Genomic DNA, 141,886 nt, shown 5'->3' with positions numbered 1-141,886 from the left:
CAGACTGGGAGAGTATATCAGCAAATATGTCTGATGAGTGACTTGTATCTAGAATATATCAAGGACTCACAAAAATAAATCAGTAAAAAACAAAAATAAAAGCCTAGTTTCATATATGTATTTTAAAAACCAGCCACTCACCAACAGAAAAACAAATACCTGTATACAAAACTTGGCCAAAATTTTAGTAGACATTTCTCCAAATATACAAATGCCCAACAAACACGTGAAAACATGATCAACATTACTAATATTAGGGAAATATAAATTACGGCCACACAGTGAGGTACCCCTTCACACCCATTAGGGTGGATATTTAAAGGGAAAAACCCAAAGGATAAATAAGAAATGTTTGTGAGGATACAGAGAAGTGAAACTCCTGTCCTTTGCTTTTGAGATTGTAAAATGGTGCATTTGCTATGGAAAACAGTATGGCAATTTGTCAAAAAGTTAAAAATAGAATTACCATAATATCTAGTATTTTCACTTGTTGGTGTGTACCCAAAGAATCAAAAGCAGGAACTTGAGTAGATATATGTACACACATGTTCATAACAGCATTATTCACAATAAAAACGATACGGAAACAGCCCAAGGGGCCATCAACAGAGGAAGGGATTAACTAAGTGATGAAAACACATACAATGGAATATTATTCAGCCTTGGAAAAGAAGGAAATTCTCACACATGCCTCAGTGTGGATTGAAGACATTATGCTACGTGAAGTAAGCCAGTCGCAAAAGGACAAATATCACTTAAATGAAGTATCTAGAGTAGGAAAATTCACAGACACACAGAAAATAGAATGGTGGTGGCCAGGGTCCAGGGCAGGGGAAATGAAGTGTTATTCATTTAATGGACGCAATTTCAGTTTAGGAAGATTAAAAGTTCTGGAGACAGATGATGGTGATTGTTGCACAACGATGTGAACCTACTTAATGCCATTGACCTGAACAATTACAAAAAGTTAAAATGGTAGTTTTGTTACGTATTTTTCACCATAATAGTAAAAAGAGCAGCCAAAGATTTAATCATCCACTTCACCAAAGAAGATAAACAGATGGCAAATAAGCACATGAAAACACCTCAACATCACTTGTCATTAGGAAACGATAGACTAAAGCCAGGATGAGATACACACCTATCAGAATAACTAAAAAGATAAACAAAAAGAAAGGAAAGAGAAATTTTGACAATAGCAGATGCTAATGAGGATGCGGAACAGCCAGAACTCACACTCACTGCTGGTGGGAGCACCAAGGGTACAGTCACTTTGGAGAACAGTGGAGAACACTTTGGAGAACATGTAAAGGTAAACCTATGTTTATCATGAGATTGAGCAATTTGATACCTAGGTATTTACCCTGGAGAAACAAGAACGTATGTTTCTACAAAACCTACATGCGAATGTTTATCACAGCTTTATCCATAGTTGCCCCAAATCTGAAAACAACCCAAATGTTCTTCAGCTGGTAAGTGTATACAAAATGGGGCACATTGAAATAATGGAGTACCAGCCAGCAATTAAAAGGAACACATTATTGATGCATACACCAAGTAATCTGGAGAACTGTCAAAAGCATTATGCCAGGTGAATGAAGCCAGACTTTGAAGACTACATTTTGCTGTATCCATTTCTACAACATTCTGTAAACAGCAAAACAAGAGGGATGGAGAACAGATCAACATTTTTTCAGGGGTTATGGGTGGAGAGAGGATTTGGCTCCCCAGGGACAGAAGGAGGGACCGTCTTGGGTAACGACTCTCTTCAGTATCTTGAGTGTGGTGGTGGGTACATAGTGAAATACATCTGTCATGCCTCACAGAATTGTATATGATAAAAAGAGGAACTCACTGTATCTAAACTTAACATAAATTGAAAATCAAAAACCACAGTTAGATAGCACTATACTCCCAATAGAATTATAATTTAAAAAACTGACAATACCAAGTGTTAACAAAGGTGTGAAGCTGCTGGAATTCTAGCACATTAGAGTCAGGAGTAAAGGTTAAAATCATTCTGGACAACAATTTGGCAATTCCTACTAAAGTTAGACATGTGGTTACTCACTGATCTAACAATTCCACTTATTGTCTGTACTCATGGGGATGAAAATATGTCCATAAAAAGCCTTATGCCTTAATATTTATTGCCAAAAACTTGAAAATTTCAAATGTCTGTCCACAGGCGTATTAAAAAAAGATTACAGTAATTGAATACTACTTAGTAATCAGACGTGAACTACAGAAACATGCAACTTGGATCCATTTCAAAAGTAGTTTGCTGAGTGAGAGAATCTAGACAGAATGAGTACGTTTCTAGGAACTTCTCCAATAGACAAAATTAATTCACGAAGATAGAGTGTATATAAGTGTTTGCCTGGGGTGGAGGCGGGGGTGATGAGCTGCGATAGTTGTGGGTTATCCTTTTGGGGTGGTGCAAACGTTCTATCTCCTGATTGTGGAGGTCATAACTGGGCTGCATCCATTTGTCAAAATCCATAGAAATGTAGCTTTCAAGCAGATACATTTTATTTTCTGTGACTTATAATGTTCATTAAAGGAAAACAATGAGAACTCTCAGAACCTTCCAATCCATGAACATGGTATAACTTTCTTGACTGTGAGACCAGTTATATTGAGGTTTCCATTATGTGCCACATTCTTACTTTTTTAATAACCAAGAACAAGTATTATTTTACTTATTGGAGACTCAATTCCTTACATTTCAAATGAGGGTGGAAAATCTCTCTCTGTTAGGAAGGTTGAAGGAACAGTTATTTAGAAACTCTTATATTTGCAAGATTTTACAAATTGATGGTGGCAAATACATTTATGTCATTGGTGTCAAGGATTTCCCAGATGCATATGACACAGAGTGAGAAGCAAAACCACATGAGCTGAACCTAAAATTTTAATTGTAGCTGTATAGTCCACTCATATTTCCTGGAAACATTATGCCTTGTGAGCAGCTTGTAACTGTGAGAAGGAGATGTTTTAGGTGACAGGAAATGCTTATCTGTTTGATGAGGATCTAAAAAAATTTACCCCAGTCCACACATCACTGAACAACACAGTTCTGGGAAAAGAAGTTTCCTCTACTTTGACCCCTAGAACACGTGTTCTCTTTGTTTTACATGAAGATGCTGCATGGTTTTTATTTTGAAGATGTCATTGTAACTCCACGAATCAGCACACAAGAAGTAAAGAAGAAACTCTCAATCTCATATTTTTAGAAAACGCTCAGTATGCTACCAGGACACACAGCAAACTCACCAGTGACTGCAGCTCTAAAGCCCAATAGTACTGAGTGTTTGGGAAGGATGTGACTCCACTGGGTGGGGAGCATCTCATGGGTATAGACTATGTCAGTCGTCTCCCTGCTTCTCTCCAGCCTCCTCAACACAGAGATGCTCACTAAGTGTTTGGGGGAATGAATGGATGAAGGAAGGAAGGAAGGAATGCTTGGCTGTTGCCTTCATGTCACCTAGAATCCCTTTCTTTTCTTCTGCCCCAGACACTCACACAGACCCTAAAGAATCTTACACCTGGCAGGACCCACCACCTGAGCTCTACATGAGGCTTGACCTTCCAGGGTCAAGCAGGAGAGGACTTTCCAGGCAGGAGATGACCAGCTCCTTGGTTTAGACAACAGAGCTCAGAAAAGCACCCCTGATGGGAGGCCCTTAGACACTCACCGTGTCCCACTCCTCAGATGTCCTCAGAGGTCCTGGTCCAGGCTCTGGTGCAGGAAGGAAGCCCAAAGATGGGGAGAGGACATGGAATCTGTTCTTTGTCTGCTCCCTTCTGGGAGGGCTCAGCATCTTTGGACCCTGGAGCGTCTGCCCACTCTGTGCAGAGGGTGGATGAGCTCAGGCCTGCAGTTCCTCTTCTGTGAATGGCACAGGTCACGTGTTTCTCTGCAGCTTCCTGTAGGTCTCCCATCAGTGCCAGCTCCCACTCGCATTCTCCTTCTCATTTCAGACATAGGTCAAAAGCCCAGAAACCTCCATCTCAGAGATGCTGCTGCTGCTGCTTCTGCCCCTGCTGTGGGCAGGTGAGTGGGCTGAGGGGAGAGGCTGTGGCTGACTTTCCTTTCCTGTCAGGGTCCCTGGCTCAGTATGACAGATACCTACTGGAAGTGCAGGAATCTGTGACTGTGGAAGAGGGCATGTGCATCTCTGTGCCCTGCACCTTCTCCTACACCCAGTACTACTGGACTGACTCTGCCCCAGCTCATGGCTACTGGTTCTGGGGAGGAGCTGATACAAACCAGGATGCTCCAGTGGCCACAAACAACCCAGCTCATAAAGTGCAGGAGGAGACCCAGTGCCAATGCCATCTGCTCGGGGACCCCTGAACCAAAAACTGCTGCCTGGATATCAGGGATGGCAAGAGGAGCGACAATGGAAAATACTGTTTTGGGGTGGAGAGAAGTCAAAAATGGGATTACAGAACTAAACAGCTCTGTGTGCACGTGACGAGTAAGGCCTTGGCTCTAGAAGAGGCCACAGGAGAAGGCCACGGGGGCCCCACGGTGCAACTGAGATAAGACCCTGTTCTTAGAAGGGATTGGGGGTAAAGTAGGGCAGAGTTTAGAGGGAGGAGCTGGACCAAAGCCTGAGGCTTCTCTTAGGGCTGCACCTCAGACCTTCCCTCTTGATCCTCATGTCTCCTCATCTCCTCACCAGCCCTGACCAACAGGCCTCACATCCTCAGCCCAGGGACCCTGGAGTCTGGCCACCCCAGGAACCTGACCTGCTCTATGTCCTGGGCCCATAAGTGGGGCATGCCCCCCAGTTTCTCCTGAACATCAGCTGCGTTCACCTCCTTGGGTCCCAGGACCCACCTCTCCTCAGTGCTCACCCTCACCGCATGGCCCCAGGACCATGACACCAGCCTCACCTGTCAGGTGAAGTTCCCTGCAGATGTGGTCCTGGAAAGAACCTTCCAGATGAATCTCACCTGCAAGTGCTAGGCCAGAATGCCCGGGTCCCTAAAGGTGTGGGGGACTGGAGGGCCAGGCTGGGGACACTTGGCTCTTTTGTCTGGGGGCTTGCCTGAGTACAGGACCTAGAAGGACACAAGTCCAATGCTTCCACTATTTCTGTGACTCCTGCGATTTGGGAGGATGTCAGCTTCTCTCACCCCACCCTCCCCAATGAAGGGGGAAATCCTCTCTTCTTGTCCTAGGTGCTCCAGAGAACCCAGAAATTGGTGCCTGCATATGGAGTGGCACAGATAGAAAGGAGCCCCCTCCCATGAAGCATTGACTGGGGTGGGGTCTCTGCCATGTCAGGTCAGCACTGGACTCTCAGAGCTCACATGGTAGGGCTAGGGGGATGGGCTGCACTTAGACATGAGAAGCCCCCATCAGGCCTCTTCCTCCAACACATGTCTTGCCAGGATGACCCACAACTTCCTTCCTGCCCATCTTAAATGTGCTCTTTATCTTTCTCCAGTCACTGAAGGCCTTGGGGGAATTTTTTTAGTAGACTTTATTTTTTAGAGACTTTAGGTTTTAGATTCACAACAAAAATAAGCCGAAATTAGAGAGATTTCCCCTATACCCACTGCATGTTGCCCCACATGCACAGCCTCCCCATTATCAACATGCCCCACCAGAGGGTACATTTGTTACAACCCATGAATCTGCATGGACACGTCATTATCACCCAAAGTCTACAGCTGACAGTAAGGTTCACCCTTGGTGTTGTGCATTCTATGGGTTTGCACAAATGTGTATTGACACGTATCCATCATTATAGTATCATACATAATAGTTCCATTGCCCCAAAAAAATCTCTTGGGTTCTTTTTAGACTGTTGATCTCCCATCCTCACCCTGACCTCTCTCTGGAGTCCAGCTCCCCTGATTGCTCTATGCCCATGGATCATGGCATCTGGGGCCCTCACTGGACAGTGAGTCTTTCTGGGGCTTTATCAGAAGTGCCCATCAAATTGTTGGCAGGTGATGCCCAGAGACACATCTCTCACCCTGGGTATTGGGTTCCTAGGAGGCATGGCCAGCGAGGGCCAGGAGGGATGTCTGTGTCTGACCTGAAGGAATGAGAACTCCTAGCTTCCAGCCCCCTCTGGAGGCACAAAAGGCCACATTTGACCCTGAGTGACAAGGACTGTGGAGGACAGGAGAGGAGATTCAAGCATCCTCCCTGGAAGGAAGTAGGGACAAGGCTTTTAGCATCCTACAGGGCTCTCTGGGTTGTGTTCTTTCTCTCTCTGGATCACTGTGAGACCCAGTGCCTCACACTCCTGCTGCGGCCTAGTCTGGGGGCTGTAGAGAGACCCTCGGTGGAGGAAAACCTGGGTCCTAGAAGAGATGGAGCTTGTTGGACAAGAAGGTGGGGTGTGGATAGGAGGTGTCATGTGGACTGTGTCCTTCTGGAGAAAGCTGTGGTCCTATCATGGATGTGAACTGAGCAGCTGAACCTTGGATAGGAGGGGAGGGGCTCCCCATTCTAGGTGCTGAAGAGGAGAGGACACAAGACAGTTCATCAAGATTTGAGTTCACTCCTTGTCTCTTCTGTCTGCAGAGGAACCAGGGATGAGGGCAGGAGTGATTCAGGGGATCATTGGGCGAGCTGGTGTCACTGCACTGCTCGCTGTCTGCCTCTGCCTCATCTTCTTCAAGTGAGCTGGGTTGCCTGTGGGCCAAGAGGTGAAGAGGGACCTGGAGCGGTTGTGAGGGCCCATAGAAAGGGTGGGATGTATGGTGATGGTGAGAATCCAGCTGGTAGACCCTGAACCAGTCATGAGTGTATTCCCAGCCCTCATCCCAGACGTCCAGGAGCAAGGAGACTTTGTTACAAGGTCTTGTTATGAAGGCTTCTGGGCTCATCCCACGCTTGACCTGCTTTAGTCCCTCACGCCAGCCTCAAAAGAGTGACCTGTGTCAAAGACCCTGGTGTCTCCCATCAGAGTGAAGACCCACAGTAGGAAAGCAGTTAAGACAGCAGTGGGCATGGATGACATCCACCCTGCTGTTGGATCAGCTTCCCTGGTGGATGACATGGGCATCTTGGCACACAGTCTGCCTGCCACATCTCCACGGGGTGGCTGACAGTCATGCTCCATTAGGTGTGTCCAGAAATAAGTTCATCACCTTCCTGCATGTTTGAAATTGTATGTTTTCTTATTACAGTCGTGCACCACATAACAGCATTTTGGTCCACAACAAACCGCATATACAAAGGTGGTCCCATAGGATTAGCACCACATAACCTAGGTGTGTGGTAGGCTATACCATCTAGATTTGTGTAAGCACTCTGTTATGTTCACGCAATGATGAAATCACCTAAACCTGCATTTCTCACAACCTGTCCTGGTCCTAAGCAATGCATGCCTGTATTCATGTATGTGAGGCCAACAGATTGAGAGACGGTCATTACTCACAGTTCCCAAGAGGAGGGTGAAATGCCACACCACAAAGGGCCATGCAAGGAAGCACCAGCGGTGGTCAGGAGGCAGAGGGAGCAAGGGGAAAATGTCAGCAGGAGCCTTGATTGTGGCTTCCATGGGAAAGGCAAGTGAGGCAGGATAAGCAGGTTTATGTCTGGTTAGTTTTAATAATTTTGGCAGGCTCTGGGGTGTGAGGGTTGTCTCCAGGTACCAGTTGTTTGGTACCTGGTCCTGGGGAGATTATGGCGGGAGAATAGTCTGGAGTGTAAGAACTTGGGAAAGGAAGTGGTTGGTTGGAGTGTGAGCCTTGGACTGGTTGGTTTGCAATGTGAAAGGCAAGCTTGCAGGAAAGTCCTTTACTACCTCTAGCAATTCACTAGCCCTGGCAGGGTTAAAAGGCACCCAGTGTCAAAACGTCAGGAACACATGCTTAATACACGCCCGACACACACAACTCCTGCGGGGCTGTCCATCTCACCCACGACACTCTTTTCCCTGGCACCCAACCAGAGACCTGGCTTTGTCCCACCCCAGTCCTTCATCACCTCTCCCTGCACCCATATGCTGGAAAGCCTTTTTTGTGCTTCTTCTGAATACAGCTTAATACAATCATTGCCTTTGAGCTGAGCTCCCCTCTTAGTCCTTATTCTGCTGCAGCCCTCCCAGCTCCCTTCCTCAGCACACTAGCGTTCCCTCCATCCTGAAACGCACTGCTTCTCCACACCTCCAAGAGGTGAGCTTCCGAACAACTTGGTCTGGCATTTGGGGCAGGAAAACCAGAGTCACCTTCAGTGCTTCACTCCTCCCACACTGGCCTGCTCGCTCAGCTCAAGCAGAGTAAATTTTTGCCTCTCAGAATCATTGCTTCCCTGTCCCCTCCTCCTCACATGCCTATATCAGCCTGTGCTACTTCTGCTCATCCTTTGAGTGCTGACTTTCATTTATTTATTTAGCTCTGACCAGTGTGGTCACTGCTGTGAGGGTTTTGAGCACACGGTCAACAATCACGCATGCATTCATCTACTCCTTCAGCTGCTATCTCCCACTTGTCAATTGTCCTGAGGGCTTGAGTGATACGTGTACTTTTTCAAATACATATGTTACAAATGTAAAACGCCCCTTCTGTTAAAAAAACATATTAATTGGGGAGGGGGATAAAATAACAAGCAAATAAGTAGTGAATATGTACAGGAAATAAGTGCTCATGTAGAGTGGCACAGGTAGGAAGGAGCCCCCTCCAATGAGGCATTGACTGGGGTGGGGTCTCTGCCATGTCAGGTCAGTGCTGGACTCTCAGAGCTCACATGGTAGGGCTGGGGGGATGGGCTGCACTTAGACATGAGAAGCCCCCATCAGGCCTCTTCCTCCAACACATGTCTTGCCAGGATGACCCACAACTTCCTTCCTGCCCATCTTAAATGTGCTCTTTATCTTTCTCCAGTCACTGAAGGCCTTGGATCTTCCAGCATTTAAAGTCAGGGAGATGAGTTGGAAAGAACAAGAAGATCAAAGAGAAAAATAAATGACCAGGAGGGTGTAGGGTTGAGTTCTGGAGGCCAAGGTGATATGGAGCTTCAAGGAGGAGAGAATGCTTATTTGTTTCAAATGCTAATAATTCCAGTAGAATAGGGTCTGAGAAATGACCGTTTAAATTTTGCTAAGTGGTATCACAGCTGATCTTGACAAAAGCAGATCCGGTAGCCTGGGAGAGGCAGATATCCTGATTGGAGAGAGTTCAAGAGAGAATGGGAGGAAAAGAAGCGGAAAGACTCTTCTGAGAAGTGTTGCAGTCGATCTAGAGCTGAGAAATGAGTCTGCAGAAGAAATTGGTTGTACTCCTAGAAGTTCCTGGGGGAGAGCACTGTGTTTGGTTTTAATGTGGTGACTCTTGGTGGGCTCTTGGATGGGCATTTTCCATCCCTGATGCCTTTCTCCAGAGACTGGAGAGGGGCTGGAAATGTAGTTAATAATTGATCATTCCTATATGGGGAAGCCTCCACAAAAATCCCAAAAGTGTGGGGTTCAGGAAGCTTCCAAATTGCTGAACACATGGAGGTGCTGGGAGAGTGGCTCTCCTGGAGAAAGCATGGAAACTCCTCACCCCTTCCCATACACCTTGCCCTGTGCATCGCTTCTATCTGGGTGTTCATCTGTATCCTTTATCATATTCTTCTGTAATAAGCTAGTACACAGTAAACCGTTCTTCTGAATTCTTTGAGCCACTTAGCAAATTAATTGAGCTTGGGGAGGGGGCCATGGAAACCTTCAATTTATAGCCTGTTGGCCAGAAGCACAAGCGACAAGCTGGACTTGAGATTGGCATCTGAAGTGGTGGGTGGGAAGGCAGGCTTGTGGGATTGAGACCTTAAACTCTGGGATCTCACCTTATCTCCATTAAGGTAGTGTCAGAATTGCGTTCAACTGGAGGACACTCAGCTGATGTCACAGAGAATTGTCTGTTGTAGGAGGAAAAAACCCCACACATCTGGTGTCAAAAGACTTTCGAGTGTGAGAGCAAAAGAGAGACACAAGAGGTGAAGTAGATTTTCATAAACATCTTCCTGTGTATCCAGTGTCTGGCACATAGGAGACCACAGAGAGAGCATGATCAGTAGCTGTGTGATGTTACGAAGTACCTAACCTCTCTGAGACTGAGCTTCTTTCTCTGCCAAATAATAGTATTTTCCACAGATGTCTGTGTGAATTTTCAGTGGAATTGGAAAGCAACCAATAAGTGCTATATTCACTGGATAATTGAATAAGTGGGACCTTCGGAAATGTTAGATAAAAATGGAAGAAAGAATAAATGTCATTTCAGAATCAAATTCACTTCATAGACCCTCTCTGACTTATCTCCCCACCCAGTGCTCTGCTCTGACCCCCTTCTTTGCTCTCCACACAGGTTCACCAGCACGAGTCCGAGTCAGAGAGCTCTGCTGACCTCACAAGCTCTGCAGGCATTGCCTCCACCTTGGAGATGGAGCAGGAGCTTCATTATGCCTCCCTCAGCTTTAACAGGATGAATCCTCAAGAGGGCACCTACAGGACCCAGGGGAGAACCAGCCAGAGCGTCAGTCTCAGCTGGAGCATCCATATTCTTTACAGGAAGGGGACCCAAAGGCAGATTCTTAGAGACTCAACATCCAAATAGGCAATGGTTTTATAAGCTATTGTATGTGAGTTTCCGGCTATACTAGAACTATATTAGGCTTCAAAATCAGAGAGACATGGAATCAAACCCATGCTCTTTTATTTATTAAGGGTAGGACATCAGGCAAGCCACCTTACTCTTTCATGTTTTGGTTTCCTGCTTTGTGAAATGCGGCTAAGAAGTCCTACCTCACAGAGTTGCAGTGAGGCTTAAATAAAGTGCAAATGGAAAACACCTAGAAAAATCCGGGTATATTGTGAGAGTTTGGTGCATCCTGTTTCCTTCTCCCTTGAACAGAAAGGCTTAGTGACATTTCACCCAAAGGCTGGGTGTGTTCTGGCCCAGACACCACATCACAACATGTCAGTTCACTCTCTACTCAAAGCCCTCCCGTGGATCCTGCCCTGACTGGGCCTCCAGCATCATCTCTTTCCACTACTGGATGTTCCCTTTCCATCCTGCCTGCCTCTGACTAGTCCCAGTTTAGGCAAATCAGACATTAACATTTAGAAAATTCCCTAACGCTCAGAGCTGATCATAGTCAAAATACTTCTCATTCTCTTCAGCCCAAAGGAATAATTTACAAGCTTTTCAACTTGACATTCTAAGTCAGGGGTCAGGAAACCTTTTCATGTAAAGGGCCAAATAACAAATATTTTAGACTTTGAAGCTGTATGGCCTCTGTTGAAACTATTCAAATTTGTGTTTTTAATTAAAAAAACAGCCACAGAAAATCTGCAAATGAATTAATTTGGTTGTGTTCCAACAAAATTTTATTTACAAAATCAGGCAGCCCATGGGATGTGGTTTCCTGACCTCTAATGTAGATTGTTCTTCATCTCACCCTATCTACTTCCCCATCGCCATACCCTAACCATCAATCCCTCAAGTCATTCTCTAAACACCTCCATTCTAAGGCATTCCTCATTGTCTTTGTGCATCCATGGCATTCCTCCAGGAAGGCCCACCACCATGTCTTCATCTGGCTAACACCGCTTATCCTTCAGAATCAGCCCAGTAATGGATGTTTGGGTTGAGATGGTGGAGGGAAGCAGGATCTCATAATCTTCCTCCTAAAAACCCAATATTTTAATTTCAATAAAGATCAGTTTAAAGAAAAATAGGCCAAAATTCATCAGCAGCACCAAACCATAACAGGGACAAAGCCTTATGCTATGAGATCATAAAGTGACCCTTAAATAAACTAATAGAAGATTCGGATCTGGTGTAAAAATGCTGATACCTAACCCTGTCTCCCCCTACCCTACACACAGAAGGGAGAGTTGAGTTAGACTTCTGCTTATGATAATGTCAGTGGGTCATGTGAGTAAATCCATCTCTTGAAAACATTAAAAGTTAGTGGCTAGACTTATAATGCAGATAAGATGTCATCGACCCATTATTCCCTCCTTCTCTTCTCTCTTTACAACTATAAACCCTATAAATGGTGTAAGAAGCAATCAAAGGATAACTCTTGAAGGTCGTAAGAAAGTGAGCTGGTTTAGGACCCCAGGGCTGGAGGAACAATACGGAGGTAGGGCATCTTGGTCCTCTCCTAACAGAGTGAGAACACTCAGTCTCACCCTTTCCCAAATCCTGATCAAGAAACAGAAGGCTAACCAGGTAGGTGCATTCCTCTCCTAGATGGAGGGAGAGCCCCTTTGACAATATCAATCGAGTTCCACACTACTGGCAAGGGAGATTGACTGGAGCAGAAATAAGTGTTCAGGAAGCGCTTACCTTCCCCAATAGGGCTGAGACTGTTCTCTCCTGCCCAAAAACACTGGAACAGGTGGACAGAATTGGAGAAAGGGATCCAGGCATAGTATCTGATGTTTCTGATCATGACACTCAGTTTTCTCCTTTGTCAAATGTGAAGACTAGCCTCCTCACTTTCAGAGTTGTTGATTTTCTATTTTTGTTTTTGTGAGGCTGGCATGAAGCAAGCTGTTTAAAAGAGAAGTACAGAGGCCAGTAAAAGGAATCCTTAGCAAGAGCTTGGTCTTGCCCTGTGGTTCAGCCAGGTGGGGCAGATAAACATCGTCCACAGTAGGGACAATGCTTGAGACTGAACAGGAGAGGTGGGAGAAGGAACAGAGAGAGGAGACCAGCACCACCCACTCCTGATTGTCGGCTACTAACCTGCCTCTATCCATCCTCATATCGTTGCTCTCCTGGCCCCAAACTGGGACCTTAAGCCTTAGTTCAGGCCCATCTGCAGAAAGAGGAGGTAGCCGAGTTCCAATGGTGAGCCTGTTTCAGCACCACGGACAGCACCATCTCCCTTGACTGGATCTCCCCAGGAGCCAGAGTGTCTCCTGGTGGATGGAGTCCCCTGTTGAGTCAACCATTTACAAGTCCCCAAGGCAGAGTGGGAGGAGCCTGGGGAAGGGTCTGGTCACATCCTAGGTCAAAGATGCTGGTCAGGGGTATCCGGAACCTTCCAGGGTGTGCTGCCATCTGCAGACTTATGTTCTTGATCCCCTACAGGTGATAATTAGGGATTGGGTGCTGTCCTGAGGTTAGGGTGGTTGAGCCATGCGTATCCCCAGGAATTAGATGGAATAACAAAGCCAATGTCGGGACATCATCAATAAGAAAGCATTAATCACTCAAAGAGGGAGTCTTTATGGCATTTTACAACTGCTGCAAGACCTGGGGAGAAATAACATTTCCTTTAAATTTTGTAGTTGTCCCCGCACCTAGCCTGAACCCCACCCACCCCTGCAAGAATAGCTTCTGCCTTTCTCCATCTGAGCTGATTTTCACTTTCAGTCTTGGACAGGTTATTCCTCTTTCTGAGTTTTCTCACATTTCTGTCTGGAGCATTCTGGTCTCTCGGTAGGTGGCCTCAAGAACTCCAGGGGTCCCACCCCAACTGTGCCCAGACACTTCCTGTAGTTACTACCCCAAGCTTTCCTGAGCCCCAGAGTCATGAATCAGCAGAAAGTCTGGGTCCTGATAGGGGTGAAAACAGGAACTTCGCACCCTCCCAGCATTCCCCTACCTGTGCCCCTCTGATGGTCCTCACCCTGCTCAGGATCAGACATTATGAACTACTGCATAGTGGAACATGCAACTCGATCCATTTCAAAGACAGTATGCTGCGGCTTGCCTGGTTGCATAGTGGTTAAGTTCACCCATTGTGCTTTGACCTGAGGTTCGTGGGTTCAGTTTCCAGGCACGGGCCTAGAGACTGACCATCAGGCCACGCTGTGGCAGTCTTCCAAATTAAAAAAACAGAGGAAGATTGGCACAAATGTTAACTCAGGGCCAATCTTCCTCACCAAAACCAAAACAAAAACAAAAACTACTCAGTGAGAGAATCTAGTCACAACTGAGTACATTTCTAGAAAATTCTCAAGTAAACAAAATTAATTCTCGAAGATAGAGAGTATATCAGTGGTTCCCTGAGGCGGAGGTGGGAGTGATGAGCTGCAAATAAGTGTGGGAAAACCTTTTGGGGTAGTGAAAATGTTCTATATCTTGATTGTGGTGGACATAACTGGGTTGTATATGATGGTCAAAATTTGTAGAAATGTAAATTGCAAGTGGGTGCATACTATTTTACATTAATTATGAAAATTTAAAGAAAAACAATGAGAACTCAGAGGCCCTTCTAGTCCACGAACATGGTATAACTTTCCAGACTGTGAAACCAATTGTACTGGGGTTTCTATTATATACCACATTCTTACTTCTGTAATAATCTAGAACATAAATATTATTTTACTTATTGGAGACTCAAATCCTTACATATAAAGAGGGTGTAAAATCTTTCCATGTTAATAAGTTTGAAGGGACAGTTATCTAGATACTCCTGTATTTAAAAGCTTTTTACAAACAGATGGTGGCAAACGCTGTTATGTCACAGGTGTCGAGGATTTCCCAGATGCACATGACATGGAGTGAGATGCAAAACCAGGTGAGCTGAATCCAAAATTTTAATTGTAGCTTCCACTCATGTTTTTGGAAATATTTTGTCTTGTGAGTCACGTGTAACTGCAAGAAGATGTTTTACATGAAAGGAAATGCTAATCTGTATTATGAGAATCTAAAAAACTTTGGTCCAGCCCACCCAACACTGAATGGCAGCATTCAGGGAAAAGAAGTTCCTCTGCACTGGCTCCTAGAACGTGTGTTCTCCATTTTCTTTTACTTGAAGAGGCTACATGGATTTTAGTTTGGAGATGCCATTAAAATTTCATGAATTAGTACACAATAAGTTAAAAAAAAAACCCTACTCCTATTTTAGAAAATACCCAGTATTCTTCCAGGACACACAGCAAACTCATCAGTGGCTGCAACTGTAAAGCGTGACAGGGCTGAGTGTTCGGGGAGGAAGTGACACCACTGAGTGGGGAGCATCTCATGGGCATGGACCAGGAGGGTCGTCTCCCTTCTTGTCTCCAGCCTCCTGAACACATGGATGCTCACTAAGTGTTTGGAGAATGAATTAAAGGATGAATTAATGATTGGATGCTGCCTTCTCCTCACCTAAGATCCCCTTGTCCTCTGTTCTAGATGCTTACACAGACCCTAAAGAATCCTGAACCTGGCAGGATCTGCTCCTTGATGTAGACACCGGTGCTAAGAAAAGCACCTCAGATGGGAGGTCCTTAGACATTTACCATGTCCCACCCCTCAGATGTCCTCGCAGGTTCTGTTCCAGGCTCTGGTGCTAAAGGGAAACCCCGTGATGGGGGCAGGACATGTGAACTTACCCTTCTCTGCTCCCCCATGGGTGGGTCTCAGGGTGTCTGAGCTGCAGGCTGTCCACCCGCTCTGTGTAGAGGGACAAGTTCTGGTCTGCACTTCCTCTTCTGTGAATGGCCAAGGTTGTGGCCTCCTCCCATTTAACTTGGGCCCCCCAAAATCATCCCCTCCCACTTGCCTTCCATTTCTCCTTTCACACGCAAGACGCACGTCCAGAACCCTCCATCTCAGAGATGCTGCTGCTGCTGCTGCCCCTGCTGTGGGCAGGTGAGTGGGCCAATGGGGAGAGGGAGGGTGGGATAGGACTCTATCTAATCTCATTTCCCTACAGCTTCCCTGGCTCAGAGTGAAATATTCTGGCTGCAAGTGCAGGAGTCAGTGACGGTGCAGGAGGGTCTGTGTGTCCGAGTGCCCTGCAGTGTGTTCTACCCCCAGGATGGCTGGAATGATTCTACCCCAGCTCATGGCTACTGGTTCCAGGAAGGGGCAAATCCATACCAGGATGCTCCTGTGGCCACAAATGACCCAGATCGTGAAGTACAGGAAGAGACGCAGGGACGATTCCACCTCTTTGGAGACCCCCAGACCTACAACTGCTCCCTGGACATCACAGATGCCAAGAGGAGGGACAATGGAAAATACTTCTTTCGGGTGGAGACAAATAGAACAAAATGGAATTACAAATCTAACCCTCTCTCTGTGCGTGTGATGGGTAAGGAGTGGGCTCCAGGTCACCCCAGAGGGGAAGGACATGGGGAAAGTGGGGCAGAGCTGGGATGGGACCCTGCTCATGGCAAGATGGGGGAGCTACACAGTGTTGGGGCTCAGAGAGAGAAGCTGAAGCAAAGCCCAAGGCTTGTAGGTCCTAGACACCTAGGACTCTCCCTCCTGATTCTCATTTCTCCCCACCTCCTCACCAGCCCTGACCCATACTCCCCACATCCGCATCCTGGGGATCATGGAGTCTGGCCACCCCAGCAACCTGACCTGCTCTGTACCTTGGGCCTGTGAGCGGGGCACACCCCCCATATTCTCCTGGACATCAGCTGCCCTCACCTCCCTGGGCCCCAGGACCCACTTCTCCTCAGTTCTCACCCTCACCCCACGGCCCCAGGACCATGGCACCAACCTCACCTGTCAGGTGAAGTTCCCTGCAGTTGGTGTGACTGCGGAAACAACCATCCAGCTGAATGTCACCTGTGAGTGTTGGGCCAGGACGCCCAGGTTCCCGAGGGTGTGGTGGGGTCTGAAGGTCCAGGCTGGTGATGCCTGGTGATTTTTTCCTGGGTGACTGGCTGTAGGGGACCTAGAAAGATACCAACCCTGTCCCTCTTGCATTTCTGTGGTTCAGGGTAGGGGGGAAGCCTACACTCATCTCACCCCCCCCCTTCCCACTGAAAGAGGAATCACTCTTCTCGTCCTAGGTGCTCCAGAGGACCAAACAATCGGTGTCTGTCAAAGGGACAGCACAGGTAGGAAGGAGCTCCCCTGGGCTGTAGAGAGCAGGGCCTCTTCCAGCTCAGGGCAGGGCTGGGTCCCTGCCTCACTCTGGACTCACTCTGGTGACCAGAGAGGCCCTTGTGTGTGAACCCAGTGGTACCTCCTATCCTCAGCCCCCATGGCCTCTGTGAGCAGCTGTCCCCATTGGTCCCTCACTCCCCTCAGACTTCTCCAACACAGCTCAGCTCCATAAGGAGAGCAGGACAGCATTCACACGGCAGAGCCCACCTCTTGAGGCCTCTTATTAGTCTCCTGACAACTCTCCATCCTCGTCTTCTTATTTTCCCCTAATAGTTTGTAAGTTACATATTTTTGAACAGGTAATATATTCCTGTGGCCAAAAGCTCAAAATTAACAGCAGAGTCTGTCCTCAGGTGCCAAGTCCCCTCCCAGGGAGTGACCAATGTCCATACACTGCTCTGAGCCTTGGTTTGTCTACCTAAAGGATCTTACGGGTCCTTTGACATCAGTAGTGCAGACTGTCCTCATTCTCCTCCATGACTGTGCAGTATCCCATGGCCTAGATGGATGCTGATTCTGTACACATCTTCTACTAATGGAGAAACATGGCATTAATTTTATTCTACCAACAGAAACGCTGCAATTGGCAATCTCATTTCTCCCTTCACACTTGTGTGTTTATCATGGTGGGATAAATTCCTAACAGCAAAATAGCTCGATCACCTGTCCTTTCTATTTTTTTGAGAAATATGGCCAAGGTGTTCTCCATCAAGGAGAATTCTCAGAATTGAGGGCTGAAAGTGTGTATTTTCAGCAAATCAGTACGGGTTGATTCTTTCGGATCTTTGCTGGTATCGAGGAAAAATCTGACATCTCCATATAGTTTTTTGAGTTTATTTACATTATTTTTATTGAGGAAAAATTCATATATAATATGATCACTACTTGTGCCATTTTCAAGTGTACAACTGTTGGCTTTTAGTACATTCACACTGTTGCCTAACGATCACCACTATCTAATTCCATCCATCTAACATTTTCATCACCCCAAAGAGAAGCCCTGTGCCCATGAAGCAGTCACTCTCCATACTCCCCTCCCCAGCCATCCTCATCCCACTTTCCCTCAGGGAGATCAGGGCCCGTGGCAGAGGTGGTTCTGGTGGCCATTGTGGAAGTGACTGTGAAGACCCTGCTCCTCCTCCTCATCTTACTCATGTGAGCATTGTGCCAGGGGGAAAGGGAGGTGTGGGGAGGGCAGGGGGCACGTGGCTGAGTCCCAGAACCAGTGACTGTGGGGCCCAGCGGGTCAGGAAGCGGGGTGGGGGTAGAGGATCCACAGGGACAGCCACAGTGCCCCACCCACCAAGTGTCCAGGATGGCAGGTACCCATGTGCCACAGAGCTGCCCTCTCCCACCTCAGTCACCTCCCCAGACCCTGAACTGAGAAGAAGGGGTGAGCCAGCTGCCAGCTGTACCACCATCTGACTAGACTGAAAGGCCCTGGTCTCTTCTCTCAGAATGAGTTCCTACAGGAGGAAGGTGGTGAGGCCTGCTGGGGGCATGGAGGATGCAAACACCATCCTAGGTTAACCCCTCAGGTAAGCGAAGTGGGTGTCTCACCATCCAGTATCCCATCGCACACCTCCCCAAGATTGGCCCCCAGGATTGCTACACTCAGCATGGACAAAGTGGAGCTTCCAGTTTCCTCCCTAAACCAATTTCTCTGCTAGGTTCCCCATCACAATCATGAAACCATGGCCCCATTGCTAAGGCCAGAATTGGGGTGTGGTTCTCCGCTGTACCTCCTTCCTTTCTCCCCGATCCACCCATCCATAAGTCTTGTTCTCCTTCCTCCTACACAACTCATCTTGCTGCCCATCTTCTCCCCATTCTGATCTGGTTGTTCCTGGGGCCTCATCTCTTCCCTGCACCTCTGAACCCACTTCATCTCTTGCCCTCATCTCTCTCCTCAACACAGGCCTCCAGACTGTGTTTCCAGAGAACGTCATCGTCCACATCCTGCAGAGTATGAACAACTACACGTACTCTCCATGGCCAGAGACCAAGGGGCCAAGCCTACAGGCTGGATTTGAAGGCTTGGTGTGTCTGTCCTCTGCTGGACTCTCCGCTAGATTCCTCCCTCTTCCTGCATCTGGCAATGTCTCCACCCCCAGCCGAGTCAGGGCCTCTGTGACTCTGACTTTGCATGTACAGTTCCTCCTCCTGAAATGCCCTTCCCTCCCTCTTCCAGCCTCTCAAAGTCCTGCTTATCCCTCGGGCTCAGTCTTACATGCCAACCAGGTGTGTGTGTGTGTATCATTCCTTGGTTCTGAGCAGAGTAAGATTCAATCATTTATTTATAAACTCCTGAGCGAGTATTACAGAAGACCTACTATGTGCCAGCATTGTTGTAGGTGCTGGGGGTGCATTGGTGAACACAGCATCCAAAATCCCTGTCAAAAGACTGTCATTCTGGAGACAAAAAGGATAGAAATCAAAAGAAATAAAATTAGAAATAATATTAGAGCATGTTGGATGGCAATGTGTGTTTGAAGAAAAATCATGAAGGGAAAGGAGCCCATGACATCTTGGGGAGAATTTTCTACATCTGAGAGTGTGAGGAGTGATGTTGGAGCAAAGACTTAAGATGGTAAGAAACTAGATTCTGTGTTTGCCTGAGAGAAAATAATCCCAGGAAAATGGAAGAGAGAAGACAGTGAGTGGAAGAGCACGAGGTAGAAGCTCGCCTGGTGTGTTGGGGAAACAAGAGGAAGTTTGACAGCGGAGGGAGGTATAAAGAGGGGAGAAGCTGGGAGGATGGTGCAGACCATGTGCTGCGGCAGAGGCTGTGAGGTCCTGCAGGAAATGCAAGAATCTGAAAGCCATGGAGGGTGTGATTGAACTTTCATTTTCACAGGATCCCCAGTGAGCTCTGTTCAGAAAAGGCCAGAGTGGGTCCACAGCAGCAGCTCAGAGACTGGGACAGGACTGCTGAGTTCTCTAGGCAGGAGGTGATGGCGACTTGAACCAGGGAGTGAGGTGGAGAGTGAGGGTTTATGTTTAGATGTATTACGAAGACGGAAGTAGCAGGGTTTCATAATAGATGTGAGGAGTGAGGGAGAGAGAGGAGCAAGGATGATGCCCAAATGTTTCTCCTGAGCAACTGGAAGGACACCAGAGAGTAGAGTTCGGAAGGGGGATGTTTATTCTGAGAAGCCACTTGACATCTAACTGGGGACATCAGCAAGAGAGGTGGATGTGAATGTCTGGAGATCAGGACAGGGGTTCTCGCTGGAGATGTGAGGATATAGATCCATGTAAGTGATGACAACAGATGAGGTAAAAAGGGACAGATAGCACACAGAAGAAAAGGACACAAGGGAACACATTTGCCCATCCACATCCCAAACACATCCCAAAACAGCAGGTTTAATGCAGAGGCGGAAAAGGGGTAAAAACTTGGTTTGAGCAAGTTCAGGAGAGAATTGGAGGAGGGGAGATGGGAAGAGAGGGTACAGACAACACTTGGAGGAGTTTGGCTGCAAAAAGGAACAGGGGAATGGGTCAGTGAAGGAGGGCTTTTCTCTGTTATTCTCTGAATTCTCCCTGGAGACAGCATCTCTCTGATTTCCTACCTTTATTAGCTCTCTGGGGCAACTCTCACAAATAACTACATACTCGATGTCTTAAAACATAAGGAATATATTTTCTCATAGTGCAGGAGGCCAGAAATCCGTGGAGGGGAGGAAAAATATTTTCTCTCTGTCCTTGTAAGTTCCCAGCTGAGATCCACCTAAGACAAAACATATCAGAAGAAGAATACATACAATTATATTTAACGTAAGTTTAATGTGGCACAGGATCCTTCTTACGGAAATGAGGACTTGAGTTAAGGGCTAAACATGAGTATTTTCCTGCTAGATTTGATGCAAAGTGGAAAATCGTGCAGAGATATGATAGGACAAAGAGTGTGACCTAAGTGCAGTAAACTGGGGGAAAATTAGCAAGGCCTGTTTCTTCATATTCCTCTCTGTGTCCCTTAATCTTAGGAGATAAGATGTTCCTCTCCTCCAGGTACAGTGAGGGCACCTCTCAGTGAGGGTGTATGACCCGCTTCAAGAGAAGATCAGAAAGTCCTTACTGCACATGCAATTCCTCCAACTTGAAACAGTCAATATTCAAAGGTGCCACAACTTGAGGGAGGATATCCTGAACCACATCATCCAAAATCAGTTTTACTTGGCAGAAATCAAGAAGTTTGTAGGATGCACTCCGTTAGAGGCACAAGGAGAGAATCCACCTCTTGCTTCTCCCAGATGATTGTGCTGCTGGCATTCCTTGACTAGCACATTGCTCTGTCCCTGTGGTCATGTGGCTCATGGTCCTCTGTGTGTAGAACATCACCTTCTGCTTGTCTCTTAGAAGGACACTTGGGACTAGATTTAAGGACCAACCCAGACTAGCTAGGATCATCTCCACAGGACAAAATCCTTACCTTAATCACACCTGCAAAGAACTTTCTTCCTTACAGGGGAAGCTTTACGTGGTCCAGGGATTAAGACCTGGGTATCTTTGAGTGGTTACATTTCTCATGTGACCTTTTACACCCTGAATTCCCCCATCTGCCCTTCAGAACTTCTCCCCTTAATCTTCTTTGCTCTGCTCTTCCACATTCTGACACACTAGTGGGTCATCTTGTTATCGAACCTGAAGTGAGTTCATTCACTCGTTGCGCAGCAAGCCAATCTCTGACACCAGGTGTGGTGGAAGAAAGTAGGAATTTTATTTTTGCACAGCGCTGAGCAAGGAGAGAGGGCAGCTAAAGCTCAAATCCCAAACTCCCCAAAAAGCTAAAAGGAAGGGTTTTCATTTGGAGTTTTAGGTAGGGGAGGGGGAACATATGGCCTTGCTGGTCGGAGCTTTCCCACCAGCCTGTCTTTGGCCTGGAGACACTTGCAGAGAGGAGGAAGTCTGTGACCTTGCTGGTCAGCAGCTTTCCCACCAGTCTGCATCTCTTTGTGGGGAGGAGATAATCCAGGATCTTGTCCTTGACGGTGTCTGTCTCCATGGAGAATAGTGGATTCTGGAGACAGGAAGCCAGAGAGTAAGCAAGGAATGAGTGTTTTGGTTTTAACCCCATATATGCTGGGTTTAATGTGGGGAAACTGATATCAGGGTAGGTATCAATCTCATGGGTGACACACATCCTGGGGAATGGGTGCCTGTTATTCTTTAAAAGCTGCGATGGAGAGACTAAAAGCTACAGATTGGGAGAAATTACCTGCAAATACGTAGCTGATGGAGGCCTAGAATATATCTAGAGTGTATCTAGAATATATCAAATACTCTCAAAATAAAACATAAGTAAACAAACCAATAAAGGATCTGTTTTATGTATATTTTAAAAACCTGCTACTCAACAACAAAAAAACCAAACACGCCTCTATAAAAATTTGCTAAGGAGGGGCTGGCCCCGTGGCCGAGTGGTTAAGTTCGCGCACTCCGCTGCAGGTGGCCCAGTGTTTCGTTGGTTCGAACCCTGGGCGTGGACATGGCACTGCTCATCAAACCACGCTGAGGCAGTGTCCCACATGCCACAACTAGAAAGACCCACAACAAAGAATATACAACTATGTACCGGGGGGCTTTCTGGAGAAAAAGGAAAAAGAAAAATTTGCTAAGGATTTCATAGACATTTCTCCAGAGACATACAAATGCCAAATAACACACGAAAACATGATCAGCATTGCTAATATGAAGGAAATGCAAATTACAACCACACCATGAGATACCCTTCCCACCCATTAGGGTGGCTATTTAAGGAAAGAAAAGGAGGAAATAGCAGTTGCTAGCAAGGTTGTGGAGAAAGTGGAACTCCTGTGCTTTGCTCTTGATGGTAAATGGTGCATCTGTTGTAGAAAATAGTCTGGCAGTTTCTCAAAACATTAAAAATAGAATTATTATATGGTCATCATTTCATTTTATGGGTGTGTACCCAAAGAATGGAAAGCAGGAACTTGAATAGGTATCTGTACACTGATGTACTTAGCAGCATTATTCACAATAACAAAAAGGTGGAAGCCATGCAAGGGTCCATCAACAGATGGAAGGATTAACTAAATGTGAAAAACACATACAATGGAATATTGTTCAGCCACAAAAGGAAGTCTATTCTCACACATGCTACAATGTGAATTGGAGGCATTAGGCTAAGTGAAATAAGCCAGTCACAAAAGAACAAATGCTGTAGATTGCGCTTCAATAATGTATCTGGAGCAGGTAAATTCACAGACCAACAGAAAATAGAATGGTGGTGCCCAAGGTCTTAGGCAGGAGAAATGGAGAGTTATGCATTTAATGGGCACAAACTTTCAGTTTGGGAAGAAGAAGAAGACGTGGAGATAGATTGTGGTGATGGTTGCACAACAACGTGAATGTGCTGAATGCCTCTGACCCGAACAACTAAAAATGGTTGAAGTGGTAAAGTTTTTGTTATGTGTATTTTACCATGATAATAATGATAAATGCTGTGAAAGATTTAATCAGTCACTTCACCAAAGAAAAAAACAGACGGCAAATAAGCACAGGGAAACATGCTCTGGATTGCTGGGAAGACGGTGGCATAGGAGGACTCTGAACTCATCTCCTCCCATGGACACAGCAAATTTACAACTAATCTTGGAACGATTACTCCTGAAAAAGAACTGAAAACTGGATAAAAAGAACTCCCACAGTAATGGATGGTGCTGATTGATGTGGAAAATTCCTTTCTGGAGAGGAAAAAGCCACACTCTAGCAATGGCACTTCACAGCCAGGAGCAATCTTAAGCTATGAAGTCTTCCCTGGAGGAATGGGAGATCTGAGTGGGAGAGCTTTGCCACAATTAGCAGCTTTCGGACTCAGCATAACCGAGATGAGCATCATAATATCTAGGGTTGCTGGCTATAAACAATAGGGAATACCCCCCAAAAAAGATGTCAGACATAAAGGAGAGAAAGTCTGCTCTCAAAGGACCCATTCACAAATTCACCCATTTTGGAAAGCAACGCAAAATCAGCAGAAATATAGGTGCAGAGCCCTTTGGTGGAAAGAGACTCACTTGATAGGCTCTGGGTGCATCTCAGTGAGAGGTGAGAACTTCCCAGGCTGGAACCACCACCCCAGGGACTGAGACATTGGTGGCAGCCATTATTGTGACCTTGTACTGGCATGCTAGCACTGACACTGGCAGATGTCATTAGAGTTCTTCCCCTGGCCTGCTAGCCCAGGGGTCTGCACCACTCCTGGAGCACTGATTTAATCCAGTTCAGCCAGTGCAGGCAGCCTGACCTAGGGACTTGCCCTTCCCAACAGAAAGCCCTCTGGGAACTGGTAGACCCACATAGGTGGGGCATGTGGGACCTCTGCAGCATGGCAGGGCATAGGCAAGGGGCAGGGCATGTGTGAGGGGCAGGCCTGGGTTGGTGGAGTGTGTGGGGCCTCTGCAGTGGGGAGACTTGGTTTTTTTATGTGGGTCAGGGCACACACACTTGACAGGACTGTACTGGCTGGGTGTGAGGCCCTATGGGCAGTGGGGCTTGTCAGTTGCAGCAGACTTATGCTTCTCAAACTTCCACATAGGGGATCAGCCCAACATTTCAACACCTGAAACACTTGTGTGCCTCCATGCATGGGCCAGCCACACACAGCTGCACTCCTGAGAGAGCTGACAACAGCCTTGCAGGACAGAGGCCCACAGCAGTCATAAGCCCCTGAGCCTAGCAATGAGCCACACTGGAGGCCTACTCACATAACAGAAAAACTGCAGCAGGAATGGGCTATTAGACCTTGCAGTCAACTGTGCTGGAGCTCCTGATGCCCGATAAAGTCAGTGAAGGGGTCCACAGCAGCTGCAAGCAGCTTAGAAATGCAACCAGCTGGCCAGGGGGACAGCCTAGGCTTCTCATGCACCTGCAGCAAGAGCAGCCCTGCCACGAAAGAAGGACGCACATGGCCCACACAGGGGACACACCTGGAATATTTGCAACTGGTAATGAGAGGGAAGCACACTGCTGGGCCTCATAAGGTGTCTCTTACATACAGCCACCTCTCCAAGTTTGGGAGACACAGCTGATCCACCTAATACACAGATATAAGCACACAGAAAGAAGCAAAATCAGAAAGCAAAAGAACACATTCCAAATAAGTTTACAGGACAAATCCTCAGAAGAAGAACTAACTGAAACAGCAACAAAGAATGTACTTGCCAAGAATACAAATTGATAGCCATAAGGATGCTTACTGATCTTGGGAGAATGGATGAATTCAGTGAGAACTTCAAAAAAGAATTGAAAATGTAAAGAAGAACCAATCAGAAATGAAGAACACAATACTAGAAATGAAAAAATTCACTAGAGGGACTCAAAAGCAGAGTAGCAGATACAGAAGAATGGATTAGTGAGGTGGGCAAAGGACTGGCAGAAATCATCCAAGTTGAAAAGATAAAAGAAAAAAGAGTTAAAAAGAAGGAGGACAGGGCCGTCTTGGTGGTGTAGTGATTAACTTTGCGTGCTCTGCTTTGGTAGCCCGGGTTTCATGGGTTTGGATCCCAGGCACTGACCTACACACTGTTCATCAAGCCATGCTGTGGCAGAGTCCCACATACAAAATAGAGGAAGATGGGCAAACAAGTTAGCTCAGTGACAATCTTCCTTGTCAAAAAAAAAAAAAAAAAAAAGCAAAGACCATCTAAGGGACATCTGGGCCAACATCAAGCACACTAACATCCATATATTATAGGTGTCTCAGAAAGAGAAGAGAGAGACAAAGGGACAGAGAATCTATTTGAACAAATAATAGCTGTAAACTTTCCCAACCTAAGGGAGAAACAGACATCCACGTACAGGAATCACAGAGAGCACCAAGCAAGACAAACCCAAAGAGGCCCACACCAAAATACATTATAACAAAAATGTCAAGGATTAAAGATAAAGAGGGAATCCTGAAAGCTGCAAGAGAAAGGCAACAATCTACATACAAAGGAAACCCCATAAGGCTATCAGCTGACTTCTCAGCAGAAACTTTACAGGCTAGAAGAGAGTGACAACTTAATGTGTACTCAGTTTGCTTGGGGCTGATGAACATATTTTGGAACTAGATAGACACGATGATTGCACAACAATATGAACGGACTGTCACTGAATTATACACCTTCAAATGGTTATTTTTATATTATGTAGATTTCACCTCTACATAAATAACTAGCATCACTCTAAAAGAAAGAACAATATAAGAGGGTGCTTCACACCTATATGCTAATTCGTTAAAAAATTTAGATGACATCTAAAAATCTTAAGAAAAATATAGTTTACTGAAACTGTCTCAGGAAGAAGTGAAAAACCCAAATAGCCCTGTACCCAGGAAGGAATTGATTCAATAGCAAACATTTTCCAGGGGAAAAAGTTCACTGACAAGTTTTCAACGTGCAAGGGACAAATAATTCCCTACTGAGTTTGAAATTCACATCAACCAGTATGACTTTTGGAAGCCCTTTGCTTTCTCTGGACCTATATTCAGTTCTGCTGTGTAAAGAAGCGGTAATGGCTGATCTCCAAGAACGTCCTCATCTCTGGGGGCTGTGGGTTTGAATTTGCACTTATGCGCACAATTACTATCTCGTTCACTCCCACTGGCTTCCTGTTGTGGTTTACTCTTGTTTTTCCAAAACTGCTCTTTCCATACTGAGGGACCCTGGTGACCAGAATGTCCCAGGGAAGTGCCTGGTATTAATGGTTCAAGTGATGCTTCTGCTGCTGCAGTCCACGCTGTAGGAAGGTGAGTGGAGCAGGAACCAGAGGGGTCCGGGGTGGAGAGTGAGGGTGGAGTCTGAGTCTCTCTCACTCTGAGGGCTTTGGTTCAGGGTCCAGAATACGACCTTGAGATGCAGGAGCTGGTGATGGTGCAGGAGAGATTGTGCATCCTTGTGCCCTGCACCATTTTCTACCCCAAGTATTACTGGATGGATTCTGACCCAGTTCATGGCTACTGGTGCCAGAATGGGGCCACTCCTGGACAGGTTGCCCCAGTGGCTACAAACAGCCCCAACCAGGATGTGCAGCAGAAGGTCCAGGGACGATTGCCCCTCCTTGGTGATCTCTGGACCTACAACTGCCCCTGGAGTATCAGAGACACACATAATGGGAACATGGGGCACACTTCTCTCAAGTGCAGATAGGTTATTACATGAAATGCAGTTATAAAAATAAGAAGCTGGTCCTCCTGAGTGTGACAGATAGGATAAGTCCCCCAAATAAAGACTTTTCTATTGACTCAAATTCACGGGAAGCATTCAAAGCCTCTGGGAGGCTCCAACACAGAGGGTTCTCCTCCAGAAACTGAGGTCAGCTCTTTTCTCTTCCCTAACTTTGACCCAAAATACCTGAGATCCATGTCCCAGGGATGGTGGAATCCTTACCCTGGAAATCTGACCTGCACCACTTTTTGTTCTGTTTAGGCCATCAACAGATTGGATGATGCCACCCTATTTGGGGTGGGAAATCTACTTTACAGAGTTCACAAATTTCAATACCAATCTCATCCAGAAACACCTTCACAGACACACCTCCAAGTAATGTTTAACGTGGGCATCCCATGACCCAGTCAAGTTGACACACAAAATTAACCATCACAGTGGCCTGGGAGGTCAATGTTCAGCATATACACAGACAGACAGGCAGACACTCAGCTGGGCATTGGGCATTCTGAGTACTGAGATGGGCTCTTTACTGCCCTTTGCCCTGGGGAAGATGTGGCTCCTGTGAATTGGCAAATGGCTGTAGTTGTCAGGGCAGAGAGCTCCTAGAACAACGTCTTAGTAGGAGAAATGCTAGAGATGCTCTTTTCCTGGATCCTTTACATGTCACTGTAAACATCTTTCTGGGTCACCTGTGTCCATCTGGATCACCAATCCATGTACCAAGCCTTGATTGCCCTTTCGACCTCAAGTATAGCCAGTGGCTTTTCCCAACACCCTCCTTGCTTCCCACAAGTTGCACAGCTATAATGCCACACCTGCAAGTTGAGCCAACAGATCGGCAATGATGTGAGAGGACTGTAATAACACCTGCTCCTCCACTGACCCTGAGATTCTGATGTCTGCTGCTTCAAATTCTCCTTTCTCTTGTGGCCAACTTTAACCTGGGAGCAGATAAGGAGGGGGATGCTAGGAAATGTAGTCTCAACCTGGCAAAGACTCCACAGGTAGCTTCACTGAATGCATGAAATCACAAATTAAAAATATCCTTTAATTTCAGCACGTGGAAAAATTTGTCAGTGAGGAAAACCTCTAACTTGACATTCTCCCTACTAGCTGTGATGTGTGGCTACTGTTTCACTTATTTCTTCCTGCACATCAAGCCACCCTAAAACTCAGTTGCTCAAACAATCCTTGTATTCTGTCTCATGGTTTTGTAAATTGGCCAGAGCCCAGTGAAATGAAACTGGGCAGTTTCATTCCTAGTTTTGCTCTTTGCTCTTTCTGGGAGTCGTGTTGAAATGGTGGCCAAGACTAGGGCTGAATGTCTGACCCTTCAGGATTCCTCTATGCAGCATCTCTGTCCATCAGAGTCCCCTGGATTGCTTACACTGGTGCCCAGGGATTCACTAGGCAGGAGTGGAAGCTGACAGGCCTTCATAAAGTCTGAGCCGTATAAGTCTCAGAACATCTTGTCATCCACATTCTGTTGGTCGAAACAGTCTTGGGCTCAATCCAAGTTCAAGATGAGGAGATAATAATATCAAACTTCATCTTTATTGAGAGGAGTGCCCTGCTTGTATAACAGAGGGGCAGGAGTGTTTGGGGTTATCTTTGGAAACTACAGGTACGCACCTGCCTGAGTGTCAGCTGCCTCCTCTATCTGATGAGGGGATTATCCATCTCTGTCAAGGATGTTGGGAAAATGAAGTGGGAACAGATATGTAAATAGGCAGCACAGAGCCTTCACCTTCCCTATCCTTGGCATTTTCCGTAAGACATTCTTGAGGGTAAACAGAAGGACAAGGAGGAGAAGTAGAGGTCTTACTCTCCCCCGAGTCCCTCCTGCCAGGTGGACCTTAGCCGTCCCCAGAACATGACATCTTCACCCTCCTGAATCCAGACAAAAGATCCCTGTACTATGTGATCAGGCCCCTCCACAGAGCTGCAGACATCTCCAAAGTCAGCGCTCAGTTGTTAATCAGCACCACGGACAGCACCTCTGCCCTTCCCTAGGAACCCCCAGGTGCCAGGTATGTCCTGGGCAGAGGGAGCATCCCCTGTGGGAGGTTGTCAGACCTCAGCTGGGGCAGAGGTGGAATTGGTCACTATCAGAGCACAGAACTTCGTAGCTGGCAGAGAATCTCCACCACAGCAGAGGAGTGAATGAGATTGGAAACATAATACCTGAAAGTGGAGGAACTTCCAGGGTATCAGGATCACCTGCAGAATTCACATCCCTCATGATTGCTTGAGAGTCCCTACCATGTCTACTTGGCCATTCCTCCCTGAGACTCACCTTGCAGTACAGAAGAGCAAGAGCCCCTCCCACCCCAGCCTGTGCTTTCCCATCACAGCCACCTATCCTATGTCACTGGAATTGTCAGGTAATTTGTCTATCTCCCAACCAGATGTTGCTCTCCTCAAAGGCAAAGGCTAGACCTCTCATATTCACCTCTTTACTGGAAACCTGAAAGCACAGAGTATTTTTGTTTTTGAATTAATAAGTTTTTTAATTAATAAGTGACTAGATGAATGCATGAAACTTCCTCCCTCACCTTCTGGGAAGAGTTGACAACCTTCCCTCTCAAATTAAGATAAGCTTCACATCTCCCAGCCCAGTTAATTCTGGGAGACAAAGAAAGACGAAGTATCTCCCTGCGCAGACAATGGTATATGAGAAAAGACACCTGCGTGATGCGGGCAATGAGCATGCCCACTCTGGGTCTCTGTGCCTTCTACTGCAAATTGGAGAAGTGGGACTAAAGGTCTCTCAGCTCTGATGGCCTGTAGGTCTTAAGTTCTTCTTTTACGCAGTTAGCTTCCCAGTGGCTTCCCCATGTGTCTCCTTCCTATTCTTCTGTTTTTCATTGCAAATTGGGGACTGTGGGATAGACTGGGCGTGGCCAAGCCTTTGTGATCACAGATACTGCATCCGTCTATGGAGGGAGCATGTGAGTGGCCAGGATATTGCTGGGGGCAAAGAGGAGGATGGGGTTGCAGGATGAGATTCGAGCAGAAAACGCAGGAAATTGTGATGGTGTGGGAGTGCCTATGTGTGTTCAAATTCTGCACCTTCCTTCTCCATGATCACAGCACTCACTCTACTCTGGGTTTTGAGGGATAGTTCTGGGCAGGGGATAATAGGGGATGGGCAGATTCATGAAGCTGAATAGATGAAAACAGACTGTAATGTTTTCTGTGTATACAAAGTCTTAAGAAAAGCGTGTGCAGAGCCCTAGTATTCAAGGCATCCCATTTGGATGATAAAACTACAGAGAAAGGCAAGGAATCAATTGGCATTACAGTGAGACTAGGGGTCCCTTGGGAGGAGTGGGGTGTGGGGATAGGGAGGGGGACCAAGAGGGAGGTCCTGGGTGCTCCTAACGTTCCATTTCTTGGAGGGAGGGTGTTCGTTTTGTGATGAATCACTGAGCGGTTCTTATGGGGACATTTCTCTGTATGTTTCTCCCAAAGTGTATCAAGAAAACTGACATGGGTCTGAGGAGGCACCACCTCCCAGGAACCCCATCGCTTCCTCCAGGTCCCCACCACACAGTTAAAAATAACCTTCGATGAATTCAGGTGCATGTCTCTTCTGTCATGAAACCCTCACCAACCCTGAGGGTGGACGATCCCCAGGCTGGCATTCTTGTCTGGGGGTGAAGTTCCTCCTCTAAGGAGGGTCGCTGTTCTGACCTTCCCACGGCTTCCTGTTTGAGCCTCTTATTAATCTTGCAACTTTTTGGTTCCTAAGAGAGAACCCTGACAAACAGAATTTCTCTGGCAGAACCTGCGACTGCCGGATCTACTGGAAGCAAAGACAAAGAGAATCCTTTCAAAATCTACTTGTTTGTTTCTCTTATTTTCAACTGAGAATGCTGCCCTGTGTTACAATTTCTCTTGACCAAGTTCTGATCTTAAGTAATTATTAACTACCTTCAGTCTACTGATCCCACCATTGTTTAGATTTTTGATATCTTGCTCATCATGAACTTTTATTAACTTTGATCTTTTAAAAAATAGTGCATTAAAACATTACTTATATTGACCACTGAAATTTTTGGGTACATATAAACTCTTAAACTTAAAAAAATGTTTTAATACACACCACTTTCCAGGTTTCTAACTATATTTCATTTATTTTAATGTTCTGGAAAAAACTGACCATTAAAAATACATAAAAGCATGTATATGGAGCAAACATATTTTCTTCTTCTTCTTCTTCTTTTTGAGGAAGATTAGCCCTGAGCTAACAACTGCCAGTCCTCCTCTTTTTGCTGAGAAAGACTGGCCCTGAGCTAACATCCGTGCACATCTTCCTCTACTTTATATGTGGGACGCCTACCACAGCATGGTGTGCCAAGTGGTGCCATGTCCGCACCCGGGATCCGAATCGGCGAACCCTGGGGCACAGAAGTGGAATGTGCGCACTTAACCTGCTGCGCCACCAGGCCGGCCCCAAACAAATTTTCTTCTGCCTCAGGCTCCAACTGGGTCAGAAGGGTACTCTTACTAACTCTGAGTTATTTACATTTTTTTTGTGTCTGTGAGGAAGATTAGCCCTGAGCTAACACCTGCCACCAATCCTCCTCTTTTTTCTGAGGAAGCCTGGCCCTGAGCTAACATCCGTACCCATCTTCCTCCACTTTATACGTGGGACGCCTGCCACAGCATGGCTTTTGCCAAGCGGTGCCATGTCCGTGCCCGGGATCCGAATCGGCGAACCCTGAGCCACCAAAGCGGAACGTGTGCACTTAACTGCTGTGCCACAGGGCCGGCCCCTACATTTTTTATTTTTATTCTCCATGAGTTTTTTTGCTTTCATTTTAGTTTTAAAACCTGCCATTAAAATGTTATTTATCACGCTTATTGAGGTTTTTGGCTCTCCTTTGAATTTTCCGTTTGACCTACTTGCCTCACCCTGATCCCTGTCCTGCTGTCCAGTTCACTTCCTCTGCTCCCTGCACCTCCCAGCCGTTGCTCCATCCACAGTGGACTTTTCATTGTCACCCAGAGGAAGTTTACTTTTGCCTCTGAGTCTTTGCATGGGCTGTTCTGCCCTACTGTAATGCTCTTCCCTCCACATTTTGTTGGAGAGCAACCAGCAATTGGGCTGCAAGCAAGGTCGATGGGCCCAGAAAAGTGTGATATTTTGTCGTAAAGTGAAGAAGACATGCACCCAGGTCACCTGCTGCTGCAAAGTCCAGAGAGGTGAGAGCTGAAAGATGACCTTTTGGATTTCACTAGCAGAGGTCACTGGTGTTCTGGATAATAGCAATGTTGGGAAGTGGTTGTGTGTGTGTGTGTGTGTGTGTATCTTAACTTGAAAAACCAAGGTGGAATTGGAGGATCACAAACATTAACAGTTCTGTTGAAGCGTTCTCTTGTCAAGGGGTGCAGCACAGAAGGATGCTCCCCAAGCAGCACCTTTCGCTCTCCCCTGTGTGAGTCTGTACTAGCTTCTTGTTTCTGCTCTAATGAATTACCCAAAATTTAGTGACTTCCATCAACATAAATTTATTGCCTTCCAGTTCTGGAGGTAGCAAGTCCAAAATGGGTTTCACTGGGCTGAAATGAAGGCATTGACAGGCAGGGCTGAGTTCCTTCTGGAGGCTCCTGGGGAAAGTGCATTTTCTTGCCTTTCCAGCCTCTAGAGGGAGCCTGCATTCCTCGGTTCATGGTCCCTTCCTCCATCTTCAAGGCCAGAAGCATAGTAGATTCAAATCCCTCCCTGCTTTGTCAAGACCCTTGTGACTACATGGGGCCCACCCAAATAATCCAGGAGAATCTCCCCATCTCAATATCCTTAACTTAATTCCATCTTCAAAGTCCCTTTTGCCTGTAAGAGAGTACATTCACAGCTTCCAGGGGATTAGGGCCTGGACAGCGCAGGAGGCTGTTATTCTGTCTACCACAAGGATATAATTTCTTTGACCAACTTGTCCTCTCACCAAATGATGAGCTTCCCAAGAGCAGGGGCCATGCCTGAATCAAGGCCCTCTAATTCGCTCTCACTTACCTGGTTCCTGTCCATCATATCATAATTCTCAATTAGATATTTATTTATTTAACTCATTTCTTCCCACCTCCCTTAACTAAAGAGTAATCTGCAAAAGGTGAGGGTCTATGTCTGCTGCATCCACCCCAGTTGTTCCAGGACCAGCTCAGGGCCTTACACATGAGGGGGCCTCAGGCTTTGGGGTCAGAAAGAACTGGATTAGCGCCTGGCATGATCAGGAAGTTTGAGCATGCTGCTTACTTGGTTCAACCCCAGTTTTCATATCTATATAATGGTGACAATAATTATATCTTCCTTATGGGGTTTTGTAAGAAGTTAATGAGATTAACAAGTGCCAGATAAGGCACTAAGTATTAAATATTTTAGGAGAGCAAGAATGAAGGAGATCTCAAAAAAATGTGCATGGGATTAATGTATGTTGGAATTCATGGACTTCCCTCCTGAACACTCTGCCTCATCCTGTCCCCACTGTTATGCTCTAACTCCCTTCTCTCTTGCTCCACTCAGGGGTCCCTGATTGAAGTCCAGGCAGGCAGCTGTCCAGACCACCCTCTCCTGAATGTGGCTTCTCCCTGCTCAGGGGAGGGAGAAGAGCTCCATTTTGCATCCATCAGCTGTCACAGGATGAAGCCTCAGGACCCACAGGAACAGGAGGCCACTGGTAATGAGCACTCAGAGATTAAGATCCACTAGTGAGCAACTGCAGAGATTCAGCCCTGGCTTGAGGGATCATGGCCCCTGTGGGACAAAGAAAAGGTCAGCGGCTGATTCCTGAAGAGTTAAAATCTCTCTAAATAGTGTAAAGCACACAGGCTTTGGAACCAAAGGGTTTCGATTATGGATCCTCACTCTGCTCCTTTACTACTAAGTATGTAACAAGCCAATCCCTCCGTCTCTGTGCCTGCTTCCTGCTCTGTGAAACAAGGATGACCAGCCCCACCAGAAAGTTCATGGTGAGAATTCTGGGAGTAAAATCCTATCAGAGCACCTGCCACAAAGTGTATGCTGAACTCATGCTGGATCCCTGTGTTTGAACAGAAGGGTCCTACTGGGAATTTCTCCTGACTCTGGAGGTGACCAGCATCAGACCTCAGACCTTGCACATTGATGTCCATTCTCCTGGAATGTCCGCCCCCTAGGTCTTCATCTGTCTGTGTCTTTGAAAGCCAAGTTCATGAGGTGGAATTCTGGGTTGAGATGTGAGTCAAGCAGCAGCTCATGATTTTCCTCTATAGAGACAAACCAAATGAGTGAGAAAGGTTCCCAAATGTTCACATGACCATCTGACGAATGAAACTACGTGATCCCAAAATTCTCCTACAACACCCAAACAAAGAAAGGAATGTATCATAGCAGCCCTTTCATAAAGCCACCTTAATGGAAAGAAATCAGAGGATTGGATGAGGCATTACAAATTCTCTAAAACTGGACCCTGGCCCATTTTTAATAGCACCAAAAACCATAAAGTACCAAGAAACAATGTTTTAGTTAAACAAGCAATAATTCCACAGAAGAAATAACAGAACATTACTGAGGGAAATTAAAGAAGATCAAAATGAATGAAAAAATATCTTATGTTCATGGATGGGAAGACACAATATTGTTGAGTCAACTTTCTCCATGCAGATTTAAATAATCCAGGTCTATATATATATATATATATATATATGGATGCATATATCTATATGGATATATAAGTAAATAATTTGTGTACAAGTATATATATATATATATATTTAAATTGACAAGTAGATTCTAAAATTTATATGAGAATGTAAAGACCTGAAATAGCAAAACAATCTCGAAAAGGAAGAACACAGGTAGAAAAATCAAACTTTGCTATAAAGCTAGAGCAATCAAGTTAGTATAACGTGGACAGAATAGAGTTCATAAATAGACCCACACATGCTATACGGTCCACTGAACAGCACCCAGACTATTCAATTGGGAAAGGAAGGACTTTTTAACTAACGTGGAAGAACAAAAGGATCAAGGTTTGGAAAAAATAAACTTCTAAATATTATACTTGGTTTATATAATTGGAATCATGCAGTATGTGCTCAGGTGTTTTTTTTCACTCAGTATTGAGCTTTTTGAGGCTCATCCATGTTGTGTGCATATCAGCGGTTTGTTCCTTTGTTGCTGAGTAGGATTCCAGTGTATCACACTTTGTTTACCCATTTTCCTGTTGATGCACATTTGGCTTGTTTCCAGTTTGTGGTGATTATGAATAGAGCTGGTTTGGACATATTTGTTCAAGACTGTTTCCGGGTATGTTTTCATTTCTCTCAAGTGTTGGGAGGCAGGGCTGGGGTGGAGACAATGTGGTCAGAGTCACATGTTGGGAGCTCGAGAGTCGCCATGGGAGACCAGCATCCAGCAGGCAGCTAGAGAGATGGGTGGTCTGCAGCTCAGGAGGAAAGTAGGGACTGGAGATGCGCAGTGGGAACATGAGGGGATCCAAAAATTCTGATGTCGAATGCCTGTTGTTGAGGGTTGAATTGTGTCCCCCTAAAAGATATATTCAAGCCTCACCCCTGATACTTGAGAATGTGATTTTATTGGGAGATGGCTCTTTGCAGATGTATCAAGTTAATATGTCATCAGACTGGATGGAGGGGGCACTAAATCCAGTGACCGGTGTCTTTGTACACAGAGGGATATTTCAACACAGACACATGTAGGGAATGGGGCAGTATGACAATGGAGGCAGAGATTGGAGTTATGATGCCACAAGGCAAGGAATGCCAAGGATTGCTGGCAACTACCAGAAGCAGGAGGAAGCAAGAAAGGAGTCTTCCTTAGAGCCACCTGAGGGAGGGTGGCCCTGCGGGAACCTTGATGTGGTCTTCCAGCCTCCACGCCTGTGAGAGAATTAATTTCGACTGTTTTAAGCCACCTGCTATGTGATAATTTGTCACAGCAGCCCTAAGTGACTAACACATTGGCTCAGTACCTACTGGGCATCAATTCTTCACCTGTCCTGTCTCGTTCAATCCTCAAAGTGACTCTGAGAAGTCAGCCCTGTCCCCATGTCACAGAGGAGGCCCGAGTGAGCTGCACAAAGCCACACAGGCCAGCAAGTGGAGGGCCCAGGGTGAATTCATGTAGACAGTCCCAATGCCACAAGTGGGTATTTTTTTTTTTTTGAGGAAGATTAGCCCTGAGCTAACATCTGCCACCAATCCTCCTCTTTTTGCTGAGGAAGACTGGTCCTGAGCTAACAACCGTGCCCATCTTCCTCTACTTTATATGTGGGACACCTACCATAGCATGGCTTGCCAAGAGGTGCCATGTCTGCACCCGGGATCCAAACCACCGAACCCCCAGCCACTGAAGCGCAACATGCGAACTTAACTGCTGTACCACCGGGCCAGCTCCTCACAAGTGGATTTTAATCAGTGGGCCCCGAGGGTTTGTCTGGTGTCCAAACACGGTCCTAACTGCTTTGTAAACATTCAGACTGTCACGCAGTTCCAAAGAGCAGTGATGACCATAGTTGCTGGGCTGGTTGTGTGTATTTCCACAGATTCAGCCGGGCAGGAGTCTCCATCTCTCTTCTCTTTCTGTCTCTTTCCTCTTTCTTCCTCCCTTCTTCCCTCCTTTTTCCTCCTTATTTTTTCTCTTTTCTTTCTACCTCCCTCCCCCATCTTGTCCTGGAGAAGAGAGAAACAGATCTCCTAGCCTTGCCCTCTCTTCTTTATTTGTCTGTTCCCAGCTGTGAAGTCCAGCCTGGGCAATGTTTCCTCACTGCCTACTCCCAAAAGCAAGTGTTTGCCTGATCTGTGACACTGGGTGAAAGTAATTTTGTCTGTTTTGTGGACAATACCTCACACATAATAAGCTCTCAATAAGTATTTTGTAAATTAAAAAAGAAATGATGCTGTTGCTTGCCAAATCTCTGTCTCCAGCCCAGGTCTTTTTTCTGACACCAGCTTGCTTGTAATTGTCCTGATGTTGTCTATAATGGCATCTTCAATGCTTCCCATCTTGCTAGATGATGAGCCCATGGGGGCAGGGACTGGGTCTGTTTTGGCTCCCAGAGCAGTTCAGAAAATTTTGTAGATAAGTTAAGTCCAAGAGAAACCTCTGAGTCAGGTCGATAGGTTCCCAGGAGACAAACACAAGCAAATTCAGAATCTACCACTTTCATAGCCAGCAGGAAGTGAGCCTGTTCTTGTCCTGGAGGGAGACATGATCTCACCCTCCAAGATCATCCCCTGCAAACACAGCCCTGAGAACTTGGCCAAGTAAGGAGCAGTCAGAGCATCATGTTATGGACAGACCCAGCAAGACATGTAGGAGTGTGAAGGACTCAGGAGACTGTCTTTCCCAACAGGTGGTTTTGCTCTTCTTTAGTGATGTGAAGACTTCAGAATCTTTCATAAGGTTCTCCTTTTCTAGGATAGACTAGGATTTCTGTCACTTGTGATCAACATATTGCTATATAACCCTGGAGCATTTGACTGCATCCCCATCAGAAAACCAGGAGGATGCAGTGAATAGAGAAACCCCAATCCTGACATTTCACAACTCTGTTTTCTCACTCCATGCTTTGTCTGAGGAAGTTGAAAAGGAGATGACTAGAAGGAAGTGGCACTGTGGGAAAATAAAACTTCATTTTTTTGTTCATAAATCCTTGCACTTTCTTCCTTCTAATGGCAGCCAGACTTTAGTTACCTCCCTCAACTCCTCCACGTGCCTCAAAGGATCTGGACTTGAGAGTGTGGGATTCTTGCGTGAGCTTCATCAGTTTAGGATGCTCAGATGGGGAATGGGCTGAGGAATGATTTTGTAAAGAAAATGAGGGGGTGGGCCCCCGAGATGCTCTAATCAGGAGTGTGAGCTCTACTGATCTTTGTTCTAGAAAGTTTTTTCCACATTACCAAATGATAAAGAACTAGAAAAGCTTATCATCTCCAAGGGTGGTGACATTACAGCACTTTCACTCAAGATAACGTGGGGAAAAAAATGCCCACCCTCACTTGAGAGATTTATTAAATATAGCATATATTTTCTTAATGAAACCAATGATAATGAAATTTAGAAGATTGGAAATCACTCAGAAAAATAAATAAAATAGAATGACATAAAATCATACCTCCTATAGGATTAAAATGAGAGAAAAAACAAATTTATTGATAAAAAAGACAGTATACCAAGATGGTAAGCAAATGTTTTTGGCTCTGGGGAGTGGGACCTGGTGTTGATGATGTTATAGATTGTACCACGGGCACCACAGAACCTTATGTGTGGGATGGTGCTTGGCACAGAGTAGATGTTCAATCAACATTCAAGAATGACTGAAAGTCAGCTGGTTTCTCCAAGTTCTAGATCCAAATATCCTATTTAGTAAGTTCAAATCGTACGTAACAAGGTCTTCAAAGAAAACAGGTTTTTAAAATTTTCCTGAAACACAATAATAAATTTGCTGTTAGTGACATCAAGTTGATTCTGACTTCTAGGGACCCTACATACAGCAGAGCAGAACCCTACCCGGTCTTTTTTGTGCCATCCACTTAGTCTCTGCCACTGTATCAGACAATGCTTTGATGCTGTTCATAAGGTTTTCATGGCCAATTTTTTCATAAGTGGAAGGCCAGTTCCTTCTTCCTGGTCAGTATTAGCCTGGAAGTTCCACTGAAAACTGTCCACTATGGGTGACCCTGCTGATACGTGAAATACCAGTGGCATAACTTTCAGCATGATATCAACCTGCAGCTGCCTCAATATGACAACCCACAGATGGGTGGTGTGGTTCCCTGGGAAGGAAACAAACCTGGGCTGTAATGGTGAGAGTACTAAATCTTAACCACTAGATCACCAGGGCTGGCATTAAGTAAATAAGGGCTGCAAATACTTCTCACTATCATATTAATTACTTCTAGAATCTGATGGCCCCTTCCCTACAAGTTCCTGTTACTTCATTCTTCAACCTCTCTACATAAGACCCAATACTCACCCGGAATCTGTTTCTCTTCAGGTCCCCATTGGTCTCTTCAATCTTAGGCCCAACTGGCTTTTTTCGAGTCTCACTGTTATTAATTCTCTTAGGCCATTAGGGACATCCAGACATGCAGAAGGGTCCCTAAGGATGAACTAGCCCAGTCCACTGATGAGAGGGTCTTTTTAGTCCCCCATTTTTTTATCTTAGGCAGGCCATATCTTTTCCCTACTCAAGGTTATACTGCTACCTTCCTGGCTTGAGTCTTGGATACCCTGTTTGAGGGTCCAATTCCTCTCAGAACTGGGTGATTTTTGAGCTCAGAACCTGGCCACGGTTCAGAACCACGGACAGCATCACACCTCCACCCAAATGTCTAGAGCTCACCTGGACTACAATTTGTCTTGGAGGACGGACATCTCCTTGTGTGCTGAGCTACCTTCACTGCATCCCCAACAAATTAGTTCAAGACAAGGATGGAAGGAGGGGCGAGTTCACTGTGCCATAGCCAATAAAGGGTCTGGACACACATACCATTTTTAGGTCATTGCCCCACAATCCTGGGAATTTGGCATCAATTACTCTGGTGTATGAGATTCCTGGAGATTTTCTGACCACAGAAAACTATCCAACTCAATGACTCCTATGAATGTGAGGCTGGGGCTCCCAAGACGCTGAGTGCAAGAGGGAGTCCCAGTAGAGTTCAGGGCTTGAGATACTCAGTGCCTGGTTCACTGAGACCAGCCTGAGGAGAGAGACAAGAAGGATTCTAGAATCCACCTTCTTTGCTGTTTTTATGGCTCTAGAAGCAAGAAGGACCAACATTCATTCACCCTTCACCACTGAAGAGAGAACTATTATGTTTCTGTCCCAGGTAGTCCATTCGTGTGGACATCATTGCCTTTGAAGAACATAGTATAGGTAAGAAAGAATCTTTTTCCTCTAAGATTACTTGGGAGTGGGGTCTCTGCCACCACCTAGCAGAGCTGGATTCCCAAGTGCACACGATGGGAAGGATGAGGTTATATATGACATGTCTTTATTCCCCCACAATCAGGTTCGTCCCCACAAACCTTCCTGATCAAACCATAGTAAATTCTAGGTCTCCAATGAAATTCCTCAGGTATCACAAGATGAAAGCTTGGGGCCCAAGGGACAGGAGCAGCAGCATAAAGTATTCACAGTATAGAGGACAAGTATGTCCTGGGGCCCAGAGCTTCACTGGGAAAGGGAAACTTCAAACACTTGTTTTTATGGAGTAAAAGTGTCTTCAATCAATGGAGGGTAAATGATTTTATAGGAATTCTTTGCTGTAGGGAAAAAATATGGGATTTAGAATAGGAGAAAGTTGGATTCAATCCTGGTTTTTCCACTTACTAAGGTGGTGACAATTGAGAAGTATGTCATTAAATGTTTCTCAGCCTCGGTTTCCTGCTCTGCAAAGTGGGGAAATAAGAAGCGCCACCTCACAAGGATGTTGTGATACATGTAAAGCACCGTATACAGGTCCTGGTACAGATGTGTCTTCATTGTATTCTGCTTCCTTATCCACTGAAAATGCAAGTTCCTGCTGGCAACTTAGCCTGTTGTTCGGAGTGGCAAGTCCCGTCATGTATTAAATGAATGCAAGACATTCAGTAAAAGGAGCTAAAATTTCACCAGCAACACCTAACAAGGAAATGGATAAAACAGCACACCATACACTTCTCAATTGGGTCAAGCAGAAAGAATCAGAAGTCTGTACTGTGATGCTGAAAATATCCTGACCCTGAATAGTTATCTCTTCTCCAGAAGCAGGAATATAGAGGGGAAAGTGGGACTGAGAGAACCCTTGGAAGTTTCACTGAGTTGCCCCAATAGGCACATATGCTCACTCATATGAGTGGACAGACCTGGATGAAATCAATGAAAAGACTTCCAGAGGATACTTACAAATCACTGGGGTTAATTCTGAGGGTTAGCAGAGCCTATTATTTCCACCACACTGTTCTGAATCGGCATTCAAGCAGAAACCCCAATGTGGGCTACACCTCTGTGCTAGTGGAGAGGATTTCAGTGAAGGTCAGAGTGTCAGATGAGAGAGTAGAGTCCTGTGCCCCAGAAGGCATATGCTGAACCCAATTTGAGTTCTACCTTCTTGCTCTCCCCTTGGTTTCTCTCAATCCCAGACACTTAGGTCTCAGAGAAGTTGAGTGAAGGCAGCACCCAATCCCCAAATGCCAGCTCAGAATGGAGGGGGCAGATACAGTGTCTGGTCAGACTGCCTGTGTTAAGCACGAGAATATGAAAAGTAATCACGTGAATACTATGCAAACATCCTACAGCAGAAAGGCAGATGAGAGACATAAGGCTGTGCAAGCCAAATAATACAGTCTGAGGGCACTAATAATCCAAGGAATAGAAGAACATCCCTTCTCAAAAAAACACCTAAAAAAAGTGTTTGCAGTACTGAACTTAATCAGACAAAATAATGACTCATAATAGCTCAAAAAAAATGTGAATAGTTCTTTCCTCAGTTATATCAAGTCTACTGAGTCCATCAAAGGCATTCTTCATTTCTCTTATATTTTAAAAATTTCTGCAATGTCCATTTCTTTCTTTCTTATAAATTTCATCTTTCTGTTGAAATTCCCCATATGATCATGCATTTTTCCCACCTTTTCCGCTAGAGCTTTTAACATAGTAATTGTAGTTCTGTTCACATTCCTGTCTGACAGTTCCAATATCTGGGTCATATGTGAGACTGCTGTTGCATATGTGTTGATTGCTTTGTCTCTTGAGAGTTGGTCCTTGAGCTGCCCCAGGTTGGGGGCTGTATATGGAGGGGAATTCATCTGCTGAGCTCAGAATCCACTGGGATCCCAGCATGTTTCCTTCAGCCTCTCTGTGATGTCCCAGCTCAGCAGGCAAGCAGGAAAGGAACGAATCCTCTCTTCTTCTGCTATTGTTCTATCCAGGCTCTCAACAGATTTGATGATGTCCATCAGTGTGGAAGAGGGAAACCTACTTTACTGAATACACGGATTCAAGTGATAATCTCATACCTCAGGTTCATATCTGGAAACACCCTCACAGACGCATCCAGAAAGAAGGTTTAATCTGGTCATCCCGTGGCCCCATCAAGTCGACACACAAAATTAACCATCATAGTGGCCCTGGAGGTCAATGTTCAGCCTTTTGACACAGACAAACAGACAGACACACAGCTGGGCATATTCTGAGTACTGAGACGGACCATTTCCTGACCTTCACCCTGGGGAAGATGAGCCTCCTGTGAATAGGCAAATGGCCCTAGTTATCAAATCACAGAGATCCTGGGACAATGTCTTAGCAAGAGAGAAATACAAAGGATGCTCTTTTTCTGGATGCTTTGCATGTCACTTTAAACCTCTCCCCAGGCCACTGTGTCTTCCTGGGTCACCAATCCATGTACAGAGGGTTGATGGTCCTTGCCCACTGAGGTCCAGCCTGTGGCTTTCCCCAACACCCTTCTTGCTTCCCAGCATTTGAACAAATATTCTGTCATGCCAGCAAGGTGAACCAACAGATCAGCAATGATGTGAGAGAGCTACAATACCACCTGCCCCTCCACTGATCCTCAGATCCTGGTGGCTGCTGTTTCAACTTCTCTTGTTGCCAATAGGGAAGGGGATTCTGGAAAATGTAGTTCCAGCCTGGTAAAGCGTCCACAGATGTCTTCACTGAAGGCTTCAAATCACCATTTAGAAGTCATCCTTTAAATAAAATAATTGGAAAAATTCATCAGGTGAGCAAATCTCCAACTTTGCCTTTTCCCTATTAGCTACGATTTGTATGGTTACTGTTTAATTATCACTTGCTGCACATGAAACCAACGTAGAACTCAGTGGCCCAAACAATCATTTTATTTCATCTCATGGTTCTGTAAACTGGCCAGAGCCCAGCTGGGCTGTTTCCCTTCTAGTTTTGCTTTGGGCTCTCAGGCAGTCTTGTTGGGATGGAGACTGGGACTGGGGCTGGATGCCAGACATCTCAGGGCTCCTGTGTGTAGCACCTCACTCCATTGGTGTCCGTTGGATTGTTTACACCAACATCCAGGGAGCCCCGAGGCAGGAGTGGAAGCTGCCAGGCCTTCTTAATGTCTGAGCCGTATGAGTCTCAGAACATCTTGTTCTCCACATTCTATTGGTCACAGCAGTCATGGGTCCAATGCAGGTTCAAGAGGAGGAGATAATAGTAACAAACTCCATCTTGTAACAAAAGGAGTGTCATGTTTGTGGCACACGTTTATAAAGAAAGGGCAAGATTGTTTGGGGTTTTCTTCGGAGATTAGTTCCTACAGTTACTCATCCATCTGAGTGTTGGCTGCCTTTTCTATCTGATGAGTGGGATCACCCCTCTCTGTCAGGGATGTTGGGAAAATGAAAGGGAAACAGATACATAAAGAGACAGCACAGAGCCTTCACCTTCCCTGCCCTTGGACCAGTGACAATGACCCGGCATTGCTCGTAGGACGTTCATGAGGGTTGACAGAAGGACAAGGAGGAGAAACAGCAGTCTTCCCCACCCTCAGTCCCTCCTCCAAGGTAGGCCTGAGCCCTCCCCAGCACATTTGATGTCTTTATCCTCCTGAATCCAGACATAAGATCCCTGTTCTATGTGATCTGGCCTCTCCACAGAGCTGCAGACGTCTCCAAAGTCAGTGCTCAGCTCTGGATCAGAACCACGGACAGCGCCATCGCCGTCAGTGGGATCCCCGGGAGCAGGTAAGTCCTGGTTGGAGGGAACGCCCCCTCTGGGCGGTGGTCTGACCCATTGCTGGGTCAGAGATGGTAATGGGCATGGACGGAGTGCAGAACCTGGTAGCTGGGAGAGGATCTCCAGCACAGTCGAGGAGTGAGTGGGATTGAGTACACAGTACCTGGGGGTCCAGGAATTCCCAGGGTACCAGGATCACCTGTGGAGTTCACATCCCCTGTGACTGCCTGAGAGTCTGCACCATGTCTACTTGACCAGTTCCTCCCTGAGACTCACCTTCCAGTCCAGAAGAGCAAGAGCCCCTCCCACCTCAGCCTGGGGTTCCCCATCACAGCCACCTACCCTGTAGCACTAGAGTTGTTAGGTACTCTGTCTCCCAACCAGATGTTATTCTCCTCAAATGCAAGGGCTGGGTCTCTCATATTCACCCCTTTACTGGAAACCTGAATGCTCAGTGAACATGGTTGTTGAGTGAATGAATGACTAAATGAATGAAATTTTACCTCTCACCTCATAGGAAGAGTTGACAATTCTTCCCTCTTAGGTTAACATAAGTTTCCTTTCTCCAAGCCAGTGAAAACTGGGCAGACAAAGGTTGATGAAGTGGGTCCCGGTGCAGACAATGGTGCATCAGACAGGGCACCTCTGTGATTCGGCCAATTCACTTGCCTTCTTTTAACTTCGGTGTCTTCTTCTTCAAATGGGAGAAATGGGGCTAGAAGGCCCCCTTCTCTGAGGGTGTGTTGGTCACAGTTCTTCTTTTGCACACAGTTAGGTTCTCTGTGGCTTCCCCCTGTCCCTCCTTCTCATTCTTCTGTTTTTCCTGGCAAATCGGGTCTGCAACAAACAGGCTTGGCATGCCAAGCCCTTCTGACCACAGATGCTGCAGCTGCCCCTGCTGGGAGAATGTGAGTGGCCAGGACAGGGCTCCCAGGAGGGGGAAGGGGCTGCAGGATGAGGGTCCAGCTGCAAACGCAGGAAATGGTGGCCGTGTAGCAGTGTCCATGCTCAAATTCTACACTTTCCTTCTCCATGGTCACAGCACGGACTCCACTCTGGGTTTTGGGTGACAGTTCTGGGAAGAGGATTATAGGGCATGGGCAAAATCCTGAAGCTGAACAGAAGAAAACAGACTGTAATTTTTTCTATGTATACAAAGTCCTAAGAAAAGCATATGCAGAGCCCTAGTGTTAAAGGCAGCCTGTTCAGATAAAACTACAGAGAAAAGCAAGGAATCAACTGTTATTACAGTGAGGCTGGTCTCGTGGGGAGAAGGCAGTTTGTGGATAGGGAGGCGGACTCAGGGGGCGGTCCTGGGTGCTCCCAACTTTTTATTGCTGGGAGGGTGTTCATTTTGTGATGAATCACTGAGCTGTTCTTTGGGGGACACTTCTCTGGATGTGTCTTATGTTTCTCCCAAAAAATGTTTCCAGAAAATCGACATGGGCCTGAGAAGGCACCACCTCCCAGGATTCTCCCCTTAGCCAGCCCCAGGGCTCCTCTGGGGGCAGGTGGCAGCTTGAGGAGCAGTCTCAAAGAGTCTAGCTTTGTATCTTCTATTCAAAGAGCAAAACATCACAGCCCTCCCAAGGCAAGGTTCTGCCTAGTGCAGAGACTAATAAACATCCACTCCTCTCTGTTTATCAGGCCTGGAGAGCACAAGATACGCCTACCTGGAATCTTTGTGGTGACCCCCAGCCCCCATCCTTGTGGTCCTGTCTGAGCAAACCCCATCACCCCAAGTGCATCAGACCACCAGGAGGAGCCATGAAGTTGTGAAACGCAGCAACCCTGATCTTGGTCTACAGCCTCATGGGAGTGCGGCAATAAGTGGATGGAGAGGGTAAGAGGCAAGAGCCCCCATCAGCTTCCAGAGAAGAAGGGAGAGGAATGGGAAAATAATAATATTAATAGTGTTAATAACAACGTTAATAATGTTTCCTATTTATCATTCCTATGTAGTGAGACTGTAAATCTTGAGATAGACTCGTCTCTGAGTGACAGGGTCAGAGCCAGGCGTCAGGAAGTAGTTGGTGGTGCAAGAGGATGGATTGAAGGAGATGGATGGAAAGAGGAGACTGGCACCATGACCCCGGTAATTCTCTAGTTGAGCAGCAGAGGGCGCCCTAACCGGGGCCGGGAATGTGGAGATGGAGGCACAGCGGCAAGGGAGCGCCATGGGGCAGGGGGAGGGGCACAGACTCCAGGTTCTCAGGGAAAATTACCTCATCTCTGTGGGTCTTGGGGTCTGCATCTGCAAAGTGGACATCACAGGTTCTACCTTTATGAATTTGAGAACGAAGACCAGGCTCATATAATTGGCAGCAACAACAATACACACAAAAAGCAAGGAGAGAGAGGGGTCCTTCCACCATATGAACCCTGGAATCCAGCCACATCTACAGCCAGGTCAAGTGATGTCCTGAATACAAAAAGGTACTCAGGAGGCCGGGAGATATAAGACAGAAGCCCAGACCTTGTGGACAAGCCAATACTCACTCCAATCCACATTTTGTCCCTCACTGTATATTTTTTTGTGAGCTTGGGGATTTGAAGAATATAGTTAGAAACAGATGCTCCAGAGACAGGAAGATGAGATTCAAATCCTGGCTCCAACATGAGCAACACGAGCTGGATCTGCTCTTTAAAGTGAGATCACGGACTAGCCCAGGGTCCTAACAGCCTGTTCTAAGCTGATGACGACTCAACTTCAACCTCATACAAAAACTCTACCCTTTCTCCTCCCAACACTTTATGTTCCTGATATCGCAATTTATATCTTTTTATATTGTGTCCGCATTAGCAAATTGTTTTAGTCATTGTTATTCTTAATACTTTTGCCTTTTCACTTTTATGCTAAAGTTAGAAGTAATTTACGCAACGCCATGACCGTGTTGTGGTATTCTCTGTCTATTTAATTTTTCCACAGAAACTTAAACTTCCATATGCTTTCATGTTGCTGTTTAAGATCTTTTCAACTTGAAGAACTCTGTTAAGCATTTCTTGTGAGGCATTTTGCTAAGTGGAATAAGCCAGTCACAGATGGATAAATGTTCCGTGATTCCCCTTAAATGAAGGATCTAAAATAGTCAGATCTGTGGAAGCAGAGAATAGAGGGGCGGCTGCCAGGGCTGGAGGGAGGGGGTGGGGAGTTGTTCAATGGGCATAAAGTTTCAGTTTTATGCAAGATGAACAAGTTTTAGAGATCTGCTGTAAAACATAGAGCCTATAGTTAACAATACTGTATCGTGCGCTTAAAAGATTCATTGAGAGAGTAGATCTCATGTTAAGTTTTCTTGCAGCAACAAGCAAAAAATGAAAAAGACATGGAGATGCAGGGAAACTGTGAGAGGTGATAGGTGTGTTTTTTACCTGAGTGTGGTCATGGTTTCACAGGTGTGTGCATTTGTCCAAACTCATCAAATTGGATGTATTAAATATGTGTTATTTTTCATACATCAATTCTACCTTAAAAAGGCTGTTTAAAAAAAGGGAAGTGAAATCACATCTGTGAAACTCATCATCACATTGGTACAATGGAAATGGATCATTACCACCCCCCTCAGGGGGTCTTCAAAAAGCTCAGGATCTATTGTAAGTAAAACATTTAGAACAGCAATTAACTGACATTAAATGCTTCACCCAATTATTCAGACTGTTTTCGGCTAAATGCGCAAAGCTCAGATGACCTTTCACCTGATTCCAATAGCAGTTCAGTTTGAGGACAAGACATTGCAGAGTCATCACTGCCCTCTGGTGGCCACAGCCTGAATTTCCCCCTCTGCAGATGCCCACAGGAAGGCGGTCTCAACAGTCAAGAACACTCATTCGTCCTCATCTGGTGTGCTGGGGTTTCACAGTAGGTTCTCTGTTGGTTTCCTCGGCATTGGATGGGAGGCTGTTAAAAAGCGGCATTCCAGGAAGCTCTGCAGAGAGAGGAGGGCTGTTTGTGGCTCTGCACAGGAAATTTTGTAGCAAAATCTTACTGCATGCTGATAACAAATGCAAATCCTGCATTCATACCAAACACACATTGCTCTTCCAGCCACAGAACAGACACGACCCTGCCCTCTGCATGATGTCAGGCAGCGCTGGACGCACACGTACAGGCTGCTCAGAGCTTGTGTAAAGCAAGAGAAACAGCCACACATGTGAACCTTGACCAGAGGAGGCGCTGCCCAAAGCAAGAGCATCCGTAAGAAAAAGACTGACGTGGGTGCCAGATCCCCAGCGGTTTTGCACTGTGAGTTAGGAGAGTTTGCAACAGGCTCCATCCATTTATTCAAGCATTCGTTCATGGAAAGCTGTACTGAGCACGTGCCCTGTGCCCAGCCCTGTCCTTGTGTGGTGATGGGGAAAGGCTGGCGACACGGCTGAGGAGATGGACAGATTCTGTGCGCTAAATGCACGTGATAATTTGAAGCATGATTTGTGGTCACAGAGACCTGTGTTCCCATCCCCTTTCTCTGCTTCTTAGCAGGATTAATGTGCCAGCGTGATGACAAGCAGTGACTCTCTGATACCTGCCCAGGATGGCCTTGGTCCCTGGTACAGAAAGCAGCTGCCAAAGGACAGGACATGGGCAGGCAGCCAGGAGATGGGGGGCAGGTCTCAGCTTCCCAGGTGTCTTGGGGTGTGTCTGTTGCCCTCTCTGGACTGCAGTGCCCTCTCTGAAAAATGGGATGTGAAAACAATCTCCCAAGATAGCCGAGCTCTGATAGAGAGCAGATCAGAGGTTCCTTTTCAATGAACATACACGATATCACACACACACACACACTTCCTGTCAGGCTTCCTCTTGGTCCTGTAGCTCTTGATTCCTTGAAAGAGGGAGCCTAGACACCAGGCAACCCCAGAAAAGAGCTCACCCCTCCCATTCCAGAGCTGCAGCTGCCTCTGAGGTCTGGGGTGAGAGGTAGGGCGGGGGGCTGAGGCCGAGCCTCTCACCCACACAGTCCCTGCCTGAGCATCTGGATTTCAAGCTGGAAGTGAATAAGTCCCTGAAGATACAGGAGGACTTATGCATCCCTGTGCCCTGCACCATCTCCTATCCCTGGGATGGAGGAACAAGCCCACACCTGCCTGTGGCTTCTGGTTCCAGAACAGGGACCAGCCTGGTCAGGATGCTCTGGTGGCCATGACCTACCTAGACCACACACTGCAGGTCGAGACTCAGATGATTCCATCTCCTCAGGGGACCAGGGAAACATAACTGTGCTTAGAGCATCGCCAACACCAGGATGATGGAGAATGGGACATTTTTCTTTCAAGTGGAAAGAGGAAATGCAGAATATACTTATGTGGCTTGCTTTCTTTGCATGTGACAGCTATGGAGCTGCTTATAAAGAGGACAAGGATGGGATGTGGGGACCCCATGGAACCTGAATTCTATGGAGCATTATTTGTCCTCCCCTAATTCATGTGTTGAAACCTTAACAACCAGTGTTGATTGTATTCAGAGACAGAGCTTTTCAGAGATAAATGAGATTAAATGAAGCCATAAGGATGGAGTTCTATGCTTGGTGGCTTTATAGGAAGAGGAAAAAAAAGAGATTGATCTCTCTCTCTCTCCCCCCAACATGTGCCCGCAAAGAGGAAAGGCCGTGTAAGGACACAGGGAGATGCCTCCATCTGTAATCCAGGAGGCGGGTTCTCACCAGGAACCGAGTCTGCTGATGCCTTGATCTTGGACTTCTCGCCTCCACAGCTGTGAGAAATAAGTTTCTGTTGTTTAAGCCCCCAGTGGGTGACATTTTGTTACAGAAGCCCCAGCTGACTAGTTCCCTGTCAGCCCGTGGAATTATTCAAACAAGCCCATCAAATCCTCCTGCAGGAGCCAGGGGTCCCTTCGACCTCTCGTGACTGCAGAGCCGGCCTCCCACAGAGCTGCTTGTTCACTCTGTTCCTGAGTGCAGCCTTCACGGGGCCTGCATAGTGAGGTGTCCTCCTCCCCTGGGCAGTGCATCTGCGTGACCAGTGAACAGCTGTTGATCTCGTTTGCTCAGTATTGGGTGTCAGATGCTCAGCCATCCCCATAACCCTTGGGTAGGAATCCCCCCTCATCCATGGGGTGAATAAGAGATGATCAGAACGTCCTGGAGGGCCACGTGCTGAGCTGCTCCCAGCCCTGTACCCACTAGATGCCAGTCCCACTGTCTTCTCAAGTCGTGACAATCAAATGTATCCAGACATTGCCTAATGTCCCCCATTACGGGGGAGGGTGGATAGGGCAGAAACTCCTGGTTAAGAACCACAGGTCTAGACCACATGGTGACTCTCGGGCCAGGTCAGGAAGTGACCACTACCCAGTGCAAACTGAGGGGCACCAACAGCACCTCAGCCTGGGCGGGAGCACTCAGAACACCCACCCATCCGTCTCTCACGCCGTGGAGGTCTCAGCGGCCCCTGCTGCCCCCTCACAGGCCAGGACCGGCCTCCACCGAGGTCCAGAGGCCTGGCGGGCAGGACCCACGGCCCAGGTCCAGGCTCTGGTGCTGGACGGAATCACTGGAGGTGGAGGCAGGACATGGGGCCTGCTCCTTGTCTGTTCCCTCTGGGTGGGTCTTGTGGTCTCTTGGCTGTGGGGCGTCCACCCGCTCTGTCCAGAGGGAAGACAAGCTCTAGCCTGCAGTTCCTCTTCTGTGAAAGGCCAAGGTCACATGCTCCTCCCCAATTTCCTGTGGGTCTCCCCACAGCCCCCCTCCCACCCGCCACATTCTCTTTTCAGACACAGGACGGATGCCCAGAACGCTCCATCTCAGAGATTCTGCAGCTGCTGCAGCCCCCGCTGTGGGCAGGTGAGTGAGCCGAGGGGAGAGGAGGCCAGTGGGGCAGGGGCTGTGGCTGACACTCATTTCCTCCAGGGTCCATAGCTCAGGATATGAAATTATAGCTGCAAGTTCAGAAGTCCGTGACGGTGCAGGAAGGTCTGTGTGCGCAGGTGCCCTGCACTCTCTTTCACCCCGAGAATAACTGGACTGAGTCTACTCAATCTCACGGCTACTGGTACCAGGAAGGGGCCAATATACACCAGGATGCACCTGTGGCCACAAACAACCCAGATCTTAAAGTGCTGGAGGAGACCCAGGGCCAATGCCACCTCCTCGGGTATCCCTGGACCTACAACTGCTCCCTGGACATCAGAGATGCCAGGAGGAGGGACAATGGAAAATAGCTTTTTTGAGTGGAGAGAGAAAGGCAAATATACAATTACAAATCTAAGCAGTTCTGTGTGCATGTGATGGGTAAGGAGTGGGCTCCAGGAGATACCACAGTGAAAGGCCATGGGGGCCCCAGTGCAGGACTGGGATAAGACCCTCCTCCTGGGAGAGGTCAAGCGTGTCAGAGTCTAGAGGGAGGAGCTGATCAAGCCTGAGGCTTCTCTCAGAGCCACACCTCAGACCATCCCTCCTGATCCCCGTGTCTCCCCATCTCCTCACCAGCCCTGACCCACACACCTCACATCCTCATCCCAGGGACCCTGGAGTCCAGGCACCCCAGGAACCTGACCTGCTCTGTGCCCTGGGCCTGTGAGCAGGGGCACACCCCCCATCTGCTCCTGCACATCAGCTGCCCTCACTGCCCTGGGTCCCAGGACCCCCTCTCCTCTGTGCTAACCCTCACCCCACGGCCCCAGGACCATGGCACCACCCTCACCTGTTAGGTGAAGTTCCCTGCAGCTGGTGTCACTGTGGAAAGAACCATCCAACTCAGTGTCACCTGTAAGTGCTGGGGCAGAACGCTCGAGTCCATGAAGGTGGAGGGGGCAGGAGGACCAAGCTTGGGACACCTGGTGCTTTTGTTCTGGGGTCCTGGCTGAGTGGGGGACATAGAAGGACCCAAACCCTGTCCCTCCTGCATTTCTGTGTCTTTGCGGTGGGGGTTGCCTACACTTATCTCACCCCACCCTCCACACTGAAAGGGGAATCCCCTCTTCTTGTCCTAGGTGCTCCAAAGAACCCAGCCATCAGTGTCTGTCTAGGGGATGACACAGGTAGGAAGGAACCTCTCCTGGGTTGTAGGGAACAGGGCCTCTTCCAGCTCAGGGCAGGGCCAGGTCCCAGCGACAGTCTGGACTCAACAAGGTGACCAGAGGCCCACTTGTGGTTGAATCCAGTGGTCCCTCCCATCCTCAGCCCCCATGGCCTCTGTGAGCAGCTGTCCCCAGTGTCTCCTCACTCCACTCAGACTTCTCCTCCCCACTTGGCTCCACTAGGAGAACAGGGCGACATTCGCATTGAAGAGCCCTTCTCTCAATGCCTCTTATCACCCTTCTCCTGATGACTCTTCCAGTCTCATCTTTTTATTTTTCCTAACAATTGTTTATTTAAATATTTTTTTATCAGGTAATATATTGGCCTGCCCTAAAATTCAAAGTGCACGGCAGAGTCTGTCCGCAGATGCCCAGTCCCCTCCCAGGAAGTGACCAATGTCCATAGGCTGCTCTGAGCCTTTTGGGTTTGTTCAACTAAAGATTCTTGGAGGTCCTTTGACATCAGTAGGACAGACTGTCCTCATTCTTCTCTGTGACGGTGCAGTCTTCCTTTGCGTGGGTGGATTCTGATTCTGTACACACCTTCTACTAGTGGAAAACCTTTGCATAAGTTTATTCTACCAACAGAAATGATGCAATCAGCAATCTTGTACCTCCTTTTACACGTATGTGTGTGTGTTTCTGACTGTGGGATAAATTCTTAAAAGGAAAAGAGCTGGACACATGTTCTTTCTAATTTCGCATGATACGGCCAAGTTCTTCTCCATCAAGGATGGACAAGTTTACATTCCCAACTCTGATGGCTGAAAGTATGTGTTTTCAGCTACCCAGTGTGGGGTGAAACTGTTTGATCTTTGCCAGTATCAGGAGAAAACCTGTTTTTTTGTTTTTTGTTTTTTGCTGAGGAAGATTGGCCCTGAGCGAACATCTGTTGCCAATCATCCTCTGTTTTCCATGTGTGTTGCTGCCACAGCATGGCCACTGAGGAGTGGTGTAGGTCTGTGCCCAAGAGCTGAACTCAGGCCACTGATGCGGAGCACGCAGAACTTAACCACTAGGCCACTGAGACTGGGCCCTGTATGTTTTTTTTTTTTTAAATCTATATGCATTATTTCATTGAGGAAAAATTCATATAAAATAAAATTCACAATTTGAGCCATTTTCATGTGTTCAACAGGTGGCTGTTAGTACATTCACAATGATGTCCAACCATCACAACTGTCTACTTCCATCCATCCAACATCTTCATCACCCCAAAGAGAAACCCTGTGCCGTGAAGCAGTCACTCTCCACGCTCCCCTCCCCCAGCCCCTGCAACCGCTGCTCTACTTTCTGTTTCTATGCATTTGCCTATTCTGGACGTTTCATATAAATGGAATTTTACAAAATGTGGCCTTTTGTGTCTGGCTTCTTTCACTTCACAAAATGTTTTCAAGGTTGACCCACATAGAATGTATCAGTGATTTTTTTCTTTTTTGTTTGAGTAATATCACATTGTGTGGATGTACCAGACTTTGTTCACACATTGATCAGTCGATGGACATTTGGGTCATTTCCACTTTTCACCTGTTGTAAATAATGCTGCTGTGAACATTGGTTTACATGCTTTGGTTCAGACCTGCGTTTTCAGTTTTCTGGGACATTTACCTCCCTGGCAGTGGAATTGCTGGGTCAAATGGTAGTTTCTACATTTAATTTTTGAGGACTTGCCAGACTGTTTCCACAGTGGCACCTTCATTTCTCATTTCTACCAGCAACATACGAAGGTTCCAATTTCTCCACATTATTTCCAACATTGCTAGTTTTCTTTCAAAAGTATATGTGTCTAGGCTGCTGGTGGGTGTGCCACCCCTGGTCCCCTAGCGGTTCAGATCTGATGCTCTTACCACGGCCATCCAAGTTTATTTCCTGGTCAGGGGACCACACCACCCGACTTTCAGTTGTCACCCTGTGGTGGTGGTGTGGTGCTGTGATTCTGAAAGCTATAACAGCAGAGCCACCCACGCTGAACAGGTTTCAGAGAAGCTGTCAGACTACAACAGACTAGAAAGAAGGACCTGGTCCTTCACTTAAAATAATTGGCCATGAAAACCCTTTGAATAGCAGGGCAGCCTTGTCTGTGATAGCGCCAGAAGACAGGATGGCGCTAAAAACCAGGCAGAGTTTTGATTTGCATTTACACAATGACTAATGATCTTGTTAATTATTTCATGTACTTATTGACCATTTGTATATCCTTTTTGGAGCATTTTTTTTCAAGTCCTTTGCCCGTCATTTAATTGGATTGCTTGTCTTTTCATTGTTGAGTTGTAAAAGTCCTTTATCTATGCTGGATACTACACCCTCTTCTGATCTTTGATTTGCAAATATTTTCTCCATTAAATAAGGTTGGATTTTCACTTTGTCGATACAGTTAATTGATGCACAAAAGTTTGCCACTTTGATGAAGTCCAACTTATACAATGTTCTCTGTCCAACTGTGGGAGAGTCAGGTGGGGTGAGGCCCGGGCACAGGTGGTCCTGCATCCAGTGAAGCAGGAGGGCCTGGAGAAGCAACGTCCAGAGTCCTGCAGGAGCACAAGGACGCAGGATGTGGTGGAGCAGGTGGATCCATCCTCTTCCCGCTTTCCCACAGGGAGGTCAGGGCCTGTGGCAGAGGTTGTTCTGGCGGTCATTGGGGAAGCAGCTGTGAAGACCCTGCTCCTCCTCCTCTGCCTCATCTTCCTCATGTGAGCATTGTCCCAAGGGGAAGGGAAGGTGTGGGGAGCACAAGGGGAATGTGGCTGAGTCCAAGAGTCAATGCAGGAGGGGCTCAAATGGGTCAGGGGTGGGGCAGACAGGAGGCTGACATGGGGTGGGGGTGGGGAACCACACAGGCAGCTGTCATGCCCGCCTGCCAGATGTCCAGGATGGGAGGTACCTGTGTGCTCAAGACAGTCTGTGGGGCCACACCTGCCCTCTCCCACCTCAGTCACCCCTCCAGCCCCTGCACAGGGAACGGCACGGCGGGGGGGGGGGGGGGGGGCGGTGAATCTGTTCACAATCCTACCAGACTGAAAGACCCTGGTCTCTTCTCTCAGAATGAGGTCCTGCAGGAGGAAGGTGATGAGGCACATGGGGGCATGGAGGATACAAACACCATCCCAGTGCAATCCCTCAGGTGAGTGACTTGGGTGTCTCACAACCCAACATCTCACTGCACACCTCCCCCGGGATGGCCTCCAGGATTCCTCCACTCGACATGGCCAAAACTGAGCTACCACCTTCCTGCCCAAACCCATTTCTACCTGGGGTTCCCTCTCACACTGATGACACTGCGGCTCCAATCTCTGAGGCCACAACTGAAGTGTGGTTCTCCACTTTACATCCATCCTTTTCCCCCAAAGCATCCATTGATAAGTTTTGTCCATATGTCCTCTTACGTGTCTCATCTTGCTACCCGGCTCCGGCTCATCCTGACCTGGTTATTCCTGGGCCTCATCCTGGGTCTCATAACCCACCTCACCTCCTGCCTCCATCTCTCTCCTCAATACAGGCCTCCAGACTGTGTGTCCAGAAACCATCCTTGTCCACATCCTGCACAGTAGGAACAGCTACGTGTCCTCTCCATGGCCAGAGACTGAGCTGCAAACACCACAGGCAGGATTCAAAGGCCTGGTATGATATCTTCTCTGCTGGACTCTCCCGCAGATTCCTCCCTCTCCCTGCGTCTGGCAATGTCTCCACCTCCAGCCAGGCCAAGGCCACTGTGACTCTGACTTTGCATGTGCAGTTCCTTTTCCTGAAATACCCTTCCCTCCACCTTCCAGCCTCTCCAAGCCTCACTCATACCTCAGGCTCAGTCATAAAAGTACTGATTGTGCATGTGTGTGTAATTCGTGTATGTTTCTGGGTAGAGTGACATTCAGTCACTTATTTATAGAGTCCTGAGCGAGTATTAATGAAGACCTACTATGTGCTAATATTACTGTAGATTCCGGGGATGTATCAGGGAGCACAGAACCCAAAATCTGTCATCAAGAAGCTGTCATTCTGGAGACAAGGACAGAAATAAATATAAATAAATAAGAAATAATATCAGAGCAATTTGGATGGCAATATGTGTTTGGAGAAACATCGCGCATTGGAAGGAGCACATGACAACTTGGGGAAAATTTTCTACATCTGAGAGTGTGAGGAGTGATGCTGGAGCAAAGACTTATGACAATAAGAAGGCAGGTTCTGTGTTTGCCTGAGAGAAAATTATCCCAGGAAAACAACAAAGAGAGGACACCAGTGAAATAGTCTGAGGCAGAAGCACGCCTGGTGTGTTGGGGAAACAGGAGGAAGAAATTTGACAGCAGAGGGAGACAAAGGGTGGGGGAGAAGCTGGGAGGATGGTGCAGACCACGTGCTGGTGCAGAGCGTGTGAAGCCCTGCAGGAAACGCAAGAATCTGGAAGCCATGGAGGATGTGATTGAACTTTCATTTTCACAGGATCCCCATGGAGCTCTGTTCAGAAAAGGCCAGAGTGGGTCCACAGCAGCACCTCGCAGACTGAGAGGGTATTGCTGAGTTCTTCAGGCAGCAGGTGATGGTGACTGGAACCAGGGAGGTGGGGTGGAGAGTGAAGGTTTATGTTTAGATGTATCATGAAGATGGAACTAACAGAGTTTTCTGATGGATGTGGGGAGTGAGGGAGAGAGAGGAGCAAGGATGATGCCCCAATGTTTCCCCTGAGCAGGTGGAAGGATGGAGCTGTGTTCACTGGAGGACGTCAGAGAGTAGGGTTTGGAAGGAAGATGTTTATTCTGAGAAGCCAGTTGGTATCCAACTGTGGACAGTAGTGTGAGAGCTGTGTATGAACGTCTGGAGATCAGGAGTGGGGTCCAGGCTGGAGATGTTAAAACGTAGAGCCATGTAAATGATGACAACAGATGGGGCGAAAAGGGCCTGATGCACCCAGGGAAGAGAAGAACGCAAGGAAACACATTTGTCCTTGGTGATCCCAACTTAGCAGTTTTAATGGGGCGGCAGGAAAGGGATCCAGACTTGGTTGGAGAAAGTCCAGGAGAGAACTGGAGGAGGAGAAGTGGGAAGAGATTGTACAGACAACGCTTTGAGGAATATGGCTGCAAAGAGGTGCAAAGGAACGGGTCAATGAAGGAGAGCTTTTCTCCATTATTCTCTGTGTTCCCCCTGAAGACATCATCTGCCTGACTTCCCACCTGGATTAGCTTCCTGGGGCCACTGTCACAAATGAACACACACTCATTGTCTAAAAAAACATATTCTCTCACTGCTTTGGAGGCCAGAAATCCACAGAGTGGAGACAATATTTTCCTTCTGGCCTTGTAAGTTCTCGATTGCATCCCTGTAACACCAGACCGACCTATTGACAAAAGACATTGAGTACAAATATATTTAACGTACGTTAAATGTGGCACAGGAGCGTTCCTAAGGAAATGGAGACCAGTCCACACATCACTGCACAACACCATTCAGGGAAAAGAAGTTTCCTCTAAACTGGCCCCTAGAACATGTAGTCCCCCTTTTGTTTTACGTGAAGATGCACCATGGTTTTATTTTGAATATGCCAATGTAACTTCAAGAATTAACATACAAGAAGTAAAAGAAAGCTCCCAAACTCAAACTTTTAGAAAATATTGAGTATGCTTCCAGGACACACAGGCAACTGCCCAGTGACTGCAGCTCTGAATTCTGACAAGACTGAGTGTTTGGGAGGAAGTGACACTGCTGGGTGAGGAGCATCTCACGGGCATGAACCTAGTCTCCCTTCTTGTCTCCAGCCTCCCCACCAGAGATGCTCACTAAGTGTTTGGGGAATGAATGGATGAATAAAGGAATGAATGGATGTTTAGCTGTTGCCTTCACGTCACCTAGGATCCCTTTCTTTTCTGCTGTCCTGGATGCTCACACAGGCCCCAAAGGATCCTACACCTGGCACAACTGACCACCTGGGCCCTCCATGAGGCTATGACCCTCCAGGGTCAAGCAGGAGCAACCAGCTCCCTGGTGTACAAAACAGTGCTCAGAAAAGCACCCCACATGGGAGGCCCTCAGAGTCTCACCATCTCCCACTCCTTAGATATCATCAGAGGTCCTTGTGCAGACTCTGGTGCTGGAGGGAAGCCCCAAGATGGGGAGAGGACACGGGGTCTGCTCCTTGTTTACTGCCCTCTGGGTGGTCTCGGGGTCTCTGGGCCTTGGAGTGTCTGCCCACTCTGTGCAGAGGGTGGATGAGCTCAAGCCTCTGGTTCTTTGTTTGAATCGCCGAGGTCACATGCTCCTCTGCAGCTTCCTGTGGGTCTCGCAACAGTGCCGGCTGCCACTCATCTTCCCCTTCTCATTTCAGACATAGGTAAAAAGCGCAGAAACCTCCATCTCAGAGATGCTGCTGCTGCTGCCCCTGCTGTTGGCAGGTGAGTGGGTTGAAGGGAGAGGGGGTGGGCAAAGCAAGGTCTGTGGCTGACCCTCCTTTCCTGGCAGGGTCCCTGGCTCAGTATGACACATACCTACTGGAAGTGCAGGAATCCGTGACTGTGCAGGAGGGCATGTGCGTCTCTGTGCCCTGCACCATCTACTATCCCCAGTACTCCTGGACTAACTCTGCCCCAGCTCATGGCTACTGGTTCCGGGTAGGGGCTGATACCAACTGGGATGCTCCAGTGGCCACAAATGACCCAGTTCGTAAAGCACAGGAGGAGACCCAGGGCCGCTTCCAACTCCTTGGGGACCCCCGGACCTACAACTGCTCCCTGGACATCAGAGACGCCAGGAGGAGCGACGCTGGAAAATACTTTTTTTGGGTGGAGAGAGGAAGGGGAAAAAAGGCTTCCAGATTGAATTATCTCACTGTGCATGTGACGGGTAAGGATCGGGCTCCAGGAAATGCCACAGGGGAAGGCCATGGGGATCAAGGGGCAGGGCTGAGATGGGATTCCTCGCCTGGGAGTGGTTGGGGGTGCAGTGTGTCAGGGCTCAGAGGGAGGAGCTGGACCAAAGCCTGAGGCATCTCTCAGGGCTGCACCTCAGATCCTCCCTCCTAATCCCCGTGTCTCCCCATCTCCTCACTAGCCCTGACCAACACACCCCACATCCTCATCCCAGGAACCCTGGAATCTGGTCACCCCAGGAACCTGACCTGCTCTGTGCCCTGGGCCTGTGAGCGGGGCACACCCCCCATCTTCTCCTGGACATCAGCTGCCCTCACCTCCCTGGGTCCCAGGACCCATCTCTCCTCAGTGCTCACCCTCACCCCACGGCCCCAAGACCATGGCACCAACCTCACCTGTCAGGTGAAGTTCCCTGAGGCTGGTGTGACTGTGGAAACGACCATCCAGCTCAACGTCACCTGTGAGTGCTTGGTCAGAATGGCCGGGTTGCTGAAGGTCTGAAGGGGGCAGGAGGGCCAGGCTGGGGACACTTGGTTCATTTGTCCAGGGGACCTAGCTGAGTGGGGGACCTAGAAGGATAGAAGCCCTGTCTTCCTGTGGCTTTACTGTGTTCCTGTGGCTGCAGGGTGTGTGGGACACCTACACTTATCTCACCCCCTCTCCCCACTGAAGGAGGAATCCTCTTTTCTCCTCCCAGGTCCTCCAGAGAACCCAGAAATCAGTGCCTGCCTAGGGGATGGCACAGGTAGGAAGGAGCCCCCTCCCATGGGACATTGACTGGAGTGGGGTCTCTGCCCAGTCAAGTCAGGGCTGGACTTTCAGAGCTCAGATAGTGAGGCTGGAGTGGGAGGCTGCGGTTAGACATGAGAAGCCTCCTCAGGCCTCTTCCTCCAATATCCGCCAACACTGATCTTGCCCGGATGACCCACAACTTCCTCCCTGCCCATGCTAAATGTGCTCTTTATCTCCTCTAGTCATTGAAGGCCTTAGGGGGATTTTTAGCAGACTTTATTTTTCAGAGCCGTTTTAGGTGCACAGCAAATTTGAGAGGAAGTCAGAGAGATTTCCTCTATACCCACTGCGTGTTCCCACCGTGCACAGCCTCCCCACTAGCAACATCCCCACCAGGGGGTACCTTTGTTACAACCCTTGAATCGACACTGACACATCATTATCATCCAAAGTTGATAGTTGACCTTAGGGTTTACTCTTTTTTTAAATTTTATTTTATTGCAGTAACATTGGATTATAACATTATATAGCTTTCAAATGTACATCATAATATATTTCGTATTCTGTGTAGACTACATCATGCTCACCACCCAAAAACTAATTATAGTCCATCCCCTCACATGTGAGCCTAATCACCACTTCTGCCCTCCCCCCTCCCCCCTTCCGCTATGGGAACCATCAATCCAATCTCCGTTGCTATGTGTTTGTTTGTCGTTGTTTTTACCTTCTACTTATGGGTGATATCATACAGTATTTGACTTTCTCCCTCTGACTTATTTCACTTCACATAATACCCTCATAATACCCATGTTGTCAAAAATGGCCGGATTTCGTCATTTCTTATGGCTGAGTAGTATTCCATCGTGTATAAATACCACATCTTCTTTATCCATTCGTCCCTTGATGGGCACCTAGGTTGCTTCCAAGTCATGGCTATTGTGAATAATGCTGCAATGAACATAGGGGTGCAAGTATCTTTATGCATTTGTATTTTCAAGTTCTTTGGGTAAATGCCCAGCAGTGGGTTAGCTGGATCATATGGTAGATCTATTCTTAATTTTCTGAGCATACTCCATACTGCTTTCCATAGTGGCTGCACCAGTTGCACTCCCACCAGCAGTGTACGAGGGTGCCCTTCTCTCCACATCCTCTCCAACACTTGTTGTTTCCTGTCTTGTTAATTATAGCCATTCTCACCGGAGTGAGGTGATACCTCATTGTAGTTTTGATTTGCATTTTCCTGATAGCTAATGATATTGAGCGTCTCTTCATGTACCTATTGGCCATCCATATATCTTCTTTGCTCATATCTTTTGCCCATTTTTTAATTGGGTTGTTGGTATTTTTGTTGAGATGTATGAATTCTTTGTATTTTTTTGATATTAACCCCTTATCTGATATGTGGTTTGCAAATATCTTCTCCCAATTGTTAGGTTGTCTTTTCATTTTGTTGATGGTTTCCTTTCCTGTGCAGAAGCTTTTTAGTTTTATGTAGTTCCATTTGTTCATTTTTTCTTTTGTTTCCCTTGCCCAGTCAGACATGGTATTTGAAAATATGCTGCTAAGACCGATGTCAAAGAGCGTATTGCCTATGCTTTTTTCTACAAGTTTCATGGTTTTGGGTCTTACATTCAAGTCTTTAATCCATTTTGAGTTGATTTCTGTGCATGGTGTAAGGTAATGGTCTAATTTCATTCTTTTGCATGTGGCTGTCTAGTTTTCCCAACACCATTTATTGAAGAGACTCTCATTTCTCCATCATATGCTCTTGGCTCCCTTGTCGAATACTAGCTGTCCATAAATGTGTGGGTTTCTTTCTGGGCTCTCGATTCTGTTCCATTGATCTGTGTGTCTGTTTTTGTGCCAGTACCATGCGGTTTTGGTTACTATGTCTTTGTAGTATATTTTGAAATCAGGGAGTGTGATACCTCAAGCTTTGTTCTTTTTTCTCAAGAATCCTTTGGCTATTTGAGGTCTTTTGTTGTTCCATATAAATTTTAGGATTCTTTGTTCTATTTCTGTGAAAAAATGCTGTTGGAACTTTGATAGGTATTGCATTGAATCTGTAGATTGCTTTAGGAAGTATGGAGATTTTAACGATGTTAATTCTTCCAATCCAAGAGCATGGAATATCTTTCCATTTCTTTGTGTACTCTTCAATTTCTTTCAACGTTTTATAGTTTTCAGTGTACAGATCTTTCAATTCTTTGGTTAAGTTTATTCCTGGGTATTTTATTCTTTTTGCTGAAATTGTAAATGAGATTGTATTTTTAATTTCTCTTTCTGTTACTTCGTCAGTGTATAGAAACGCAATAGATTTTTGTATATTGATTTTGTATCCTGCGACTTGACTGTATTCATTTATTATTTCTGACAGTTTTTTAGTGGATTCTTTAGGGTTTTCTATATATAAATCATGTCATCTGCAATGAGTGACAGTTTCACTTCTTTTCTAATATGGATCCCTTTTATTTCTTTTTCTTGCCTAATTGCTCTGGCTAGGACTTCCAATACTATGTTAAATAAGAGTGATGACAGTGGGCATCCTTGTCTGGTTCCTGTTCTTAAAGGGATAGCTTTCAGTTTTTCTCCTTTGAGAATGATATTTGCTGTGGGTTTGTCATATATAGCCTTTATGTTAAGGTATTTTCCTTCTATACCCATTTTATTTAGAGTTTTTATCATAAATGGATATTATATCTTGTCGCATGCTTTCTCTGCATCTATTGAGATGATCATGTGATTTTTATTCTTCATTTCGTTAATGTGGTGTATCACATTGATAGATTTGCAGATGTTCAACCATCCCTGTGTCCCTGGAATGGAACCCACTTGATCATGATGTGCGATCTTTTTAATGTATTGTTGTATTCAATTTGCTAGTATTTTGTTGAGGATTTTTGCATTGATGTTCATCAGTGATATTGGCTTGTAATTTTCTTTTTTTGTGTTGTCCTTGTCTGGTTTTGATATCGGGATAATGTTGGCTTCATAGAATGAGTAAGGAAACTTCCTCTTCTCTTCAATTTTTGGAACAGTTTGAGAAGGATAAATATTACGTCTTCTTTGAATGTTTGGTAGAATTCACCAGGGAAGCCATCTTGTCCTGGACTTTTATCTTTTGGGAGGTTTTTGATTGCTGTTTAAATCTCCTTACTGGTGATTGGTCTATTCAAATTTTCTACTTCTCCTTGGTCCAGTTTTGGAAGGTTGTATGTTTCTAAGAATTTATCCATTACTTCTAGATTATCCAATTTGTTGGCATCTAGCTTTTCATAGTATTCTCTTATTGTCTTTTGTATTTCTGAGGTGTCCCCTGTAATTTCTCCTCTTTCATTTCTGATTTTATTTATTTGAACCTTCTCTCTTTTTTCTTGTTCAGTATAGCTATGGGTTTGTCAGTTTTGTTTATCTTTGCAAAGAACCAGATCTTGGTCTCATTAATTTTTTCTATTTTTTTTTAGTCTCTATTTTGTTTATTTCTACTCGGGATTTTTATTATTTCCTTCCTTCTGCTGATTTTGGGCTTTGTTTGTTCTTTTTCCAGTACCTTTAGATGCACTTTTAGGTTGTTTATTGGGATTTTTCTTGTTTGTTGAGGTAGGCCTGAATTGCTATAAACTTCCCTCTTAGAACCACTTTTGCTGTATCCCATAGATTTTGGCCAGTCGTATTGTCATTTTCATTTGTCTCCAGGAATTTTATGTTTTCTCCTTTGGTGTAAGTGGAGTGTTAAAGTCCCCTACTATTACTGTGTTACTGTCTATTTCTCCTTTTATGTCTGTTAATAATTGCTTTATATATTTAGGTGCTCCTATGTTGGGTGCGTAGATATTTACAAGCGTTATATTTTCTTGTTGGATTCTTCCCTTTATTATTATGTAGTGCCCATCTTTGTCTCTTGTTACAGTTTTTGTTTTAAAGTCTATTTTGTCTGATATAAGTGTTGCTACCCCTGCTTTCTTTTCTTTGCCATTTGCATGGAGTATCTTTTTCCATCCTTTCACTTTCAGTTTGTGAGTATCTTTAGGTCTGAAGCATGTCTCTTGTATGCAACATATATATGGGTCTTATTTCCTTATCCAATTGGCCACCCTATGCCTTTTGATTGGAGAATTCGGTCTATTGACATTTAAAGTAGCTATTGATAAATATGTACTTATTGCCATTTTGTTACTTATTCTTTTCTGGGTGTTTTTGTAGTTCTTCTCTGTTCTTTCTTTTTCTCTTGCTCTCTTCCCTTGTGGTTTGATGGCTTTCTTTAGTAATATGTTTGATTTCTTTTGTCTTACCTATTTGCTTACTTATTATAGGTTTCTGATTTGTGATTACCGTGAGGAACCTATATACTATTCTATGTATATGACAGTCTATATCGAGTTGATAGATTCTTTAGCTTGACCTCTTTCTAAAGGCTCTACTTTTTCACTCCCCTCCTCCCACGTTTTATGTTTTTGAAATCATATGTAATCTCTTGTTTTGTGTGTGTCTATCCATTACCCTCTTATCATTGAAATGGGTAATTTTAGTACATTTGTCTTTTAAACCTCATCTTATCTTCACAGGTTGTTGATCTGCTACATTTACTATATTTTTACCTTTACCAGTGATTTTATTGCCAGGTTTTTTTGGGGGAAGGGTGGTTATTTTTTTTGATAACTTTTTTATCCCTATTTGTGGTCATTGCTTTCCCACTTAAATAAGTCCCTTCAGCATTTCTTGTAGAAATGCTTGGTTTCTTGGTGATAAACTGCTTTAATTTTTGCTTGTCTGGGAAGCTTTTTATCTCTCCTTCCAATTTGAATGACAACCTTGATGGATAGAGTATTCTTGGCTGTAGGTTTTTTCCATTTAGCACTTTAAATACATCATGCCATTCTCTTCTCGCCTATAGGGCTTCAACTGAGAAGTCTGCTGATAGCCTTATGGGCTTTTCTTTGTATGTCACTTGTTGCCTTTCTCTTGCTGCTTTTAGGATTCTCTCTTTATCTTTAATTTTGGACATTTTAATTATAATATGTCTTTGTGTGGGCCTCTTTGGTCTTATCTTGTTTGGAGCTCTCTGTGCTTCCTGTACTTGAGTGTCTGTTTCCTTCCTTACATTAGGAAAATTTGCATCTATTATTTCTCCAAATAAATTTTCTGCCCCTTTGTCTCTCTCTTCTCCTTATTTTTTTTCTTTTCTGCTTTATCTCCCCAACTGCCCCCACCCTGTACATAGTTGTATATCTTAGTTGCAGGTCCTTCTAGTTGTGTCTTCTCCTTCTTGTACACCTATAATACAAATGTTAGTATGCTTGATAGTGTCCCAGAGTTCCCTTAGACTGTTCTCATTCTGTCTAGTTCTTTTTTCTGTTCTGCTTCCGTGATTTCCTCTAGTCTTTCGTCTAGCTCACTGATCCGTTCTTCTGTATCCTCTACTCTGCTATTGAGTCCCTCTAGTGAATTTTTCATTTCCAGTATTGTGTTCTTCATTTCTGATTGGTTCCTTTTTATATTTTCCAGTTCTTTGTTGATGAGCTCACTGTGTTCATCCAGTCTTCTCCTAATATCTGTGAGCATCCTTATGAGATTTTGTTTGAACTCTTTGTTGGGTAGGTCACTTATTTCTGTTTCATTGAGTCCTTTTTCTGGGGTTTTGTCCTATTCCCTTGCTTGGAATGCGTTCCTTTGTCTCCTCATTATGACTCTTTCTCTTTGCTTATTTCTATGTATTAGGTGAGTTGGCTGTGTCTCCTGATCTTGGAGAAGTGGCCTTATGTAAGAGATGCATTTTGAGGCCTAGCAGTGTGCTTCCCTCTCATCACCAGTCCAAAAGATCCAGGAGTGACCCATTTGTGGGCTACTTGTGTCCTTCTGCTGTGGCAGGGCTGCTCTTAATGCAGGTACCCAGGGAGTCTAGTCTTTCCTTCCCTGGCCAGCTGTTTGTAACTCCAGTTTGGGGAGCCTCAGCACTGTTGGCTACAAGGTCTAATGGCACACTCCTGTTACAGTTTTCCTGTTAATTGAGTAGGTACCCAGTGTAGCTGGTTGCTAGGCTCAGGGGCTTACAGTTGCTATAGGCCTCAGGCCTACAAGGCTGTTGTCAGTTCTCTTAGGAATACAGCTGAGTGGGGCTGGCCCTATGCACCGAGCACTCAGTTGTTTCAGGCTTTGGAAGGTGGGGCTGATTATTTTTATGGCTATTTGTGAAGCACAGGTCTTCTGCTGCTGATAAGCCTCAACCCCCTCAGGACCACACACACTGTCAACACATTCCTGGTCCATGCACACTTCCCAACCCCCTGGAGCATACCCCAATGCCCCACAGCAGAGGCTCCCACCTCTCAACCAATGCCCCACACAGTTCACCTGGTCCTCATAAACACCCTGCCCCACAGAGGCAACCACCCTTGCCTGCCTGTAGAGGATCAAGGCAGCCAGTCAATTCAGGCTGACAAGTAGCCTGAGGGCTTGCTGTTGGGTGGGGTGGGTCCCTAGGGTGGTCTGCCTGCCCAGGCTGAACTAGATTAAATCTGTGCTCTAGTGGGTGTGGCAGCCCTCTGGGCTATCAGGCCAAGGGAAGAGCCTCAATGGTGTCAGCCCGGGTCTGAGTCAGCACTCCTGGACCAGGTCAGAACAATGGCCCCCACCAATGTCTGTCTCTGGAGAAGTCTCTCCTCTCACCAACATACCCCAGAGCCCACCAGGTGAGTCTCTTTTCTCAAAAAAGAGACTCTCTCTTTTCTCAAAGGACTGTCAGCCTTCTCCCTGGTGATTTTAGGTTGCTGAGAAAGGTGAGTTTGTGTGTGGGCCCTTTAAGACACGGGTCTTTTCAGCTTTTGTGGGATAGCTTTTCTGGGGGTATCCCCACTGCAGTTAATAGCCAGCGAAGCCAGATAGTAATCCCCTCATCTCAGTTGTGCTGAGTCTGAAGGATATTTATAGCGGTGTTGGCCCCTGCTCCAGACCTCACTCCTCCAGGGAGGGCTGCGTACCTTAGGGTGGCTTCCGTCTGGCCATCTGAGAAACTCTGCTGCTCCCAAAGGGGACTTTTGTCTCTCCAGCAGGAATTTCTGCCCCTTCCACCTTAGTCAGGACTTGTTGTGGGGGTTCTTTTTATCCAGTTTTCAGTTTTCTATCCAGGGTAATTTTTCCAAAAATAGTTGTAACCTGGTTGTGTTCGTGGGAGGAGATGAGTTCAGAGTCTTCTTACACTGCCATCTTGACAAGATTCCAGGGTTTACTCTTGGTATTGTACATTCTATGGGTTTTGACAAAGGTACAATGACAAATTCATCTTTACAGTCTCATACAGAGTAGTTTCAAAGCCTCCAAAATCTCTTTGGGCCCTTTTTTGACTGTCAATCTCCTGCCCTCACCCTGACCTCTCTCTGGAGCTCAGCTCCCCCCACTGCTCTATTCCCATGGGTGATGGATCTGGTCCCCTCACTGGACAGTGAGTCCCATTGGGGCTTTCTCATCAGTGCCCATCCAACTGTTGACAGGTGATGCCCAGAGGCACAACTCTCACCTTAGATGTTGGGTTCCCAAGAGACACAGCCAGGCAGGGCCAGGAGAGATGTCTGGGTCTGACCTGAGAATCCAGCTTCGACCCCCTTCTGGAGGCATGAAAGACACCTCTGATCCTAAGAAATGGGACCCATGGAGGACAGGAGAGGAGATTCAGACACCCTTCCTGGAAGTAAAGAAGGATATAGATTTTCAGCAACCCATAGGGCTCTATGTGTGTGTGTCTCTTTCTCTGGAATGACCTCAAAGCCCAGAGCCTCACGCTTCTGCTGCAGTGAGGTTTGGGGGCTGTTGCAGGGAGACACTGGATGAAGAAAAATCTGGGTCCTAAAAGAGATGGAGCTTGTTGGACAGCAGTGTGGGGCTGGACAGGAGGTGTCATGTGGAACATATCCTTTTGGAGAAAGCTGAGATCCTGTGATGGGTGGGAGAACCCAGAGGCAGAACCCTGGATGGGAGGGGAGGGGCGCCCCTCTCTACATGCTGAAGAGGAGAGGACACAAGTCAGCTCATCAGGATTGGAGTTCACCCCAATCTCTCTTGTCTGCAGGGGAACCAGGAACCAGGGCAGGATTGATTCAGGGGATCGTTGGGGGAGCTGGTGTCACTGCACTGCTCGCTCTCTGCATCTACCTCATCTTTGTCATGTGAGCTGGGTTGAGTGTGGGCCAAGACGTGGAGAGGAGGGACCTGGAGGAGTTGTGGGGGCTCAGAACAAGGGCGGGGTGTAGGGTGGTGGTGAGAATCCAGCTGCTAGCCCCTGAGCCAGGCATGAGTGTGCTCCTAGCCCTGGTTCAGGATGTCCAGGAGCATGGGAGGTGGTCTTGTTATGAAGGCTCCTGGGCTCACCCTGCCCTCGATTAACCTACCTTAGTCATTCACTCAAGCTTCAAAAGAGTGACCTGTGTCAGAGACCCTGATGTCTCCCATCAGAGTGAAGACCTGCCAGAAGAAAGTGGCCAGGACAACAGTGGGCGTGGATGACATCCACTCTGCCATGGGACCAGCTTCCCTGGTGAGTGATGTGGGAGTCCTAGCATACACTCTGTCAAACACGTTTCTCCAGGGTGGCCCACAGCCACACTCCATTAAACATGTCAAGAAATAAGCTCATCACCTCCTGCTTGTTTGAAAATGTAGGTTTTATTATTACGGTTATGGGCTGCATAACAACATTTCAATTGGCAACGAACTGTAAAAACAGCGGTGGTCCCGTAATATCAGTACCATATAGCCTAGGTGTGTAGTAAGCTATACCATCTAGATTTGTGTAAGCACACTCTATGGTGTTCACACAATGATGAAATCACCTAAGGATGCATTTCTCAGAACATATCCATTGTTGTTAAGCAATGTGTGACTGTTCAGGTATGTGAGGCCAATAGGTGGAGAGACAGTTGTTAATAATAGTTCTCAAGAGGAGGGGGAAATGCCACACCACACAGGGCCACGGAAGTAAATGCCAGTGTTGGTCAGGAAGCGTAGGGAGGGAGGAGGAAAAGCGGGCAGAAGCATTTATTGTGGTTTCCGGGGGAAAGGCAAGTTGAGGCAGGGTAAGCAGGTCTAGGACTGGCTAGTTTGAATAATTTCATCAGGCTCTGGGCTGTAGGGGCTGTCCCGCATTGTCTGGTAACTGACCCTTGCTGATTAGGGCAGGATTATGGTCTGGAGTGTAAGATTTGATACAGGAAGTGATTGGGGTGTGAGCTTTGTGCTGGTTGGTTTGCAATATGAAAGGCAAGCTTGCAGGCAAGTCCTTTCCTATCTCTAGAAGTTCACTAGTGCTCGCAGGGGAAATTCCAAGTTTAGAAGGCCTGATACATCAAAAATCAGCAACACATGGTTAATACATGCCCAAACATACTTCTCCTGCTCGGCTCTCCATCTCACCAGTGGCACTCTTGTCCCTGATGCCTAACCAGAGACCTGTCTTTGTCCCACCCCAGTCCTCTATCAACACTTCCTGTACCCATATACTGCAAAGCTTGTCTGTGCTTCTTCTGAATGTAACTCAATGCAACTGCTCCCTTTGAGCTGAATGTCCCTCGTAGTCTTTATCCTGCACAGCCCACCCATCTCTCCTCCCCAGCAGATTAGCATTACCTCCATGATGAAATGCACTGCTTCTCCACACTACCAAAAGATGAGCATCCAAACAACTTGGTCTGGCATTTGGGGCAGGAAAACAAAAGTCACCTTCAGGCCTTCACTCCTCTCCCACTGGCCTGCTCACTCACCTCAAGCAAGTAAAATTCTTGCATCCCAGGAGCATTGCTCGGCTGTCCTCTCCTTCTCACATGCCCTGATCAGCCTTTCCTACTCCTGCTCATCTTTTAGCTCTGAATTTCATTCATTTATTTATTTAACTCTGATTAATGTTGACACTGCTGTGGGTTTTTGAGCACATGGTCAGCAGTCACCTGTGCATTCATCTACTCCTTCAACTGCTATCTTCCACTTGTTGATTGTTCTGAGGGCTTGGGTAATATCTGTATTTTTGCAAGTACGTGTGCTACAAATAAAAAAATGTCCATGCTGTCAATGACTTATACTTTGGTGGTAGGGAGATGAAAATAATGAACCAATGAGTATCGAAAATGTACATAATATGAGTGCTCTGGAGGGAAATGAAATGGACAAATGGGGAGGGACAGTCCTGGGGCTGGAGTCTCTGAGGAAACACCTGCAGAATGTGAAGAATCTGGTGTGAGCCCTGAGAGAGGATCGCTGAGGGCTCTAAACAAATGGAGTAGTAAGTACTAGGGCTCTGAGGCTGGGGCATGTCTGATGTGTTGGAGAAACAACAAGTAAGACAGTGTTCCTAAATCAGAGTTCTGTGGGGGTGGTGAGTGGCTAATGGTGGAGAAGGAATGAGGATGGAGAGGCACGGAGGCTGCGAATATCGCGGGATCCTGCAGTTCACCACGTTACTTAGGTATTTTGAGAAGAATGATGGATTCTGTATGTGCCTCCTTTACTACTCACACAGAACACTGCACTTCTGATGTCTGACACTTCTGACATCAGATGTGTGGGGTTTTTACCCACACCAAGCAATTCTCTGTGACACCAGCTGAGCACCCTACAACTTAACTCTGACACTATCTGCTTAGACATAGCGTCAGATTCCACAGGTCAAGGGTACAGTCCCACAAGACTGTCCCCCTCCCCACCTCGGACATTAATCTGAAATCCAACTTGTCACCTGTGCTTCTGACCAACTGGCTAGAAATGGAAGATTCCCATGACTCCCTGGCTGGGTTAAATTAATTTGCTAGAGTGGCTCACAGAATTCAGGAAAACTGTTTACTTCTTGTAAACCAGCTTACTACAAAAGGATGTGATAAAGGACACAGATGAACATCCAGATGAAGAGATGCATAGAGCAAGGCAAATGAGAAGGAGCGAGGAGGTTCCATGCCCTCTCCAGGAGCATCCCTCTGTCAGTACCTCCATGTATTCACCAAGCTGGAAGCTCCTTGAACCTCATACTGTTGGAACTTTTTGGAGACTTCATTATGTAGACATGATAGAGTATTAACACCATTTCCAGCCTCTCTTCCCTTTCTGGAGGGTAGATGATGGGGCTGAAAGTTCCAATGTCCTAACCATGATTTGGACTTTACAGTGACCAACCATATCCAGGAGCATTTGCAGTCACCTCATTAGAACAAAAGACACTTTTATCACCCCGGACATTACAAGGGATTTATTATCAGGAACCAGGGTCAACAGCCAAATGTTAAAACAGGAACTGGGGGAAGATATATTCTATTATCACAGATATGAACTGACACTCATTTTCATGAGCTCACTCTGGCTGCTGTGTTCAGAGATCCTGTAGCAAGATAGGGTAGAAGAGAGGAGACTAGATAAGGAAGACACTCAGATAGTCTTGGCAAGAGATGATGCAGACTGTATTATTTTGCTTGGGGTTGCATAACAAGCTTCCATAGACTGGGTTGCTTAAACTATTGAGATTATTTTGTCACTGTTCTGAAGGTTGGAAGTCCAAGATCGAGGTGCCAGCAGGGTTGGTTTCTCTTGATAACTCTCTCCTTGTTTTATAGGTGGTTACCTTCTTGCTGTGTCCTCACATGGTCTTTTCTCTGCACACACACATCCTTAGTGTCTCTTCTTCTTCTTCTATGGATATAAGTCATTTGGGGCCTTACCCTACTGCCCTCATTTAAACTTAATTATCACTTTAAAGTCCCTGTGTCCATATACAGTCACACTGGATGGTAGGGCTTCAACATATGAATTTGAGGGTATACAATTCAGTCTATAAGACAGACTTAGTCCAGGGTAACAATGATGGATGTCAAAGATTACTCCATAGATGTCACAGATAGTCATTTGTGTCAAAGATTATGCCATGGATTTCCATAGGTAGCCATAGACAGCCATAGAGGTCAAGGATGTCCATAAATGTTTGTAGACATCAAAGATGACTCCTACGTGGTCTCCTGGTGCAACTTCAAGAATTAAATTGCCAATTCCTGAAATTGAAATTTTTTCAGGACAAGTATATTTCAAGAGGGTATCAAATTTTGTTTTGGTTGCTATAAGTTTAAGGTAACTCTGAAATGCCCAAGTGAAGATGACAAAGAGTTGGAAAAGTTTGGAGCTCAGGAGAGACATCCAGGTGGGAGACAGAGTTTTGGGATTCCTCCACATCGAGGTCTGATAGTGGATGAAATGAGAAAGGAGAGAAGACGCCCATGGCTGGAGACCTGGGACCCTCCAGCATTTAGAGTCAGGGAGATAAAATGGAAACAGCAAGAAGACCATTGAGGAAGAACAAATGACCATGAGAGTGTAGGGTTGTGTCCTAGTGGCCAAGGGGAGATAGAGGTTCAAGAAGGAGAGGGTGATCATTGGTTTCAAATGCTAATAAGTCCAATAGGATAGGTTCTGTGAAATGGCTATTTAAATTTAGCTAAGTGGTATCATAGCTGATCATGGCAAAAGCAAATCTGGTACCCTGGTAAAGGCTGATATCTTGATTAGAGTGAGTTCAAGAGAGAATGGGAGGAGAAGAAGTGGAAAGACTCTTTTGAGAAATGTTGCAGTAAATCTAGATCTGAGAAATGAGTCTGCAGAAGAAAAGATTGTACTCCTAAATCGCATGGAACTTCCTGCGTGAGAGCACTGTCTTTTGTTTTAATGAAGTGACTCTTGGCGGGCTCCTAGAAGGGGATTTTCATCCCTGACTCCACTCTCTATAGACTGGAGAGGGGGTGTAAATGTAGTTAAAAATTGATCATGCATATTTGGGGAAACCTCCATAAAAATCTCAAAACTATAAGGTTTAGGGATCTTCCAAGTTGCTGAACATATGGAGGTGCTGGGAGGGTGATGTGCTCAGAGAGAGCATGGCAGTTCCACACCTCTTCCCACCTACTTTGTCCTATGCATCTCCTCCATCTGGATGTTCATCTGTGCCCTTTATCATATCTTTTTATAATAAGCTGTTACACAATTGGTAAACTGTTTTCCTGAATTCTCTGAGTCACTCTAGTAAATTAATTGAACCCAAGGTGTGGGCCATGGAAAACTCCAATTTATAGTAGGTTGGTCAGAAGCACAAGTGACAGCCTAGACTTGAAATTGGCCTCTGCACACGGTGGGAATCTTGTAGAACTGAGCCCTTAACCTGTGGGTCTGATGCTATCTCCAAGTAGATAGTGTCAGAATTGAGTTCAGTTGTACGACTCCAAGCTGGTGTCACAGAGAATTCCTTGTTTGGATGGGGGAAAGGCCACACATCTGGCATAAGAAGAGTTGTGAATTTGGTAGTAGTGTGAGAGTAAAGGACAGACACACAGGAGGAGAAGCAGATTTTCATAAACACCTTCCTGGGTATCCCGTGCCCGGCACATATGAGAACTCAGAAAGACCGTGTTCAGTAGCTGTGTGACTTTAGGAAGTATCTAACTTTCCTGAGACTTAATTTCTTTCTGTGTAAAATAATAGTATTTTCTACATGGGTCTGTGTGAGTGTTCAGTAGAATTGGAAAGCAACCAATAAATACTATATTTGCTGGATTTGTTGTTGCTATATATTTATGGGACCTTAAGAAATGTTTGATGAAAGACTGGAATACGGAATAAAAGTCATCTCAGAATCAAATTCACTTCATGGACCCTCTCTGACTTTCCCTGCCCCTCCCTCAGTGCTCTACTCTGATGCCCTTCTTTTCTCTCCACACAGGGTCACCAGCAAGGGTCCAAGTTAGACAGTCCTGCTGACACTACAAATGATACAGGGATGGTCTCTTCCTTTGAGGTGGAGCAGGAGCTGCATTATGCTTCCATCAGCTTTAACAGAGTGAATCCTCAGGAGGGCACCCACAGGACCCAGTGAGGAACCAACCAGAGCTCAGTGTCAGCCAGAGCATCCATATCCTTTAGAGGAAGGGGGACCCAAAGGGTGGTTTTTGGAAACTTAACATCTCCATAGGCAGTGGGTTTATAAACTATGGTATGTGATTTTCCTGCTGTACTGGAACTATGTTAGGCTTTGCAATCAGAGAGACCTGGAATTGAATCCATGCTCTTTTATTAATAGTAGAACATCAGGCAAGCCACCTTACTCTTCTATGTCTTGGTTTCTTGCTTTGTGAAATAAGAAGTCCTAACTCATAGAGTTGCTGTGAGGATTAAATAAAAGTACTTATGGAAAACAACCAGCAGAAGTCCTGATACATTATGAGCTTTTGGTGCAGCTTGGTTCCTTTTCCCTTGAACAGAAAGGCCCTAGTAACATTTCGCCCAGAGGCTGGGTATGCTCTGTCCTAGACACCACATCAGCCACATGCCAGTTCACTCTCAACTCAAAGCCCTCCGGATCTCTGCCCTGACTTGACCTCCAGCATCATCTCTCTCCACTTGTGAGTCTTCTTTTTCCATCTTGCCTGCCTCCTACTAGTCCTGATATAGGCAAAGTCAGATATTAGCATTTAGAAAATTTCCTAAAACTCAGAGCTGACTGCAGTCAAAATACTTCTCTAGCTCCTGAGCTCAAAAGAATAATTTACAATCTTCTAAACTTGACATTCTAAGACAGGGGTCAGGAAATTTATTTTTGTAAAGGGCCAGATAGCAAATATTTTTGTCTTTGCAAGCTATATGGTCTCTGTTGCAACTATTCAACTCCATGTTTGTAGCACAAAAGCAGTCATGGACAATCTGCAAGTGAATTAACATGGCTGCATTCCAACAAAATTTCATATGCAAAATCAGGCAGCCCATGGGATGTGTGTTTCTGACCTCTAACTAGGTTGTTCTTAATCTTACTCTACTTCACCATTGCCACATCCTAAGCCATCAATCCCTCAAGTCATTCTTTAAGTACCCACATTTGGTGCATTCCTTACTGTCGTTGTGCAGACACATCACTCCTCCAGGAAGGCCCATCACCATGTCATCATCTGGCTAACACCTTATTCTTCAGTATGAGCTCAGAAATATATGTCAGGATTGAGAAGGCGGAGGGAAGCAGAAGCTCATAATCCTTCTCCTAAAATAGTTAACGTTTTAATTTTAATAAAAATAAATTTAAACAAAAATACCCTACAATTCACTAGCAGCACCCAAAGCGTGACAGAGACAAAGCACTACGCTATAAGTTCATAAAGTGGTCCTTAATTAAACAAAATGAAAATTCTGGTGCAGTATAAAAATTACCTGATTTATAGTCTCCAAAATTCCCTACATCCAGAAGGGACAGTTGAGTCAGACTTATGTTTATGATACTGTCAGAGTACATAATATGGGTCAACCCCTCTGTTGAAAATTGATGGTTAGACTTACAATCCAGACAAGATGTCATCGACACACGGTTCCCTGCTTCTCCCCCCTGTTCACAACTATAAACCCTGTAAGCGGTGCAAGAGACAACCAAAGAGAATTCTGGAAGGTGATAAGAAGAAGGTAAACTTGTTTTGGGCCCCAAGAGTAGAGGAACAATGCAGAGACAGGACATCTCGATTCCTCACTCAACAGAGTAAGGGCACTCAGACTCACCATTTCCCAGATCCAGACCAAGAGACATGAGGCAGCAAGGAAGGCTCATTGCTCTCCTGGATGAAAGGGGAGCTTTTCTGACAATATCAGGTGAGTCCAATGCCACCAACAAGAAGGATTGATTGCAGCCAGAAACAAGTGTCCAGGAAGCACTTACCTTCCCTGTAAGGCCTGAGACTATCCTCTCCTGCTGAGAGGTACTGGGGCGAGTGGACAGAACCGGAGAAAGGAATCCAGGCATAGTGTCAGATATTCCTGGCCTTGACTCTCAGTTTTCTCCTTTGTCAAATGTGAAGACCAGCCTCCTCACTTTCAGAGTTCTTGTTTTGTTTTGTTTGGTGAGGCTGGCATGAAGCAATCTCTTTGAAGGAAGAGTACAGAGGCCAGTAAACAGCATTAGCAAGATCATCCCCTTGCCCTGTGGCTCAGCCAGGTGGGGCAGACAGACATCATCTACAGGAGGAACTATGCTCAAGAGTAATCAGGAAAGGTGGGAAAAGGAGCAGAGAGAGGAGACCAGCACCAGGTACTCCTGATGCTCTGCTCCTCTCCTGGATTTATCCATCCCCATATATTTACCCTCCTGGACGCAAAGTTGGCTCAGGCCCTTCTGCAGAGCTGGGAGTTAGGTACCTGAGCTCAAATCCCACTCTGCTTCAGCACCACGAACAGCGCCAGTCCCCTACCTGGGTCTCCCCAGGGGCCAGAGTGTCTCCTGGTGGATGGAGACCTTAGGCAAGTCCCCAGTGTAGAGTGGGAGGAGCCTGTGGAAGGGCCTGGTAACATCCCAGGTCAACGATGCTGGTCAGGAGTGTGCCAGTACTTCCACGATGTGCTGCCATCCTCAGATTTGTGTTCTTTATCCTCTACAGGTGTTAGCTTGGGATTGGGTTCTGTCCAGTATAGCCAGGGGAGTCCCTCACAGTAATTAGATGGAATAACAAAGCCAGTCTCAGGGTATCACTGGTAAGAGAATGTCAATCACTCAAAGAGGGTGTCCTTATGGCATTTTGCAACTGTTGCAAGACCTTGGAAGAAATAAACTATTTTTAAAAAATTTTGTAACTGAGCCCTCCCCCCCAGACTGAGAGCCACCCATCCCTGCAGGGATGCTGTCGCAGGAATGCTGTCTCTCTCCATGTGAACTGATTTTCACTTTCAGTCTGGGACAGGTTTTCCCACATTTCTGTCTGGAGCTTTCTGGTCTCTCATTAGGTGTTCCCAGTCACTCAAGGGCTCCCATCCCAACTCTGCCCAGACACTTGCTGCAGTTACCAGCCCAGGCTGTCCAGAGCCCCAGAATCCTGAAGCAGCAGGAAGTCTGGGTCTTGATAGGGCTGGAAACAGGAAATTCATGCCCTCCCAACACTCCCCTATGTGTGACCTGTGGGTTCACCCTGCTCAGGAGTGCCCACTTGTCACCAGCTTCCTCCTCCCCTATGGCTTCTCCAGGATCTGCTGCATCAGGTGATCGGGGCCTTCCCCAGGTAATTCCTCATCTGAAACCCTCACATGACAGGACAGTATTCACCAGCTGATCACTCCCAGAGTCATCATTCTACAATCACGTGGGGCAGAGGAGGGAAAGGCCCTGAGGGATCTGGTGCTGTTCGTGGTACTGAAACAGAGTCAGGATTTGAGGTCAAATACCTCCCAGCTCTGCAGAAGGACCTGAGCCAACTTTGGTGCCAGGAGGGCAAAGATGTGGGGATGGTTGAAGCCAAGAGAGGAATAGACAGTCAGGAGTGGGTGGTGCTGGTCTCCTCTCTCTGCTGCTTCTCCCATCTCCCCTGTTCACTCAGGCATTGATGCTCCCATGGATGATGTCTCTCTGCCCCACCTGCCTGGGCCACAGGTTCAAAGGGATTCCTAACTCATTCCTGTTTTTCCTAGTAGGGCTGGGGGCCTCTAGAAACGGATGAATGAGGAAAATTTGAGTTCCCTGCCCCTTGGGACAGGGGAAGGTCCTGGACATGGGACCCCAGAAGGAAGGGCCAGACACGGGTTCATCATGATCATTGTCTCCCAAACCTCTCTCCCTACCCCTAACCCACATATGCACATTAAGGAAGCACTTTGATGAGTTGCTCTTGCCCCTACACAGAAAAGCAAACAAATAAACTTGCTCGCCTCTCATTTCCATTCTCCCAACCTACTCCCAATGTTCGTGAGTGAGTAGATGCAGGAAGAGGAAAGATATATATATGGAAGTTCCTTTACCATAATTAAAAGAGTGCTTTATGTAAGATTCTGCTACTTGTGTGTTTACCTGTATGTAGAGTTGGGAAACCTATCATTTGGCACATATCCATCACCTAATATGTAACTTATTGTTGTGGTGTTCAAAGCAAGTCTACAGTCCTTGTGAGAGACACAAATTCTTGCCTCCAAGGACTCACTTTATACAGTTGGAACTAAAATACGCGGATGAGGATACTTGTCTTCTCACCTTGTCTGTGCCCATCTCCAGTCTATTCTCCATAGAGGAACCAGAGTAAATTCTAAAATCCCAATGGTTTCCCTTTTTTGCTTCTAACTCAGTTCCCCAAATGGAAATAGTCAAAATCCTTTAAGTTTAGCCAAGGTGTTGCATGAGCCATCTTATTTGCCCCAGGGGGAGTTGTTTCTACTGACTAGAACACACCACAAACAGAAAGCCAACACAAGTACAGGCACATACATTTTTTTCTCATTTATTCTGTCAAATGATAATTTTTTAAAAAGGTAAAGTCATGGCTTTCATATAAAATGAAAACGTGCTAAATACTTTTTATTGTGGTACAAAAATACATAACCTGAGATCTACACTCGTCACCAATTTTTAGCTGTCCAGTATAGTTAACCACAGGCACTCTGATCTACAGCAGATCTCTAGAGCTTATTCTTCTTGCATGATTGAAACTTATACCCATTGAACAGCAACTCCTTGATTTCTTTAACTCCTTAATGCAAGACCCAGGCAGAAATGGAAGAAGCACAGAGTAAAGGGATGTTGAAATGAATTTGTGAATGCATGTGAAACTGGCTGGATGGGGGGACTCAAGTGGCCTCTCAGTGGACAGAATGTGCATCTCTGTGGACATGAGCTATTTTCATTACTATTAATTATCTAAACTTATAGCATTGTAAAATCGTTCAAAGGCAATGAAGTCCTAGAATCAGATAACTCCAGAAAGCTTTGCGCTAAAGAATGCATAGTTTTCCATTGGAGACAGTCAGTAATCTCATTTTGCTCATCTAAACTTCCTCACAATTCTTACACCACTTGAGCAGCTGTTATTTCACACCAGCGAGTTGAGCCAACAGATAAGTGATGATGTGTGAGGGCTACGATAGGATCTGCTCTTCCATTGACCCTCAGAGCCTGGTGGCTGCCACTTCAACTTCTCCCTTCTCTTGTGAACAACTTTAACCTGAAAGCAAATAGGGAAGGGTGTGCTGGGAAATGTAGATCCAGCCTGGCAAATCCTCCACAGGCATCTTCACTGAAGGTTTCAAATTACCATTTAAAAGTCATTCTTTAAATAGAGTATGTGGAAAAACTCATCAGGTGAGTAAACCTCTTACTTTGCCTTCTCCCTATTAGCTATTATTTGTGTAAACTACTGTTTCTCTTATTGTTGCTTCCCCTCAAACCATCCTAAAACTCAGTGGCCCAAACCACCATTTTATTCTATCTCATGGTTCTCTAAGTTGTCCAGAGCCCAGCTGGGCAGTTTCACTCTAAACTTCAGACAGTCAGGTTGGGATGGTGGTGGTGACTGGGGCTGGAGTCTAACCCCCCAGGGTTCCTCAATGTAGCATCTCTCTCCATCAGAGTCCCGTGAATTGCTTATGCAGATACCCAGAAAAATCTGCAAGGCCAGAGTGGAAGCTGCCAGGTCTTCTTAATGTCTGAGATATATGAGTCTCAGAACATCTTGTCTTCCACATTCTGTTGGTCAAAGCAGTCGTGATCCCAATTCAGGTTCAAGAGGAGGAGAAAATAATAACAAACTCCATTTTGTAGTGAGAGGAATGCCATGTTTATATAAAGGAAGGGCAAAATTGTTTGGGGTTGTCTTTGGAGAATAATTCTGACAGCTCCTCATCTGTCTGAGTGTCATCTGCCTCCTCTATCTAATTAGAGTGATCACCTCCCTCTTTCAGGGATGTTGGCACAGTGAAATTGGAAGAGATATTTAAAAGAGCTGCACAGAGCCTTTATCTTCCCTGCCCTCAGATTGGTGACAACAGACTGGCATTGTCCATAGGACATTCCTGAGGTTTTCCAGAAGTTCAAGGAGGAGAAGCAGAGATCTTCCCCTCCTCAGCGTTCCTCCTTTGAGGTAGATCAAAGCTGTCCCCAGCACATCTGATGTCTTGACCCTCCTGGCTCTAGACATAAGGTCCCTGTGCTGTGTGATCAGGCCCCTCCACAGAGCTGCAGACATCTCCAAAGTCAGCACTCAGCTGTGAATCAGAACCATGGACAGCACAATAGCCTTCTCCAAGGGATCCCCAAGAGCCAGGTGGGAGTGCTCGCTATGGGCAGTGGCCAGACTCTGGCTGGATCAGACGGGGTTGGTCACAAACAAAGCACAGAACTTGGTAGTTCATGGAGAATCTACAGCACAGTGGGAAAGTGAGTGGAATTGAGAACATGATACTTGAGAGTTCAGAATTCCCAGGGTACCTGGATCACTTGTGGAATTCACATCCCTTGTGACTGCCTGAGAGTCACCTCCATGTCTACGTGGCCCAGTCCTCCCTGAGACTCACCTGCCAGTCCAGAAGAGCAGGAGCCCCATTCACCCTAGCCTGTGCTTTCCCATCGCAGCCTGCTACCCTATGTGCGGGAATTGTCAGGTAACCTGTCCCCTAACAAGATGCTGCTCTCCTCAAAGACAAGGACTAAATTTCTCATATTCTCCCCTTTACTGGAAACCTGAAGACACATTGTAGATGATTGTTGAAAGAGTGTATGAATGAGATTTCCCTCCTCACCTCATGGGAATAGGTGATAATTCTCCCCTCTTGGGTTAACATAAGCTTCCCATCTCAAAGCTCAATGAATGCTGGGCTCACAAAGATTGACGAAGTGGCTCCCAGTGCAGACAACGTTGCATAAGACAGGGCACCAGTGTGATTTGCGCAATTTGCTTGTCCACTCTGGACCTTGGTATCTTCTTTTTTAAATTGGAAAAGTGGAGTTAGAAGGCCTCGTAGCTCTGATGGCCAGTTATATTTCCTCTTTTTCAAAGAGTTTGACTCTCTGTGGCTTCCATGTGTCTCTCTCTCCCATTCTTCTGATTTTCTTTGCAAATTGGGGACCATGGGAAACAGGCAGGGTGAGGCCAACCCTTCTGACCACAGACGGTGCAATTGCCACTACAGAGAGAGAGAGAGAATGGCCAGGACACAGGTTCTCAGGAGGGGGAAGGGGCTGCAGGATGAGTTTCCTGCTGAAAATGCAGGAAATGGTGATGATATGGGAGTGCCTATGCATGCTCAAACCCTGCACCTTCCTCCTCCATGATCACAGCACTAACTTACTCTGGGTTTTAGGTAACAATTCTGGGAAGAGGATAACATGGGATGGATAGATTGTGAAGTTGAATTGAAGAAAACAGACTATATCGTCTTCTATGTATACAAAGTCTTAAGAAAAGCATGCACAAAGCCATAGTATTAAAGGCGGTCTGTTCAGATGATAAAACTACAGAGAAAAGCAAGGAATCAATTGGCATTACAATAAGGCTGGGGCTTCTTGGAGGGAGTAGGGTGTGGAGACAGGGAGGGAACCCAGGGGGAAGTCCTGAGTGCTCCCGACATTCTCTTATTTGGAGGGTGTTCATTTTGTGATAAATCACTGAAATGCCCTTGTGACAACACTTCTCTGCATGTGTGTTATGTGTCCACCAAAAATGTTTCAAGAAAAACGACATGGGTCTGAGGCGGCAGCACCTCCCAGGAGTCCCACCAATTCTTCCCAGCCCCCACCACACAGTTAAAAATAACATTCTGTGAATTCAGGTTCGTGTCTTTTCCCTCATGAAATCCTCACAGTCGCCGAGGGTGGACGACCCCCAGGCTAGCGTTCCTTGCTCTGTGTCTCTTGCACGTGTCTCTATGTCTTTCTGTTACAGGGAGTTCCAGATGCCAGGATACCTGTTGTCTCCCCCCTTGGATAGTGACTCTCAGGGCAGGGTCCATGGCTGATGTGTGACCTTGTGAGCAGAGAGGCCTTGCCCACCACATGGATGCTGAGGGAGGAAGGACGGTCTAGTTCCTTAATTTCCCATGTCCCTTAGTAACATTCCTGACTGGACTGACCTCCACAAACATTTACAGGCTGTGACTCAGGAGGTCTGACCAGAAAGGACTCATTTCCACTCTGCATAAATTGACTCTCCAAGGGAAAGGGCATCAAAATGAGGCAGGAGATGGGGCTTGGTCCCTGCATGGGGTGTGAACTTGGATGTGGCTCTCACCCTTTCCAACCCAGAGTCCCCAGCAGTGGACATGGGCAGAGGATGATTGACTCCAAGGACTGTCTCAGCCTGGACAGTGTCTGGGTTTGAAGTTCCTCCTCTGAGGAGCGTCACTGATCTGACCTCACCCTCATCTTCCTGTTAAAGTCTCCTCTAATTCTTGAGCTTTTAGTTCCTGACAGAGAACCCTGAGACACAGACTATCTTGGGAAACCTGGCACAGCCAACCCTAGATATGCTGCTGCAGCTTGTGCTCTTGGCCCTGCTTTGCTGGAGGGATGAGGCCAAGGGCCAGAGGAGGCCCAGGATAAACTACAAGGATTACCAGATTCAAGTGCAGCCGTCGGTGGTGGTACAGGAGGGTCTGTGTGTGTACGTGCCTTGCACCTTCTCCTATGGCAAGGATGGCTGGAATGACTCTACCCCAGCTCATGGCTACTGGTTCCATGAAGGGGCCGATACAGACCAGGATGTTCCAGTGGCCATAAAGAGCCCAGGTCATAAAGTGCAGAAGGAAACGCAGGGCCGATTCCACCTCGTTGGGGACCCTCAGGACAGCAACTGTTCCCTGGACATCAGAGACGCCAGGATGGGGGACAACAGATGATACTTTTTTCGGGTGGAGAGAGGAAGTGCAAAATGGAATTACAAATTAAATCATCTCTCTGTGCGTGTGGTGGGTAAGGAGGGAGCCCCAGGAGAGGTCACATGGGAAGGCTTGGGGTCCTAAGGCAGGCCTGGGATAAGCCCAACTCATGGAAGGGTATTAGGGGTACAGTATATCGGGGCTCGGAGGAAGGAATTGGAACAACCTGAGGCTTTTCTCAGGGCCACACCTCAGACCATCCCTCCTCATCCTCCTTTCTCCCTATCTCCTCATCAACCCTGACCCACACGCCAGATATTCTCATCTCGGGGACCCTGGAGTCTGGCCGCCCCAGGAACCTGACATGCACTGTGCCCTGGGCCTGTGAGTGGGGCACACCACCTATCTTCTTATGGAGGACAGCAGCCTTTGCTTCTCTGGGCCCCATGACCCGCCTCTCTTTGGTTCTCACCCTCACCCCACGGCCCCAGGACCACGGCACCAGCCTCTCCTGTCAGGTGACCTTGCCTGGGGCTGGAGTGGCCAGGAAAAGGACCATCCAGCTTAATGTGTACTGTGAGTGCTTGGCCAGAATGCCTGTGTCCCTGATGGGGTCCTGAGGGTAGGGGGTGTGGGGGGCCACGGCCTTGGATACAGGGTTTGGGGTCTGAGAATCCAGCCTGGGAGGGAGTCATGAGGATGCCCACCTTCACTCTTCCCTCATATATGCAGCTCCAGGGGACAAGGGCCCATGTCTACCCAGCCTTCACAACTGATGTGGGTGCACCATGTCTTTCTGTCCCAGACCCTCTGCAGAACTTGACCATCACTGTCTTCCTTGGACACAGCACAGGTAGGAAGGAGCCCCCTCCTGGGCTGTAGGGACCAGGGCCTCTTCCAGCTCATGGCAGGGCTGGGTCCCTACCTCATCCTGGATTAACCCTGGTGACCAGAGACTCCCTTGTGGGTGAACCCACTGGTCTTTCCCATCCTCAGCCACCATGGCCTCTGTGAGCAGCTGTCCCTGTGGGCCCCTCACCCCCCTCAGACTTCTCCAATCCCCTCAGCTCCACAAGGAGAATAGGGCAACATTCACATGGCAGATCCTGCCTCTGGAGACCCCTTATGTTCCATCTTCTGATAACTCTTCCAGCCCTGTCTTTTTATTTTCCTCAACAATTGCTTATTTAAGTACTTTTAAAGAGATAAAATATTCACATGGACAAAAATTCAAAACGTACATCAGAGTCTGTCCTCAGGTGCCCAGTTTCCTACCAGGAGGTGACCCGTGTCCATAGGCTTTTCTGAGCTTTGGTTTGTTCACCTAAAGGAGCTTAGGGGCCATTTGACATCAGTAGGACAGACTGTCCTCATTCTTCTCTGTCACTGTGCAGTATCCCATGGCCGAGATGGATTCTGATTTGGTAGGGCACCTCCTGTTAATTGAAAAATCATGGCATTCATTTTATTCTACTAACAGATACACTACAATGAACAGTCTTGGGTCTCCTTTCACAACTGCGTCTGTGTATGTCTGTGGAATGAGTTCCCAAAAGCAAAAGAGAGCTACTTCATATGTTCTTACTAACTTGGAGAGATATGGCCAAGTTGATTTACACGGAGGGTGGACAAGTTTACATTCCCAGCAGCAAGGAGGAAAAGTGTGGGTTCTCCTGCACTTCAACTTAAGCCTGTATCTCTGTCCTCATCTAGTCTCCTTCTGCATCCTTCCTCTTTGGATCTCTTTGTATCTCTGACCTTCTTTCTCTTCTTCCCAGCGCCCATAACCCTGAAGAATGCATCATCTCTTTCAGTCCTGGAGGGCCAGTCCCTGCATCTGGTCTGTGTTGTCGACAGCAACCCCCCTGCCAGGCTGAGTTGGGCCTGTGGGAGCCGGACCCTGAGCCCCTCACAGCCCTCAAACCCCGGAGTCCTGGAGCTGCCCCAGGTGGATTCGAGCCATGAAGGTGAATTCACCTGTCAAGCTCAGCACCCTCGGGGCTCCCTGCACGTCTCCCTGAGCCTCTCTGTGCAGAGTGAGTGCACCGGCGGTTTGGGGAGTGGGGGCTGGAGGAGGAGACAACACCCACCCCACCCTCACAGCCCAACCAGCAGCCCCCTGAACTTCAAAGGGGACTTCAGATGTGGTCTGTGCTCAGCTCTGATGCCTGGAAAATTCCCTGGGACTCAGGGTGTCACTGTCCTCTTCCTGCCAGGCCAGGGCTGTGGGGTGGGGATAGGCCTGGGAGGAAGAAGCCAGGGAGGGAAGCGGGTCTTGGCAGAGAGGGGCTGGGGCCTGGACAGGTGTGTCTGGGGACACAAGGTCATTCTTTGCGGTGCCTTACAAGTCTCAGGTGAGTGAGGCACTTATTGTGTTCACAAAATTTAAGTAGAAGCCAAAGAAACATAATTAATCAAAAGAAATAACATTACAATGAAATATTTTTAAAAATAATAAATGAATACAAAATAAATTCCGTGACAAACGAAATATCAATAGTTTAAATAAACACAGACTGCAACACAGCTGTTGCAAGCTTCACTTTCCTCACCCTAACCCGCACTCCCAGCCCCATGTTCCTGGTTTTGCATCTGGCAAAGTGGCCTGAACACAAAAGTGTGAGATCTTTCTGTGAGTGGGAGGAGAAGACTCCAAGTTCTCAGAGGAGAATCCCCAATAATCGAATCTGTCTGCAGGAAAAGCATGTCCTTTATCAGGAGCGTCACTGGGGGCCATCAGTGGAGCATGTGCTACAGCCCTGCTCCTCCTGTCCTTCTACGCCATTGCCATCATGTGAGCAGTCATCCTGGGGAGGGAGGGGGAACCCTGAGGTTGGAAGGGCAGGCAGGCATGGAATCCCTGAATCCAAAGCTGGAGGGACTGAGTGGGTCAAGAGCCTGAAGCGGGGGCAGGAAGGAGGTCCCTGGCACCTGGGTGAGTGTGTCACAAGCTTCTGCTCCCTGTGCGGGGAGGGGGAAGTCTGTCTTCTCAACCCTGGGATCTCTGGACCAGGATCCTCTTGTCCCACCTCAGTCCTCCCTCCAGCCCCTTCAGGGTCAGTCTTCCCACTGCACCCTGAGCTGGCCAGACTGAAAGGCTCTCTGTTCTCTTCACTCAGCGTGACATCCTGGAAAAAGAAAGCAGTAAGGCCAGCAGTGGGCATGGGGGACATGGACATGGAGGGCGCAAATGTTGTCACATGGTCAGTCTCTCAGGTGAGTGACCTAAGCATCTCCCCATCCAGCATCCTCCCTGCATACCTCCTCCAGGATGGCTGCCTAGGTTGCCTCACTCAGCATAGACAACATTGCTCTCATCTCCTCCTCCCATCAAGTTAGATCCCCATCTTGCTGACAGCACAACAGTCCCCTCCTCTTTCCTTCGGGCCAGGCACAGAGGAATCACCTTCTCTCTATCCTCCCTTTCTTCTGCTACAGACAAAACTTCATCACATCTTGTCTATTTTTCCTCCTGAGAGCAGCTGACATCAGCCTTCCTCTCTCCATCTTGACCCCGATCATTGCTGAGGATTCAGGATCTCCTTCCTGGGCCGTCATCTCCCTGCCTCTCATTTCCCTTGCCCTACACAGACTGATCATCTAAGAGCCATCATTGTCCAGTTCTTCTGCATTTGAACATCTGTTTGCCTTCATTGTCTAAAGCAGAGGCCGGCAAACATTTTCTATCAAGGGTCAGATAGTAAAGATTTTTGGCTTTGTTGGCCTTACACTCTGTTACACCACTGAACCCTGCTGTTGCAGCATGAAAGCAGCCATCGACCATACGTAAACGAATGAGCATGGCTGTGTTCCAATAAAATTTTATTTACAAACACAGGAAGTGGGCCAGATTTGACTCATGGACTGTACCTTTTCGACCCGTGACCTAGAGAATGAAGCCAAAACTCCTCAGCCTGCAGCCCTGTATAATCTTCTCTCTTAGCACCTACCTCTCTAGAAGGGCCGGGGTTAGGGTGAGGAGAGTGAGGCAGTTGCCTAGGATGCAAAATTTAATGCAATGCCAGGAATCTCAGTAATAGAGATAAACGAAATTTTAATACATTGTTTTAAAAAATTTGGAATTAATGAAAAAATCCATGATGAGCAAAGTATCAAAAATCTAAATAATGTTAGGATTAGTAGACTGAAGTTAGTTAATAATTATTTAAGATAATAACTTGGTCAAGAGAAATTGTCACACATGGTGGCTTTTCAGTTGAAAATGATAGAAGCAGAGAAGGAGATTTTGAAAATATTCTTTCTGCATTTGCTTCCAGAAAGCCAGAAAAGCACAATTGTAACAAATTCTGGTTTAGGTGCACATAGAACCTTCAAACTTAAAACAATATTTTAATACACAGCACTTTTCAAGTTTTCAGTAATGTTTCAATATTCTTGAAAAAAATGAACATTAAAAATACATAAAAACATGTATATAGGAGCAGAATATATATATTCTGCCTCAAGCTCCAGTTGGTTCAGAAGGCAGCTCTTGCTAATCCTGGGTTATCCGAATTTTTGAGATGTTGTTCTCCACTTGCTTTTTTCGATTTTTGGTTTTTAAAAGTCTTGCACTCAAATGTTATTTATCTCAACGACTGAGGTTTTTGGTTCCCCTTTTAATTTCGCATTTTGGGCGAGTGCCTCACTTGCCTCACCCTGATCCCAGCCCCGCTGTTTGTCCACTTCCTGACACTGCCTCCGCCTCCCACTCTTTGCCTCACCCACACTGGACTTTTCGTCATCATCATCATCATCAACCAGAACAAGTAATTTGTGCCTCTGGGTCTTTGCATGGGCTGTTCCTCCCTCTTGTGATGCTCTTTGCTCCCATTTTGTTGGAGATCAAGCAGCAATGGGGCAGCCAGTGAGTTTGATGGACTGAGAAAAGGGTGATGTCTTGCAGTTAAGTAAAGAAAAGCTTTCATTTACAGCAGACATGCACCTGGGTCATCTGCTGCTGCAAATTCCAGAGAGGTGAGGACTGAAGATGGCCATTTGGATTTCACTAGCAGAGGTCACTGGTGTGCTGGATAATAGCAGTGTGGGGAAATGGTTGTGTGTGTGTGAATCTTAATTTGAATAATCAAGAGAGAATGGGAGGAGCACAAACATTATTAATTCTGGGGAAGCATTCTCTTGTCAAGGGGAACAGCAAAGAAGGATGTTCCCCAGGCAGCACCTGTCACTCTCCCCTGTGTGAGTCTGTATGAGCTTCTTGCTGCTGCTGTAAGAAATTTAGTGGCTTCCAGCAACATAAATTTATTACTTTACAGTTTTGGAGGTTGCAAGTCCAAACTGGGTTTTACTGGATTAAACCTAAGGCTTTGGCAGGCAGGGCCTAGTTCCTTGTGGAGGCTGAGGGGAAAATGCATTTTCTTGTCTTTTCCGGCCTCTAGAGGGCACCTGCATCCTTGGTTCATGGTCCCTTCCTCCATCTTCAAGGCCATGGGAATAATATCTTCAAATCTCTCTCTGCCTCCTTTTTCACTCTTTCACTTGTCAACACTCTCATGATTCCATTGGGCCCACCCAAATAATACAGAAAAACCTCCCCATCTCAGTATCCTTATCTTAACTCTATCTGCATAGTCTCTTTTGCTCTGTGAGGTAACACATTCACAGGTTCCAGGGAATTAGGACATGAACACCTTTGGGGCACTGTTATTCTGTCTACCAGAGGGATACAATTTCTTTGACTGACTTGTCCTCCCACCAAACTGTGAGATTCCTAAGGGCAGGTGCCATGCCCGAATCAAGGCCCTGCAATTCCATCTCACTTACCCAGTTCTTGTCCATTGTATCGTAATTCACAACTAGATATTTATTTAACTTATCTTTTGCTGCCTGCCTCAATTAAAGAGTAAGCTATAAGAGGTCAGAATCTGTGTCTACCATGTCGCTCACAGTACATCCAGCTCCCGGCTCAGGACCTCACACACAGGGGGCCTCAGGCTTTGGGGTCAGAAAGAACTAGATTGGATCCTGGTTTCACCAGGGACTTTGAGCATGTGGCTTACTTGGTTCAACCTTTGTTTTCATATCCTTAAAATAGAGACAATACTAATATCTTCCTCATAGGGTTGTTGTGGGAAGTTAATGAGATTAGCAAGCACCAAATAAGGTGCTCACTAAGTATTGAATATTTAAAGAATGCATGAATGAAGGAGATCTCAGCAAAATGTGTGTGGGATGAACAGAGGAGGGAATTTTGGGGCTTCCCTCCTGGACATTCTCTGCCTTATCCTGTGCTTGCTCTTCTGCACTGACTCTCTTCTCTCTCCCTCTACTCAGGGTCTCTGGATGGAATCCCAGGCAGGCAGCCATCCAGACCATCCTACCCGAGATGTGGCTGCCCCTTGCTCAGGGGAGGAAGAAGAGCTTCATTATGCATCCCTAAGCTTTCATTGGATGAAACCTAGTGGCCTGTGGGAACAGGAGGCCACTGGTAGTGAGTATTCCGAGATCAAGTTCCACAAGTGAGAAGCTACAGAGACTCGGCCCTGGCTTGAGGGATCATGGCCCCGGAGGGGCAAAGAAAATGTCAGAGCTGATTCCCATAGAGTTAGATTCCCTATAAAATTGTAAAGAACACAGGCTTTGGAAACAAAGAGTTTCAAGTTAGAATCTGCACTCTGCTGCTTTGCAGACAGACCCGCCCCTAACTCTCTGTGCCTCAGTTTCCTGCTCTGTGAAACAGGCATGAGAAGCCCTACCTGAAATTTTGTGGTGAGAATTCCGGCGCTAAACTCCTTTCAGACCACTTGCCAAAAAGTGTATGCTGAACACATGCTGGATCCCTGCGCCTTGAACAGAAAGGTTCTACAAGGAGTATCTTCTGGCTCTGGAGGGGACCAGCATCAGACCTCAAACCTTAAACCTTGAGTTCCTTTCCCCTGGAATGTCCTCCCACTGGACCTTCGTCTGACTTCATCTGTCTCTGAAAATGGAGCTCAAAAGGTGGACTTCTGGATTCAGAAGGGAAAGTTAAGCAGCAGCTCACGGTCTCCCCGATAGCAACAAACCAAACAAATGAGAAAGGTTCCCAAATGATCACACAACCATCTGATGGATGAAACATCATGATCTCACATTTCACCTACAACACCCAAATGAAGAATGAATATATCACAGCAATCTCTTCATGAAATAGTCTTGATGAAAAGAAATCAAAGGACTGGACAAGGCATTAAAAGTTCCCTACACATAGACATCAGTCCATTTATAAAAGCACAAAAATATAAGGCACCAGGGACTAATTACTTTTTAAAAGATGCAAAACTTCCACACTGAAAAATACAGAATATTGCTGAGAGAAATTAAAGAAGACCTAAGTAAATGAAGAAATATACCATGCTCAAGAATTGGAAGACACAATATTGTTAGATGTCAGTTTTCTGTATATTGATTTAAGTAATCCCAGTCAACAGATATATATTTGTATATATATATATATGTATGTATAAATGTATATATCCATGTAAATTTACAAGTTGATTTTAAAGTTTATATGAAAATATGAAGGATCTAAAATAGCAAAATTATCTTGAAAAGGAAGAATACAACTGGAGAAATCAGACATTACTGTAAAGTAGCGTAGTCAAGAGTGTGTGGTGTGGACAGAACAGAGTCCATAAATAGACCCACACATTATATATGGCCCACTGAACAGCACCTTGTCTATTCAATTGGGAAAAGAAGGACTTCTTAACAAATATGATAGAAAAAGTGGCTTGAGCTTTGGAAAAAGTGAACATTATACATATTACAATTGGTTTATAGAATTGCAATCATGAAGTATATACCTGTGTTTTTTCTCACTCAGTGTTGAGTTTTTTGAGATTCATCCATGTTATGTACATATCGGTATTTTGTTCTGCTATAGCTGAGTAGGATTCTATTGTACCACACTTTGTTTACCCATTTTTCTGTTGACGAATGTTTGGTTTGTTTCCAGTATTTGGTGATTAGGAATAAAGCTTCTGGGAACATATTTGCACAAGACTGTGTTCAGGTATGTTTTTATTTCTCTCAAATGTTGGGGGGCAGGGCCAAGATGGAGACAATGGGGTTAGAGCCACATGTTGGGAGCTCTAGGGTCTCTGGGACATCCCCCATGGAGACCAGCATCCAGCAGGCAGCTAGAGAGATGGATGGTCTTGAGCTTAGGAGGAAGGCAAGGCCTGGAGATGGACAGTGGGAACACAAGGGGGTCCATAAACCTTACAATGAATACCTACTGTTGTGGGTTGAATTGTGTTTCCCCCCAAAATATGTTCAAGTTCTTACCTGTGATGTCTGTGAAATCAATTTTTTTCTTGGAGATAGGTTGTTTGCAGATATAATCAAGTTAATATGAGGTCAGACTGGATTAGAGGGGGTCTAAATCCAGTGGCTGCTGTCCTTATACAAATAGGGAACTTTGCACACAGACACATGTAGGGAAGAAGGCCGTGTGACAAAGAAGGCAGAGATTGGAGTTATGTTGCCACAAGGCAGGAAATGCCAAGGGTTAACGGCAACCAGCAGAAGTAGCAAGACACGAGTAAGGATTCCCCCTAGGGCCTTCCGAGGGAGCCTGGCCCTGCTGAAACCTTGATTTTGGTCTTCCAGCCTCCACAACTGTGAGAGAATAAATTTCTGCCGTTTAAGGCCACCCAGTTTGTGGTAAATAGTCACAGCAGCTCTAGGGAACTAATACATTTGCTCAGCACCTGCTGTGTGTTAATGCCTTGCCTGTCGTGTCTCATTCACTCCTCACAATGACTCTGAAGAGAGTCAGCCCTATCCCCATGTCACAGAGGAGCCTTGGGTGAGCTGCTCAAAGCCACACAGGCCAGAGAGTGGAGAGATCAGGTTGAATTCAGATAGATGACCCCAAGGCAATAAGTGGGTCCGCAGTCTTTACTGCTTTGTGAACATCCAAACAGCTAAGTGGTTCCTAAGAGCAGTGATGACCACAGTTTCTAGGCCTGCCAGCCACACTGTCATAGATTCAGCCGGGAAGGAATCTCTATCTCTCTCTTTCTCTTTCTCTCTACTCTTTCTTCCTCCCTCCTGCCCGCTTTCTTTCTTTTATTTTTTCTTTTCGTTTTTTTCCATTCTTTCTCCCCTGCATTCCTCCCTCCCTCCCCAGCCTGTTCTTGGAGAAGAAAGGAGCAGATCTTCCAGCCTTGCCCTCTCTTCTTTATCTACCTGTGCCCAACTCTGAGGCCCTGCCTGGACAATGTTTCCTCATTGCCCATTCTCAGGGGCAAGTATATGCCTGATCTGTGATACTGGATGAAGGCATTTTTGTCTGTTTTGTTCACCAAGAACGATGCTTGACACATAGTAAACTACCAGTGAATATTTTAGAAGTTAACAAATATGCTGCAGTAGCTTGCAAAATCTCTGTCGCAAGCCCAGGACTTCGTTCTGACCCCAGCACTATCTTAACTACCCCTACGTTGTCTATAACGGCATCTGCAGTTCTCCACATCTCCTGCTAGGTGGTGAGCCCATGGGGGCAAGGATTAGGTTTGTTTTGACTCCCAGAGCAGTTCAGAAAATTTTGTTGATAGGATAAGCCCCAGAGAAACGTGAGTCAGGTTGATAGGTCCCTGGGTGGCAAAGACAGGCAACTCAGAGAACCTACTCCTTTTATAGCGAGCAGTAAGGAAGACTGCTCTTTGTCCTGGGGGAAGACGTGAGCTCACTCTTCAAGGTTGCTCCCTGAAAACACAGCCCTGAGAACTTGACCAGGTAAGGAGCAGTCAGAGCATCATGTTTTGGGCAGACCCAGCAAGACGTGCAGGAATAAGAGAGACTCAGGAAGACTGTCTTTCCCAACAGGTGGTTTTGCTCTTCTTATTGATATGAAGATGTCAGAGTACTCCTACAAAATCCTCTATTACTGGGATAGACTGAGGGTTCTGTCACTTGTGATCAACATATTACTATGTAAGACTGAAACATTTGGCTGGTTCCTCATCAGAAAACCGGGAGGATGTAGTAAACAGAGAAACTACAATACTGACATTTCACAACTCTGTTCTCCTACTGCCTGCTTTGTTTGAGGAAGTTGAAAAAGAAGATGACTGGGAGGAAGTGACTCTGTGGGAAAATTATGTCTCTTTTTTTGGGAATAAATCCACTGCACTTTCTTCCTTATAACAGCAGCCAGACTTTGGTTACTTCCCCCAACTCTTCCATGTGCCTCAAAGGATGTGGTCTCCAGAGTTTGAGACTCTTGTGTGAGCTTCATCAGTTTGGCACATTCGGGTGGGAAATTGGCTGAGCAATGCTGTTGTCGAGAAGATGAGGGGGTGGGTCACTGAAAAGTTCTAAGCAGAGGTGTGAGCTCTACTGATCTCTATACTAGAAGGTTTTACCAGTTACCAATTACAAAGAACTGGAAAGCCTGATCATCCTCAAGGTAGTGATGTTATAGTATTTTCATTCAAGATAAAGTATAAATAAATAAAATAAGTAAAACAAAATAAATGCCCAGCCTCATTTGTGACATATTAAGTATAGAACATCTCCTCTTAAAAACAACCAGTGAGAATGAAATTTAGAGGACTAAAAAAATAAAATAAAACAGGATAAAACCATATGTCCTATGGGATCAAAATGAGAGAGAAAATAAATGCCTTGAAAAAAAGAAGTAAATATACCAAATATACTAGTTCCAGGATGGGGTTGCTTCTGGCCCCACAGCGTTGATGGCGTGTGAGTCATAAGTTCCTCTTTTGCACACAGTTAGATTCTCGGTGGCTTCCCCATGTCTCTCCTTCCCATTTTTATGCTATTTTTTGCAAATTGGGGACCACAGGGAACAGGCTGGGCATGACCAAACCCTCTGATCACAGATTCTGCAACTGTTCCTGCAAGGAGAGAGTGAGTGGCCAGGACAGGGGGCCCCAGGAGAGGGGGAGGGCTGCAGGATGAGATTCCAGCTGAAAATTCAGGAAATGGTGATGGTGTGGGAGGACTTATGCGTGCTCACACCCTGTACCTTCCTTCTCCATGATCACAGCGCTGACTCTACTCAGGGGGTTGGGTAATAGTTCTGGGAATGGAATAATATAGGTTGGACAGATTCATGAAGTTGAATAGAAGAAAACACTGTGATTTTTTCCATGTATACAAAGTCTTTAAAAAAAAGCATGCACAAAGCCATAGTATTAAGGACAGCATGCTCAGATGATAAAACTACAGAGAAAAGCAAGGAAACAATTGGCTTCACAGTGAAGTTGGGGCTCCTCCGAGGGAGTAGGCATTCACGATATGGAGGAGGACCAAGGGGGAGGTCCTGGGTGCTCCCCATGTTCTATACCTTGAGTGTGTTCATTTTGTGGTGAACCACTGAGCTTGTGGGGGCACTTCTGTGTATGTGTCTTACGTTTCCCCCAAAATAGTCTCAAGGAAACCAACATGGGTCTGAGGAGGCACCACCTCCCAGAATTCCCACCACCTCTGCCCAGCCCGTGGTCACTGAAAATAAACTCGGTGAATTAAAGTGCATGCCTCTTCTCTCACAAAATCCTCACCGTCCCTGAGGGTGGAGGACCCCCAGGCTGGCGTTCCTCACTACGTGTCTACTTCACTTGTCTCCATGTGTCCCCGTAACAGGGAGGTTCTGGTGCTGGGACACCTATTGTCTCCCCACTGGACACTGAATCTCAGGGCAGCGTCTGGGGTTGGTGTGAGACCTCATGAGCAGGGAGGGGACGCCCGTCATGTGGATTCTCAGGGAGTGAGGACAGTCAGCCTCCCACATCTCCTGTGTCCCTGAGTCCAACCCTTGGCCAGACCAACCTCCACAGACAGCCACAGCCTGTGATTCAATAAGTTTGACCAGAGGGAACATATTTCACTTTGCAGAAAATGACCCTCCAAGGGGAAGAGCATCCACAGGGAGGCAAGAGACAGGGCTAGGGCCCTGTGTGGGGTGTGAATTGGGTGAGGCTCTCACCCTCCCTGGCCCAGGGTCCCCAGGATTGGATGTGGGTGGTGGATGGTTGACTATAGGGCCTGTCCCAGTCCCCACAGTGTCTGGGGTGAACTTCCTCCTCTGAGGAGGGTCACTGTTCTGCCCTCACCCTCAGCTTCCTGTTGGAGCCTCCTCTAAATCTTGAACTTTTATTTCCTGAGAGAGAACCCTGAGAAACAACTTTTGTCAGGAAATTTGGCATCTCCAACACCAGATATGCTGCTGCTGCTGCTGCTGGCCATGCTCTGGTGGAGGGAGGGGGCTGAGGGCCATAGAGAGCCCTGGAAATATTACCAGACTTACCAGCTGCAAGTACAGAGGACGGTGGAGGTGCCGGAGGGTCTGTGTGTGCGAGTACCCTGCTCCTTCTCCTATCCCAAGGATGGCTGGAATAACTCTACCCCAGCTCATGGCTACTGGTTCTGGGAAGGGGCCAAAACAAACCAGGACGCTCCTGTGGCCACAAATGACCCAGATAGAAAAGTGCGGGAGGAGACCCAGGGCCGATTCCACCTTCTTGGGAACCCCCATAACTACAACTGCTCCCTGGACATCAGAGATGCCAGGAGGACGGACAACGGAACATACTTTTATCGAGTTGAGAGAGGAAAAGCAAAATGGAATTACCAAGAAGACTATCTCTCTGTGCATGTGATAGGTAAGGAGAGGGCTCCAGGAGAGGCCTCAGCGGAAGTACTGGGATAAGACCTCACTCCTGGGAGGTTTTGGGGGTAAAGTGTGTCAGAGTTTAGAGGGAGGAGTTGGACCAAAGCTGGAGGCTTTTCTCAGGGCTGCACCTCAGACCCTCCATCCTGATCCCCACATCTCCCTCTCTCCCGCCAGCCCTGACCCACTTACCTGACATCCTCATCCCGGAGACCCTGCATTCTGGTCACCCCACAAATCTGACTTGCTCTGTGCCCTGGGCCTGTGAGCAGGGGACACCCCCCATCTTCTCCTGGATGACATCAGCCCTCACCGCCTTGGGCCCCAGGACCCGACGCTCCTCGGCTCTCACCCTCACCCCACGGCCTCAGGACCATGGCACCAGCCTCGCATGTCAGGTGAACTTGCCTGGGGCTGGAGTGACCAGGACAAGGACTGTCCTCCTCGACGTGTCCTGTGAGTGCTGGGTCAGGATGCCCCATTCCTGATGTGATCCTGAGGGCAGTGGGGATGGAGGTATGATGGCCTCAGACACTGGTGTGGGGTCGCAGAATCCAGGCTGGGAGGGGGTCAGGAGGTGGCCCGCCTCTATCCTTGCCCCATATTTGCAGCTCCTGGGGACAAGGGCCCATGTCTACCCAGCCCTCAACACCAATGTGTGTCTTTCTCTCCCAGACCCTCCGCAGAACTTGACCGTAACTATCTTCTTTGGAAACAGCACAGGTAGGAAGGAGCCCCCTCCCGGGCTGTAGGGAGCAGGACCTCTTCCAGCTCAGGGCAAGGCCAGGTCCCTGCCTCACCCTGGATTCACCCCAGAGACTGGCTTGTGGGTGAACCCTGTGGTCCCTCCCATCCTTAGCCCCCATGGCCTCTGAGAAGCTGTCCCCATCGGCCCCTCACTCCCCTCAGCCTTCTCCAATCCCCTCAGCTCCACAAGGGGAAAAGGGCAATTCACATGGCAGATCCCGCCTCTGGAGACCCCTAATCATCAGTCTTTTGGTGACTGTTCCAGCCTTGTCTTTTTATTTTCTCCAACAATTCCTTACTTAAGTACCTTTGAATAGGTAATATATTCACACGGTCCAAAATTCATAACGTACAGCAGAGTCTGTCCTTCTGATGCCCAGTCCCCTATAGGGAAGAGATCAGTGTCCATACGCTGCTCTGAGCCTTGGTTTGTTCACATAAAGGATCTAAGTTGTCCTTTGATATCAGTAGCCCAGTTGTCCTCATTCTTCCCCACGACTGTGCAGTATTCCATCGTCTGGATGGATTCTGAGTTTGCACGCATCTTCTGTTAATGGAAAATCATGGCATTAATCTTATTCTACTGGCAGAAACACTGCAATGAACAAGCCTGTGTCTCCTTTCGCAAACATGCCTGTGGGAAAGATTCCTATAAGCAAAATATAGCTGCTTCCTATATTCTTTCCAATTTCAAGAGATTTCTCCAAGTGGTTCTTTTCAGAGGGAGAATAAGTTTACATTCCCACCCGTGAGGGATGAAAGTGTGTGTTTTCCTGAACTTCCGCTTACATCTCTGTGTCTGTCCTCATCCAGTCTCTGTCTGTATCCTTCCTCTTTATCTCCACCTCTTTGTGGCTCTGACCCTCTGTCTCTTCTTTGCCAGCACCCACAACCCTGGAGAATGGCTCATCTCTTTCAGTCCAGGAGGGCCAGTCCCTGCGCCTGGTCTGTGTTGCTGACAGCAACCCCCCTGCCAGGCTGAGCTGGGCCCGTGGGAGCCAGACCCTGAGCCCCTCACAGTCCTTGAACCTCGAGGTCCTGGAGCTGCCCCAGGTGGAGTCAAGTCACGAAGGCAAATTCACCTGCCAAGCTCAGCACCCTCAGGGCTCCCTGCACATCTCCCTGAGCCTCTCTGTGCAGAGTGAGTGCACCGGCGGGTTGGGAGGAGGGCTGGAGGAGGAGACAACACCCACCCCACCCTCACAGTCCACTGAGCAGCCCCGTGAGCTTCAACAGAGCTCAACTCTGGTCTGTGTTCTGCTGTGAGGCCTGAATTTTCCTGGACTCAGAGTGTCACTGTCCACTTCCTTCCAGGCCAGGGGTGTGGCGTGGGGTGAGGGCTGGGAGGGAAAGGCCAGCGAAAGAGGTGGGTGTTGGAGGAGAGGGGCTGGGGCCTGGACAGGTGTGTCTGGGGACACGAGGCCCTTCCTTTGCAGGTTGAACAAGTCTCAGGAGAGTGAGGCTTTTACCATGGGCACAAAATTTAAAGAGAAGCCAAAAAATCCTCCAGAATCAAAAGAAATAATATTACAATGCAATAGTTTTTAAAAAATAAAATGAATGCAAAATAAATTCCACAAGGAACAAAATATCACCTTTTTAAGTAAAGTCAGGCTGCAAACCTGCTCTTGTATGCCTCACTTGTATGCCTCACTCTCCTCACTCTAACCCTGCCCCCTCCACCTGCCCCCAGTTCAATGTCCCTTTTTTTTGCATCTGGCAAAGTGGCCTCAACACAGAAGTCTAGGGACCTACGTGGAGTGTCAGGAGAAGAGACCGAGTTCTCAGAGGGGAATCACTAATAACCCAATCTGTTTGCAGGAAAAGCGTGTCCTTTATCAGGAGTGATGCTGGGGGCTGTCGGGGGAGCAGGTGCTAAAACCCTTCTCCTCCTGTCCTTCTGCGTCATCGTCATCATGTGAGCAGTGACCCTGGGGAGGAAGGGAGAGCCCTGGGGTGGGAAGGGCAGGCAGCCACAGAGCCCAGAGCTGGAGGGACTGGATGAGTCAAGAGCTTGAAGCAAGGACAGGAAAGAAGTCCCTGGGCACCTGGGTGAGTCTGTTACAAACCTCTGGCCCACTGTCCAGGAGGGTGGAGCCTGTCTACTCAACTCTGGGGTATATGTGTCAGGACCACCCCTCTCCCACTTCAGTCACCCCTCCAGGCCCTTAAGAGAGAACAGAGGAGAGGGTCAGCGTGCTCACAGCACCCTGAGCTGGTCTGGCTGAAAGGTTCTCTGGTCTCTTCACTCAGAGTGAGGCGCCGCAGGAAGGAAGCAACAAGGCCAGCAGCAGGGGTGAGGGACACGGACATGGAAAGTGCAAATTAAGTCACGGGGTCAGTCTCTCAGGTGAGTGACCTGGCATCTCCCCATGCAGCATCCTGCCTGGACATCTCCCCCCAGGATGGCCCCCTGGATTGCCTCACTCAGCATGGCCAAAGATGCTCTCATCTCCTCCTCCTCCTCCTCTTTCCCCCAAGTCAGATCCGCATCTTGCTGACAGCATGACAGCTCCTTCCTCTTTCCTTCAGGCCAGGCATGGAGGAGTCACTTTCTCTCTAACCTTTTCTTCTACTAAAGTCAAAAATTCACCATGTCTTGTCCATTTTTTGTCCTAAGAGCAGCTAGCATCAGTTTCCCTGTCTCCCCATCTTGATCCCCATCATTGCTGAGGCTTCAGGATTTCTTTCTTGGACCCCTCACCTTCCTGCCTCTCACCTCCCTTGCCCTACACAGAGCGATCATCTGAAAGCCATCATGGTCCAGTTCCTCTGCATTTGAACATGTATTTGCCCCCATCATCTAGAGGAGAGGCTGGCAAAAGTTATCCATCAAGGGTCAGACAGTAAATATTTTTGGATTGTGGGCCTTAAATTCTCTCTTGCAGCCCTTCAACTCTGTTACTGCAACGAGAAAGCAGTCTTAGACTATATGTAAATGAATGAGCATGGCTGTGTTCCAATAAAACTTTATCTATAAACACAGACAGCGGGCCACATTTCACCCAGGGGCTTTATGTAGTTTGCTGAACCCTGACCTAAAGAATAAAGCTCAAACTCCTCAGCCTGCAGCCCTGCATATTCTGGTTTACGGTGAGGAGAGCAAGGCACTCTCCTCATATGCAAAACTTAAAATGATCTCCAAAATCTCAGTCATCGAGATAGTACTTTAATGCACTATTTTTTTAAAAAATCAAAACTAATGAAAAAAATCTATGACGAGCAAAATACCAAAAATCTAAACAATGACAGGATCAGTAGACTGAAGTGAGTTAATAATTATGTAAGAGTGATAAATTGATGAACAGAAATTGTTCATCACACATGGCAGCATTCGCAGTTGAAAACAAGAGAAGTAGAGGAGATTTTGAAAATATTCCCTCTGTATTTACTTCCGGTAAATCCAGGAAAGCAGAATTATAGTAAATTTCTATATAAATAAATAATGTGTTTGGATACACATAAACTCTTAAACTTAAAATAATGTTATAATACATATCACTTTTCAGGTTTCCAATAATATTTCAATTATTTAAATGTTCTGGAAAAATTGACCATTAAAAGTACATGAAAACATAAATATGGGCACACATATTTCCTTCTGCCTCAGGCTCCAATTGGTTAGAAGGGCACTCTTCCTAAGACTGAGTTGTTTACATTTGATATTTTGTCCTCCATGGTTTTCTTTTTGCATTCCTTTTGATTTAAAAATCTTGCATTCAAATGTTACTTATTGCACTCACCTGGGTTTTTGGCTCCCCTTTTAATTTTCCATTTTAGGCGAGTGCCTCACTTACCACACCCTGATTCCAGTCCCACTGTCCAGTCCACTTCCGGCCACTCCTCCTGCCTTCCACCCTTTGCTCCATCCACACTGGACTTTTCATCAGCATCAACCAGAACAAGTTTACTTTTACCGCTGGGTCTTTGCATGGGCTGTTCCTCTCTCCTCTATTGCTCTTCCTTCCCCATTTGATTGGAGAGCAACCAGCAACGGGGCTGCCAATGAGGTTTATGGAAACTGAAAAGTGTGATATCTTGTAGTTAAGTAAGGAAGGGCTTTAGTTTAGGGAAGACATGCTCCTGGGTCACCTGCTGGTGCAAAGTCCAGAGAGGTGAGGACTGAAGATGGCCATTTGGATTTCACTAGCAGAGGTCACTGGTATTCTGGATAATAGCAGAATTAGGAAGTGGTTTTGTGCGCATATGAATCTTAGTTGAATAATTAGGAGAGAATGGGAGGAGCGAAAACATTAACAGTTTTGGTCAAGTGTTCTCTTGTCAAGGGAACAGCAAAGAAGGATGCTCCTCAGGCAGCACCTGTCACTCTCTTCTATATGAGTCTGTATTAGCTTCTTGTTGCTGTAATGAATTTACACAAATTTAGTGGCTTCCAGCAACATAAATTTATCATCTTACAGTTCTGGAGGTCACAAGTCCAAAATGGGTTTCACTGGGCTAAAATGAAGGCGTTGGCAGGCAGGACTGAGTTCCTTCTGGAGGCTCCAGGGCAAAATGCATTTTCTTGCCTTTTCTAGCCTCTAGAGGGCGCCTGCGTTCCTTGTTTCACGGCTCCTTCCTGCGTCTTCAACTCTCTCTCTGCCTCCTTTCTCTTGTCAAGACCCTTGTGATTACATTGGGCCCACCAATATAATCCAGGAGAATCTCCCCATCTCAATATTCTTAACTTAATTCCATCTGCAAAGTCCCTTTTGCTATGTAAGGTAACACATTCACAGTTTCCATGGGATTAGAGCGTGAACATATTTGGGGGGTGTTATTCTGCCTACCACAGGGACATAATTTCTTTGACTGACTTGTCCTGCCACCAAACTGTGACCTTTCCAAGGGCAAGTACCATGCCTGAATCAAGGCTCTGTATTTCTCCTCACTTAGTTCCTGTGCATCATAATATAATTCAGAAGTAGATATTTATTTGTTTAACTCATTTTTTTTGCCACCTCCCTCAATTAAAGAGTATACTGTAAGAGGTCAGCGTCTGTGTCTACCGTGTCCATCAAAGTACATCCAGCACCCAGCTCAGGGCCTCACACACAGGGGGCCTCAGGCTTTGGGGTCAGAAACAACTAGATTGGATCCTGGTTTCACCAGGGACTCTGAGCAAGCTACTTACTTGGTTCAACCTCAATTTTCATATCTATAAAATAGAGATAATAGTAATATCTTCTTTATGGGTTTTTTGTGGGAAGTTAATGAGATTAGCAAACACCAGATAAAGTGCTCCTAAGTATTAAATATGCGAGGAAAGCATGAATGAAGGCGATCTCAACCGTGATGTGCCTGGGATGAATGGATGAGGGAATTCCTGGGCTTCCCTCCTGGACACTCTCTGCTTTATCCTGTCCCTGCTTTTCCTCTCTGACTCCCTTCTCTCTCCCTCCACTCAGGGTGCCCTGGTGAAATCCCAGGCTGGCAGCCTCCCAGCCCACCCTCTCTCAGATGTGCTTGCCCCTTGCTGAGGGCAGGAAGAAGAGCTCCGTTGTGTATCCCTCAGCTATCGTGGGATGAAGCCTCGGGACCCACAGGAACAGGACCATGCTGGTTGTGAGTCCTCAGAGATCAAGATCCACACCTGAGAAACTGCAGAGACTCAGCCCTAGCTTGAGGGATGATGGCCCCCGCGGGGCAAAGAAAAAGTCGTGTGCTCATTCCTGTAGAGCTAAAATCTTCCTAAATACTGTAAAGAACATAGGCTTTGGCATCAAAGAGTTTCAAATTAGAATCCACACTCTGTCCCTTTGTTAAGTAAGTGACAGACCAACACCTACCACTCTACGCCTCATTTTCCTGCTCTCTGAAATATGGATGAGAAGTCCTACCTGCAAGTTCATGTTGAGAATTCTGGGAGTAAAATCCTATTGGAGCATCTGCCACAAAGTGTATGCAGAACACACGCTGGAGCCCTGTGTTTGAACAGAAAGGCCCTACTGTGAGTTTCTCCTGGCTCTGGAGGGGAACAGCATCAGACCTCAGACCTTTCTTGTTGAGGTGCCTCCTACTGGAATGTCCTCCATTCAACCTTCATCAGCTTCTGTCTTTGAAAGCTGAGCTCAAGAGGTGGACTTCTGGGCTGAGATAGGAAATTCAAGCAGCACCTCAAGGATCTCCCCCTACAGAGACAAACCAAATGAGTGAGGAAGGTTCCCAAATGATCACATGACCATCTGATGAATGAAACTACATGGTCCTAACATTCTCTTACAGCACCCAAATGAAGAAAGGAGTGTATCACAGCAGTCACTTCATAAAGTAGCCTTGGTGGAAAGAAATCAGGGATTGGAGGAGGCATTAAAAATTTCCTACAAACGGACCCCAGGCCATTTATAACAACACCAAAAACCATAAACTACCAAGTGATATTCTTTTACTTAAGAATGCAATACTTCCACACTGAAAAATATAGAACATTGCTGAGCAAAATTAAGACGATCCAAATGAATAAAGAAATATACAATGTTCATGGATGGGAAGACACAGTATTGTTAAGATGTCAGTCCTCTCCATATTGATTTAAAGTAATCCCAGTCAACAGACTAAAAACTATGAATGTATATATGTATGTATAAATATATATACCTACACATACATAAATTGACAAGTTGAATCTAAAATGTATATGGAAATGTAAAGACCTGGAGTAGCAAAACAATCTTGAAAAAGAATACATTTGGAGACATCAGACTACTACAAAGTAGAGTAATCAAGAGAGTGTGGTGTGGACAGAACAGAGTCCATAAATAGACCCAAACATTATACAGCATCCACTGAGCAGCACGCAGGCTATTAAATTGGGAAAGGTAGGACTTCTTAACAAATGTGCTAGAACTAGTTGATCAAGATTTGAAAATGATGAACCTTGTAAATATTATAAGTGGTTTATATAATTAGAATCATGCCATATGTAGTCATGTGGATTTTTTCACTCAGTATTGAGTTTTTTGAGATTCATCCATGTTGTTGTGCATATCAGTAGTTTGTTCCTTGATTGCTGAGTAGGATTCCAGTGTATCGCACCTTGTATACCCATTTTCCTGTTGATGCACGCTTGGTTTGTTTCCAGTTTTTGGTGATTATGAATAAAGCTGCTGTGAACATATTTTCACAAGACTGTGTCCAGGTGTGTTTTCACTTGTCTCAAGTGTTGGGGGGCAGGACCAAGATGGAGACAACGAGGTCAGAGTCACATATTGGGAGCTTGAGGGTCTCTGGAACATCCTACAGAGACCAGCATCCAACAGGTACTTAGAGAGATGGATGGTCTGGAGCTCGGGAGGATGGTAGGGCCTGTAGATGGACAGTGGGGACATCTGGGGATCCAATGATCCTGTTAATGAATAGTTACTGTTGTGAGTTAAAGTGTGACCTCCAATAAGGTATATTTAAGCTTTCTCCCTTGGTACCTGTGAAATCGATTTTATTTGGAGATAGGGTCTTTGCAGATGTAACAAAGTTAACATGACATCAGACCGGATTGAGGGGAGCCCTAAAGCCATTGACTGTTTTCCTTAAACAAAGATGGAAATGTTGACACAGCCACACTTGGGGAAGAAGGTCATGTGACAAAGGAGGCAGAGACTGGATGTGTGATGTCATAAGGCAAGGAATGCCAAGGATTGCTGGCAACCACCAGAAGCTAGAAGAAACAGGGAAGGAGTCTTCCCTAGAACCTTCCAAGGCAGCATAGCACTGCTGAAACCTTTCTTTTGATCTCCTGCCATCCAGAACTAGGAGAGAATAAATTTCGGCTTGTTTAAACCACCTCGTCTGTGGTAATTCGTCACAGCAGCCCCAGGGAGCTAACACATTCACTCAGCACCTGCTGTGCATCAATTCCTCACCTGTCCTGTCTCATTCAATCCTCACAGTGACTCTGAGGGAATCAGCCCTGTCCCCATGTCACAAAGGAGGCTTGGATGAGCTTCTCAAAACCACACAGGCCAGCAAGTGGAGGGACCAGATAAGTCCACGTAGATGGCCCCAATGGCAAAGGGGGCCTTAGTCAGTGTTCCTTGGGGTTTTTCTCTGTATCTAGGTACTGTCCTAACTGCTTTGTGAATGTTTAGACAGTTATACAGTTCCTAATAGCAGTGACAACAACAGCTGCTAGGCTGGCCATCCACACTTCCATAGACTCAGCCAAGGAGGAATCTCTCTCTCTTCTTGCTTCCTCCTTCCTTCCTTTTTTGCTTTCTTTTATTCTTTATTTCGTTTCTATCTCCACCCTCCCAAGCCTGGTCCTTGAGAAGAGAGAACCAGACCTCCCAGCCATGCCCTCTTTTCTTTATCTGTCTGTGCCCAACTCTGAGGTGTGGCCCTGGCAACAATTCCTCACTTCTCATGCCCAAGAACAAGTGTTTGCCCGATCTGTCATACTAGGTGAAGGCATTTCTGTCTATTTTGTTCACCATGAACAATACTTGCCACATAATAAGCTCCCAATAAATATTTTAGAAATTTTAAAAAAATGATGCAGTTGCTTGCGAAATCTCTTTCTCTAGCCCAGGTCTCTTTTCTGACCCCAGCACTTTCATAACTGTCTTGATTTGTCTATAATGGCATCTTCAGTGCTTCCCATCCTGCTAGATGGTGAACCCATGGGGGCAATGACTGCATCAGTTTGACTCCCAGAGCACTTCAGAAAATCCTGTTGATAAGATAAGTCAGAGAGAAAGCTCTGAGTCAGGTCGATAGATGCCCAGGAGGCAAAGACAATTAAACTCAGAATCTACCATTTTTGTAGACAGCAGTAAGTGAAGCTGCTCTTTGTCCTGGAGGGAGACACGATCTCAACCCTCAAGGTTGCTCCCTGAAAACACAAACCTGAGAACTTGCCCAGGTAAGGAGCAGTCACAGCATTATGTTTTGGGCAGGCTCAGCAGGACATGCAGGAGTACGAGGGACTCAGGAGACTGTCTTTACCAACAGGTGCTTTTGCTCTTCTTTAGTGATGTGGAGGACCTCAGAATCTTCTCATAAAATTCTTCTTTGCTAGGCTTAACTAAGGAGTCTGTCACTTGTAATAAACATATTGCTATATAAGCCCAGAACATTTGACTGGTTCCCCATCAGAAAATTAGGAGGATGCTGTTCATAGAGAAATCTCAATACTGACATTTCACAACTCTGTTTTCTCACTTCCTGCTTTGTTTGATAAAGTTGAAAAATAGTTGACTGGAAGGAAGTGACACTATGGGAAAATAAATATTCATTTTATGGTCATAAATCCTTGCACTTTCCTCCTTCTAACAGCAGTCAGACTTTGGTTACTTTCCCTAAACTCATCCATGTGCCTCAAAAGATTTGAACTCCAGAGTGTGGGATGCTTGTGTGAGCTTCATCAGTTAAGGACATTCAGGTGGGAAATTGGCTGAGCAATACTGTTGTAGAGAAGATAAGAGGACAGACAACTGAATAGTTCTAGTCAGGAGTGTGAACTCTTCTGCTCTTTGTTCTAGAAAGTTTATTCCAATTACCAAATGAGAAAGAACTGGAAAAACTGATCATCTCCAAGGGCAATGAAGTTTCAGCACTTTAACTAAAGATAAAGTGGAAACAAAATAAATGCCCAACCTCATTGGAGAGATTTACTGAATATAGCACATCTCCTCCTAATGAAACCAGTGAGAATAAAATTTAGAAGATGAGAAATTACCCAGAAAAATAAGTAAAACAGAATGACATAAAATCATACCTCCTATAGAATCAAAATGAGAGAAAAAAATGTCTTGAAAAAAAAAAGACAGTATACCAAGATGACAATCAAATGTTGTTGGCTTTGGGGAGTGGGACCTGGTGTCGATGATGTTATAGATTATACTGTGGGAAACATAGAACCACATGTGTGGCATGGTGCTTGGCAAAGAATAGATGTTCAATCAACGTTCAAGGGTGAATTTGTGACAACATGGATGGTCCTTGAGGGTATTATGCTGAGTGAAATTAGTCAGAGGGAGAAAGTCAAATGCCATATGATCTCACTCATAAGTAGAAGATAAAAACAACGACAAACAAACACATAGCAATAGAGATTGGATTGGTGGTTATCAGAGGGGAATTGGGGGGAGGGGAATTGGGGTGATTAGGCTCACATGTGAGAGGATGGACTTTAATTAATTTTTGGGTGGTGAACATGATGTAACCTACACAGAATTCGAAATATATTACGATGTACATCTGAAAGCTATATAATGTTATAATCCAATGTTACTGCAATTAAAAAAATAAAAAATTTTAAAAAACCAAAAACATTCAAGGGTGAGTGAAATTCACCTGGTTTCTCCAAGTTCTAGATCTTAATGTCCTATTTAGTAGATCGAAAATTTTACCTAGCAACATCTCCTAAGAAAACATCTTCTGAAAATATGAAACATATCTAAAACATAATAGCAAATTTGTTGTTGACGCCATCACGTTGATTCTGACTTCCAGCGACCTTGTGTAGAGCAGAGGAGAACTCTCCCTGGTCTTTGTTGCATCATCATTGTATTCTCTGCCACTATATCAGACAACGCTTTGCTTCTGCTCATAAGGTTTTCATGACCAATTTTTTCATAAGTGGATGGCCATTTCCTTCTTCCTAGTTGGTGTTAGTGTGGAAGTTCTACTGAAAACTATCCACCATGTGTGACCTGTCTGGCATTTGAAATACCAGTGACATAACTTTCAGCATCACAGAAACTTGCAGCTGCCTCAATATGACAATCCTGGTTTCTCCATTTCCTAGGGTAGTGACAATTGAAAATATGTCACCCTATGTGTCTGTGCCTCACCTGCTCTGAAAAGTGGGGAAATAAGAAGCCCCACCTCAGAAGGATGTTGTGATACATGTAAAGCACTGTATGCAGGTCCTGGCAAAGGTGTGTGCTCATTGTGTTCTGCTTCCTTATCCTTTGAAAATGCAAGGTCCTGCTGGTGACTTAGCCTGATGCTCAGAGTGCCAAGTCCCATCATGTATTAAATGAACATGGGACATTTCAGTAAAAGGAGCTAAAATTTCACCAGCAACATCCGAACCAGGAAATGAATAAAACAGCACATCATACACTTCTCCGTGGGGTCAAGTGGAAAGAGTCAGTAGTTTGTAGTGTGGTGCTGAAAATATATATCCTGACCCTGAAAAGTTACCTATTCTTCAGAAGCAGGAATATAGGGGGGACATTTGGTCTGAAAGAACGCTGAGAATTTTCACTGAGATGCCCCAATAGGCACATACGCTCACTCACATGGGTGGACAGGCCTGGATAAAGTCAATGAAAAGAGGGCCAGCCCTGAGGCCAAATGGTTGAGTTCGTGCGCTCTGATTCGATGGCCCAAGGTTTCGCTGGTTTGGATCCTGGGTGTCGATGTGGCGCCACTCATCAGGCCACACTGAGCCGGTGTCCCACATGTTACAACTAGAAAGACTCACAACTAAAATATACAACTGTGTACTGGGGGGAGATGGGGGGAAGAAGCAGAAAAAAAAATGATTGGCAATGGTTGAATTAAGAAATTCTTCATAAAAGATGCCAAAAAGAAGATATTTGCAATAAAAACAGCTGAGAAATGGCTTGTATCCAAAATATTTAATAATATGCTAAAAATTGATGAAAAATATCAAAACCCCCATAGAAAATGAACAATATAAACAAGCCCTTCATAAAATAAGAAGTTCAAATTCCACATTAGTATATGAGTTTCTCGATCTCATTAATTGTCAAGGAAATGCAAATGAAACCCACAATAAAATTCCACTTATTTTCAGGATGGTTAAAATGAAGAAATAAAAACAAGAAAGTAACTGGAATTACAATATCAAGAATTGAAGCAACTGGAACTCTCATGAAGGTAAATTTTAATAACCACTTTGGAAAATGTTTGGCAATACCTACTAAAACTGAATATGCACATACCCTGGTCCTGAGAAATTCCACTCTAAAAATACCTAATAAAAGTGCATGTACATACCAAAGATGTGTTTACAGCAGCACTATTTATATAAAGGAGGGGTGGGATTTTGGGGGGTTTTCTTTAGAGATTTGTTCCTACAGCTACTCACCTGTCTGAGTGTCAGCTTCCTCCTCCATCTGATGAGAGGGATCACCCCCTCTCTGTCAGAGATGTTGGGAAAATTAAATGGAGACAGATATGTATAGGGACGGTGCAGAACCCTCACCATCCCTGCTCTTGGCTCAGTGACAACAGACTGACATTGTCCATAGGACATCACTGAGTGTGGACACAAGGACAAGGAGGAGAAGCAGAGGTCTTCCCCGTCCCTGAGTCCCTCCTCCCAGATGGGACTGAGGCCTCTCCAGACCATCTGACACCTTGACCCTCCTGAGTGCAGACAGAAGGTCCCTGTGCTGTGTGATCAGGCCCCTCCACAGAGCTGAAGACGTCTCCAAAGTCAGTATTTAACTTGAATCAGCACCACGGACAACACCATGGCCCTTTCCTATGGATCCTCAGGAGCCAAGTGAAAAGAACGTCCCCAGCTGGGTAGCTGATTCAAGTTAAGTGCTGACTTTGGAGACGTCTTCAGCTCTGTGGAGGGGCCTAGGTAGCATAGCAGCTGAGTTCCTACAGCCATGGCTCCGCTGAGCAGGCCTCCTGTTTGGCCATAGCACACAAAGGTTCTGGTAACACCTTTCCCTCTTGTGTCCCTTTGGGCCTATGAGTGGTAATGGCCTCTTGCTGTTGCTAGTCGCTGCGGATCACACCACCCCTTGTTAGTTCCCTTAATCCTGACCACACCTCTGTAATCTTTTTTTTTTTCTGCTATATCTCCCCAAACCCCACCCCTGTACACAGTTGTACATCTTAGTTGCCAGTCCTTCTAGTTGTGGGCATAATCTTTATTGAAATCTCTTTGAATGAAAAAAAAGAACGTCACCAATGTGCAATGGTCTGCCCACTGCTAGGGCAGAGATGGTGTTGGTCATAAACAGAGTACAGAACCTAGTAGCAAGTGGAAGATCTCAAGAACAGTGGGAGACTGACTGGGATTAAGAACGTAATATCTGAGAGTCCAGGAATTTCCAGGATACCAGGATCACCTGTGGAATTCACATCCTTTGGACTACTTGAGATTCCCTACCACGTCTACATGGTCCAATCCTCACTGAGACTCACCTTCCAGTCCAGAAGAACAACAGCCCCTCCCACCCCAGCCTGTGCTCCCCCATCACAGCCACCTACCCTGTGGCACTGGAATCGTCAGGTAACATGTCTCCCAACCAGATGTTATTCTCCTCAAAGGCAAGGGCTAGATCTGTCATTTCACCCCTTCCAGGAAAACTGAAGGCACAGTGTACATGTTTGTTGAGTAAATGAATGATCAGATGAATGAAATTTCCTCCTTCACTTCACAGGAAAAGTTGACAATTCTTCCCACTCCAATGAAAGTAAGCTTCTTGTCTCCCATCACAGTGAAACCGGGGCAGACAAAGATGCATGAGGAGGGTCCCTGTGCAGACAATGGTGCATATTACAGGGCACCTATGTGATTTGGCCAATTCACTTGCCCACTCTGGATCTCAGCATCTGCTTCTGCAAATTGGAGAAGTGCGGCTAGAAGGTTCCCAGCACTGATGACCTGTTGGTCCTAGTTCCTCTTTGGCATACAGTTAGTTTCTCTGTGGCTTCCCCATGTCTCTCCTTCCCATTCTTCTGCTTTGCATATTAGGGACAATGAGAAATAGAGTGGGCGTGGCCAAGCTCTTCTAACCACAGATGCTGCAACTGCTCCAGCAGGGTGAGAGTGAGTGGTCAGGGCAGGGGGGCCATGGGGGATGGGACTTTAGTACGAGATTCCAGCTGAAAATGCAGGAATTGGAGATGGTGTAGGAGTTCCTATGCTGGTTCAAATCCTGCGCCTTCCTTCTCCATGATCACAGCACTGACTCTACTCCAGGCTCTGGGTGTTAGTTCTTGGAAGGGGATAATATGGGATGGGAATAATCATGAAGTCGAATAGAAGAAAAGAGACTGTAATATTTTCTGTCTATACAAAGTCTTAAGAAAAGCGTGCGCAAAACCATAGTAATAAAGGCAGCATGGTCAGGTGATAAAACTACAGAGAAAAGCAAGGAAACAATTGGAATTACAGTGAGGCTGGGGCCCCTTGGGGGAGTGGAGTGTGAGGATAGGGAGGGGGATAAAAGGGGAGGTCCTGGGTGCTCCTAACGTTCTATTTCTTGTAGGGTGTTCATTTTGTGATGAATCACTGAGTTGTCCTTTTGTAGACAGTTCCCTTCATGTGTCTTATTTTTCCCCCAAAGAAGTTTCAAGGAAAAAGACTTGGGTCTGAGGAGGCACCACCTCCCTGGAGTCCCACCACTTCCTCCCAGCCCCCACCACATAGTCAAAATAACCTTCTAAGAATTCAGATGCACGTCTCTTCTCAGGAAATCCTCACCATCCATGAGGGTGGACAACCCCCAGGTTGGCGTTCCTCACTCTGTGTCTCCTGCACGTGTGTCCATGTCTTCCCATCACAGGGAGCTCCAGGTGCTGGGACATCTGTAGTCTCCCCACTGGACAGAGACTCTTGGAGCAGCATCCAGGGCTGGTGTGTGATTTTGTGAGCAGAGAGGAGTTGCCCCTCACATTGATCCTGAGGGAGAAAGGATAGTTGACCTCCTTCATCTCCTGTGTTCCTGAGTCCCTCCCCTGGCCAAACCAATGTCCACAGACATCTACAGCCTGTGAGTCAGGGGGTCCGACCAGAAGGAACATGTTCTCACTTTGCAGAAAATGGCGCTCTGAGGGGAGGGGCATCCATGGGGAGGCAGGAGATGGAGCTTGAGCCCTGCACGGGTTGTGATTTGGTGAAGCTCTCATCCTCTCTGGCCCAGTGTCCTCAAGAGTGGATGCAGGTGGTGGATGGGTGACTCCAGGGGCTGTCCCTCACCCAACAGTGTCAGGGGGTGAAGTTCTTCTGAGGAGAGTCACTGTTCTGACCTCACTCTCATCTTCCTTTTGGCGCCTCCTCTAAATCTTTAACTTTTAGTTCCTGAGAAAGAACCTTGAGAAACAGACTTTCCCTGGTGGAACCTGGGACCGTCAACCCCAGACATGCTGCTGCTGCTGCTGCTGCTGCTGGCCCTGCTCTGGTGGAGGGAGGGGGCTGAGGGCCAGATGTGATTGTGATTACAAGCTGCTAATGCAGGGGTTGGTGACAGTGCAGGAGGGTCTGTGTGTGGGGGTGGCCTGCACTGTCTTCTACCCCCAGGATGGCTGAACTGACTCCACCCCAGCTCTTGGCTACTGGTTCCAGGAGGGGGCTAAGGAACTCAAGCATGCTTCAGTGGTCACAAACAACCCTGACTGAAAAGTGAAGGAGGAGACCCAGGGCCGATTCCACCTCCTTGGAAACCCCCATACCAACACCTGCTCCCTGGACATCAGAGACACCGGGGGGAGGGACAACAGAAGATACTTTTTGTGGGTGGAGAGAGGAAGTACAAAATGGAATTACTTATCTACCTCTCTCTCTGCGCATGTGACGAGTAAAGAATGGGCTATGTGAGAGGCAATAGGAGAAGCACAAGGGGGTGCCAGGGCAGGGCTGGCATAGGACCCCGCTCCTGGAAGGGGGTTGGAGGTACATGGTGTTGGAGCTCAGAGGGAGGAGCTGATACTGAGATTTGTCTCAGAGGCACACCTCAGACCCTCCTTTCTGAATCCTGTGTCACCCTCTCTCCCACCAGCCCTGACCCAGATGCCAGACATGCTCATCGTGGGGACCCTGGAGTCTGGCCGCCCCAGGGACCTGACCTGCTCTGTGCCCTGAGCCTGTGAGCAGGGCACACTCCCCATCTTATCCTGGAAGTCAGCTGCCTTCACCTCCCTGGGCCCCAGGATCCACCTCTCCTCGGTGCTCACCCTCACCCCACGGCCCCAGGACCATGGCACCAACCTCACCTGTCAGGTGAAGTTCCCTGCAGCTGGTGTGACTGTGGAAAGAACCATCCAGCTCAACGCCATCTGTGAGTGCAGGGCCAGGACGCCTGGTACCCTGATGGGGTCCTGAGGGCAACAGTGATGGATTTGTCAGAGTCTTGGACACTGCTGCTGGGTCTCAGAAATATGGCTGGGAGGGGGTGAGGAGGATGCCCACCTCCACCCTTCCCCCATTTATGCAGCTGCTGAGGTCAAAGGCCAATGTTCACCCAGCCCTCAACGCTGATGAGGGTCCATTATGACTTACTGTCCCAGACTCTCTGCAGAACTTGACTTCACTGCCTTCCAAGGAAATGTAGGTAGGCAGGTGCAGGTAGGAAGGAATTGCAAGCATCTGTCCCCCTTGGCCCCTCACTCCCTTCAGATGTCTCCACCCCTGCTTGACTCCACAAGGAGAACAAGGCCACATACAAAAGGCAGAGGCGCCCTTATCATTTGTCCCCTGATGACTCCTCCAGGCTCGCCTTTTTATTTTCCTTAACAAGCATTGGTTTAAGTACTTAGGGACAGGTAATATATTCACATGGTCAAAAATTAAAAATGCATGGAAGCGTGTGTCCTCAGATGTCCAGTCCCCTCCTGGGAAGTGACCAGTGTCCATAGGCTGCTCTGAGCCTTGGTTTGTTCACCTGAAGGGTCTGAAGGGTCCTTTGACATCAGTAGGACAGAATGTCCTCATTCTTCTCTGTGACTGTGCAGTATTCCATGGTCTGGATGGATTCTAATTCTGTACCTAACTTTTGTACCATGGCTTTCATTTCATTCTATTAACAGAAATACTGCAACGAATAATCTTGTGTCTCCTTTCACAAGTATGTGTGTGTGTGTGTCCGTGGGATAACTTCCTAAAAGCAAAATAAAGCTGCTTCATATGTTCTTTCTAGTTTTGAGAGCTATGGCCAAGTTGTTCTGCATGGAGGGTGGACAGGTTTACATTCCCACCAGCGAGGGGGAAACTGCATGTTTTCCTGCACTTCAACTTATGTCTGTGTGTCTCTCCTCATCCAGTCTCCTTCTGCATCCTTCCTCTTTGGATCTCTTTGTCTCTCTGACCCTCTCTCTCTTGTTCTCCAGAACCTAAAACCCTGAAGAACAGCTCATCTCTTTCAGTCCTGGAGGGCCAGTCCCTGCGCCTGCTCTGTGTTGTCCACAGCAACCCCCCCGCCAGGCTGAGCTGGGCCTACAGGATCCAGGCCATGAGCCCCCCACAGCCCTCAAACCCTGGGGTCCTGAAGCTGCCCCAGGTGGAGTCAAACCATGAAAGTGAATTCACCTGCCAAGCTCAGCACCCTCAGGGCTCCCTGTGCCTCTCTGTGCAGAGTGAGTGCACCCGTGGATTGGGGAGGGGCGAGAGGAGGAGACAGCACCCACCCCACCCTCAGGTCCACCTAGCATCCCTCTGAGCTTCAAAGAGGAGCTTAGATCTGGTCTGTGCTTGGTTGTGAGTCCCAGAATTTCCCTGGGACCCAGACTGTCACTGTTCTCTTCCTGCCAGGCCAGGGCTGTGGGGTGGGGCGAGAGCTGGGAGGAGGAAGTCTGGGAAAGAAGTGGGTCTTGGAAGAGAGTGACTGGGGCCAGGACAGGAGTCTGGGGACACTAGCCCCTTTTTGGGGGGGAGATCAAAGGAAAAAATACAATGCAATGTTTTTTTAAGTTAAAAATGAACATAAAATAAATTCCATGATGAATAAAATATCAACATTTTAAATAATGACAGGCTGTAACCCAGCTCTTGCATGCCTCACTGTCTTCATCCTAATCCCTGCCTCCCCTCCCCCATACCCCCAGCCATATGCCCCTGGTTTTGTATCTGGCAAAGCGGCCTGAACACAGAAGTCTAAGGTCCTGCAGGGAGGAGGAGAAACCAAGTTTTTGGAGGGGAATCACCAATAATCTAATCTGTCTGCAGGAAAGTGATGTCCTTTATCAGGCGTGGTGCTGGGGGCATCAAGGGAGCAGGTGCTACTACCCAGCCCTTCCTGTCCTTCTGCATCATGGTCATCATGTGAGCAGTGACCCTGGGGAGGGAGGGAGAGCCCTGGGTTGGGAAGGGCAGGCAGCCATGGAATTCCTGAGCCCAGAGCTGGAGAGACTCGGTGGGTCAAGAGCCTGAAGCAAGGGCAGAAGGAGGTCCCTGGCACCTGGGCGAGTCTGTTATAAACCTCTGGACAAGTACAAGGGAGCCTTTATTCTCAACCTTGGGGTCTCTGGGACTACACCACCCCTCTCCCACCTCAGTCCTCCCTCCAGCCCTTTAAGTGAGAACAGAGGAGGGGTCTGTCTGCCCACTGCACCCTCAGCTGGCCAGACTGAAAGGCTCTCTGATCTCTTCACTCAGAGTGAAGTCTCAAAGGAGGAAAGCAGTAAGGCCAGCAGTGGGTGTGGAGGACATGGCCATGGAGGGTTCAAACGTTGTCACGGGGTCAATGTCTCAGGTGAATGACTTGGGCGTCTTGCATCCTGCCTGGATAACTCTCCCAGGATGGTCTCCTGGATAATCCAATGCTCAGCATGGCCAAAAATGCTCTCCTCATCTCCTCCTCCTCCTCAAGTCAGATCCCCATCTTGCTGACAGTATGACAGCCCCTCCTCTTTCCTTCAGGCCATGCAGGGAGGAGTCACCTTCTCTCTAGCCTTCGTTACTTCCGTTACAGTAAAAAATTCACCATGTCTTGTCCATTTTTTCTCCTAAGATCAGCTAACATCAGTTTCCCTCTCTCCATCTTGATCCCCATCATTGCTGAGCCTTCAGGATCTCTTTCCTGGACTCCTCATCTCCCTGCCGCTCACCTCCCTTGCCCTACACAGAGCGATCATCTGAAAGCCGTCATAGTCCAGTTCGTCTGCATTTGAACATCTGTTTGTCCCCATCATCTAGAGCAGGGGTCAGCAAAGTTTCTTTATCAAGGGCCAGATAGTAAATATCTTTGCCTTTGCTGACCATACAGTCTCTGTTACAGCCACTCAACTCTGCTGTGGCAGCGTGAAAGCAGCCTTAGACCAAATGCAAACGAATGAGCATGACCGTTTCCAATAAAACTTTATTTACAAACACAGACAGTGGGCCAGATTTGACCCATGAGTTGTAGTTTGCCAGCCCTTGATCTAGAAAATACTAATTTAAACTCCTCTGACTGCAGCCCTGCATAATCTGGCCTCTCAGCCCCAACCTCTCCAGAAGGGCTTGGATTAGGGTGAGGAGAGTGAGGCACTCACCTCCGATGCAAAACTTAAAATGATGCAAAAAATCTCAGCACTCTAATTAGATACCGTTTTAAACCACTATTTTTCAAAAATTGAAATTAATTTAAAAATCCACGATGAGCAAAAATGTCAAAACTCTAAATAATGGTATGATCAGCAGACTGAAGTTAGTTAATAATTATGTAAGATCATAACTTGGTCCAGAGAAATTGTCACACAGGGCAGCATTCTTGGTTGAAAACGAGAGAAGCAGAGAAGGAGATTTTGAAAATATTCTTTCTGTGTTTGCTTCTAGTAAAGCCAGGAAAGCAAATAATAATAAATTCTGATTTGGGTGCGCACAAACCCTTAAACTTAAAATAATGTTTTACTGCGCATCACTTTTCAATTTTTCAATAATATTTAAATGATTTTAATGTTCTGGGGAAAAATGATAATTAAAACACACAAGAACATACATATAGAGGCACGCTTTTTTTCTTCCACCTCAGGCTCCAACTGGTTCAGAAGCACATTCTCACTAATCCTGGATTTATATACATGTTTGATATTTTTTTCTATGTGGTTTTCTTTTGCATTAATATTGATCTTATAAATCTTGCCTCAAAATGTTATTTATCTGAATTACTGAGGCTTTGGCTCACCTTTTAACTTTGCATTTCGAGTGACTGCCCCACTTGCCTTACCCGGATCCCAGCCCTGCGGTCCAGTCCACTTCCTGCCACTCCCCCTGCCTCCCACTCATTGCTCCATCCACACTGGATTTTTCATCATCATCAACCAGAACAAGGTTACTCGTGCCTCCAGGTCTTTGCATGGACTGTTCCTCCCTCCTCTAATGCTCTTCCTTCCCCATTTGGTTGGAGAGCAACAAGCATTGGGGCTGCCAGCTGTGTTGATAGACTCAGAAAAATTCGATAGTTGTAGTTAAGTAAAGAAGGACTGTCATTCAGGGAAGCCATGCACCTGGGTCATCTGCCAAGTCCAGAGAGGTGAGGACAGAAGTGACCATTTGGAATTCACTAGCAGAGGTCACTGGTGTGCTAGATAACAGCAGTGTGGGGAAGTGCTTGTGTGCGTGCAGGAATCTTAATATGAATAATCAAGAGAGACTGGGAGGAGCACAAACATTACAATTCTGCTGAAGCGTTCTCTTGTCAAGGGAGCAGGAGAAAAGGATGCTCCCAGGCAGCACCTGTCACTCTCGACCTTGTGAGTCTGTATTAGCTTCTTGTTCTCACTGTAATGAAGTATCACAAATCCAGTGGCTTTCAGCAACATAAATTTATCATCTTACAGTTCTGGAGGTCACAAGTCCAAAATGGGTTTCACTGGGCTGAAAGGAGGGCGTTGCCAGGCAGGGCTGCGTTCCTTCTGGAGGCTCCAGAGGAAAATGCATTTGCTTTTTTTCAAACCTCTAGAGGGCGCCTGCATTCCTTCTTTCATGGCTCCTTCCTCCATCTTCAAGACCAGAAGCATAGCATCTTCAAATCTCTCTCAGCTTCCTTCTTTCAGTTGTCAAGACACTTGTGATTATATTGGGCCCACCCAAATAATCGATGAGAATCTCCTTATCTCAATATTCTTAACTCCATCTGCAACATTTCTTTTTTCATGTAAGGTAACACACTCACAGGTTCCAGGGGATTAGGGCGTGGACATCTTTGGGAGGCTGTTATTCTGCCTACCAAAGGGGCATAGTTTCTTTGACTGACTTGTTCTCCCACAAAACTCTGAGCTTCCCAAGGGCGGGCGCCATGCCTGAATCAAGGCCGTGTAATTCTCTCTCACTCACCCAGTTCCTGTCCATAATATCATATTTTACAATTAGATATTTATTTGTTTAAGTAATTTTTTTCTGCCTCCCTCAACTAAAGAGTAAGCGGTAAGAGGTCACGGTCTGTGGCTGCCTTTTCTATCTCAGTGCACCTGGCCACCAGTGAAACATGGCAGTCATGCACATCAGGATGTAGTGAGGGGTTGGGAAGGGGTCCATCTAGAGAGGTGGGGGAGAGTATCAGGGTAGATGGGACACCCAGAGGAAGTGACTGCTGGGAGGTGAGTCTTGGGGTTCAGGTTCATCATTCCTGGGAGTGGATGGAGATGAACACTGTGTGTGTGTGTGTGTGTGTCTGTGAGAGAGATAGAGAGTCTATAGGAAAGATGTGCCCAGGTGCGTGAGCTCCTGAAAGTCTTGTGAGGGTCCTGTCCCCCCACCTCTCACCCTCCCTTGTCCACAAGGACCAGGTCCCTCCAGAGGTTGCATCTAGGTCTGGAAAGGTCCATGAGCTGCTGGGGTCCTGCTAGTGGAAGGGTCTCTCCAGGGACGTGGCAGCCTCCTCTGCCCCTCACAGACCTTTGTCTCTGGCACTGAGCTGCCACGTCTCCATCCGCCATCCGGCCTTGCGGGATAGACTCTGAGCCACGGGTGGGAGGGACCAGGAGGATGCACTCCGGAGACTCCAGGTCGTAGTCTTTATGACTTTTTGTTACCTTTAGTTTATTATTTGTCTTATTTTTTAAAACTTATTTGCACTATTCTGTCCCGGTTACCAAAGCCAAAATCAGTTTTTAGGAAAACTGATAAATAAGGAAAAGCACAAGGACAGGACTTCAAGACTTTTGGAACGTGTGTCCAGCTTTTGTTTTTATTCCCTCCACACTGCTGTGCCCAATTTTTACATCACGTTGTCACATTTTACAACCCATTGCTCTCCCCCTGGACAGCATAGTTACGTGTCTCCCAAGGTCATTGCATATTCCTCCATGTGGCCATTTTGAATGGCTGTAGGGCATGCTATGACGTGCCTGTACCAAAATGTATAGGACCAATTCCTTGGTTGTTGGACCTTTAGGCTAGTCCTAAAATTCAGCATTAAGAGTAAGGCTGCAGGGGCGGAGCAGAGCAAGGCTATGCAGGGGGGAGCTGTGCAGAGATGCAATGTGTCTGCATATTGAGGCCTGATAGAGAAAAAGATGGAGACACAGACGGAGAGGCAGGCTGAGTGAGATCCAGAGAGGGCAGGGGGAGAGAGCACACCCCAGAAATGCTCAGTCCACAAGGTCTTTCACACTGTGCCTGGGAATATATTCATCTTTCATTTTCATAACAATAAATACTACTTTTTTTTTTTTAAGGAAGATTAGCCCTGAGCTAACGTCCACCGCCAATCTTCCTCTTTTTGCTGAGGAAGATTGGCCCTGAGCTAACATCTGTGTCCATCTTCCTCTATTTTATTTGTGGGATACCTGCCATAGCATGGCTTGATGAGCGGTGCATAGATTTGCACTCAGGATCCAAAACAGCGAAACCTGGGCTGCCAAAGCGGAGAGCACAAACTTAACCGCTACTACAGCAGTTCAGCCCAAACAAATGCTACTTTTTTGATTGCAAGAAGAATGCATTGGCTGTAGAAAAGTTGGAAAATTCTTAACAAAAAAACAAAAAAAATAGAATGAATACTGTTTTCCTAATTAATTTAGAATGATTTGTTACAAATATTTATCTAAATATATCTTCAAAAATATATAAATATTTATAATAAAGAATTTAAGTTACATAAATATATAAGTATTTACCTAAATATATATATATTTATACATGTACACATTTTTACATGAATAAATATACAAATAAATAAAACTATTTTGTAACTAAAATAGATATACAATCATTTATTATAATTTAATGAGTACTGTTCAAAATCACCTATAATAGTTTGACCACCTGGAGATATATCCAACTTTTTCCTATGACTCTTTTCAGTTTTGATATATTATACATACTCATGCACATATGCATATTTTTACAGAAGTGGAATCATACCATTAACTGTCCTTCTTTATGTGGGCTTCTCTAATGTTAAATGCAAGTTTAGTCAAAGGGGGATGAATAGTCACCTCTGAGTGTCTGCTGCTGTACTAAGTATCTCTGAAGTCTTCTACTGTATCCTGAAAACCCATATGAACATTTGCAGCCTACTGCAAAACACATCTGTGCTTGTTTAAATAAGAAAATAACATATTAGCTACCATTGAAGTTATTGAATTGGTCTTCTCCAGTGTTGGAGGATAAGTCGCACCCCCAGAAGACAGGTGAAGTTGATCTTCTGCCTTTAGCCCATCTGAAGCACACCCACCACAGGTGCTGGGTGCCTGGGGTGACTGCACCCCACCAGAGAAGTGTGGCTCTGTATCATCATTGTTCATTGTTAACGGCCATGTAGTATTCCACTGAATTGGCCTTGGACCCGTTTATTGAACCAGTCCATTATTGGGAACAATTAGATTTTTTCAATGTTTCATCTTTTATACAAACAGCAGCATGAACAAATGTTGGCTAGTCCCATTTGTGGATCTGACATGAGGCCCAGAGATGATCTTGGGGAATAAAGAATTTAACCTTAGCCAAAGACAGCTCTGGCTTTTGCCCTTGGCTCCTGGGAGGTAACCTCTAAGCTCTTAGAATGTCCTGCCTGATAAGAGTGTCTTTGTTGACTTGGATGCCTTGGACCACACCGGATTTGTAGTCTAACAATGGGATTTGTGATGGAGCTGTTGGGTCATATGGTATCAGGTCTACGTCTGGAGGGGCTAGAGACGGAGTTCAGCCGTGAGGGCAGTCACCACGTCTATGTGACAGAGCCCCAGTAAAAACCCTGGACCCAAAGGCTCATGTGAGCTCCCTGGGTCAGCATATGTTCACACACTGATGCTGGGAGGAGCTGATGCTGTCCTTCACTGTGCTGCAGAGGACACCTGGAAGCTCCAGATTTGGAATTCCCCTGGACCCTGCCCCTGTGCTTCCTCCCTTGACTGACTTTAATCTGAATCCTTATGCAATGATATGCTGTAGCCATGAGGATAAGAGCTCTCAATGAGTTACGTGAGTCCTTCCAGTGAATTATCGAAACTGAAGGTTGTCTTGGGGAACCCTGAACTTTCAACTGGTGTCAGAAGTCAAGGTGGTCTTGTGGACTGCCCCCTGACTCTGCAGGACTGCTGGGTCAGAGACAGTGCAGAGCATTAGAGGCGAGAGTGTAGTTAAGAGAAGGAATCCCAGACCACATTGCCTAGTTTGAACCAAATGCTGCCACTTACCTGCCACGTAATCTCAGCAGGTCACCTTCCTCCCCTAAGACTCACTTTCTCCACCTATAAAATGAGAATATTAAATGCTTCCTCTCCATGAGGCTCTTGTGAGAATTAAATGAGATAATATATGAAAATAGCCGAGAATAATGCTTCACACATAGACAGTTTTAGTAAATGTTAATTCCTATCGTTATGCATATTTAAAATCTTTTTATACACATTACTAAACTTTTAGAAAAACTTGCTCTGACAGGATTCCCAATCACATTATCACATTTTTTCAGGGAAGGAAGGTGGAATTAATCAAGGAGTGTTTTCTTAGCAGAGTCGGGTATTTCTGTGGGGAAAGCAGTTCTGGCTATACAATTTCTGGGGCCCAGTGCAGAACGGAAATACAACGGAAAGATGTTGTTAAGGGTCTTTAAAAGGCAAATCTTCTCCTTTTCTTCCCCAGTCCTTCTTTTGATTTGTCTTGGTGCTTTGCATTTGTTATTTAATATGATTCTAAGAAAAATTAAAAATGCAAACTATGAGCACAAATTTTACTGTTCTTCTTCGTACTGTGCAATGTCAGTTTTAAATACAAATATAAGAACATTCAACTGATACTTGAAACCACAGAGATTGCATGATTCACATTTTGCAGATGGTACAGGCTTGTGCATCTTGTTCTTAACAGAATAGCGAAAACACTGGACAGCATTAACTCAAATTCTCTTTTGGAGGTAAGATATACAAAACAACATTACCGTTTTAGCCATTTTTAAGTACAGTTGAGTGGCATTAAGCACATTCACATTGTTGTACAACCATCACCACCGTCCATCTCTAAAACGTGTTCATCTTCTCAAAGTGAGACTCTTTATCCATTAAACAATAACTCTTTGTATTAGTCTGCTAGGGCTCCTGTAACAAAGTACCACAGACTGCGTGGCTTAAACAACAGAACTCGATTTCCTCAGGATTCTGAAGGGCAGAAGTCCAAGATCAAGGTGTCAGTGGGCCTGGTTGCCTCTGTGCTCTCTCTTTGACGTGTGGACAGTCATCTTCTCTCTGTGTCCCCACGTGGTCTTCCCTCTTTGTGTGTCTATGTCCTAATCTCCTCTTCTTATCTGGACACCAGTCCTATTGGATTACAACTCATCCTAATGACCGTGTTTTTAATTATGTTTTTGAGAGTCCTGACTGGAGGTTAAGACTTCAACATACGAATTTTGTGGGGGAACACAATTCGGTCCATAACACTCCCCATTAACTCAACTGTTTGTATTTCACTTTCCGATACACACACACTTGACCAACCTACTCCAACTTTGGTTGCTGATGAGTAACAAAGGAATTCTTGGTGCCTCATCTTTTCCTTTCCTCTGTGTCACCGTTTTCAGCATAAGTGGTTGGTCAATGCAGGGACGTAACATAATAGGAAGGGATTTGACTGGATTCCCCAGTTGATTGTGTTTCTTAGAATGTCATTGCTTTCTTCCTGCATTCAAAGCAAGTTGAAGTTAGAACAGCAAGTGCAGCCTTTCTCAGGGTTATTAGCACCCCCACTTTCTCAGTCTCGTACAGAACATACTTACCTGTACTTACGTTGAGCCTCATCAAACTCCTGCACATTGTTGTTCTACCAGAATTCTACACATGATGCATTTTGAAAGTGATATTCAATTTGGGTGAGGAGGTGCGGATGTCTCTGGTGGTGGCGGGGGATTCCCGAGGTGCTTTGTCTGGGTGAGCCTTTCAGAACCCCAAGGACAGTAACTATGCACAGAGCAGTCTATGTGCAGTCATGTTGGTCTCTCGATTCAATACTCAGGTTATCAAAACTATAAATCCCCAAACCCAGTTATTCTAAAGCTTTTAAAATTCAATTTACAAATGCTTTTATAGATATAATGAACTTTAATACTCATTGATGGATTAAATTAATGTGGATAGAATAAAAACCCTTTTAAAATCTCAGTGGTTTAACAAACACAGTTATATTCCCACAAACATTTTAAGCTGCATGTATAGATTTTTTAAAAAGCATTTCAGGGGGCTGGCCCCGTGGCCAAGTGGTTAAGTTTGCACACTCCGCTGCAGGCGGCCCAGTGTTTTGTTGGTTCAAATCCTGGGCGCGGACATGGCACTGCTCATCAAACCATGCTGAGGCAGCGTCCCACATGCCACAACTAGAGGGACCCACAACGAAGAATATACAACTATGTACTGGGGGGCTTTGGGGAGAAAAAAAAGGAAAAAATAAAATCTTTAAAAAAATAAAATAAAATCTTAAAAAACATTTCAGGGCCTGGCTCAGTGGCATAGTGGTTAAGTTGGCACGCTCCGCTTTGGGGGCCCAGGGTTCACTAGTTCAGACCCCGGGCATGGACCTACAGACTGCTTATCAAGCCGTGCTGTGGCAGATGTCCTCCATATAAAGTAGAGGAAGATGGGCATGGGTGTTAGCTCAGGGCCAATCTTCCTCAGCAAAAGAGGAGGATTAGCAGTGGATGTTAGCTCAGGGCTAATCTTCCTCAACCAAAAAACAAAAAAAACCACTTCAATTGTATGACCAAATAACAAAGTCTTTGCAGGTACTCAAAAGTACCCTATAAATCTAATTAATTAAACATATAAATAGAGGGACTCAGGTTCTTTTAAACATCCTGATATTGTTTATTAACTTAATAAGACCGTCTTATACCATGCAACAAAAATCTACAAGTCACAAATGGCTGGTTCAATTGCATGTTTTAAATTGCATTTTTAAGGCTAACTTGTGTCGCTAATGTGTCACGTCATCCTGAACACCAGTATTAGTTTCATTATCACACATTTTAGTGGCTTAAGACAACATAAATTTATTATTTTCCAGTTCTAGAGGTCAGAAGGCTCAAATGGGTCTTATGGGGCTAAAATCAAGGTGTCAGCAAGGCTTCTCTCCTTATTACTAAGGGAAAAGGGGGCATGGATAGTGCAGGAGACCAGCAGGCTCCACCACAGAGAGCACCTGATTGGATCTACTTGGCCACACTCAACATGGAGCATCCTCATCAGATAGAACTTTGTGCCAAGTCACTGCAAAAAAGTGTCCCTCCCTCTATCCAGACTGTCCATGGCCAATGACACTCGGTCCAATCAACCAGAACCAGTATGGCAGACCTGGTGTCATTCAGAGCCCATGGCATGAATCTGAGCATTAATGCAGTGAGACCCCATGAGGACCCTGCCCTCAGGAGGTGACTGAAGGCTCAGAACACATCTCAGCCTTCAGAGACACATTCTCCTTCCCCCATACAGATCCCAGAGCTGGTCCTGGCCCTTCCATCCTGGATCCCCTATAACCTGGAACATCTCATCTGAAACCCTGTCTCTTTAGTCAGGAGCGGTGGGCTTCCTACATCACCACCCCTTCAACAGCCCTAAACTGAGATTCTGACAGATGTTGGGGAATTGACGCCCTCCAGAAAGACATGTCAGTACCAGATGTAGCTCCCCTTAGCCAGCCCCAGTGCTCCCCTGGAAGTAGGTGGCAGCCTGGGGAGCAGTCTCAAGGAGCCCAGCTTTGTACCTTCTTATCAAGAGAGCAAAACGTCAGAGCCCCTCCCAGGGCAAGGTTCTGCCCCGTGCAGCCAGAAGAGACACTAAAAGACACCCACTCCTCCCTGTTTATCAGGCCGGGAGGCCATAGGGAATGTTAACCTGGGATCTTTGTGACAACCCCCAGCCCCAATCCTTGCTGCCCTGCTTGGGCAAACCCCATTACCCCAAGTGCATCAGACCACCAGGGGGAGCCAAGAAGTTGTGAAATATAGCAACCCTGATCTTGGTCTACATCCTCTTGGTGGGGGGGGGGGGGGGGGGGCGGTAATAAGTGGATGGAGAGGGTAAGAGGCAAGAGCCCCCATCAGCTTCCAGAGAAGAAGAGTGGAATAGGAAAATAATATTAATATTGCTAATAACGTTAATGATAACAACTGTTTCCTACTTATCACTCCTACGTAGTGAGACTGTAAATCTTGAGACAGGCTGGTCTCTGAGTGACAGGGTCGGAGGCAGGCGTCAGGAAGCAGTTGGTGGGAAAGAGCACGGATTGAAGGAGACGGATGGAGGGAGGAGACCGGCGCAGTGATCTCTGGTTGAGCAGCAGAGGGCGCCCTAACCGGGGCCGGGAATGTGGAGATGGAGGCACAGCCGCAAGGGGGCGCCATGGGGCAGGCGGAGGGGCACAGACTCCAGGTTCTCAGGGAAAATTACCTCATCTCTGTGGGCCTCGGTGTCTCCATCCACAAAGCGGACCTCACAGGTCCTACTTTTATGAATTTGAGAACGAAGACTAGGCTCATGTAATTGGCAGCAACAACAATACACACAAAAAGCACGGAGAGAGAGGGGTCCTTCCATCATATGAACCCTGGAATCCAGCCACATCTACAGTCAGGTCAAGTGATGTCCTGAAAACAAAAAGGCACTCAGGAGGCAGAGAGAAATAAGACAGGAGCCCAGACCTGGCCGGCAAGCCAGTGCTTACTCCAACCCACATTTTGTCCCTCACTGTATATTTTTTTGTGAGCTTGGGGATTTGGAGAATACAGTTAGAAACAGATGCTCCAGAGACAGGAAGATGAGATTCAAATCCCGGCTCCAACATGAGCAGCACGAGGGGGATCTGCTCTTTAAAGTGAGATCACGGACTAGCCCAGGGTTCTAACAGCCTGTTCTAAGCTGATGACGACTCAACTTCAATCTCATACAAAAACTCTACCCTTTCTCCTCCCAACACTTTATGTCCTTGATGTCACAATTTACATCTTTTTATAGTGTGTTTCCTTTAACAAACTGTTGTAGCAGTAAATATTCTTAACAAGTGTAAACTACTTTAAACTTTAGTATGAAAGTTAAAAGTTTACACAAACCATGAGAGTTTGACAGTATTCTGCATTTGTCTCTATATTTAATTTTTCCAGTGAGTTTTAAACTTCCATATGCAATCACGCGGCTGTTTAACATCCCTTCAACTTGAAGAGCTGTCTTAAGCATTTCTTGGAAGACATTTTGCTAAGAGGAATAAGCCAGTCACAGAAGGACAAATGCTCCATGATTCCCCTTAAATGAGGATCTAAAATAGTCAGATCCATAAAAGCAGAGAGTAGAGGGGCGGCTGCCAGGGCTGGAGGGAGGACGATGGGGAGTTCTTGTTCAACGAGTATAAAGTTCCAGTTTTATGCAAGATGAACAAGTTGTGGAGGTCTGATGTAAAACATAGTGCCTATAGTTAACAATACTGTAGTGTGTGCTTAAAACATTCCTTGAGAGGGTAGATCTCATGGTAAGTTTTCTTAGAACAACAACATATAAACCAAAAATGAAAAACCATGGGGGTGAAAGGAAACTTTGAGAGGTGATGCATATGTTTCTTACCTGATTGTGGTCATGGTTTCCCAGGTGTGTGCATTTGTCCAGACTCATCAAATTGTACACATTAAATTTGTGCCATTTTTCATACATCAATTATACCTTTAAAAGACTGTTTTTTAAAAAAATGAGACCACAAATGTGAACCTCATCATTACACTTGTACAATGGAAAGGGATCACTACCACCCTCTTCGGCGGGTCCTCAAAAGTCTCAGGATCTATTGTGGGTAAGGCATATAGAAGCACAATTAATTGATGCTAAATGCTCAATACAAACCCATTTCCTGCATTGGTACCAAACACACATGGCTCTTGCAACCACAGACAGACAGGATTCTGCCCTCTGCATGATGTCAGGCAGCGCTGGGTGCGCACGTACAGGCTGCTCAGAGCTTGTGTAAACAAGAGAAACAGCCACGCTTGTGAGCCTTGACCAGAGGAGATGCTTCCCAAAGCAAAAACACCCATAAGAAAAAGCCTGACATGGGTGCCAGATCCCCAGCGGTTTTGCACTGTGAGTTAGAAGAGTTTGGAACAGGCTCCATCCATTTATTCAAGCATTCGTTCATGGAAAGCTGTACTGAGCACATGCCCTGTGCCCAGCCCTGTCCTTGTGTGGTGATGGGGAAAGGTTGGCGACATGACCGAGGAGATAGGAGGATTCTGTGCGCTAAATGCACGTGATAATTTGGAGCATGATTTGTAGTCAGAGAGACCCATGTTCCCATCCCCTTTCTCTGCTTCTTAGCAGGATTAATGTGCCAGCGTGATGACAAGCAGTCACTCGCTGATACCTGCCCAGGATGGCCTTGGTCCCTGGTAGAGAAAGCAGCTGCCAAAGGACAGGACATGGGCAGGCAGCCAGGAGACAGCAGGTCTCACTTTCCCAGGTGTCTTGAGGCGTGTCTGTTGCCCTCTCTGGACTGCAGTGACCCCTCTGAAAAATGAGGAAGTGAGCACGTTCTCCCAAGACAGCCGAGCTCTGATAGAGAGCAGATCAGAGGTTCCTCTTCTGTGCACATACACGATATCACACACACACACAAACACACACAAACACACACACACACACACTTCGTGTGAGGCTTCCCTTTGGTCCTGTAGCTCTTGATTCCTTGAAAGAAGGAACCTAGACACCAGACAACCCCAGAAAAAAAGCTCACCCCTCCCATTCCAGAGCTGCAGCTGCCTCTGAAGTCTGGGGTGAGAGGTAGGGCGGGGGGCTGAGGCCGAGCCTCTCACCCACACAGTCCCTGCCTGAGCATCTGGATTTCAAGCTGGAAGTGAATAAGTCCCTGAAGATACAGGAGGACTTATGCATCCCTGTGCCCTGCCCCATCTCCTGTCCTTGAGATGACTGGAACAAGCCCACACTTGCCTGTGGCTTCTGGTTCCAGAACCGGGACAAGCCTGGTAAGGATGCTCTGGTGGCCATGACCTACCTAGACCACACACTGCAGGTCGACACTCAGACGATTCTACCTCCTCAGGGGACCAGAGAAACATAACTGTGCTTTGAGCATCGTCAACACCAGGATGATGGTGAATGGGACATATTCCCTCGGAGTGGAAAGAGGAAATGCAGAATGTAATTACTTACGTGGCCTGCCTCCTTTGCATGTGATAGATATGGAGCTGCTGATAAAGAGGACAAGGATGGAATGTAAGGACCCTATGGAACCTCAGTGCTACGGACTGAATTGTGTTCCCCCCAATCTTAACCCCCAAAGGTGATTGTATTCAGAGACAGGGCTTTTTCGAGATAAATGAGATTAAACGAAGTCGTAAGGATGGAGTCCTAAGATTGGTGGCTTTATAAGAAGAGGAAGATAAAAAGATCTCTCTCTCCCTGTTTCCCTCCATGTGCCTGCAAAGAGGAAAGGCCATGTGAGGACACAGGGAGATGCCTCCGTCGGCAATCCAGGAAGCAGGCTCTCACCGGGAACTAAATCTCCTGACACCATGATCTTGGACTTCCCAGCCTCCAGCTGTGAGAAATAAACTTATACTGTTTAAGCCACCCAGTCAGTGATATTTTGTTACAGAAGCCCGAGCTGACTAGTTTCCTGTCAGCCCGCGGAATTATTCAAACAAGCCCATCAAATCCCCCTGCAGGAGCCAGGGGTCCCCGTGCCCTCTTGTTACAGCCCTGCTTGTTCACGCCATTCCTGAATGCAGCCCTCACGGGACCTGCATGGTGAGGTGTCCTCCTCCCCTGGGCAGTGAGTCTGCATGACCAGTGAACAGCTGTTGATCTCACTTGCTCAGTATTGGGTGTCGGATGCTCAGCCATCCCCATCACCCTCGGGTAGGAATCGCCCCTCACCCATGGGGTGAATAAGAAATGATCAGAACGTCCTGGAGGGCCACGTGCTGAGCCACTCCCGGCCCTCCGTGTCCTCTGTTCTGCGTGGAGTGAGTTTCTGCATGGAGTTAGTTTCAAGAGGCTGGTCTCTGGGATGCTGCTGCTCAGCAGGTATGACAGAGGATGGTGGATGGAATGATCTCCAGCTCAGTTGTGATGAGACCGAACAGCTCACCTTTACTCTCTGGTTCAGCTTCAGGAAAGCCCAGGGACACAGAACCACTCTGTCCTGCTGGTGCCAGGACAAGGGTGTTTGTGGTGCTCGTCCTGGTAATCCTGGGTCCTAGCCATGATGGGACCTTGAGGGAAGGGCCTGGGGCCTGTCCATGATGTGGCTGAGGCACAGGGGTCTTGAGGATGGGAGACTTGGGGAAGCGGGGTATGGGGCAAGGACAGGGCAGGGGTGACAGCAGCTAAAGATCCCCTCCTCTGTGCAGCCTCTGCTGATGCTTCCATGGCGGGGCGGGGTGGGGGGGAGGGATTTGAGTGTTCCCTGCACTGCATCGCACAATAGCCAAGCCAGTCAGGACCTGGGGCTCCTTGAGGTCGAGTCTGTTCACCTCCCAGCAGAGCTCCAGAATGGAGCCGGGCTCACAGTGGTGTCTGGTGAATGCCAGTGGAACAAACCAGCTGGTCTCCCAACGTGGGAGGTCAGAGAGGTGACTGCAAGAAAGGAGGGGAAGCCTCCCCAAAGATGTCTAGGCATCTGTACCACCTGGAGCTGACACCATCATGGGGTGCAGACATGGCCACCAGCAGGGATGTCAGGGTGACCACGTGGCAGGGCGGGAGAAAGGAAGGTGAGAAATGAGGCAAGACCTGCAGGCCACTGAGGAAATCGAGAAGTGCCAAGTGTCTCGGGAGCAGAAACAATGCAGGGGGGAGGTGGGAAGAGCCCCCTCCACTGCTCTGCCCCAGGCAGATCTTGCCTCCTCATTGACCCTGGGCACACAGCAGGGTCATATAGCTGGGACTCTCCCATCTTGTCCCCTGAGAGTCCAGGCCATGTCCAGTCTGCTGACTTGTGCCCAAAGCAGCCGGCCGAGAGAGCCTGCAGCCCCACAGTCCAGCTTGTGTTTTTCCCCTCACAGGATCTACCAGGCACGTGCTGTAGATTGTCTGTCTCCCCCAGGATGGGGAACATCTCAAGGGCATGAACAGGGTCTGTTGTGTCTCCTGTTTGCCTCCAGCTCTAACACGGAGCTTGGTCTGTGTTTGTTGAGTGAGTTAATGAGTGAATGGCTGCCTCCTACACTTTGCCTAAGACACTTACTGATCTTTTATACCCCAGATACTCACACAGAACCTCCAATACCCCATACCTGGAAGAACTCACTGCCCCTAGAGTCTAGAGCAAGGATTCTACATCTCGGCTCTGCTGACCGTCGGGACTGGGTGATTCCTGGTTGTCAGGGGGCCGTCCTGTTCACCATAGGATGTTTAGAAGCATCTCTGGCATCTACCCACTAGCTGCCAGTCCCACCATACTCTCAATCTGTGACAATCAAAGGTATCCAGACAAATTCATAGACACACAGAACATAGCGTGGTTGTCACCAGGGCGGGCAAGGGGAAATGGAAAGTCATTTTTTTAATGGCCACAATTTCTGTTTGGGAAGATGAAAGATGTTCTTGAGATGGATGGTGGTGATGGTACCAAAACAATGTGAATGTACTTAATGCCACTGACCTCAGCAATTAAAAATGGTTAAAATGATAAGGTTTTTGTGATGCGTATTTTACCATAATAATAATTTAAAAAGCAGCCAAAGATTTACTCAACCACTTCACCAAAGAAGAAAAACAGATGGCAAGCAAGCACAGGAGGACATGCTCAACATCACTTGTCGTTAGGAAATTACAGATTAAAGCCAGCAGGAGATATACATCTATTAGAATAATTTAAAAACTGAACAAAAATAAAAGATAAATAATCTTGATAATAGCAAATACTAAAGAGGATGTGGAGAAGCCAGAATTCACACACGCTGCTGGTGGGAACACCAATGGTACAGCCCCCTTGGAGAACAGTTTGGCAATTTAGAATAAGGTTAAACCTCTGCTTTCCATATGACCGAGCTATCTGCTTCCTGCATGTTTATTTACCCAAGAGAAATAAAAATGCATGTTTCCACAAATGCCTGCATGTGAATACATACAGCAGCTTTATGCATAGTTGTCCCAAACCTGGAAACAACCCAAAATGTCCTTCAGTTGGTAAGTGTGTTCAAAATGGGGTACGTTGAAACAATGGGGCACCAGCCAGCATTTAAAAGAAATATATTATTGATACACATGCTTAGTAACATGGAAAAACCTCAAATGCATTATTAAAGATGGATGAACCCAGATTTTGAAGACTGCATTTTGCTGGTTCCATTACTACAACACTCTGTAAACAGCAAAACAAGAGGGATAGAGAACAGATCAGCACTATTTAGGGGTCATGGGTGGAGGGAGCATCTGGCTCCCCAGAGACAGCACGAGGGAACGTCTTGGGTGACGGCTCCCTTCAGTCTCTTGACTGTGGTTGTGGTTACACACTGAAAGACATCGGTCTATCCTCACAAAATTGTATACGATGAAAAGTAAATCTCACTGTGTCTGAGTTGAAAATAAATTAAAAATAAAAAACAAAATGAGAGCCAGCTCTGATGGCCTAGTGGTTAAACTTCGGCACTCACGGCTTTGGCGGCCTGAGTTCGCTTCCCTGTCACAAACCACACCACCTGTCTGTCAGTTGTCATGCCGTGGCAGCAGCTCACATAGAAGAATTGGAATGACTGACTACTAGGGTATGCAACAATGTCCTGGGGCTTTGGGGACAAAAAAAGAGAGAGAGAGAGAGAGAGATTGGCAACACATGTTCGCTGAAGCCAAATCGTTCCCTGTAGAAAAACAAAAAGCAAACAAAACAAAACAAAAAAGCATGATAAGATGTCTCTACATTCCCACTAGAATTGTTAAAATTTAAAAGACTGATAATTTAAAACACTTTATCAGTTAAATAAAAGTTAATAAAATAAATAGTTAATAAAATAAAAAGTTTTAAATAAAGTTAAACTTTAAAACTGATAAAGTGTTTAATGAGGGTGACAAGATGCTAGAATTCAGGTATTTTTGCAGACAGTACTGTAAAGGTTAAAACCGTTTTGGACAACAGTCTGATAATTTCTACTTAAGTTAAGCACATGGTTACTCTTTCATCTAACAGTTCCACTTGTTGCAGGTACTATTATTTGAGGGTGAAAATATGTCCATAAAAAGACTTACTTCTTAATATTTATGGCCCAAAACTCAAAAATCTCAAATGTCTGTCAATAGATCAATTAACAAAAGATTGCAGTATACCCACAAAATGGAATACTACTCAGTAATCAGACATTATGAATGACAGAAACATGCAACCTGGATCCATTTCAAAAATAGTGTGCTGAGTGAGGGAAGCCAGACACAACTGAGTACGTTTCTAGGAAAATCTCAAAAAGACAAAATTAATTCACCAAGATAGACGGTATATCAATGGTTACCGGGAGTGTAGGTGGGAGTGATGAGCTGCAAATAGTTGTGGGTTTTCCTTTTGGGGTAGCGGAAAGGCTCTATCTCTTGATGGTGGAGTCATAACTGAGCTGTATACATTTGATGAAATCCATAGAAATGCAACTTTCAAGTGGATATATTTTACCTTATGTAAATTATAAGTTTCCTTAAAGAAACACGAGAACTCACAGAACCTTCCAGTCCATGAACGTGGTATAACTTTTCTGGACTGTGAAAGCAATTGCATTGGGGTTTCCTTTACGTGCCACACTCTTACTTTTTTGATAACCCAGAACTAGTATTATTTTACTTATAAGAGAATCAATCCGCTATATATGAAATGAGGGTGCAAAATATCGGTTAGTAAGGTTGAAGGAACGGTTCTCTAGAAACTACTATATTTGAAACATTTTCCAAATCGATGGTGGCAAATGCATTTATGTCATTGGTGGCAAAGATTTCCCAGACTTATATGACACAGAGTGAGATGCAAAACCACATGAGCTGAACCTAAAATTTTAAATGTAGCTGTACATTCCACTCATTTTCTAGAAATATTATGTTTGTTAGCCACATGTAACTGTGCTAAGAAGATGTTTTCCATGACAGGAAGCACTAATCTGCATGATGAGGATCTAAAACAATTCACTCCAGTCCACACAACGCTGAACGGCGGCATTCAGGGAAAAGATGTTTCCTCTGCACTGGCTCCTAGGACATGGGCTCTCCTTTTTGTTTTAAATGAAGATGCTGCATGGTTTTTATTTTACACGTGCCATTGAAACTTCATGAATCAGCATACAATCAGTTAAAAAAAAACTCTACTCATATTTTAGAAATAACCCAGTGTTCTTGCAGGACACACAGCAAACTCATCAAAGACTGAGATCTAAAGTGCAACAGTTGAGTGTTTGTGGAAGAAGTGACTCCATTGGGTGGGGAGCATCTCACAGGCATGGACCAGGCGGGTCATTTCCCTTCTTGTCTCCAGCCTCCCCAACACATAGATGCTCACTAAGTGTTTGGAGAATGAATGAATGATTGGATGCTAATTTCACCTCAATTAGTACTTTCTTCTTTGCTTCTACCCTAGACCGTCACACAGACCCTAAAGTATTCTTTACCTGGCAGGACTGACCACCTGGGCTTTAGATCAGGCTGTGACCTTCTGTGGCCCAGCAGGAGCTGACCAGCTCCCTGGTGTAGACGACATGCTCAGAAAATCACCCTAGATGGGAGGCCCTTAGAGACTCACTATGTCCCACTCCTCAGATGGCCTCAGAGGGCCTGGTCCAGGTTCAGGTTCTGGAGGGAATCCCTGAGATGGGGGCAGGACACAGGGTCTGCTCCTTTTCTGCTCTCCCCTGGGTTGGAATCAGGGTCTCTGGATCGTGGGGTGTCTGTCCCATCTGTGCAGAGGGGGAACAAGCTCCAGTCTTCAGTTCCTCTTCTGTGAAAGGCTGAGGTCATGTGCTCCTCCCCAGCTTCCGTTGGGCATCCCCACAGCCCCCTCACTCCCTAGCCTTCCCCTTCTCTTTTCAAACACAGGAAAGATGCCCAGAACCCTCTATTCAGAGATGCTGCCACTGCTGCTGCCCCTGCTGTGGGCAGGTGAGTGGGCCGAGGGGAGAGGGGCTGGCGGGCAGGAGTTGCAGCTGACCCTTGTTTCCCCTCAGGGTCCCTGACTCGGTATGACACATTCTGGTTGAAAGTGAAGATGTCTGTGACTGTGCAGGAGGGCCTATGTGTTCGTGTGCTCTGCTCCTTCTCCCACCCATGGGATAACTGTACATACGCTGTCCCAGCCCACGGCTACTGGTTCCAGGAAGGAGCAAATATAGACCGGGATGCTCCTGTGGCCACAAACAACCCAGATCGTGAAGTGCAGGAGGAGACTCACGACCGATTCCACCTCCTCGGGGACCCCCAGACCTACAGCTGCTCCCTGGACATCAGAGATGCCAGGAGGAGTGACTCTGGGACATACTTCTTTAGGGTGGAGAGAGGATCTTTTGTGAGATATAATTACAGAGACCACCAGCTTTCTGTGCATGTGATGGGTAAGGTTTGGGGTCAACGAAATGACATATGGATGGGACTGAGGGCTCCAGGGCACAGCTGGAGGGGATCTCCTACTCCTCACCCTGGGAGGGGCTCAGGGGGACCCAGGAGGATGGGACGCCTGAGCTGTTGGGATGAAGATGGCTGGCTGAGGCAGAGGTTGCTCTTAGAGTGACACCTGGGGTCCCCACTTCCAGGTTTGTGTCTCTATCTCTCCCCTCCTCAGCTCTGACGCAGATACCTGACATCCACATCCAGGGTATCCTAGAATCTGGCGACCCCAAGAACATCACCTGTACAGTGCCATGGGCCTGTAAGAGGGGGACACCCCCCACCTTCTCATGGAGTGGGATGGCCCTTACCTCCTTGGACTCCAAGAATCCCCATTCGCCAGTGCTCACCCTCACCCCGGGGCCCCAGGACCACGGCACCAATCTCACCTGTCGAGTAATATTCCCTGGAGCAGGAGTGAGCACAGAGAGGACCATCCAGCTCAACGTGTCCTGTGAGTGTCAGGCCAGGATGGCCAGGTCCCTGAGGGCAGTGGGTGTGGAGGAGGAGGAGGGGGAGGCAGGGCCTGTGATACTGGGTGCTGGGTCCTGCAAGCTGGCTCTGGGGAGGAAGGAAAGAGGACTCCCAACCCCACCTCTCCCCCTTATTTCTAAAGTACTGGTGGAAAAGGGCCAACACCCACCTTCCTGCCACTGAAAAGGGAACAATTATGTCTGTCCAGATGCGCCACAGAACCTGACCATCAGCGTGTTCCGGAGAGAAAGCACAGGTAGGGAGCAACCTCTCCACTCTAGGGGTTGTGGTGGAAGCAGGGTCTGTCTCCTCCTTTCAGAGCAGAGCTGGGGCCCAGAAGTCAGATGGGAGAAAGGCTCAGGCCAGGTTTTGGGGCAACAGAGGTGGGAAGCCTCCACTTATTCATCAGCTTAGAAACTGTCCTCGACCCACCGATGACCCTGTTCTCAGGGGGCTGGCATGGCCTCTTCAATGTCCGATGGATGTGCTGTCCCCATGCCAGGGACACATCCATGTCCCAAATCCTGCCCTCATTCTCCTTAGGATCTGGATCCCACCTCCTCCTTCAGCCTCCTTGGATCATTTTAATGTTAGTTTCTAAAATAGGAAGCATAAAGTGTGTCTTAGTCTGGTTGCCATTACAAATTGCTCCAGACTGGGCAGCTTAAACAAGAGGAATTTATTTCTCACAGTTCTGGAGGCTGGAAGTCCAAGATCAAGGTGTCAGCCATTGGGTTCCTGGTGAGGACTCTCTTCCTGCCTTGTAGATGGCTGCCTTCTGGTTGTGTCCTCACAGGGCTGAGAGAGCCAGCTCTCTGGTGTCTCTTCTTATGAGGGCACCAATGTCATCATAAGAGCCCCATTCTCATAACTTCATCTGACCCCAATCACCTCCAAAGGGCCCTTCCAGATACCTTCCAAATACCATCACACTGGGGGTTAGGGCTTTAACACATGAATTTGGGGGAAACTCAAGTCCATCCCCAGCAAAATTTAGTAGGAATAAAACAGTATTCAGAACCTGTGTACCTCCCTCTTGGTTATCTCCCCAAATATAACCTATGCATATACATTTAAACAAACGCACATATGTACACATCATACTATACACAATGCTCTGCATCTTTATTATTATTTTTAATAAATTTTTTATGTGGAGTAATTTAGATTTAGACACAGTACAGAAAATTTCCATAATCCCTCAGCCAGCTTCCATCATTGTTAAAATCTCCCATCACCTTGGCAAATTTGTCACAACTAAGGAAGTGACATTAGTACATTTCTTTGAATTCAAGACATCTTTGTCTCAAACTTAGTGTGTCATGGATACACGATATTGTATTGTATCAACTCGAGATATTGATGACTCCATAGTTTGCTATTTGGAAGTAAATTATACAATACGGTAATTAATTGATCTCCTGATGGTTGAAAACTAGAGTGTTTCCAGTCTTCTACTCAGACAAATAATACTGCACTGAATAAACTCTTACAAACATTCCCAGTGTGTGTGTGTGTGTGTGTGTGTGTGTGTCTTTGTGTGTGTGTCAGATAATTTTCTGGAAAGGAAAGTCCTGGATCAAAGGGCACGAATGCAGTTTCTACAGATGTTGCCAATCCCACTGCATGGAGGTGCTTCTGCTTCTCCTCCCACCTGCAATGTGCCCCCTTGCCTGCTGAACGTGTCCATCCTCTCTGATCTTAAGTGGACTGACGGTCATGTTAAGTTGCAGTGTCATTTTGTGACTAGGTTGAATATCTTCCATTATGTTTAAGAATGGTTTGTATTTCTTTGCAGACTTTTTCTTGATGGTTTGAAGAAGCTCTTTTCATATTACAGACATCAGCTCTGTGTTAGTGGAAAGGATTGATTTCCAGTCTATTGATGGCCTTTTGACTTAGCATATGGAGATTTTTCCAGGCAGAAACATGCATTTTTCTTCTGAGTTGCTCTCATTGGTGTACCCGGTGTTGGTTCTGACTGGTTGGCAACAGCCAACTGTATCCATCTTTGCCCAACTCTACGTTCAGTTCAAATTGGTGCTTGATATTGACCAAGATGGGAGTATTCACCAAGGAAATTGGCAAATAGTGTAGATCAGGACTCCTGCCTCCCCCCACCATGAATGAGATGGTTGTTAAATATTTACTAGTAAACCACTGGGTACATTTATCAATGTTTTCTTTCCTCTCTCTGACTTTCCCCACTCTAATATTGATTTTTAAATCTCCCATAATTTCTTCCAGCAGCCTCATATACAAACACTCCCAAACATGCCCGTTGACTCAAACCTCACAGAACTATTTCCTTTTCCCCGAGCATGCAGGTCCTTTCACACCTCCGCTGCATCTGCACCTCTTGTACCTTCCTCCACAAGGTCCTTCCATCAGCATCATCCTCTAACCAGTTCCCACTCAATCTCAGGCTCTGTTGAGCCTCTCCTCCTCCAGGAAGCCCTCCCTGTCCTGAGAGTCTCAATGCACTCCCCTCCTCAGGGCTCCTTCCGCTGGATTTGTCCCCATCACAAGCCATGTTGTCATATTGCTCTGTGGGGGCCTGCTTTTGGGGATCTCACCAATGAGGCTGTAAGCTCTCATGCACTTCCAAATTACCAGGTCTTAGTGAAGCATTGTAAGATCAAGCGACATTATATAAACATTAAATGACGAGGATCTTAGATGAAAATCTGGGATCTGCACTGGCATAGATGGCCAAGACAAGTGACCTGGGGGTCAAGGCAGTTCAGGAGAATGCACAATAGCCACTTGGAAAGGCTGCAATGCCTGCTCCTAGCCCTGTTCCCTTGGGGCTGAGCCAAGACAGTATGTGCTCCTCAGGGAGTGGAAGAGAAGACACAGATCTGCATCATGGAAGGAAAAGAGAGAGAGACAGAGACAGAGAGAGACAGAGACAGACACAGAGAGAGCCCCTAATGATGTCTTGGGCACAGCTTTCTTTCTGTCTTGCCAGGAGCTCAATCTCTGGGCAATGGCTCCTCTCTTCCAGTCCAGGAGGGCCAGTCCCTGCGCCTGGTCTGTGTCACCAACAGCAACCCTCCTGCCATGATAACCTGGATCCGGGGGAGCCTGACCCTGAGCACCTCGAACCCTGGGGTCCTGGAGCTGCCCCGGGTGGAGTTGGGGCACCATGGGAAATACGTCTGCCGAGCTCAGCACCTGTTGGGCTCCCTGCAAGCCTCCTTGAGCCTCTTTGTGACCAGTGAGTGGAAACACACCTGGGGAAGGATGCCTGGGTCCTTGGGAGGAGAGAGGCTCCTCTGATCCCTCTGCTCTCTCTCCCGACAGACCCCTACAGCTGTTTGGTAGTTCCTGCTCCTGGAAGTGGGGAGGCAGGATCTGGGTGGCATTTTGGGGACTGTTCTTAGAGACATGACCTGGGTCGAGATGGAGAGAATACCCAGACTCCACCACCTGGCTCATGGCCACCCCATCCTACTTCAGGAGGCCTCTTATTTATTTCTGTTCCAGATGCTCCACAGAACCTGACCGTCCACATCTTCTGGGGAAACAGCACAGGTGGAGAGGCCTGGGTGGAATTGAGGTCTCAAAGGTCTAGTCAGGGGACTGCGTGTGGGTTGGACCGAATGAACCCCCGGCACTCTTTCCCCTCTCTTGTCCTGTGTGAGCTCTCGCCACTTCCTGTCCACTGACAAGGCTCTCTAGGGTCTCTGTGAATTCCTAGTTGACCATTCATGTCACCTCCAGTTGCCTCCTCTCTCTTGACCTTCTCTCTCCCCTCACTGTCTCATGACATCCTTTCCCTGGTTCCCTCCTCCTTCTCTGACTGTCCCGTCTCCATCTCCCACGAGGAGACTGAGTCCTCACATCTGGGCATGGAGCATCCAGCCACTTCGTGCACGGTGGTCAATTTGTCCATCCTGGTACTTCCAATTGGACCTCTGCCCTGAAGACCCTCACAAATCCCTGTTGAGCTGAGATTGTCCTAAGTGTCCTCCCCTCCCCCTTCTTGGGCCCTTCCTACCCGAATCACCTGAGTCAATATCCTGGAAGTCACTTCAGACATCTCTGTGTGTCACCCTACACTCCCCATGACTCAGTGAGTTTTGATACTTGACTACCTGAAAATGTCTCAAATCCCTCTCTTCCTCCATCCACACGGCTGCAGCCCCACATCTGGCCTCCATTCTCACTCACTCTCACCTGGACATGAGTGAGAACTGGACAGGACCAGCCTCCTCTCTGGACTGCCAACCTCCAGTCTGCATCCTTCCACCTGCCAGATTTTGGACTCCACAGGAATCTCTACATACCCCAGAGCTGACCTTCTTCCTTCCTTGCTCAGAACCCTCACAGAGCCCCATGTGGCCCTCAGGAGAGAAGCTGAAAGCATCACCTTGTGGAAGCCTCAAAGTGGTCAGACCTACATGTGTCAGCCCCTGCATGGTTCACACACCAAGGTCCACTGCCTGGCATGGTCCTTCCTGCAGCTAGACATGGTCGACTCTTCCTCAGATGTCCATCCCCTGTCCCTGTCCTCCATCCTCCAGTTGCCTCTCCTTCCCCCACCTCACTTCATGATCTTCACCCCGCTCAACCCTTGCTTGCAATGCTGTCTCAGGAACACTATTTTCCATTCCTGCATCTGTGGGAGGGCAGAGGGAGAGAGGGCTTCTCAGCCCTGCCCTATGGCTCTCTCTGTCTCCCTAGTCCCAGTGGTCCTGCGCAATACCACCTCCCTGCGAGTCCAGGAGGGCCAGTCCCTGCGCCTGGTCTGTGACACTGATGGCAACTACCCTGCCAGGCTGAGCTGGTCCTGGGGAAGCCTGTTGCTGACCCCCTCTCAACCCTTGGATCCTGGGGTCCTGGAGCTGCCGCGGGTGGTCTTAGAGGATGGAGGTGAATTCACCTGCCAAGCTCAGCACCCTGGGGGCTCCTACTACATCTCTGTTAACTTAGTTGTGGAGGGTGAGTACAGCAGGATACCTGCGTTCTAGGTGTGGCCATGAACAGGCTCAGATGTGGACTTTAGGAACCTCATCTCTCCATCCTTCTCCCCCTTTTCTCCAACAGGTATCTCCTCTTCCTTCCTCCACATCTCTGGGGAGCAGCGGGGCACCTGGCCTCTAGTCCTCACCCTGCTCAGGGGGGCCCTAATGGGGGCTGGCTTCCTTCTCACCTATGGCCTCACCTGGAGCTACTACACTAGGTGAGAAGCGCTTCTCAAGGTGTCCTATACCGGGAGACACCTTGGGTGTCTTCACCCACATTGTCCTCTCCAGAGCACACCCTCCACAGCATCATTGTTGAGCTCTATTTCCCCTGCAGGTTCAGAGGATCCCAAGGGGATAGCTTTGCAAGGTGTGACTGAGCCCCCTACCTCCCAGCCATTGAGAGTTGTGGGCTCCAGAACCCTGACAGGTGGATGAGGATCCATCAGACCACTGTGTCCCGAGACCTTCAAAGGCACAGCTTTGTGGAGCCAGGAGGGGCTGCATGACATGGCCCTGCCTCCTCTGCAGAAAGGACCCTTCACCTCTGGTCCCCAGCACTCTTCCTGATGGTTCCACACAAAGGGCTGGAGGGCATGTGAGGAGATAGATATTTTCTATTATTAATTTGAATTATACTTCAAGTAATATGTTGCATCTGCATGCTTGCCTTAATGTGGTTTTGAGAAGCCCACAATTCAACCCCCTAATATAATGTTATAAATTCCCCAACATATTATTCTTTAAAAACAGTTCATTTTAAAGGGATAGTTTTTTTTCAAATCTTCAGTGCATGGCTGTGTATTCTAGTTGTTAGTTCTCTATGTGAGTCTCTGCCACAGTAAGACAACTGACAGAAGGATGGTTTGGTTCCATGACTGGGAAATGAGCCCAGGCCATGGCGGTGAGAGTGCCAAATCTTAACCACCAGGGCTGGCTGAAAAGATATTTTTTAATTAGAAGAATAAACTCTTTTATATTGATCTGCATATTAACCATTTCAATGGCTCTTCATTCCTTTGTACACATTCCAGTGTCTCTATTGTATCACTTTCCTCTTGCTTGAAGATCTTTTCATATATTTCTTGTAGTGGTGGTACACTGGGGATGAAACCCCTTGGCTATTTTTGGTCCAGAAAAGTGCTCACTTACATTAGCTTTGGAAGGATCTGTTTATTGTGTAAGATATTGTAGGTTGACATTTTTCCCCTTTCAGTTCTTCACGTTCTTTGGCTGCATAGTTTCTTAGGAGAATTCTGCTGTAATTTTCTCCTTTGTGCTTTGTCTTTGTCTTTGGCTGGTTTGAATATTTTCCTTTTCCCTGAATTTAAATGATTAAAATAATATGTGCCTTGGTGTGGGAGGTGTGTGTGTGTGTGTGCGCGCGCGCATGGGTGTATTCCCACAGCTCCGCTTAAGCCCTCTGTTCCTCCTTGGTGAAATGTCCACCCAACTCTGCTGCCTTCTCTACCACCTTCTCCCTACCCAGCCCCGCACACTTGTCCTCCTCTGGACAATGGCACCTTCATTCCCATGTTAGTTCCTAGAGTCAGGGCTCTGGGAGTCACTCTAGATATCTCCCTCCCTCACCCTTCACACCTCCCTTCAAATTTCACTTCCTGAAAGTGTCATAAATTGCTTCTTTCCTCCATCACCAAGACAGCTGTCTCCAGGATGGCTGGGTCTCCCCTCCGGAGATCTTGAAACAATTTCCCTCTGGCCTCTTGGCCACCGTCTCTCCCTTCCAACTCTTCCCTAAACTGGCCTCAAGGGGATCAGTTTGATCTTTATAAGAACCTGCCCCTTTCCTGCTCAAAACCTTCCATGGTTGCCTGTTATCCTCGGATAAAGTTCATTTATCTGTCTCCCCTCTCTGCTGGAGCTAGTTGAGTGTCTTCTTCCTATGTTATACACTTCACAATAAAAAAACTTTAAAAACTAATATTAAGTAGACCTAGCCATAAAAAATGCATGCTGTATGCTGCCATTTACACAAAGTTCAAACAGGATAAAACCTAAATTTTGAAATTTAGGGATGCATATTTTGTTGGCAAAATATTTTTCTTTAAGATAAATGCTAGGGATGAGATTAATAACTTTCAAGAAGTCACTGAGGAAACCTCCAATTTCCCTCTGTGTAAAACCTTTGAATAGATCATTGACAAAGAAGGATTAAAGTTAATAAAAATTTAGATGGGAAAGCTCTTTATAATCACATCAATGCAAAGTAAAGAAAGAATGTAACACTATTTCTCTAATCTTGATTCAGCAAAACTGAAAAAAGTCAGTCATACAGGCACTCTCATATGCCATCTGGAGCTGTAAATGAGGAGGGCACTTCTGGAAAATGTTGCATTAGCTTCACATGGAATTGGAGGAATCACCACCACTCCTGACTTTTTGCATCAAGTAAAATGCATTTTGCACTAAGATACAAAAACGCTGACTTTCAGGAAGTTTAACAAATAGAGCTTTATTTTTCTCACGTGATAGGAACTTTAGAGTTGGGCTGGTGCTGCCCTGGATTCAACAGCTTGGCCGAGCCCACAGGACATTCTGGAGAGTCAAGAAGGGGGATGGGTACAGGGGAAGCTCAGTCCCCAAACCGGAAGATCCGTCTGTCCCCGATTTTATCCTTCCCAGGCAGGTCATTACCTCTGAGTCAGCTGCTTTTCCTGATCTGAGGCCCAGATCTAGTTCCTGTCTAGTCAGACCCCTCCCCTCAGCCCAGTTATTCCTATCCAGGGAGTCAATTCTGCTTCAGCACCACGGACAGCGTCATCCCTACTTTCCCGGGCTCCCCAAGGACCAGGCTGTGTCTTGCCTGAAAAGAGCGCTCCCCTCTGGGGGCTCCCGATCCTGATGGGAGAATTGGGAGGGGCTTGGAGACTGCATATGACCTCCCAGTCTTGGCCAGCCCTTCTCAGGCTCCTTGCCAACCCCAGGAAATAGCACCTTATATTCCATCAGAGAGGAATTTCTCACATACCCTTGGTTTCTTGCTTCTCAGGGTAAACTCTACCTCTAATCTCTTCAGAAATTTCTCCCTGTCTGAGGAAAGCTCCCATGCCCTCCTCTTACACCTCTCACAGACAGGAAGGGCCTCTCTCCCCAACATGCTGATATATCTGCCTCTCTCTTCCACCCTCTCCCGCTCTGCCTCTCTTTCTCTCACTTAGTCTCTGGCTGGTACCCAAATGGAGTTCCGGAGGGAAGAGAACAAGACTCATGGTCCTTTGCTGACTCTATCTCTGTGCCAAATCATGAAAGATTTTTTAAAATTGTGTTTCAATGTCTGTCAGATAAATGAAGGAATGAAATATCAGGAGGCTGATGGAAGCATTGTCTTTGGAAGTGACAGAAGACATGCAAAGTGTGGAGGCACATGACTGAGTTTGCTGAGACAGAGAAAAGTGTTCCGTGACATCAGAGATAGATCGCTGTCAGTGGGAGACATACAGACTA

General features: G+C 46.5%; 5 protein-coding genes, 1 long non-coding RNA gene and 3 pseudogenes across 12 annotated transcripts; all 9 read left to right on the top strand.

Annotated features, from left to right (window-relative positions):
* The first annotated feature begins 4,020 nt into the window (after positions 1 to 4,020).
* On the top strand, positions 4,021 to 4,978 carry LOC100066069 (myeloid cell surface antigen CD33-like; annotated as a pseudogene).
* A 10,331-nt stretch (positions 4,979 to 15,309) lies between these two features.
* Positions 15,310 to 26,960, top strand: LOC100066140 (myeloid cell surface antigen CD33). Its single transcript, XM_014732392.2, has 8 exons — positions 15,310 to 15,325; positions 15,502 to 15,552; positions 15,617 to 15,997; positions 16,206 to 16,484; positions 17,874 to 17,961; positions 18,236 to 18,288; positions 18,725 to 18,846; positions 26,646 to 26,960. The coding sequence occupies exons 1-8, from the start codon at positions 15,310 to 15,312 to the stop codon at positions 26,958 to 26,960; spliced, it is 1,305 nt and encodes a 434-aa protein (XP_014587878.2).
* Positions 26,961 to 50,395: 23,435 nt separating this feature from the next.
* Positions 50,396 to 55,760, top strand: LOC138915087 (uncharacterized). Of its 2 annotated transcripts, XR_011422500.1 has the most exons (4): positions 50,402 to 50,478; positions 54,310 to 54,403; positions 54,755 to 54,834; positions 55,210 to 55,760. It is a non-coding gene; the product is annotated as an uncharacterized lncRNA (long non-coding RNA). The 2 variants fall into 2 exon arrangements; XR_011422499.1 differs by lacking the exons at positions 54,310 to 54,403; positions 54,755 to 54,834; positions 55,210 to 55,760 and adding an exon at positions 52,852 to 53,062 and having other exon boundaries at positions 50,396 to 50,478.
* On the top strand, positions 50,580 to 51,961 carry LOC106781933 (myeloid cell surface antigen CD33-like; annotated as a pseudogene).
* A 2,207-nt stretch (positions 55,761 to 57,967) lies between the features above and the next one.
* Positions 57,968 to 73,509, top strand: LOC100066110 (myeloid cell surface antigen CD33). 4 transcript variants are annotated; one of them, XM_023650317.2, is made up of 7 exons: positions 57,968 to 58,096; positions 58,164 to 58,544; positions 58,752 to 59,030; positions 59,268 to 59,315; positions 67,365 to 67,461; positions 67,748 to 67,829; positions 73,032 to 73,509. In XM_023650317.2, exons 1-7 carry the CDS (start codon positions 58,066 to 58,068, stop codon positions 73,182 to 73,184), a joined length of 1,071 nt encoding a protein of 356 aa, XP_023506085.1. In that variant the 5' UTR covers positions 57,968 to 58,065; the 3' UTR covers positions 73,185 to 73,509. The 4 variants fall into 4 exon arrangements, with proteins under 4 accessions (XP_023506085.1, XP_023506086.1, XP_070080900.1 ...); XM_023650318.2 differs by having other exon boundaries at positions 57,980 to 58,096; positions 58,785 to 59,030; XM_070224799.1 differs by lacking the exon at positions 59,268 to 59,315 and having other exon boundaries at positions 57,980 to 58,096; positions 58,785 to 59,030.
* A 116-nt stretch (positions 73,510 to 73,625) lies between these two features.
* LOC106781575 (sialic acid-binding Ig-like lectin 12) lies at positions 73,626 to 89,898 on the top strand. The gene is made up of 6 exons (XM_023650320.2): positions 73,626 to 82,480; positions 82,637 to 82,757; positions 83,683 to 83,940; positions 84,602 to 84,698; positions 85,024 to 85,120; positions 88,199 to 89,898. The coding sequence occupies exons 1-6, from the start codon at positions 82,472 to 82,474 to the stop codon at positions 88,385 to 88,387; spliced, it is 771 nt and encodes a 256-aa protein (XP_023506088.2). The 5' UTR covers positions 73,626 to 82,471; the 3' UTR covers positions 88,388 to 89,898.
* Positions 89,899 to 93,938: 4,040 nt separating this feature from the next.
* Positions 93,939 to 102,420, top strand: LOC100066165 (sialic acid-binding Ig-like lectin 8). 3 transcript variants are annotated; one of them, XM_014730195.3, is made up of 7 exons: positions 93,939 to 94,539; positions 94,725 to 95,003; positions 95,223 to 95,270; positions 96,178 to 96,435; positions 97,116 to 97,212; positions 97,548 to 97,644; positions 100,703 to 102,420. In XM_014730195.3, exons 1-6 carry the CDS (start codon positions 94,098 to 94,100, stop codon positions 97,621 to 97,623), a joined length of 1,200 nt encoding a protein of 399 aa, XP_014585681.1. In that variant the 5' UTR covers positions 93,939 to 94,097; the 3' UTR covers positions 97,624 to 97,644; positions 100,703 to 102,420. The 3 variants fall into 3 exon arrangements, 2 of the variants coding, with proteins under 2 accessions (XP_014585681.1, XP_023506084.1); XM_023650316.2 differs by having other exon boundaries at positions 93,942 to 94,539; positions 97,548 to 97,590; XR_011422497.1 differs by lacking the exon at positions 100,703 to 102,420 and having other exon boundaries at positions 93,946 to 94,539; positions 97,116 to 97,346.
* Positions 102,421 to 109,979: 7,559 nt separating this feature from the next.
* Positions 109,980 to 113,087, top strand: LOC100066192 (sialic acid-binding Ig-like lectin 8; annotated as a pseudogene).
* Positions 113,088 to 132,378: 19,291 nt separating this feature from the next.
* On the top strand, positions 132,379 to 139,409 carry LOC100066226 (sialic acid-binding Ig-like lectin 13). The gene is made up of 9 exons (XM_023650315.2): positions 132,379 to 132,476; positions 132,542 to 132,925; positions 133,153 to 133,431; positions 133,660 to 133,707; positions 136,423 to 136,671; positions 136,941 to 136,988; positions 138,141 to 138,398; positions 138,504 to 138,639; positions 138,759 to 139,409. Exons 1-9 carry the CDS (start codon positions 132,419 to 132,421, stop codon positions 138,799 to 138,801), a joined length of 1,503 nt encoding a protein of 500 aa, XP_023506083.1. The 5' UTR covers positions 132,379 to 132,418; the 3' UTR covers positions 138,802 to 139,409.
* The last annotated feature ends 2,477 nt before the right edge of the window (positions 139,410 to 141,886 follow it).

Source organism: Equus caballus, chromosome 10 (genome assembly GCF_041296265.1).
Source record: "Equus caballus isolate H_3958 breed thoroughbred chromosome 10, TB-T2T, whole genome shotgun sequence".
In the NCBI taxonomy this organism is placed as follows: Eukaryota; Metazoa; Chordata; class Mammalia; order Perissodactyla; family Equidae; genus Equus; species Equus caballus.
Note: the sequence above shows the minus strand (reverse complement) of the source record. Positions and strands in the feature narration are given on the sequence as shown.

Bases quoted from the DNA above. Each gene is read 5' to 3' on its own strand.
- LOC100066110 (XM_023650317.2), top strand. From the start codon at position 58,066: ATGCTGCTGCTGCTGCCCCTGCTGTTGGCAG. The intron at 58,097-58,163 runs GTGAGTGGGTTG...CTTTCCTGGCAG, and splicing joins GCTGCCCCTGCTGTTGGCAG to GGTCCCTGGCTCAGTATGAC. The intron at 67,462-67,747 runs GTGAGCTGGGTT...GTCTCCCATCAG, and splicing joins ATCTACCTCATCTTTGTCAT to AGTGAAGACCTGCCAGAAGA.
- LOC100066140 (XM_014732392.2), top strand. The intron at 18,289-18,724 runs GTGAGGCCTGCT...TCCTCAACACAG, and splicing joins GTTCCTACAGGAGGAAGGTG to GCCTCCAGACTGTGTTTCCA. The intron at 18,847-26,645 runs GTGTGTCTGTCC...GCTTTGGTTCAG, and splicing joins AGGCTGGATTTGAAGGCTTG to GGTCCAGAATACGACCTTGA.
- LOC100066226 (XM_023650315.2), top strand. From the start codon at position 132,419: ATGCCCAGAACCCTCTATTCAGAGATGCTGCCACTGCTGCTGCCCCTG. The intron at 132,926-133,152 runs GTAAGGTTTGGG...TCCCCTCCTCAG, and splicing joins GCTTTCTGTGCATGTGATGG to CTCTGACGCAGATACCTGAC. The intron at 136,672-136,940 runs GTGAGTGGAAAC...TTTCTGTTCCAG, and splicing joins CTTGAGCCTCTTTGTGACCA to ATGCTCCACAGAACCTGACC.
- LOC100066165 (XM_023650316.2), top strand. From the start codon at position 94,098: ATGCTGCTGCTGCTGCTGCTGGCCATGCTCTGGTGGAGGGAGGGGGCT. The intron at 96,436-97,115 runs GTGAGTGCACCG...ATCTGTTTGCAG, and splicing joins CCTGAGCCTCTCTGTGCAGA to GAAAAGCGTGTCCTTTATCA. The intron at 97,591-100,702 runs GTGAGGGACACG...CCCTCCACTCAG, and splicing joins CAACAAGGCCAGCAGCAGGG to GGTGCCCTGGTGAAATCCCA.
- LOC106781575 (XM_023650320.2), top strand. The intron at 84,699-85,023 runs GTGAGCAGTCAT...CTCTTCACTCAG, and splicing joins TTCTACGCCATTGCCATCAT to CGTGACATCCTGGAAAAAGA. The intron at 85,121-88,198 runs GTGAGTGACCTA...CCCTCTACTCAG, and splicing joins TCACATGGTCAGTCTCTCAG to GGTCTCTGGATGGAATCCCA.